The sequence below is a fragment of the Salmo salar genome, chromosome 10 (assembly GCF_965601325.2).
Source record: "Salmo salar chromosome 10, fSalSal1, whole genome shotgun sequence".
Taxonomy (NCBI): domain Eukaryota; kingdom Metazoa; phylum Chordata; class Actinopteri; order Salmoniformes; family Salmonidae; genus Salmo; species Salmo salar.
This window is the reverse complement of record NC_138300.1, coordinates 90,056,330-90,198,419: the sequence shown is the minus strand read 5'-3', so window position 1 is coordinate 90,198,419 and position 142,090 is coordinate 90,056,330. Positions and strand designations below refer to the sequence as shown.

The 142,090-nt window shown below is 42.4% G+C and overlaps 5 protein-coding genes and 2 long non-coding RNA genes across 10 annotated transcripts; 3 read left to right on the top strand and 4 right to left on the bottom strand.

The window, feature by feature from the left end:
• Positions 1 to 1,171: 1,171 nt before the first annotated feature.
• On the bottom strand, positions 1,172 to 16,440 carry LOC106560825 (nuclear transport factor 2). Of its 2 annotated transcripts, none has more exons than XM_014124166.2 (5): positions 16,298 to 16,440; positions 14,571 to 14,692; positions 5,174 to 5,245; positions 4,916 to 5,014; positions 1,172 to 2,128 (listed from the first exon to the last, which is right to left on the bottom strand). In XM_014124166.2, exons 2-5 carry the CDS (start codon positions 14,667 to 14,669, stop codon positions 2,015 to 2,017), a joined length of 384 nt encoding a protein of 127 aa, XP_013979641.1. In that variant the 5' UTR covers positions 14,670 to 14,692; positions 16,298 to 16,440; the 3' UTR covers positions 1,172 to 2,014. The 2 variants fall into 2 exon arrangements, with proteins under 2 accessions (XP_013979641.1, XP_013979642.1); XM_014124167.3 differs by lacking the exon at positions 16,298 to 16,440 and adding an exon at positions 15,661 to 15,831.
• Positions 16,441 to 16,754: 314 nt separating this feature from the next.
• On the bottom strand, positions 16,755 to 29,371 carry LOC145858621 (uncharacterized). Its single transcript, XM_082957227.1, has 7 exons — positions 29,185 to 29,371; positions 20,295 to 20,430; positions 20,034 to 20,203; positions 17,945 to 18,049; positions 17,716 to 17,814; positions 17,368 to 17,625; positions 16,755 to 17,070 (listed from the first exon to the last, which is right to left on the bottom strand). The coding sequence occupies exons 3-7, from the start codon at positions 20,088 to 20,090 to the stop codon at positions 17,065 to 17,067; spliced, it is 525 nt and encodes a 174-aa protein (XP_082813353.1). The 5' UTR covers positions 20,091 to 20,203; positions 20,295 to 20,430; positions 29,185 to 29,371; the 3' UTR covers positions 16,755 to 17,064.
• Positions 29,372 to 30,153: 782 nt separating this feature from the next.
• Positions 30,154 to 60,723, top strand: LOC106560827 (ran-binding protein 10). 2 transcript variants are annotated; one of them, XM_014124168.3, is made up of 15 exons: positions 30,154 to 30,581; positions 45,488 to 45,599; positions 45,865 to 45,917; positions 51,203 to 51,370; positions 51,564 to 51,586; positions 55,828 to 56,012; positions 56,110 to 56,222; positions 56,351 to 56,459; positions 57,264 to 57,412; positions 57,538 to 57,745; positions 57,869 to 58,008; positions 58,698 to 58,843; positions 59,789 to 59,900; positions 60,164 to 60,305; positions 60,520 to 60,723. In XM_014124168.3, the coding sequence occupies exons 1-14, from the start codon at positions 30,383 to 30,385 to the stop codon at positions 60,292 to 60,294; spliced, it is 1,848 nt and encodes a 615-aa protein (XP_013979643.1). In that variant the 5' UTR covers positions 30,154 to 30,382; the 3' UTR covers positions 60,295 to 60,305; positions 60,520 to 60,723. The 2 variants fall into 2 exon arrangements, with proteins under 2 accessions (XP_013979643.1, XP_013979644.1); XM_014124169.3 differs by having other exon boundaries at positions 30,160 to 30,581; positions 57,538 to 57,733.
• A 6,720-nt stretch (positions 60,724 to 67,443) lies between these two features.
• Positions 67,444 to 72,764, top strand: LOC106561106 (uncharacterized). Of its 2 annotated transcripts, none has more exons than XR_006757156.2 (4): positions 67,444 to 71,246; positions 71,704 to 71,803; positions 72,095 to 72,166; positions 72,397 to 72,764. It is a non-coding gene; the product is annotated as an uncharacterized LOC106561106 (long non-coding RNA). The 2 variants fall into 2 exon arrangements; XR_001318724.3 differs by having other exon boundaries at positions 67,445 to 71,246; positions 72,401 to 72,764.
• A 372-nt stretch (positions 72,765 to 73,136) lies between these two features.
• On the bottom strand, positions 73,137 to 74,016 carry LOC145858620 (uncharacterized). The gene is made up of 2 exons (XR_014379084.1): positions 73,880 to 74,016; positions 73,137 to 73,649 (listed from the first exon to the last, which is right to left on the bottom strand). It is a non-coding gene; the product is annotated as an uncharacterized LOC145858620 (long non-coding RNA).
• Positions 74,017 to 78,491: 4,475 nt separating this feature from the next.
• LOC106560828 (partitioning defective 6 homolog alpha) lies at positions 78,492 to 118,244 on the bottom strand. Its single transcript, XM_014124171.3, has 3 exons — positions 117,657 to 118,244; positions 107,103 to 107,325; positions 78,492 to 79,441 (listed from the first exon to the last, which is right to left on the bottom strand). The coding sequence occupies exons 1-3, from the start codon at positions 117,750 to 117,752 to the stop codon at positions 78,540 to 78,542; spliced, it is 1,221 nt and encodes a 406-aa protein (XP_013979646.1). The 5' UTR covers positions 117,753 to 118,244; the 3' UTR covers positions 78,492 to 78,539.
• Positions 118,245 to 139,857: 21,613 nt separating this feature from the next.
• Positions 139,858 to 141,894, top strand: zgc:158868 (SDR family oxidoreductase). Its single transcript, XM_014124172.3, has 4 exons — positions 139,858 to 140,093; positions 140,537 to 140,704; positions 140,843 to 140,953; positions 141,600 to 141,894. Exons 1-4 carry the CDS (start codon positions 139,953 to 139,955, stop codon positions 141,711 to 141,713), a joined length of 534 nt encoding a protein of 177 aa, XP_013979647.1. The 5' UTR covers positions 139,858 to 139,952; the 3' UTR covers positions 141,714 to 141,894.
• The last annotated feature ends 196 nt before the right edge of the window (positions 141,895 to 142,090 follow it).

Sequence of the window (142,090 nt, the reverse complement as noted above, 5' to 3'; positions counted from 1 at the left end):
CGGATGATATCCGCATGTGTGGTTCACACCATGAAGCACGGAGGTGGTGGTGTGATGGTGCTTTGCTGGTGACACTGTCTGTGATTTATTTAGAATTCAAGGCACACTTAACCAGCATGGCTACCACAGAATTCTGCAGCGGTACACCATCCCATCTGGTTTGCACTTAGTGGGACTATCATTTGTTTTTCAACAGGACAATGACCCAAAACACAACGCCAGGCTGTGTAAGGGCTATTTGACCAAGAAGGAGAGCGAAGGTGCTGCATCAGATGACCTGGCCTCCACAACCACCTGACCTCAACCCAATTGAGATGGTTTGGGATAAGTTGAACAACAGAGTGAAGGAAAAGCAGCCAACAAGTGCTCAGCACATGTGGGAACTCCTTCAAGACTGTTGGAAAAGCATTCCAGGCAAAACTGGCTGAGAGAATGTGTGCAAAGCTGTCATCAAGGCAAAGGGTGGCTACTTTGAAGAATCTCAAATAAAAAATTTGATTTGTTTAACACTTTTTTGGTTACTACATGATTCATGTTATTTCATAGTTCTACAATGTAGAAAATAGTAAAAATAAAGAAATATCCTTGAATGAGTAGGTGTCCAAACTTTTGACTGGTAATATAGGCTTCACTGTCCAAATACATTTGGAGGGCAGAGTATACAACCATAATTGCTGTAAAAAAAATAAAAAAAATAAAGGCATAATTTGATGTATGCCTGTTCCCCCTCCTGCAAAGCTTCTCCAAAAGCACTCTGATGGCAAAGTGCTCCCAATTGTCAAGAGCATCCTTCAATTCATTATTGGCTATTTATGCGGTATTGTCCAAAAAAAGACAGTTTAGGAGAAAGAAATTCAGAACCTTATGTCCATATACACTGATGATAGAAAACATTAGGAACACCTGCTCTTTCCATGACAGACTGACCAGGTAAAAGCTATTATTCCTTATTGATGTCACTTGTTAAATTCTCTTGTGGATGAAGGGTTGGAGACAGGTAAAATTTTGTCTGCATCTTGCTTGAGAAAATCAGTGATAGCACAGTGTTTTATATGATCTGCTCTATAGAACTACTGACTAGAACCTAAATTGTTGTCCATAAAATGCCAAGACAATTAAAATAAGAGTGAGGAGGTAGGTGTAAGGAGAGAAAGGCAGAGGTACAATGAACTGAAATCATTAAGAAAAAGTCAACTTTTATTGTGTATCGTGGCTTCATTATTCATTGTCACAGAGAGCAGTGAGCAGGAAATGGAAAACTTGCTGGTCTGAGGGGAGGGTGTCTTATTGACCATATTTTCTATGATTCTTTGGATCGCTGTAGCAACCTGATATGACAATGAATGTTAATATAAACTTAACAAAATAAGCTAAATATAGTTGTATACACCAAGGCAAGCCACAACACAAAGGTGAGTAAGAGAAAACAACAAGATCTAAGAAATGTTGAGTCCGAACATAAAACTAAAACGGAAGAGAAAATGGTGCAGGTACGTTGGTATATATTTTTTTCCTTTTCTGGCATCTTCAGATATTCAAGCTCCCCAGCATCATGCAGGTCAGCGTAGGACATTGTTTCCCAACTCCGGTCCTCACATACCCCCAACAGCACACATTTTAGTTGTAGGCCCAGACAAAAACACCTAATTCAACTTATCAAGGGCATGATGATTAGTTGACAAGTAGAATCAGGTGTGCTTGTCCGGGGCAACAACAAAAATATGTAATGTTGGGGGTACTCAAGTACTGGAGTTAGGAAGTACTGGAGTTAGGAAGTACTGGAGTTAGGAAACACTGGCGTAGCGAACGAGACTGATGGTTCTGTGAGCTCTCAGCAAAGGAACACATCTCAATTCAGTTGGAGGCATGTAGCCTATGTGCCTGTAGGTCTCTGTGTTTGACATCTGGATTCCGGTGTAATTTCACTAACAGGTATGAAAGATACAGAGGGAAGGTTGGGCATTTAGGTGTCGTCAGCCTTCCCTCATATCCCTCCTGCACACCTCTGGTGTCCTTAGCCGAAATTGTGCAGCGCGAGCCGGAACATGTCATTGGTGCATACCCAAGCATCATTAATGTTTTTCAGGATGAAACTCTGATGAAATCCCATGATGGGGTCCTCATCGGCCTGTAACACAAAGACAGAGCTTAGTCAAGTCACAGTTCTATGGCTGTGAATCCAATCCACAGTTGGGTGCATCTCTGACAAGGGTTGATTTTGGCTGGGTCGAAGCAACACAAGCTGCTTGCACACAACAAACACATTCCTGTTACTCTACTATCCATTAACTTATCCGGAGTGGCCGCGTTGCTAAATTCTCTGGATGCCTCTTCCCGATTTGCTAAACAACCGAAGCTTCTGCACATGTGTGAGATTCTCTACTTTACACACAGTCTGTACTCGTTCGGCTGCCCGGAGAACAGGCTACTCTGGCGAATTTCAGTTATGATGGAGAATGGTGCTTGTTTAATCATGTTAGATCAAACCTGAATAAATGTTTGCAAGAGCACATAATGATAGTATTCTACATAACAGAACAGAATATAATAGCATTGTATAACGTTACTGTGAGACAAAAAACACCACCTAATTTGTTATGGATTTCTGGATGATTGTGCGAATGGTCGCATTTCTCAATCATGCGGCCAAAACACAACAGCACGCGCCATAGGCAAAATATGTGCTTTGATTTCTTAACACAATCTGCAAATAAATTATCATTGTACATCATTTAAAACACTGTACATAATTAAAGAAGATCTATACTGAACAAAAATATAAACGCAACATGTAAAAAGTGTTATATGAGCTAAAAGAAAGATCCCAGAAATGTTCCATATGTACAAAAAGCTTCTCTCTCTCACAGTTTGTGCACAAATTTGTTTAGAAGGAGTGTGCAAATGGCATGCTGACTGCAGCAATGTCCACCAGAGATGTTGCCAGAGAATTGAATGTTCATTTCTCTACCATAAGTCGCCTTCAACGCAGTTTACGTCCAACCGGCCTCACAACCGCAGACCATGTGTAACCACGCCAGCCCAGGACCTCCACATCTGGCTTCTTCGCCTACGGGATCGTCTGAGACCAGCCACCCGGACAGCTGATGAAACTGTGGGTTTGCACAACCAAATAATTTTTGCACAAACTGTCAGAAACCATCTCAGGGAAGCTTATCTGCAAGCTCGTCATCCTCACCAGGGTCTTGAGCTAACTGCAGTTCAGCGCCGTAACCGACTTCAGTGGGCAATTGCTCACCTTCAATGGCTACTTGCACGCATCACCTCATGTTTCAGCATGACAATGCACGGCCCCATGTCACAAGGATCCGTACAGAATTCCTGCAAGCTGAAAATGTCCCAGTTCTTCCATGGCCTGCATACTCACCAGACATGTCACCCATTGAGCATGTTTGGGATGCTCTGGATTGATGTGTGTGACAGTGTGTTCCAGTTCCCGCCAATATCCAGCAACTTCACACAGCCATTGAAGAGGAGTGGGACAACATTCCACAGGCCACAATCAACAGCCTGATCAACTCTATGCATAGGAGATGTGTCGCACTGCATGAGGCAAATAGTAGTCACACTAGAAACTGACTGGTTTTCTGTTCCGCAACCTTACTTTTTTCTTTTTTAGGTATATGTGACCAACAGATGCATATCTGTATCCCCAGTCATGTGAAATCCATAGATTAGGGCCTAATGAATTTATTTAAATTGACTGATTTCCTTATATGAACGGTAACTCAGTAAAATTGTTGAAATTGTTGCATTTATATATTTATTCAGTGTAAATGCATATTACCATGAAATTGACTTGAGGTAAAATGGTTGGCATGGACGTTTCACCAGTAAAATTTGAAGAATTATCATACACAATTTGCAGTGAGAAATGTGAAGAGAGGGTGAGCACAACAATGTGTTTGTAAAGTAGAGGTAAAGAAACGCATGCGTGGAATGAGATACACATTTCTTCTCTGGGGAAGAGGCTTCCAGGGGGAAGGGATGTGGGAGGAACGGGGCGGTTACAGTCAGTCTTGCAATTAGCCTCAGCCTAATTTATACAATCACACTGCTTGTGACAAACCCCAATTCCTGATCAGGCTATTCCAGTCAAACAGAGCACAAGCAGGTGTGAACAAGCACTAATGGAGATACAGCCAAAAAGCAAGTAATCCCTTTAGGTGTCAGTGGAGACAAGGTTTACATAACTCTGTAAGGTTTACTGCTCAGTGATCATGATGGCATTGGCTCCTTCAAATGACACTTTTGTGTTCTAAAAAGCTTCTAACAATCAGCAGCTTGCAAGTTGAAGGTCCACAGTGAAGGTCAGAGCTAGCATATAATGTCATTATTGCGGCTGAGACTAGTTGCGATAATTGGTCAATACTGAATGATTACCAGTCAAACAAGCCAGCCTTCACTATGATCTAGGTTCAGATTCAACAAACAAACCACATGGTTGTCCCAGTTTATAGTACATTTCCCCCCACTTTAACCAGAGTGTAAAAATATTATTTGGTGAGTAAATATATTTTTTTAAACTCCCTGAACACACTATGGTCTCTCATAATCAAACTCCAGTATGAATACATCCCTCTATGGCATGAGGTTAGTAAAAGCCCAACTGAACCATGGTCAGTCAGAACACAGATCCTTACTGACAGTAAGTAGGGAGAAGATGGGGCATTAGACCACAGACAGGTCAAGGGTTGTGCTGGGCAAGCCTGAATAATTCATTGGTGCAAACCCAGGCATTGCTGTAATTGTTCAGCAAAAAGGTATTCTAAAAGCCCAGGACCTGGTCATCATCAGCCCCCAGCAGGTGGGGATGTCTAGCATGCAAACTATTCAGCTGTTGGTTTAAGAAACTGGCAATATTGATTTTTACAGTGATAGAATGAAAGATACTTACTTTTAGTTGTCCTACTACCATACTCATTATGCAGCTGTCAGGGGTGGGCTGGTGGTCTTGTGCTGTTATACTGTGAGCAATTTTTAAGAAGGGGAGAGTCTGAAAAGAAGAAATAAGAAACATGACAGATGTATCAGAGACAAGCACATTCCACCAGGATGTCTACTGGATATCCTGTTGAATCAGTATACTCCTGTCATAGTATTGAGGTATTCCATTCTGTCATGCTCAGGTGAAATATTTTAAAATGTCACTCACAGAAAGTTTCTCGACAATCGCTGCCTTTCCCTGGAATTGCTGTCCTTCCCACGTAAGGCATGATGCATCAATCTGTTAAAAGGAAAAGCAGAGGATTGAGTTTGTCAGCAGGATGTGAGGTGTCCCGACTGCCAAATATTTTAAAAGCATGACTAACTTTTCTACGCATACTCAAGGGTGTGAGGGAATATGTAATAATTTAGGCAAGTGCCAAGTGTAAGAATAGAAGAACGGGCTCTGCTGCTCTTATCTTATTCTTTGATGAAAATCTAATTGTTTGAGGCCAAATAAGATAGCAACAAAAAGCCTTCCAGTAATACATTTTCATTACGATGTAAATGAGTCAGCTTGTGCAGTTCTCCTTCCATCTAAAAATGTAAATTGTGGGTGATTCTCATGAAACCAGTTAACCATGGGAGCAATAAATTGACTTCAAACACCATAATACATCTGCAACAGTCAACTATCATTCTGAAGACTAAGATATCTAGTTCATGGCAGAGTGTATTATTTTAAATACATATCACATTTTTGTCTGAATTTAGCTAATTTTCACCCAAAATTCTCATTACCGAAATGCTTCATGATGAAATTCTCAGGTCATTTTATAAAATTTGACTTGCGAAAAACCTAACTTATTTATAACCCGACATATTTCTCATTACCGTAACAGAGTTTTTGTAAAAACTCAAAAATATTATTTAATAAAGTTGGATTAACCGATGATGCATCATCTAGAGTAGTCAGACGAGCACAAGTTCATTTAATTTCTTTACTTACGAAGAGGATTTTATTCTCAAACACCCCCTTTACGACACTTGACCTTCACATTACCAAAATGACCAAAAACCTCAAATTGGGAAAAACTTAAGATAACCATTTCCTCACCAACATGGAGGCATGAAGGGGCTTTGAAGATGTGGTCTATTGTTTGCGGACTCATAATGGCGGTCTCCTATTACTTGCAAATTGAACTAAGGTCCTCTCCTTACCATAACATTTTTAGGTCCGTTTCGGTAATGAGAACTAGAGGTCGACCGATTAATCGGAATGGCCGATTAATTGGGGCCGATTTCAAGTTTTCATAACAATCGGTAATCTGTATTTTTGGCCACCGATTTGCCTATTTTTTTAATAAATATTTTTTAACTAGGCATGTCAGTTAAGAACACATTCTTATTTTCAATGACGGCCTAGGAACGGTGGGTTAACTGCCTTGTTCAGGGGCAGAACGACAGATCTTTACCTTGTCAGCTTGGGGATTCAATCTTGCAACCTTTACAGTTAACTATTCCAACGCTCTAACCACCTGCTTCACATTGCACTCCACGGGGAGCCTGCCTGTTACGCGAATGCAGTAAGATGCCAAGGTAAGTTGCTAGCTAGCATTAAATGTATCTTATAAAGAACAATCAATCAATCATAATCACTAGTTTAACTACACATGGTTGATGATATTACTAGTTTATCTAGCCTGTCCTGCGTTGCATATAATCGACACAGTGCGCATTCGCGAAAAAGGACGGTCGTTGCTCCAACTTGTACCTAACCATAAACATCAATGTCTTTCTTAAAATCAATACACAAGTATATATTTTTAAACCTGCATATTTAGTTAATATTGCCTGCTAACATGAATTTCTTTTAACTAGGGAAAATGTGTCACTTCTCTTGCAACAGAGTCAGGGTATATGCAGCAATTTGGGCCGCCTGGCTCGTTGCGAACTGTGAAGAATATTTCTTCCTAACAAAGACAGCCAACTTCGCCAAATGGGGGATGATTTAACAAAAGCGCATTTGCGAAAAAAAGCAATCGTTGCACGACTGTACCCAACCATAAACATCAATGCCTTTCTAAAAATCAATACACAGAAGTATATATTTTTAAACCTGCATATTTAGCTAAAAGAAATCCAGGTTAGCAGGCAATATTAACCAGGTGAAATTGTGTCACTTCTCTTCCGTTCATTGCACGCAGAGTCAGGGTATATGCAACAGTTTGGGCCGCCTGGCTCGTTGGGAACTAATTTGCCTGAATTTTACGTAATTATGACATAACATTGAAGGTTGTGCGATGTAACAGGAATATTTAGACTTATGGATGCCACCCGTTAGATAAAATACGGAACGGTTCCATATTTCACTGAAAGAATAAACGTGATAGGTCATTAATATGGTCGAATCCAGAAACTAAGGCTCGTGTTTCTGTGTGTTATGTTATAATTAAGTCTATGATTTGATAGAGCAGTCTGACTGAGCGATGGTAGGCACCAGCAGGCTCGTAAGCATTCATTCAAAACATCACTTTCGTGCGTTTTGCCAGCAGCTCTTCGCAATGCATTGCGCCGTTTATGACTTCAAGCCTATCAACTCCCAAGATTAGGCTGGTGTAACCGATGTGAAATGGCTAGCTAGTTAGCAGGTGCGCGCTAAAAGCGTTTCAAACGTCACTCGCTCTGAGACTTGGAGTAGTTGTTTCCCTTGCTCTACATGCTTCGAGGGTGGCTGTTGTCGATGTGTTCCTGGTTTGAGCCCAGGTAGGAGCGAGGAGAGGGACGGAAGCTATACTGTTACACTGGCAATACTAAAGTGCCTATAAGAACATCCAATAGTCAAAGGTATATGAAATACAAATCGTAGAGAGAAATAGTCCTATAATTCCTATAATAACTACAACCTAAAACTTCTTACCTGGGAATATTGAAGACTCATGTTAAAAGGAACCACCAGCTTTCATATGTTCTCATGTTCTGAGCAAGGAACTTAAACGTTAGCTTTCTTGCATGGCACATATTGCACTTTTACTTTCTTCTCCAACACTTTGTTTTTGCATTATTTAAACCAAATTGAACATGTTTCATTATTTATTTGAGGCTAAATTGATTTTATTGATGTATTATATTAAGTTAAAACAAGTGTTCATTCAGTATTGTTGTAATTGTCATTTTTACAAAAAATAAAAATATTTAAAAATCGGCCGATTAATCGGTATCGGCGTTGAAAAATCATGGCTCAGTTGGTAGAGCATGGTGTTTGCAACGCCAGCATGGTGTGTGCAACGTCAGGGTTGTGGGTTCGATTCCCACGGGGGGCCAGTACAAAAAAAAAAATGCATGAAATGAAATGTATGCATTCACTACTGTAAGTCGCTCTGGATAAGAGTGTCTGCTAAATGACTAAAATGTAAAGATGTAAATGTAACCTTAATTTCGGTAATGATAATAAGCTATTTCTAATGTATAGTCAATGGGTGCGCTGTGCTGGTAACTTGTATTATTTACTAGGACCACAGCTTAAAGCTATTGTATAGACTTTTTTGTAAAACATCTATTATTTAACTAAGGTTGTCAAGAAATATGGGTGTAAAACAGCATTTAATTTACTTAAAGCCACAATCTGTTTGTGCTTCAGCGAAGACCAACCCCTCCACTTAAAGGAGGATATCCCCCGTTTTCCCATGTGTACATGTTTTAGCACTTGCTCCATATCCCACATATTTCAATATTTTATAGCAGGGGTTAAAGTAAAATTCATTTCTTCCCGGTATGGACCTGCTTTAGGTGCACGCGCTTGCACGCACATTTTTTTTTATGGGCCTAATCATAGAATTACATATAGGAATCCCTATCAATTCAATAGGATCTCTGTGGGCCTAGTTGTAAAGATTTGTCATTTAACTTTTAAAAATGTATACCTTTTATTGTGGCATAAACACAACCACTCATGATGTTTTCATCTGATACAATCACTTCAAAGGGCTCCTTTATGAGGCTACCTGCACACATTCACCCACTCACATTTAACCATGGAAAGAAGTCTGGAAATATGACTGAATATAAAGAGTCTAGTTATTCCCTCGCAAGGCAATAAAACAAGCAAAATGCCAGTACAGGGACAAGGTGGAGTTGCAATTCAACGGCTCAGACACGAGACGCATGTGGCAGGGTCTACAGGAAATCATGGACTACAAAAAGAAAACCAGCCACGTCACGAACACTGACGTCATGCTTCCAGACAAACTAAACACCTTCTTCGCCCGCTTTGAGGACAATACAGTGCCATCGTCGCGGCCTGCTAACAAGGACTGCGCCCCACCTCTCCGTGGCTGAGGTGAATAAAACATTTAAACGTGTTAACCCTTGCAAGGCTGCTGGCCCAGACGGCATCCCTAGCCGCGTCCTCAGAGCATGTGCAGACCAGTTGGCTGGTGTGTTTACGGACATATTCAATCGCTCCCTATCCCAGTCTGTTGTACCCACATGCTTCAAGATGGCCATCATTGTTCCTGTACCCAAGAAGGCAAAGGTAACTGAAATAAATGACTACCGCCCCGTAGCACTCACTTCTGTCACCATGAAGTGCTTTGAGATACTAGTCAAGGACACCCTAGACCCATTTCAGTTAGCATTCCGCCCCAACAGGTCCACAGACGACGCAATCTCCATCACACTGCCCTATCCCACCTGGACAAAAGGAATACCTATGTAAGAATGCTGTTCATTGACTACAGCTCAGCATTCAACACCATAGTACCCTCCAAACTCATTATCAAGCTGGAGGCCCTCCGTCTCAACCCCACCTTGCGCAATTGGGTCCTGGACTTTCTGACGGGCCGCCCCCAGGTGGTGAAGGTAGGAAACAACATCTCCACTTCGCTGACCCTCAACACTGGGGCCCCACAAGGGTGCGTGCTCAGCCCCCTCCTGTACGCCCTGTTCACCCACGACTGCGTGGCCATGCACGCCTCCAACTCAATCATCAAGTCTGCAGACGACACAACAGTAGTGGGCATGATTACCAACAACGACGAGACAGCCTACAGAGAGGAGGGGATGGCACTTGGAGTGTGGAGTCAGGAAAACAACATCAACAAAACAAAGGAGATGATTGTGGACTTCAGGAAACAGCAGAGGGAGCACCCCCCTATCCACATCGAAGGGACAGCAGTGGAGAAGGTGGAAAGTTAAGTTCCTCGGTGTACACATCAAACAAACTTAAAATGGTCCATCCACACAGACAGTGTGGTGAAGAAGACGCAACAGCGCTTGTTCAACCTCAGGAGGCTGAAGAAATTTGGCTTGTCACCCAAAACCCTGAAACTTTTACAGATGTACAATCGAGAGCATCCTATCGAGCTGTATCACAGCCTGGTACGGCAACTTCTCTGCCCACAACCGCAGGGCTCTCCAGAGAGTGGTGCAGTCTGCACAACACATCACCGGGGCAAACTACCTGCCCTCCATGACACCAACAGCACCCGATGTCACAGGAAGGCCAAAAAGATCATCAAGAACATCAACCACCCAAGCCACTGCCTGTTCACCTCGCTACCACCCAGAAGGTGAGGTCAGTACAGGTGCATCAAATCTGGGACCAAGAGACTGAAAAACAGCTTCTATCTCAAGGCCATTAAACTGCTAAACAGCCATCACTATGTCAGAGAGGCTGCTGCCTCCATTGAGACCTAATCACTGGCCACTTTAATAAATGGATCACTAGTCACTTTAAACAATGCCACTCTAAATAATGCAACTTTAATAATGTCTACATATCTCACATGTATATACTGTATTTTATACCATCTACTGCACCTTGCCTATGCCGCTCGGCCATCGCTCATCCATATACTTAGATATTGTCATTCACCCCTTTAGATTTGTGTGTATTAGGTAGTTGTTGGGGAATTGTTAGATATTACTGCAGTGTCGGAAGTAGAAGCACAAGCATTTCGCTACACTTGCATTAACATCGGCTAACCATGTGTGTGATAAATACAATTTGATTTGACATATTTCCAGCATCCAAACAGTGGTGAATGGATAGAGACATCTGTTACACAAAACACCAAAAAGTGTCAGGACATTTGCGTTTGTCATTAGGTCAGAATTTACGCGTCAACTGCTGTGCACGTATGTCTCTGTGTCGACCACTCATCTCTGCCTTGGCATTATGTTCATTCACACATTTTTGATGCCTCTGACATGCAGCCTATTTTTCTTGATATTTTGTTTTAAATATTGTAATAGGCCCATGTTTTACCGGTACTGCGTACCCTCACTATTTATTTTGCCGGGATGCTGTACCGCCTTACTTTCTCCCCTGCTTTACAGGAATATCATGTTATTCCATTTGTCCATGGGATGAAATTCAATTTAGCCTAGGTATTTTGGCCTAGGTACAGTGTGTGAACTGCCTTGTTCAGGGGCAGAACGACAGATTTTTACCTTGTCAGCTCGGGGATTCGATCTTGCAACCTTCTGGTTACTAGTCCAACGCTCTAACCACTAGGCTACCTGCCACACCAATTTTCTAAATACCTTAGAAAATAAAGGGTTATTTTTGTCAATTGCATTAAGATCAGTGATGTCAGTATTATGCGAGTCATTTGGGCTTAACAAATGACACCGTTTGATGATGTATTGTGTTACTGAATATCTAATAGAGCTCAGTACAGTTTTTCAATGGCAAACTATGCAACACTCATTACCGAAACATGCATTCTCATCTCTGAAACCTTATCATTACTGTAATGCACCAATATTTAGGAAATAAATTTAAAAAAACATATTTCAGTAATTTTGCATTAATCTGATAGTGTGCCCTTTGTTCTTTATCCAAATATCTGTACATAAAAATAACATGTATACACAAGCAATTATGACAAAAAACAATAATCAGAAAAGGTTGTGTTGCGGTAATGAGAAATCACAAAATAATTGTTTATAATTACATATTTCAATGTTTAACACTGGCCTTTTCATTAGGAGAGCAATGTTAAAAAATATTAGAATTGTATTTGTTTAAGACTTTTTGGAACTTCGGAAGCTATATTTTGCGTTGGTAATTGTGGAATTTGTGGTAAAATCAGAGGTGAAAGTAAAGCAGTACAGTCCAAAATAAATACTGGGCATACGCTGTACCAGTAAAACATAAGCCTATTACAATAAAAAAAAAAAGTTCTTTTTTGGGGGACTATTACACCACTATTTATCATTACCGCATGTCAGAGGCAGGAAACATTTGTGAATGAAAACAGGTGGTATAGCCTACGTTCCAAACAGCGATGTGGTTTGACGAGAACACTGAAATTATGCCAAGGCAGAGACGAGTGGCCGACTAAGAGGCGAGCACGGACAGCAGTGGACACATCAATTCTAGCCTAATGACAATCGGCAAATGTCATTAGACTTCTTGGTGTTTTGTGTAACAGAGGTCTCTTTCCATTCACCACTGTTTGGAGGCTGGAAATATGTTGCGAGTGGATGAAGGTGCGCAGGTAGCCTAGTAAAGGAGCCCTTTGAAGCAATTGTTTGACAAATCAGATGAAAACATCATGACTGGTTGTGTTTATGCCACAATAAAAAAAGGTAATGCATTTTAAAAGTTAAATGACAAATCTTTATGACCAGGCTAACAGAGATCCTATTGAATTAATAGGAATTCTATATGTACACTACCGTTCATGTTTGAGGTCACTTAGAAATGTCCTTGTTTTTTAAAGAAAAGTACATTTTTTGTCCATTAAAATAACATCAAATTGATCTGAAATACAGTGTAGACATTGTTAATGTTGTAAATGACTATTGTAGCTGGAAACAGCTCTTCAGTTTCTTTGCAATTTCTCGCATGGAATAGCCTTAATTTCTTAGTTCAAGAATAGACTGACAAGTTTCAGAAGAAAGTTCTCTGTTTCTGGCCATTTTGAGCCTGTAATCAAACCCACAAATGCTGATGCTCCAGATACTCAACTAGTCTAAAGGCCAGTTTTATTGCTTCTTTAATCAGAAAAGTTTTCAGCTGTGCTAACATATTTGCAAAAGGGTTTTCTAATGATCAATTAGCCTTTTAAAATGATAAACTTGGATTAGCTAACAAAACGTGCCATTGGAACACGGGAGTGATGGTTGCTGATAATGGGCCTCTGTACGCCTATGTAGATATTCCATTAAAAACCTGCCGTTTCCAGCTACAATAGTAATTTACAACATTAACAATGTCTACGCTGTATTTCTGATCAATTTGATGTTATTTTAATGGACAATGTTTTTTGCTTTTCTTTCAAAAACAAGGACATTTCAAAGTGACCCCAAACTTTTGAACGGTAGTGTATGTTGCTAAAGTTAGCTAGCTTGGTTAAAATTGTGGTACTTAAGTACCATACCGGGAAGAAATAAAATATACTTTCACCCCTGGGTAAAATGCATAATATCTGATCAAATACAAAACAATAATTATGAAATGGATACCTACAGATCCGATTCTTAGTGATCCAAGAAGAATAATAGAGAAAGATGTGTTTATGTGCCAGTTTCATGAGAATCACCCTGCTACCAATAGGGGGCACACAAACAATACACTGAATCAAGAATGCTCACTAAGCAGAATGTAAAGAAAAGGGCACAATCAACAACTTGCTTGTTCTCACGATTGATAAATGGACATTACAATTATTTGAGCAGCTTAAAATATGTTACTATATGCTGTATATTACACATCTTATTGAAATATATTATGCTTTAGCTTGTAAGTGTCCAAGTAGTATGCATATTTGCATGTCCTCCACAGTCTAACTTGATGCTTCAGACCCTGTTTCTTTGGCCCAAAAAGTTCCTCAGATGAATGCTTGTCAAAACTTGTTTGATCTAGCATCAGTCTCTGAAAGACATAAACCAAGTAAAGGTTTGAACAGTTACATTGAAATAAAGAAAGACTACGATACATGTATTGATTTAACAATCTTTACTTTGGTTAGCGTTTTGGATAGAGTTATCAGGGAGCATTCGCTCACAGGAATGGAGATATGATACACTACTTTTCTATTTGAATAACAGCTGAACCTTACATTAACAAATATTTAATGAATTGTTGAAAATCATTACTGAATGAGTTATTACAGATGCAGAGGAGGTGGATAGACAGTTGTAGGTGGAATAATGGGGCATTCATGTGCTCGTAGGAACTGGGAAGTCCTAAGTCCGACATGATTGTGTTCTGGAACTGTTAAAGTCGGACCAATTCTTCAACCAACAATATTTTAGCTAGCTTGATAAGATAGCTAATGTTGCTAATAATAAAGTTAGCTAGCTTGGTTAACATTGACAATATGGTCAAACTAGCAACGTTATCCACATTGATAATTTTGTAATGGTCAAAAACGGATGTTGTCATCCTTTGGTTGAAAGGTGAAAAGTTGCAACTTGGGTAACAACATTTTCTCAGTTTCCCATTTGTAATGCCCACTTGGGAGGGTTATTCAAGTGAAACTTCCCATTCCTAACTCGATACTTCCGATAACTCCCGACAGCACGTGAACGGTCCATATATACAAGGGGCTGACAACAGGACAGAGAAACTATGATAAATATTCATTAGTACAGATTCACATTCTGAGACTCACATATATTGCTCCAAGCTGGGTCCTGTCAGTGTCAAAGAGCTGGTAGTAATGTTGTACAAAGCTGGATCCTATCTGTTCCCAAATTGGCTTTTCCCCCATTCTGAATCACCTGGCAACAAGCACTAGTGGAAGAGACAATCTTATGAGTATAGACAATCCAATGATATAAACTAAACTCAATAAATCTGGTCAAGAAAGACCAGGTAGAGCAGGGGTTGGCAACAGGTGATTTTTGAAGTTATTTATTGTATTGTTTTGTTTAAAAAATAAAGAAACTAAAATAACCAGGAATTCAGCCCAAAATGTGTTTAAATTAGGAAGTCGATTCCCAAGTATCCCCCCAGGTATGAAATGATTGTTATTTTCAAATACAATATATTTTTAGGGTTAGTTGTAGTCAATTTGCAGTATACAAATTATATTATGAGTGCACGTACAATTATCCATGATCTGCCCTACCCTACAGACATATGCAAAGAGTGTATGTAGGAAATATCTTTTGGAATTCAGTGCTTCAACAATACATTCACAGCACAAAAAACACTCTACATGCGCTCCTAAAAAAAAAACAGCACTGTAGACTATCTATGCTTTGGGTATTTTTCCAGTTACACCCAGATGGTGTTCATACCTATCCTGACCATACTATTTAATGTTAGTTGGTCTTGTTTTGATAAGTGCGACATCAATGACACCAGCGCGTGTCATGTGTCTCGTCTCCCCCACGCACGATAACTTTATACGAGGCTTGCATACCAAAGTTATTCACATGAACCTAGTAAATACTCCTCCACTATAGTCATACTTCTCGGACTATAATTACAAAAATGTTATATCCAATCGTTTGACATTTCAGAGATAACTAGACTTAGCTAGCTACAAAGTGTTTTATTTTAGTTACCTACCAAGTCATACCAGCTAGCTAACGTTACTAGTAACTAACTTTCCCTGTGACCGTAAGCTGACTTCTAAATGGACAGCAAACTACTTCACACAGTCCGCTCAATACGTTAGTTGAGTTAGAATGTCATCATAAACAATTTTGTCGGGGTCTTTTGGCTGAACTCGCCAACCAAACTGGCTAACTCACGGTTTATAGCTCCTCTGTTAAACTCAACGATTTACGATAGAGTTGAGCAGCGACGACTACGGGCAGACTGGAGCTCCGACGTCACAAAACGACTGATTTCAGCACCCAAATAGCCCGTAATTACACAGAACAATGGAGCGGAATGTCGGGATGTTCCCTGGGAGCTGAAATTAGTTGTTTTGATTTAAACTTCACTGTATGTGACGTTGGAGCGCGAGCTCGCCCACACTAGTCAACGATTGAGTTGAGCGGCGAGTTTAATAGGCTAGGTTCATAGATAGCTAGCATAGGCAAGGCTAATAGCAAAGATCAAACGTTGGTTGTCTGGCTAGGTAGCAGTCCTGTATTGCTCATCTAATAAAATATAATCAGGGCTCTAAAAAAAACACAAATGGAATGGCACGTGGTTTCGGCTGCTAAAAATACATTTTGAAGCCTTTTTTTTTTGTTGTTGACCGGGCCCAGACAGAACATAGGCGTGTCTTAGTTAGCACTTTTGGTGAGCCAGCGCCTGTCAAAAAAAGGTATAATCAACTAATTCAGTCTAAAACATAATACGATACTGTTGTTGCCAGAAGACCATTTTTTTTTCTCATTCAATATATCATGAAATGCTTTATACAAACAAACAACTTACCGCGGACCCAAAACCCGTGCCCAGGCTCCCAGTTATGGCGATTACCCCAGTTTATGGCGCATGCTCAGGACAATAATCTGTCCTAATGCTATGCGGGAAAGAGAACTGAAGTTCTTCAATCTATACAGCTGGTAGGTTTTAGATTTTCCACAAACACACACTTTTTTTTAAAAACACACTTCCCTCTTCAGACAAAAATATGGTACCTCTTATTCAGCCTACTTTGATGAAGGTGAACTACATTTGCTGTGTAAATTACAAGAATGGGTAGAAAGGGCATGGATCAACATTACACAGGGTTTTTACATAGGGACATCCACAAGACGGCACAGTTATATAATGGTATACTGCACCAGTGATCAGTTTAATAGACTGGCGAATATCACCTGAGAAGTATGTGATAGCTTAAATTTGGAATGCTGATGTGGTTACATAAACTTTACACTATTGACACTGATTGTGGGAAACACATTTTATTTACAGATCATTTCAGTATAAACAATTACTTTGCAATGAGAGCAGAGAAAAAAAAATACAGTAAGATGCCTGACAGCTGACCTTTTCTAAAAATGCACCAGTCCTGTTGTGGTGCAGGCCCAGCCCTGGTCACATCCGCTACCAGGAGGTGCTGCAGGGCCAGCTCTGTGTCCATTTTTTGTTGTCTGCTGCTCTAGCTCCTCCTGGAGTATCTAGAAATGCCATAGTTAGGTTCCAGTCCAGTGTGGTAGAGTCCAGAGAGGGGTAAATGTTCTTGAAGGCAGCCACAGTCACCTCTGTGAATCACAAACACAATGCCCCTGATGATCCTTTCAAAACTAATCATTACTAATGCAAATGTCTGTGAACATGGAGTATAACACGTCTTTGCCACAGGTAACAGTCAGTAATGGCAGTCTAAGTCTGTTTCTTGTAAAGCTTGTGTTTCAGTATGGTAGTACAGTATGTGACTGTATTGCAATAACAGCATGGATTATTGCTATTGTACATATACTTCTATCAAAAAGGGAGCGCAGAATTATGTACTGAGGTGTGAAACTATGGACTGAGACCAAAAAACTATAGGTTATTACCTCTTGTGGGGCGGTAGGTAGCCTAGTGGTTTGAGCGTTGGTCCAGTAACCCAAAGGTTGCTGGATTGAATCCTCGAGCTGACTAGGTAAAAATCTGTCGTTCTGCCCCTGAACAAGGCAGTTAACCCAGTGTATAGTATCATTTTGGTGTTGACGAATGCCCTCTAATAATCTATAAACCCACTCCCCAGGCTTTTCCCCATTTTGGCTCTCCACATGCTGGTGTAGAAATTCTGGAAGATTGCTGCTCTCATCTCTCTGAAGATAAATACATTAAGAATAAATATTAGAGTCAAAGAGTGTGAAATATTAACTGATTATTTTGAAAGCAAAAAGGTAACAGTTTACCTTCTTGTCCTCAATGACCTTCTCCTTCCAAACCTCCTTGATGTTTCTCATATCAGCCTTCTTTAGCCTATGGTTCCTCAACTGTCCCTCATACCACAGCTATATGGGCACATCATCAGAAGTACCCTGAGTGGACACAGGCTGAAGACATTTTGACCATGCCATTATTTTCAGAAATGTGTTGTTGATGTTCAGGTAGTTAGAAAGTTCAGCAGGGAGGGAGGTTTACCAGTCTAGTGAAAGACTGAGATCTTCTGCTAGCAGTATATCCAGACGCCGCTGCTGGATTGGTCCTGGGAGAGCTCTGCCCAACACTCACTACCTCCCAGCACGTCTGTAATCACACAGTTGTGTAAATGTTATGATCTAAAACTGTTGATCGTGATTCCGTCACAAAGCAAAACTCTACTGTGGCTTGCTAAAGTATTCACCCCGCTTGGCATTTTTCCTATTTTGTTGCCTTACAACCTGGAATTAAAATAGATTTTTGGGGGGTTTGTATCATTTGAATTACACAACATGTCTACCACTTTGAAGATGCAAAATATTTTTTATTTGTGAAACAAAAAAGAAATAAGACCAAAAAACTGAAAACTTGGGCGTGCATAACTATTCACCTCCTCAAAGTCAATGCTTTGTATAGCCACCTATTGCAGCAATTACTGCTGCAAGTCTCTTGAGGTATGTCTCTATAAGCTTGGCACATCCATCATTCTTCATGGCAAAACTGCTCTAGCTCCTTCAAGTTGGATGGGTTCCGCTGGTGTACAGCAATCTTTAAGTCATACCACAGATTCTCAATTGGATTGAGGTCTGGGCTTTGATTAGGCCATTCCAAGACATTTAAATGTTTCCCCTTAAATCACTCGAGTGTTGCTTTAGCAGTATGCTTAGGGTCATTGTCCTGCTGGAAGATGAACCTCTGTCCCAGTCTCAAATCTCTGGAAGACTGAAGTAGGTTTCCCTCAAGAATATCCTTGTATTTAGCGCCATCCATCATTCCTTCAATTCTGACCAGTGTACCAGTCCCTGCTGATGAAAAACATCCCCACAGCATGATGCTGCCACCACCATGTGTCACTGTGGGGATGATGTTCTCAGGGTGATGAGAGGTGTTGGGTTTACGCCAGACATAGCATTTTCCTTGATGGCCAAAAAGCTAAATTTTAGTCTCATCTGACCAGAATACCTATTCCATATGTTTTGGGAGTCTCCCACATGCTTTTTGGCAAACACCAAACGTGTTTGCTTATTCTTTTCTTTAAGCAATGGCTTCTTTCTGGCCACTCTTCCGTAAAGCCCAGCTCCATGGAGTATTCGGCTTAAAGTGGTCCTATGGACAGATACTCCAATCTCCACTGTGGAGCTTTGCAGCTCCTTCAGGGTTATCTTTGGTCTCTTTGTTGCCTCTCTGATTAATGCTCTTCTTGCCTGGTCCGTGAGTTTTGATGGGCGGCCCTCTCTTGGCAGGTTTGTTGTGGTGCCATATTCTTTCCATTTCTTAATAATGGATTTAATGGTGCTCTGTGGGATGTTCAAAGTTTCAGATATTGTTTTATAACCCAATCATGATCTGTACTTCTCCACAACTTTTTCCCTGACCTGTTTGGAGAGTTCCTTGGTCTTCATGGTGCCACTTGCTTAGTGGTGCTCCTTGCTTAGTGGTGTTGCAGACTCTGGGGCCTTTCAGAACAGGTGTATATATACTGAGATCATGTGACACTTAGATTGCACACAGATGCACTTTATTTAAATAATTATGCGACTTCTGAAGGTAATTGGTTGCACCAGATCTTATTTAGGGGCTTCATAGCAAAGGGGGTGAATACATATGCACACACCACTTTTCTGTTTTTTATTTTTTAGAATTATTTGAAACAAGTTATTTTTTTCATTTCACTTCACCAATTTTGACTATTTTGTGTATGTCCATTACATGAAATCCAAATAAAAATAAATGTATATTACAGGTTGTAATGCAACAAAATAGGAAAAACGCCAAGGGGGATGAATACTTTTGCAAGGCACTGTAAATGCTTTAGGCATTACTACCAACAATACCATAGTACAAATGGGAAGGGGAAAAACACTGAAAACCTAGAGCAGTTTTTCCTATGTGATACCCGCTCCCATTCAGGCCTCTCTGAAGCCATCCAGTTCTCCCTGGAGGCTGTGACCTGCGTGTGCGCCTCAAGCAGCGTGTCATATTCAGTTTTTCTGCAGGGTCTCCATATGGGAAAGGTGCAAATAGAGATTCCACACGAATTGAAGTGAGTCTGCTGTGGTTGAATAAAACATTTTACTGTAATGTACTGTACCTTGAGCAAGTTCTCTTTGTGGGTATGGTCCAGCGTCTCCCAGTCACGGCGGGGCATTACATCTCCATACTCAGCATGCGATCGATTTAGCTCCACCTCGGCTTTAGTCAGGTCCTCTCGACACACCTTCAGAGCTAATTTCTCTTTAACTGGGTCCTATATTTCCACTTCTGAAGGAAAGGAACAGATGTTAAGAGTTGGCATAACCCTACAATCTTCTCTTCCATCAAGATAGTTGATGAAGTATTATTTTATCACCACCTTCCAGCTCTTCCTCTGGTTCCTCGTCTAGTCCATAGCTCATGCTGCTGATGTTGGTGATGAGCAGCGTGCGAGCATCACATTCCTCTCTGTACATTAGATACGTAGTGGCCAGGTCTTCCTGCAGACAACACACCTGAGAAGAACAAGACAAAGAGCGATGAAGGGTTCAGCCCATGCATGGATGACATGAGACAGTGCAGCAATGGTGTGATTGAGACTGACCGTAGTTGGTAAGCACTGTACCTGGTTCTACAAGGAACTTTGTTTCTCCCTGATGTTTTTAATAAACGTTTGAAGCTGTTGGATCTCTTGCTTCAGGCCCCAGAGCCCTATACTACGAAACCAGGTTTGAGGACTTAACAAGCTAACTTTGGTCAACTCTGAGTTTAATTCGGGATCACCGGTACCACGAAAGTGGCACACCTTTTACCCAGTGGCACACCTTTTACCATGGCAAACAAATCTTTCAGACCTAACCTGCTCCAGGCTGCTCCATTTATCCTTAATGAAGTTTCTGAGACACGAGTTGAGAACCAATTAAATCAGATAACCTCCCTCTCGTAAAGATTGTGTCATCATCCCCTTCATTTGAGAAACTGATTAAATAGTTTTATTTTGTGTGTAGAAAAATAATGTTAAAATACCTATCACATTACACATTTAGTAACAACAGTATTTGCTTTCCAAACTGTAAGTTTTTTGCGACTGTCAGTTTAACTTTCGCAAATTTCTACATTTGCGAAAGTTAAACTGACAGTCACAACCAACCATAGATATAAACCATATATGGCAGTTCCCATTCAAGTCAAGACTGGCGGCCATTGCTAGTGTACTCATGAGTTTAACAGTCAAATTGCTAGGGGATGATATGTCTTTGGCCAAAACCCAACAAAACCCAGAAGGAGCAATAGGAGTGAGGAAAAAGGTGCTTGTGCATTGATAAGCACACCAAAGACGGGATTAGCTGTCGGATGGCAGGTAGCCTAGTGGTTAGAGTGTTGAGCCGGTAACCAAAAGGATGCTGGATCTAATCCCCGAGCTGACAAGATAAAAATCTGTCGTTCTGCCCCTGAGCAGGGCAGTTAACCCACTATTTCCCAGGCGCCCGAAGACGTGGATGTTGATTATGGCAGCCCCCGCACCTCTCTGATTCAGAGGGGTTGGGTTAAATGCGGAAGACACATTTCAGATGAATGCATTCAGTTGTACAACTGACGAAGTTGTACTAATATCCACCCTTTCCCATTAACGAGAACTAGCCTAATAAAATAAAGACAGCACTTCTAAAAGCCTATTTCACACCATAGCCTGCTGAATTTGCAACATAACTTTTCATTCATTTTGATTTCGGCACAAACAAAAATGTGCCACTGACTTGCCCATGGATTGATGTTTCAACATAAAGGCAGCAGGCAGACAAGCAATATCCACCATCGTAGTATGGATGAAGCCTGATCTGGAATGTGAAGGCAACTGAAGCTGGCTAGACTTATAAAACCCTGAGTAGATCTAGCTTGCTTCGTAGTATACCACTCAGATCTCTGCCCTCTCCTCCTCTCGCAGGCCCAGGATCCAAGATCAAGAAGGCCAACAAAATCATCAAGGACCTCAGCCACCCGAGCCACGGCCTGTTAACCCTGCTACCATCTAGAAGGTGGACATAGTACAGGTGCATCAAAGTTGGGCCCAAGAGACTCAGGCCATCAGACTGTTAGTCACCACTAGCTGGCCTCTGCCCAGTACCCTCTCCTGAACTTTAGTCACTGTTACTAGCCGGCTACCACCCGATACTCAACCCTGCACCTTAGAGACTGCTGCCCTATACACATAGTCATTGAACACTGGTCACTTTTTTACATACTGTTTTACCCACTTCATACACTACATGATCAAAAGTAAGTGGACACCTGCTCGTCGAACATCTCATTCCAAAATCATGGGCATTAATATGGAGTTGGTCCCCCCTTTGCTGCTATAACAGTCTCTACTCTTCTGGGAAGGCTTCCCACTAGATGTTGGAACATTGCTGCGGGGACTTGCTTCCATTCAGCCACAAGAGCATTAGTGAGGTTGGGCACGGATGTTGGGCGATTAGGCCTGGCTCGCAGTATGTGTACCAATTCATCCCAAAAGTGTTAAATGGGGTTGAGGTCAGGGCTTTGTGCAGGCCAGTCAAGTTCTTCCACACGATCTCAACAAACAATTTCTGTATGGATCTCGCATTGCGCACAGGGGCATTGTCATGCTGAAACAGGACAGGGCCTTCCCCAAACTGTTGCCACAAAGTTGGAAGCACAGAATCGTCTAGTGTTGTTGTATGCTGGAGCGTTAAGATTTTCCTTCACTGGAACTAAGGGGCCTAGCCAGAACATTAACAGCCTCAGACCATTATTCCTCCTCCACCAAACTTTACAGTTGGCACTATGCATTGGGGCAGGTAGCATTCTCCTGACATCCGCCAAACCCAGATTCGTCCGTCAGACTGCCAGATGGTGAAGAGTGATTAATCACTCCAGAGAATGCGTTTCCACTGCTCCAGACTCCAATGACGGTGAGCTTTACACCACTCCAGCCAACGCATGACATTGTGCATGGTGATCTTAGGCTTCTGTGCGGCTGCTCAGCCACGGAAACCCATTTCATGAAGCTCCAGACGAACAGTTATTGTGCTGACGTTGCTTCCAGGGCCAGTTTGGAACTCGGTAGTGAGTGTTGCAACCAAGGACAGACTATTTTTGCGTGCTTCAGCACTCAGCGGTCCTGTTCTGTGAGCCTGTGTGGCCTACCACTTCCCGGCTGAGCCGTTGTTGCTTCTAGAAGTTTCCACTTCACAATAACAGCTTTTACAGTTGACCGGGGCAGCTCTAGCAGGGCAGACATTTGACAAACTGACTTGTTGGAAAAGTGCCATCCTATGACGGTACCACGTTGAAAGTCAGAGCTCTTCAGTAAGGCCATTCTACTGCCAATGATTGCATGGCTGGGTGCTCGATTTTATACACCTGTCAGCAACATTTGTGACTGAAATAGCCAAATCCACTAATTTGAAGGGGTGTCCACATACTTTTGTATATATAGTGCATTCAGTTAAGTATTCAGACCCCTTGACTTTTTCCACATTTTGTTACGTTACAGCCTTATTATCAAATTGAATAAATTGTTTTTTCCCCCCTCATCAATCTACACACAATACCCCATAATGACAAAGCAAAAACAGATTTTTAGAAATGTTTGCAAATGTATAAAAGATATGTTCGATCGGGTTCAAGTCCGGGCCACTCAAGGACATTCAGAGACTTGTCCCAAAGCCACTCCTGCTTTGTCTTGGCTGTGTGCTTCGGGTCGTTGTCCTGTTGGAAGGTGAACATTCGCCCCAGTCTTAGTTTCTGAGCGGTCTGGAGCAGGTTTTCATCAAGGGTATCTCTGTTCATCTTTCCATCGACCCCACCTAGTCTCCCAGTTCCTGCCGCTGAAAAACATCCCCACAGCATGATGATGCCACCACCATGCTTCATCGTAGGGATGGTGCCAGGTTTCCTCCAGACGTGACGCTTGGCATTCAGGCCAAAGAATTCAATCTTGGTTTCATCAGACCAGAGAATCTTGTTTCTCATGGTCTGAGAGTCCTTTAGGTGCCTTTCGGCTAACTCCAAGCGGGCTGCCATAAGCCTTTTACTGAGGAGTGGCTTCTGTCTGGCCACTTTACCTTAAAGGCCTGATTGGTGGAGTGCTGCAGAGATGGTTGTCCTTCTGGAAGGTTTTCCCATCTCCACAGAGGAACTCTGGAGCTGTCAGAGTGACCATCGGGTTCCTGGTCACTCTCCCTGACCAAGGCCCTTCTCCCACAATTGCTCCGTTTGGCCTGGTGGCCAGCTCTAGGAAGTCTTGGTGGTTCCAAACGTCTTCCATTTAAGAATGATGGCGGCCACTGTGTTCTTGGGAACCTTCAATGCTGTTGACATTTTTGGTACCCTTCCCTTAATTTGTGCCTCGACACAATCCTCTCTCGGAGCTCTACTGACAATTCCTTCGACCTAATGGCTTGGTTTTAATTATGACATGCACTGTCAACTGAGGGGCCTTATATAGACAGGTGTGTGCCTTTCCAAATCATGTTGAATCAATTGAATTTACCAAAGGTGGACTCCAATCAAATTGTAGAAACATCTCAAGGATGATCAATGGAAACAGGATGCACCTGAGCTCAATTTCGAGTCTCATAGCAAAGGGTCTGAATACTTACGTAAATAAGGTAGTTCTGTTTTTTTTTTTATATAAAAAAATCTGTTTTTGCTTTGTCATTATGGGTTATTGTGTGTAGATTGATGAGGAAACAAATGTATTTAATCAATTTTAGAACAAGGCTGTAACATAAGACAATTTGGAAAAATTGAAGGGGTTTGAATACTTTCCAAATGCACTCTATATACTGTGTTCTATTCAAGGCTCATCCTATATAACTACTGCTGTACACACCTTTTCTATTCATATACTGTCTATACACACCATCATATAGTTATATTCCGGACTTTGACATTGCTCGTTGTAATATTTATATTTTCCTTAATTTCTCCCTTTTTATTTTGGGGATTTGTGTGTATTGTTTTGCATTGTTAGGTATTACTGCACTGTTGGAGCTAAGAACATAAGCATTTTGCTACACCGGCGATAACATCAGCAAAATATGTGTACGCAACCAATAAAATGTGATTTGGTCCCCTTCTCACATTGCTCTGAGACCAGAACCAGATGAGCACGGAGGGGCTCCAGCTCACGGATCTAGTCCCATAGGTATGCTGCAGAAATAGACATTGCAGTCAAATCAAATCCAACATCCTATAAGCATGAAATCTGTAAGCCCCTCTCATACTGCCATTCATCCTTGTTGTGCTGTCCAGGCTCACATTCACCATAACAATATAGGTCTATATGCCACAATCACAAACATTCCATGCTGAAATGCTACACACCAAATGTGATTTCATTTTTAAAAAGTATGTAAGACTGTAGCGGCTTGTACGTTTTGAATTCCTCCCTGTATGCCTGCGTATATATGACACTATATATGACAGAGGGCAGATTTTGTGACCTGACAACCAAGTGAAAATGAATCTATAGGCTGTACTCCTTAATGTAGTTAGGTAAATACCATGTAACAAACCCATGAAAATGATATGGATAACATGTATAAATTATATGGCAGATGGATGGGGCGTGAAGTTTGACTTTTGGCAGAAGTGGGTCAAGAGCCTGCAGCTCCCTCTACAGGTAGCTTTCAAGCTGTTCCAGGATCGTCGCTTCCCCACAGGGCCACAAAACTCAGCACCACATCTGTAGCACATGATTTATCTCAGTAAATCCTTCCACAACTTTAACCCTATGTCATATGATACAGTGCATATCATTTGTAAAATACCCATGGTTCCTGATCTCGCCACCTGAAGTACTGTCTTCTCTCTTGCTGAACAACTTGAGTGGAGACATGGGCAGGCCAGGTTACAAAATAATTAGCAAGCGAGGGGAAAGAATAGTTTAGTATGTGTCCATATCGCTATATCCAAAATAATAAAGAAGAATAGAATAGAAGCTAGCTAGCTAACGAAGAACAACAAAGAATATCTAGTTAACAGAAGAAAAGAAAGAGAAAATCAGGACAGAAGAAAAAGGATATCAAAGTGAAACAGTTCTCTAAAGACACAGGAGACAATAATACAAGAAACAACACTTCTGTAGCTTGTCAACTATGTGTCTGTCTATCCCTGTTCTCTCCCCTCTGCACAGGCCATACAAACGCTTCACACCGCGTGGCCGCTGCCACTCTAACCTGGTGGTCCCAGCACGCACGACCCACGTGGAGTTCCAGGTCTCCGGCAGCCTCTGGAACTGCCGGTCTGCAGCCAACAAGGCTGAGTTCATCTCCGCCTATGCTACCCTCCAGTCCCTAGACTTCCTGGCGCTGACGGAAACATGGATTACCACAGATAACACTGCTACTCCTACTGCTCTCTCTTCGTCTGCCCACGTTTTCTCGCATACCCCTAGAGCATCGAGCCAGCGGGGTGGTGGCACTGGAATCCTCATCTCTCCCAAGTGGACATTCTCTCTTTCTCCCCTGACCCATCTGTCTATCTCCTCATTTGAATTCCATGCTGTCACAGTTACCAGCCCTTTCAAGCTTAACATCCTTATCATTTATCGCCCTCCAGGTTCCCTTGGAGAGTTCATCAATGAGCTTGACGCCTTGATAAGTTCCTTTCCTGAGGATGGCTCACCTCTCACAGTTCTGGGTGACTTTAACCTCCCCACGTCTACCTTTGACTCATTCCTCTCTGCCTCCTTCTTTCCACTCCTCTCCTCTTTTGACCTCACCCTCTCACCTTCCCCCCCTACTCACAAGGCAGGCAATACGCTTGACCTCATCTTTACTAGATGCTGTTCTTCCACTAATCTCATTGCAACTCCCCTCCAAATCTCCGACCACTACCTTGTATCCTTTTCCCTCTTGCTCTCATCCAACACTTCTCACTCTGCCCCTACTCGGATGGTATTGCGCCGTCCCAACCTTCGCTCTCTCTCTCCCGCTACTCTCTCCTCTTCCATCCTATCATCTCTTCCCTCTGCTCAAACCTTCTCCAACCTATCTCCTGATTCTGCCTCCTCAACCCTCCTCTCCTCCCTTTCTGCATCCTTTGATTTTCTCTGTCCCCTATCCTCCAGGCCGGCTCGGTCCTCCCCTCCTGCTCCGTGGCTCGACGACTCACTACGAGCTCACAGAACAAGGCTCCGGGCAGCCGAGCGGAAATGGAGGAAAACTCGCCTCCCTGCGGACCTGGCATCCTTTCACTCACTCCTCTCTACATTCTCCTCTTCTGTCTCTGCTGCTAAAGCCACTTTCTACCACTCTAAATTCCAAGCATCTGCCTTTAACCCTAGGAAGCTCTTTGCTACCTTCTCCTCCCTCCTGAATCCTCCTCCCCCTCCCCCCCCCCTCCTCCCTCTCTGCGGATGACTTCGTCAACCATTTTGAAAAGAAGGTTGACGATATCCGATCCTCGTTTGCTAAGTCAAACGACACCGCTGGTCCTGCTCACACTGCCCTACCCTGTGCTTTGACCTCTTTCTCCCCTCTCTCTCCAGATGAAATCTCGCGTCTTGTGACGGCCGGCCGCCCAACAACCTGCCCACTTGACCCTATCCCCTCCTCTCTTCTCCAGACCATTTCCGGAGACCTTCTCCCCTTCCTCACCTCGCTCATCAACTCATCCTTGACCGCTGGCTACGTCCCTTCCGTCTTCAAGAGAGCGAGAGTTGCACCCCTTCTGAAAAAACCTACACTCGATCCCTCCGATGTCAACAACTACAGACCAGTATCCCTTCTTTCCTTTCTCTCCAAAACTCTTGAACGTGCCGTCCTTGGCCAGCTCTCCTGCTATCTCTCTCAGAATGACCTTCTTGATCCTAATCAGTCAGGTTTCAAGACTGGGCATTCAACTGAGACTGCTCTTCTCTGTGTCACGGAGGCTCTCCGCACTGCTAAAGCTAACTCTCTCTCCTCTGCTCTCATCCTTCTAGACCTATCTGCTGCCTTTGATACTGTGAACCATCAGATCCTCCTCTCCACCCTCTCCGAGTTGGGCATCTCCGGCGCGGCCCACGCTTGGATTGCGTCCTACCTGACAGGTCGCTCCTACCAGGTGGCGTGGCGAGAATCTGTCTCCGCAGCATGCGCTCTCACCACTGGTGTCCCCCAGGGCTCTGTTCTAGGCCCTCTCCTATTCTCGCTATACACCAAGTCACTTGGCTCTGTCATATCCTCACATGGTCTCTCCTATCATTGCTATGCAGACGACACACAATTAATCTTCTCCTTTCCCCCTTCTGATAACCAGGCGGCGAATCGCATCTCTGCATGTCTGTCAGACATATCAGTGTGGATGACGGATCACCAGCTCAAGCTGAATCTCGGCAAGACGGAGCTGCTCTTCCTCCCGGGGAAGGACTGCCCGTTCCATGATCTCGCCATCACGGTTGACAACTCCCTTGTGTCCTCCTCCCAGAGTGCTAAGAACCTTGGCGTGATCCTGGACAACACCCTGTCGTTCTCCACTAACATCAAGGCGGTGACCCGATCCTGTAGGTTCATGCTCTACAACATTCGCAGAGTACGACCCTGCCTCACACAGGAAGCGGCGCAGGTCCTAATCCAGGCACTTGTCATCTCCCGTCTGGATTACTGCAACTCGCTGTTGGCTGGGCTCCCTGCCTGTGCCATTAAACCCCTACAACTCATCCAGAACGCCGCAGCCCGTCTGGTGTTCAACCTTCCCAAGTTCTCTCACGTCACCCCGCTCCTCCGCTCTCTCCACTGGCTTCCAGTTGAAGCTCGCATCCGCTACAAGACCATGGTGATTGCCTACGGAGCTGTGAAGGGAACGGCACCTCCATACCTTCAGGCTCTGATCAGGCCCTACACCCAAACAAGGGCACTGCGTTCATCCACCACTGGCCTGCTGGCCCCCCTACCTCTGAGGAAGCACAGTTCCCGCTCAGCCCAGTCAAAACTTTTCGCTGCTCTGGCACCCCAATGGTGGAACAAGCTCCCTCACGACGCCAGGACAGCGGAGTCAATCACCACCTTCCGGAGACACCTGAAACCCCACCTCTTTAAGGAATACCTAGGATAGGATAAAGTAATCCTTCTAACCCCCCCCCCCCCCCCTTTAAAAGATTTAGATGCACTATTGTAAAGTGGTTGTTCCACTGGATATCATAAGGTGAATGCACCATTTTGTAAGTCGCTCTGGATAAGAGCGTCTGCTAAATGACTTAAATGTAATGTAAATGTAATAAAATCACGTTAGCTAACTGCTAACATTAGCTATCTTACTCTGTTTGATGCTAGCCTCTATTGATGAGCCAGGACCTCCAATTGACACTTGCTGATATGTTTAACGTTAGATGAAGCAAACAGGAGCGCTAGTTAGCGAATACATTACTGTAAAAACACGTCATGCCTCTTCCATTCAGTTAGTTAGCTAGTTGCTTCAGGCACCCGGATGCATTGTTACGTTAACAACAATGTTGCCATGGAAATTAAGGACCCAGGAAGGACCCCAAATAGTAGCCCATCCCGCTCCAGATGCTTTGTGTCCCAGGAGAACCTTGCCAAAAAGAATGTGTAAAACAATATTTGGCTCAGGATTTAATAATGTAATGAATCGTCAATGTCTGGAACAGTTTTGAAAATGTTTTTTTCTGCTCCCTTGATGAGTTTGCAAACACTAATCTAGCTCAAATACATCTATCAAGCATACCAATTTCAGAGTCAGCCTAGGGAAAGGCAATGTTCTCGAGTTGAAATGGATGCAGCTGGCAGTTTGTCTGGCTCAATTAGGAATTAGAATACTAGTTGTAGTGGTCCGTTAGTTTCTTTTTCAAACGACAGAGCAGCGGAAGAATTAAGTTTGAGTCGTCAGACAAACTGGCACACATCATCCACTAACATTGCATTTAAAAAATCTGGATTAGTTTGAGAAACATGTGAGACACAAAATGTTAATGAATGCATGCCAGAATGTAAATAAAATGAGGAAATGCATTGCACAAATGTCTGTTTATCTGCTATAATAAGACTTGCGAGATCAATATGTCCTGGGGTGTAATCATTATTCCAAACAATTGCAACAGAGTTTCTATTGGACAAATTCAGGTAGGTCCCTCCCCGTTCAAGAAATGCTTTGCAACATAATCGACGTAATAAATACGCCCCTGGTCCTGACCATCAACAAAATACGACCGCATACAACCACTCGAAAACTACATTTCCTAGCTTCCTTTTCACGGACTCAAACTGAAAAAAATGACCAAAGAGTGCTTCGGAGCGGGGCTTCTGTAGTCGATTCCGAAAATCTTTCTAGCGAATAGCCCTGTATTCAACTACAGTACCCACACGTCACTGTCAGTCATACTCGAGAGCGTTGGTTAGCCAGGGATATCACACCACTGTCTATCTCACTCTCTCCCTGTATCAACGCATTGACATAGCTAGTAGAAGACAATAAAAAATAAAACATTTCAAGCCGAAGATGGCAGAGCTTGGAGCGGGGAGCCTGCTGTTGGGGGATCCTGCTTTTAATTACCAAGAGGCCGAGCTAAATGAGCGATTGAAGCGGCTCTACCCGGCCGTAAATGAGGATGAGACCCCCTTACCCCGATCATGGAGCCCCAAGGATAAATACAGCTACATCGGGCTCTCACAGAACAATCTGCGAGTACATTACAAAGGTAAAGTTATACAGAAGTGACAACTGGTATAACATTTAGTACCTAGATGTCTCGAATATGTTATTTACGATAGACTCTCCGGAGGTTCAGCGTCGTGTCTCTGTATGCAATCTCCCTGATCTAGTTTAAGCTGCCTCTCGGTCCCTCTTTGCTTTGTTTCACAATAGCAGAGCGGAATGCCCATTGCCCAAATGGTTGACTGAACTCGCTAACCATGACAAGCATATCCGTTTCTTTGACTAACGTTCAACTCAAACGGTCTCTTTGTTTACAGTTAATGTTTTCTTTACAAATTGGCTAGTTACCGCTTATATTTGACCATAATCGAAATATTAACCTAACTATAAATTGTGACAGCTAACTACTATGCCACAATTTATAGCGAGGTACCTAGCAATGACAAGCGACGCACAGCTAGTTCGCTAGCGTAACTAACTGACTAGTTAGCTAGCGCGCTAGCAAACTTAGCTAGTTCGCTAACGACGTTATCCAAGCCAATGCTAATTGCACGCCATCTCTGTTAGCCAATGCAGTAACTAGCTAAATAATAGCACGCAAACATTAGCTAACTAGTACTATCGAAATGCACCATTGTATATATATATATATATATATATATATATATATATATATATATATATTAGTAGCTAGCAATATAAAATGTAGCTACTAACGTTAATGTTAGCTAGCTAAAACTGAACTCGAACGTTAGCTAACTTAGCTATGTAGCTAGCTATCGCCTCTTCCTCTGGTTCTAGCTAGCTAAAAGCAAATCTTCATACAGTTGATATGACCCATGACTAGACGTTAGAATGTGTTTGTATTTTGTGATCAAATAAGCAGAAATGTAGAAAAGGGAAATATTGCATTGTGTTCTGTTGGCTTGCCAGTTCATGAAATCGTTCTCTGTGTCTGGACTATTATTCTAAATCATTATACATTCTGGATCCAACTACTGAGCACAGCTAAGGATTCCATAGAGCTCTTCAGGCACTGAAAATAACATCATCCTCTACCATTTCAACCCAGCCAGCAGCTACACTTCCAGTTGCGACAAGGGAGGAGGCCTCAACACATTTGTTGTATATAAACATCAGCACATAGATCAGATGGTATTTATGCAGGTAGTTTAGCGATATATATTTTTTTTTACCACAAACAACTTGTTGGGGTGCAGACAGTAGCCCGGGTGTATAAATACAATTGGTTCAGATAGTTATTTAAGTATTCTGCATAAAATAAAAAGTAGGACTTGACAGCTATCCATCTAGAAATCATCATGCTGTAATGTGTGTTGTGTAATCATAGAAAGAGTAACATGCTACATGTTTAGTCAACTGTCAAGTCTAATCGCACAACAGTGCTATGATTGAGTTATTATAGGACCATAGTCAGTGCTTAACACAAGATCAGGAAAACAAAAATAACACCTCATAATAGACAGACCAAGGCCCTGGTCAGTGTAAGGTCTTGGTATTAACATACACTTGAATCTACAGAAATAATAGGCTAGCTATAGAATTCTCTTAACATTAGGTGGCTGCGTTTGTAGTGCTGAATTCAGGCCTAGGTACACTGCTTTGGTCAATTGTTGTCTGGAGTTGAAGGTTGACAAGGATTTCATGATAATTTGTGACTGATAATTGCATAATCCCATTAGTTGATGGTGGCTCAAAAGCTGTGTGTTTGTTATTTAGCCTGTGTTACATGGTTGGTCGTGTAGTGGGATTGTGGGACTACAGTACAGTCAGATGGGGGACATTTTGAGGATGTCTTTTTTTGTGATCATATTTTTTAAATTTAGTAATAATAATTGTCAGCAAGCATGAATACAGTATTAGGTCTAGTCTGTCATCTAAAGTTATAGGCTTGTTATTCCCCCTAAAATCACAGAAGCCACTGTGTTGTGTCAAGCCACTGAGTTGTCAGTTCCTGTTACTTTTCTTCACCCTGGTGATTTTTATGCTATTTTGACCAGTGTGCCAGTTTTCCTTTTGGCCTTGGTACTGTTGATTATACATGGTGGAGCTGGAGGTGTGCGATATCTCAGGATTGCCTATATCTCAAGCCTAGAGATATTAAAGAGTTCCATGTCTGCAAGGCCTGCACAGTATAAGTTCCACTGATTCATGTAAGGCCCTGAGCTGTCTTATATCAGGTGGCGCCGCTCCTACGTGACCCTCGTCCCTCAACCTCAGTACAGGCAGAATCTGACATAAGACAATGCAGTGGAGACTGCTAAGGCTTGCATAGTCCTGTTAGGCTACGTTTAGACAGGCTGCCCAATTCTGATCTTTGTTCCACTAATTGGTATTTTGACCAATCACATCAGATCTTTTCACATCAGAGCTTTTTCAGAGCTGATCTGATTAGTCAAAAGACAAATTAGCGGAAAAATGCCTAAATGCAGACATTTGCCATCTGGCCCATAAGGCCATATGATTAGGCCTGAGTAATAATGTGTATCTTCAGCCTAGACTATTGACATTTAAAATTCTTGTTTTTCAAACCTGCATGTATTTTTAAGGCCTTGTTCCTCTCTGACATTTTAGTTGTGTAGGCCCTATATCCCTGACCTTAATTGTTAATGAAAGGAGGGCCATCTTTAGCTAAAATGTTGTTTCTTAATTTCTATTGATGAGCTTACGTCCTGTGCTCATTGTTTTTAGTTTTTCTTTTCAGAAAAGGGCATCAGCTTACCTGCTGAATTAAAGAGCACATAGCCTAAGCTACAGTATTGTCTGATTCATCAGTGTGTTTTATGAAGTGGTGGTATAGGATTTGTGTACCATAGTCAACCATTGTAAATTATTGGTCTTTGTACTTGCTTTTTTTGTGTGATTTAGCCTGTATAGATTTCTGCCAATTTTCTATTTTATACCTAAAGGTTGTATAGTGTTATTGTGTAATTAAATAGCCTATAGGACACATGACTGACTTTAAGCATGCCCTGCGATTCCTTTAAACTGATTTGTAATGTTTGCCCATAGAGACGGTTTTCTGTCGTCTGAAGAACCAATCATGCATGTTCAGTCAGAGGTGACATCACCAGATTGTGTTGGTTTCCCCCAGTCTCTGTGTGAAGCTGTGATGCAGCGTTTGCTAACGTTTCTCCCTTACGCTTTTCCTCTCATTTTCTTTTGTTTTTTTTCTGTTTCCTTCTGTTTTTTGTCTATTTATTTCTTGTCTTCTGTCGTGGGTAGTACTGCGCTACATTCTTGTTTTGACCACTGACTTGACCATGAGGGAGATCCTTTGACTCTGGATTGGGGACTTAGAAAGAGAGAATCCATGAGCAGTTTCTAAAAAAAAAAATCGAACCAGTAAAAACACGGTGAAGTAAGAACGCCCCACAATATGGTAAACAATTTGCTCTATAACCAGACATGTTGTTTACACAGCAAAAAATGGTGCACGTTAATAGCCATATTTGAGTATGCCTACATTATGCTCTAATAACACATTGTTAACCAACTACTTAGGCTTATGTGGATGTTAAACAACATTTGGCCTCTAAAAAATTGTGTGTGATTGACGGAGACAGCGAGAGAGTCTCACTCCCAGGACTGTGTGGCTCTGCTGAGTGCTGTATGTTGAGGTGGTGGTGTTAGTTGGAGGTATTTATAGACACAAGTGTGTTCCTGTGTTGTATTTATTATGGCTGTTTGTATGGTCATAGAGGGGCCTGCTGGGCTTTGGTTACAGAAAGGAGAGGGCTGAAAATAGAACTGATTAATGTTGCTGATGAAATCAAAGGTGATAATAAATACACTGATTCTCTATTAGTCATAATGACTGTGGCAAAGCATGACTGGTTGATTAGTGGATTTGTACATATGATCATGAAGATGGCTGTGCTTTACTGACAGGGACACAGTACAGAGGAGAGGTACAGTACCACTTACATACAGTGTATTCATACTCCTTCCCTTTTCCCACATTTTGTTGCGTTAACAGCCTTATTCTAAAATTGATTAAATATCAATTGTTACTCATCAATCTACACACAATACCCCATAATGACAAAGCAAAAACATGTTTATAGAAATGTTTGCAAAAAAAGAGAACTGAAATATCACTATTACATAAGTAATTCAGACCCTTTACTCAGTACTTTGTTGAAGGACCTTTCGCAGTGATTACAGCCTCGAATCTACTTGGGCACACCTGTATTTGGGGAATATCTCCCATCCCCTCAAGCTCTGTCAAGATGGAAAGGTAGCATCGCTGCACAGCTATTTTCAGGTCTCTCCAGAGATGTTCGATCGGGTTCATGTCCGGGCTCTGGCTGGGCCACTCAAGGACATTCAGAGACTTTTCCCGAAGCCACTCCTGCGTTGTCCTGGCCGTGTGCTTAGGGTCGTTGTCCTGTTGGAAGGTGAACCTTCACCCCAGTTTGAGGTCCTGGGGGCTCTGGAGCAGGTTTTCATCAAGGATCTCTCTATACTTTAATCTATTGATCTTTTCCTTGATCCTGACTGTCCCTGCCGCTGAAAAATATCCTCACAGCATGATGCTTCCTCCACCATGCTTCACCGTAGGGATGGTGCCAGGTTTGATCCAGACGTGATGCTTGGAATGCTGGCCAAAGACTTCATTCTTGGTTTCATCAGACCAGAGAATCTTGTTTCTAATGGTCTGAGAGTCTTCAGGTGCCTTTTGGCAAACTCCAAGTGGGCTGTCATATGCCTTTTACTGAGGATTGACTTCCGTCTGGCCATTCTACCATAAAGGCCTGATTGGTGGAGTGCTGCAGAGATGGTTGTCCTTCTGGAAGGTTCCCTCATCTCCACAGAGGAACTCTGGAGCTCTGTCAGAGTGCCCATCGGGTTCATGGTCACCTCCCTGACCAAGGCTCTTCTCCCCCGATTGCTCAGTTTTGCCCGGAAGGCCAGCTCTAGGAAGACTCTTGGTGGTTCCAAACTTCTTCCATTTAAAAATGATGGCCACAGTGTTCTTCGGGATCTTCAATGCTCCTCGTTGAGAATGTCTGATGCTTGATGCTTATGGTTTCATGAAATAAGACAAATGATAACCAGAAGAAAAAACACAAACCTGGCCCAACCATTCTCCTGCTCCTGCTGGCTTTTGCAGATTCTGCCATTACTCTCGTGAAGTTGCAGTAATAGGCTACACGAGGAGTCTGCAACATTTCTCATGTGGGATGCATATTTATCTTACCATTTATTTTCTATTTTTGTGGGGTATTTTTTTTACCCCTTTTTCTCCCCAATTTTGTGATATCCAAATGGTAGGTGGTTTTGTCCCATCGTCGCAACTCCCGTACAGACTCGGGAGAGGCGAAGGTTGAGAGCCATGCGTCCTCCGAAACACGCCCCCGCCAAGCTGCACTGCTTCTTGACACATTGCTCACTTAACCCGAAAGCCAGCCGCACCAATGTGTTGGAGGAAACACGGTACAGCTGGTGACCGAAGTCAGTGTGCATACGCCCGCCAAAAGGAGTCACTAGAGCGTGATGGGACAAGGACATCCCAGTCGGCCAAACCCTCCCCTAACCCAGACAACGCTGGGCCAATTGTGTGCCGTCTCCATGCGACACAGCCCGTGATCGAACCTGGATCTGTAGCGACGCCTCTAGCACTGGAATGATGTGCTTTAGGGCCTTCCAATTGGCGCAGCGGTCTATCTTACCATTTCTACCAATCTTCGTGCCAATTGTGGTTTTCATATGCACATTTCTGTGAAACAGTTTCATTTAATTTATAATAACGTCTTCATATCTCAATCATCGTCATGTGGGTAATCAAAATTCTATCTAAATTAAAATGATACAAACCTAAATTAACTTTTTGCCATCGCCAACTATGTAAAAAATAGGTTACATAAAGCCAACAAATAAAAACATTGCACCCTGTAGGTAGAAAATATCCTGATAAAATGAAATATCGTATAAATCACATTGGCTACACATGGCCTGTCTGGAACAAACTGGAAACGTATCAACTGTGACTGACCGCCTTGATTCGGTCTTATGTAGCAACATTTGAAATTGTGTTTTTTACATTGGATAAATGCAGAGACGCAGAGCTACAAAATGGTATATTGTACACTGCATGTGAGGAACAATGGGAAAGTAATTCTGCTTTGAAAGTTGATAAACTTGTAACCCCACTTTTGAGAAAAAAGCCCCTGAATGTTTTGGTACACCTACTGGAGAGCTCTAATTTGTCTACACCCATTCAGCATTGTTCACACACTCTTACGCCAGCCCAACCTATCTCTTTAAGAATTCACATGTGAGGTCATGTGCTAAACAGGGAGTGGTGTAGTAAAGATTAAGACTAATTGATAAAAGTAAGGAAACATTCCAGGTAAACAGTGTCCAGATAAAAATATTTTATAAATATTAGATGACACTCTTGTCTAATTTGGTACTGCAAAATGGTTACGGGCATAATAGAAATATCAAAAATAGATGGTGTAAATATAATGAAAAAAATAGGTGTCAATGCCAGTGGAGAAAGAACCAAATAATATACAGTATGTACAAAAACAATATCAATAATGATACCAGTGATAGATGAGGTAGTTACAATTTGAAGTCGGAAGTTTACATACACCTTAGACATATACATTTGAACTCAGTTTTTCACAATTCCTGACATTTAATCAGAGTAAAAATTCCCTGTCTTAGGTCAGTTAGGATCACCACTTTATTGTAAGAATGTGAAATGTCAGAATAATAGTAGAGTGATTTATTTCAGCTTTTATTTCTTCCACCACATTCCCAGTGGGTCAGAAGTTTACATACTAATTGAGTGTATTTGGTAGCATTGCCTTTTAAATTGTTTAACTTGGGTCAAATGTTTCGGGTAGCCTTCCACAAGCTTCCTACAATAAGTTGGGTGAATTTTGTCCCATTCCTCCTGACAGAGCTGGTGTAACTGAGTCAGGTTTGTAGGCCTCCTTGCTCGCACATGTTTTTTCAGTTCTGCCCACAAATTTTCTATAGGATTGAGGTCAGGGCTTTGTGATGGCCACTCCAATACCTTGACTTTGTTGCCCTTGGGCCATTTTGCCAAAACTTTGGAAGTATGCTTGGGATCATTGTCCATTTGGAAGACTCATTTGCGACCAAGCTTTAACTTCCTGACTGATGTCTTGAAATGTTGCTTCAATATATCCACATAATTTTCTTTCCTCGTGATGCCATCTATTTTGTGATGTGCACCAGGCCCTCCTGCAGCAAAGCACCCCCAGAACATGATGCTGCCACCACCGTGCTTCATGGTTGGGATAGTGTTCTTCGGCTTGCAAGCCTCCCCCTTTTTCCTCCAAACATAACGATGGCCGTTATGGCCAAACAGTTCTATTTTTGTTTCATCAGACCAGAGGACATTTCTCCAAAAAGTACAATCTTTGTCCCCATGTGCAGATGCAAACCGTAGTCTGGCTTTTTTATGGCGGTTTTGGAGCAGTGGCTTCTTCCTTGCTGAGCGGCCATTCAGGTTATGTCGATATAGGACTCGTTTTACTGTGGGTACTTTTGTACCTGATTCCTCCAGCGTCTTCACAAGGTCCTTTGCTGTTCTTCTGGGATTGATTTGCACTTTTCGCACCAAAGTGCGTTCATCTCTAGGAGACCAAACGTGTCTCCTTCCTGAGCGGTATGACGGCTGCGTGGTCCCATGGTGTTTATACTTGCGTACTATTGTTTGTACAGATGAACGTGGTACCTTCAGGTGTTTGGAAATTGCTCCCAAGGATGAACCAGACTTGTGGAGGTCTACAATTTTTTTTCTGAGGTCTTGGCTGATTTCTTTTGATTTTCCCATGATGTCAAGCAAAGAGGCACTGAGTTTGAAGGTAGGCCTTGAAATACATCCACAGGTACACCTGCAATTGACTCAAATGACGTCATTTGAGTCAATCAGAAGCTTCTAAAGCCAAGCTGTTTACAGGCACAGTCAACTTAGTGCATGTAAACTTCTGACCCACTGGAATTGTGATACAGTGAATTATAAATGAAAAAATCTGTCTGTTAACAATTGTTGGAAAAATTACTTGTGTCATGCACAAAGTAGATGTCCTAACCGACTTGCCAAAACTATAGTTTGTTAACAAGACATTTGTGGAGTGGTTGAAAATGAGTTTTAATGAATCCAACCTAAGTGTATGTAAACTTCCGACTTCAACTGTATATGCATACAATCAGTGGTAAAGTTGCTGAGCAGTGGGATAAATAAATAGTAGCAGCAATGTTTGGTGTGTTAGGAGAGAGGCATGTGAATAGAGGCACTGCAGATAGTGCTGATGACTGGGAACTCGCCCCCGAACCATGCCTGGAAATATTTATTCGGAGAGCCTGTTTCTGTCCTGCCCTTTGTTGCAGGGCATTTGATGTCTATTGCCTCTTCGTCGCAAAATTCCCTGATCTTCTCAAAAAGATAGTTTGTATAGCTGTGTCCAGTCCAGGTGGTGCCTGTACAGGCAGACCATCTATGGGAGGAAGGATGTCAGCGTTCCGTAGCAGCTGAAACCTGGTCCCGACTGAGTCCGTACACTCCTTGGCGACAACAACACCAGGCATCAAATCTGGAAAACAGGAAATAACAAAAAATGGACATTACAACCTTGCATAACATCAATTCTCCTCCCAAGTTTAGATAAGAAGAATCACCTCATACCATGCAATGAAAATGATATTCACATGATCTGCTGGTACTGCTTGATCTGTGACAGTGGCCTGAAGTACAGGTGTTGTTACCAGCCATAGCTTTCCACCAGCACCATACCATACACAGTCCAACCAGCTGTTAGATGTTAACCCCGTCACAGTGCTGTCCTTCACGACACCAGCAGTGTTCACTCTGGTCTTTCTGAAGCGCTGCTTGATGAGGCCGAAGCACCAGTTGGGGGTTAACTTGGTGTGGTCTGTGATTTACATTTACATTTACATTTTAGTCATTTAGCAGACGCTCTTATCCAGAGCGACTTACAGTAGTGAATGCATACATTTCATACATTTTTTTGTTTTGTTGCTGTGATCAGGATGTGAAGGTCCAGACTGGGGTGGAACTTGTGCCTGGCACGCACAAACCTGTTCTTGTTTTGGCCACAGCAGTTATCACAATTCAGGTCCACACGTGTTTCCCCAACTTTCCCCAATGACTGTGCTGCTGCCTTTGCTGGATGACATGCCTTCAATCAAGTAGTTGACTTGTGGTATTCCTTCATAGCAGACACCAAACAAGCCACACTTGCGAGGAGTTTAAAAGTAGATGGGACCTGGCTGCATAGGGTCAGAAGGATGGTCCACCTGCAAACAACAAAATAACATTCATATAAATTTAAATTAATTGTCTCACCCCTGTCAGTCTGTCTTTACACAGCTCAGTCACAGGCATTTGCCTGCTTCCTGTATGTGTGTGTATCTATCCATCTATGTCCTTAATCAGTATAAAGGAGGACATATTGCTTACTTGTTGAGCAAAATCAAAGCTGTAATGCATCCTGATGTCTTTGCTTTCTGGTTCAGTAGGGGCCCAGAGACAACTGCAGGTTCTTGACAGGTTGTCTTGCAGTCAGCAACCATCCTCTGGTTGACAGACCGCTAACTCTGAACAAGTGCTTGCTTGGGCCAGCTCTATTTTTGATGGGAGGCATTAGACCATTCTCCTTGTGTGACTGATGGAGGAGAGTCAGGTGTGTTCTACTGATGCTGAATGACAAATTCCAGATACAATTCTTTTTAATATTATTATACAATAGATAGCCGTAATCACCATCAGACACACCTGGTTAATGTGATGGGTCATGTAATCATCTGGCAAAGTGGAAGATTGTCATAGCTAGCTAAAGTTCACTAGCTAACATTGAACCTATTTGCTTAATATTAGGCTATAACTAGCAATGCAAATGGTTTTCTGAGATAATATTACTCCACAGATCATACATGTAATGTTGGCTAGCGAGCCAGCCATCTAACGTCAACTAGCTAACCGTACACTAGAATTTGGGATCTTTTGTTTGGCTGGCTAGCTAGCTAGGCAATGAACCATAATCCCAATCCATAGAGCACTAGCAATACAAACCGATTATCATAGCTGGCTAAAGTTAACCAAATAGGTTCAATGTTAGCTAGCTAGCTAACATTAGGCTATAACTAGCAATGCAAATGGCTTTCTGAGATATTACATGTAATGTTAGCTAGCAAGCCAGCCACCTAACGTCAGCTAGCTAGCTAACAGTAAGCTTTAACTTGCAATGAAAACAACTTTTGGACAATTAGCAACTTATAATATCTAAAACTGTAGCTAGACTCTTACCTGTATACATGGATCAACACTTCACGGCAGACTGCAACCCCTTTCATTAAATAAGACTTCCTGTGTCGGTTTTGTTTGTACAGCTTGCTTGGCCTGTTGTGTCAAGTCACTCTGGCTCACATCGTCTGATTCAGAGAGAGCCAGTATGGTACGATCATCCTCCTGAAAGTAGTCCATCACAACTTTTTCCCACTGACGTTTGTCAATAGCATTGTTGTTGAGAGCAGTAGCAACACATTTGCAGTTATCCATGGCTAACGTTATATCTTTAGAAAAAACTTCAGTAATAAAGGATTATCTAGTCATTACGAGCAGGTCATTTTATAGACAGATGATGCTACACCGCAGACCAGTCTGAACTCCTCTCTCGGCATGTACAGCCCAGTCATTATCTCAGTCAATCATGGCTAGCGGGAAGGTTCCTGTCTTTTTCTGTGGCTAAGGGAAAGGGAAACCTTTTGAACTGATATTCTATAAGAGGAACAAGAGCTCAAACAGTAGAATGTTTGAGGTGTCGGTACTCAGCTCCTGTGTGCTCCTGCTTAAGTCGAGCACTGCTTCTTATCCCTTGCGCAGATAGCCTACAGCTGTGTCTGGCCCCAGTTCACTGGCGTGGGAAACTGAGGGCACAGAATATTTTTTACAAAGTCGTAAGTTCGCTTGCAAGCTTTGGGCAGGACCCAAGTTAATAGTTGTGTGACTTGTTTCAGGAAACTAGGTATATGTCGCAAGTCACGACTTCACAGGAGAAACGTTTCAACTTTCATTTTTTAATTAATGCGTTTTGCAAAAATGCCTTCTTGAACATTTGAACTTTCATGTGCCTTAACGAACTTGAATGCCATCTGTAAATACGAATAAAGTTTTTCAATTACGAGCCTAGTTGACGCCTCACAAGTCCTCAACTGGCAGCTTCATTAAATAGTACCCGCAAAACACCAGTCTCAACGTCAATAGTGAAGAGGCGACTCTGGGATGCTGGCCTTCTAGGCAGCATTGTAAAGAAAAAGCCATATCTCAGACTGGGCAATAAAAATAAAATATTAAGATTGGCAAAAGAACACAGACACTGGACAGAGGAACTCTGCCTAGAAGGCCAGCATCCCGGAGTCGCCTCTTCACTGTTGATGTTGAGACTGGTGTTTTGCGGGTACTATTTAATGAAGCTGCAAGTTGAGGACTTGTGAGACGTCTGTTTCTCAAACTAGACACTAATGTACTTGTCCTCTTGCTCAGTTGTGCACCGGGGCCTCCCACTCCTCTTACTATTCTGGTTAGACCCAGTTTGCACTGTTCTATGAAGGGAGTCGTTCACAGCGTTGTACAAGATCTTCAGTTTCTTTGCTATTTCTCGCATGGAATAGCCTTCATTTCTCAGAACTAGACTGACGAGTTTCAGAAGGAAGTACTTTTGTTTCTGGCCATTTTGAGCCTGTAATCGAACCCACAAATGCTGATGCTCCAGATACTCAACTTGTCTAAAGAAGGCCAGTTTTATTGCTTCTTTAATCAGAACAGCAGTTTTCAGCTGTGCTAACATAATTGCAAAAGGGTTTTCTAATGATCAATTAGCCTTTTAAAATGATAAACTTGGATTAGCTAACAAAACGTGCCATTGGAACACAGGAGTGGTTGCTGATAATGGGCCTCTGTACGCCTATGTAGATATTCCATAAAAAAATATGCCGTTTCCAGCTACAATAGTAATTTACAACATTAACAATGTCTACGCTGTATTTCTGATCAATTTGATGTTATTTTAATGGACAAAAATTAGCTTTTCTTTCCAAAACAAGGACATTTCTTAGTGCCCCCAAACGTTTGAACGGTAGTGTGTGTATATATGTTACTGCTCGACTAAAACGATCTTGGTCGACCAACAGCCTAATGACCAAACAGTCGACTAATTGTGGTCAGGTATATATAGGGGACCCTGTAATCTTTAGCTACATTTAATGGTTTCTTTTAGCTACTTCATGTAACTAACATTATTCATGCGTCACGTATTCCTCTTTGATTTAGAAGATACTCTATGCACACGCTCTAGACTATCCACACCCTCACACATACTACACTGACACGCCAACACAAACATACACATACATGCATATTGACGCCACACACACACTTTCACACTTCACATACGCTTCTGCTACTCTGTTTTATTACACACTGAACACAAATATGAACGCAACATGTAATGTGTTGGTTTCATGAGCTGAAATAAAAAATCTCCCTACGCTAAGCTTAATTCTCTCAAATGTTGTGCACAAATTTGTTTACATCCCTGTTAGTGAGAATTTCTCCTTTGCCAAGATAATCCATCCACCTGACAGGTGTGGCATATCAAGAAGTTGATTAAACAGCATGATCATTACACAGGTGCACCTTGTGCTGGGGACAATTAAAGGCCACTCTAAAATGTGCAGTTATGTCACACAACACAATGCCACAGATGTCTCAAGTTTTGAGGGACATGCATTTTTGTTCAGGATATATCCAGATTGCCTCACTTTTATTCCTACCAACATTCTACATACTATCTCAATTACCTCAACTACCTTGTAACCCTGCACATTGACTCTGTACTGGTACTCCTTGTATATTGCATCATTATTGTTTTTATTGTGTTCCTTTTTTATTTAACAAATATTTGTAGTCCTTTTTATCTCTGCACTGTTGGGAATGGGCTCATAAATAAGCATTTCACTGTAAAGACACTTGTTGTAGTCGGCGCATGTGACCAATAAAATTTGATTTGATACACAAAGTGTAAGCGCTCTGGGATACTCCTGGGAGCTGTCACAATTATGAGCTCGATGGAGTGGCGAGACAGTGACGGCCTCACTACACTGACCATGAGATTACTCTACAGGGTAAATTAACTCCATGCTGCTGATTTTAGATAAGACAAATTCCACAATAACGGACTCCGATTTTTCACTTAATGAACGTATACCAAAGAAAAAACATTGATTTCAAGGTTTAACAAACCATACAACGCTATGCACAAGGACTTCTTTTAACAATTTACACAACATTTTACTAGAAGAACTCTGCAGATTCAAAGTTTTGTAACAGAATTTCGGTAAAATCTCCCTCTTTTTTTGTGTGTGTACATTTTTCAAATATCTGCTCCAAATGTAAAGATTGAACAATGTCTGCAGAAAGAATGGGGTGTCAGGTATGACATGGCACATTGACTTTGAAAAAATCTCTTTAGGTTATTGAAGTACAGTAAGTGAAGTGGATTTACACCCGGTAACGGAATTGCAGTAACAGAATTTCATCATGGGTTCCCGATCTGTACGACAAAGAAATGCATAATTATGGATATAAATGTAATTCTCTTCATGGTGATGTATCCTAAAAAGGTACACAAAGTTATAAATATGCAATATCCTCCTTTGCATATTTGGGTATTATTTTACATTGGTTATTATTGTTAATGAGCTCTGCCCCCAAACAAGGTTAAATTTGTTTGGACCGGACCATATCTTAACCAATCATAGACATCTATGTTTCACAAGTTAGGACATTAATGTACAGCACAGTAGCCCTCAGTCGGGTACAGTGCACCACAGAACAGTAGAGTTGGTCATGGAATTTTGTTTTAATCACATAATAATTCATAGAAATAGTTTATCAGTAGAAACACTAACTAATTGATAGGTTTATCTTTACTTGTTACTTCTGTGAACTTTCATTATCCTCCGTTATGAAGGACAGAGAAGATATTTGGGTTTTTGGTAATGGAATTTCAAGGCACAAGGAAGGCCATGTTTCTAAACTTACAGAAGGCAGAAACATTTCCCAGAAACTAAGTGTTTGATAATAGTTGGCAGGGTTCTTTCCTTCAACATTGTTTTTTGAGGTATTTCTAATACCTTTTTAAAACTTTTTCTGGTAGATGTTTTCTAAGACTTCTTTTACATCTGTTTGACCATCTGTAACTTTGTGGCGACCTGACCAAATTCACATAGAAATCTGAGTTATAGATCTGTTAATGTCATTGAAAGCAGGTCTTAAAAGCGGTGGATCTGTTCTGTGTGTTATTTCTATGCCTACCATTTCATTTTTGCGTCTTTTACTTTCGGGTTTGTACACCAGCTTCAAACAGCTGAAAAATACATATTTTTGGTTATTGAAAATATATTTCACAGCCGTTTAGATGATACAGTAACTCTCTACACTATTCATTGCTTGTTTTGTCACATAAACTGAAATTAGGCTAACTATTATTTTAGCAACCAGGAAATGGCAGAGTGATTTCTGCAAATTGCAAATCTTTAAGCATGCATGTATACTCCTATGAAAGGAACTTTTGAAGAGCTATCAGATTTCATGTCACAGAATTTGAGTATGAATTTGCATGACGAATGTGATTGTCAATTGAGGTAGGATTGACAGGGATATGGTTGCGTTTTGAAAGGGTTTAGTAATTCGTACAGTATGAGGGTTTTCAGGGTCCTTGGAGAGAGAGAAGCCATTTTCAGCTATTTTTTTCTGGTTGGATTAATGCACTCTTGACATTGACCTTTCCAGGTTGACAGAGCAGTGGGTTGTTTGTGTGGTGTACTATACTGACTGTAACACACAGTTTTCTCCTTTTGTAGGTCATGGGAAGAATCACAAGGATGCCGCGTCTGTGCGTGCCACTCATCCCATACCAGCCGCCTGTGGGATCTACTACTTTGAAGTGAAGATTGTCAGCAAGGGCAGGGATGGGTAAGGGTTTGCTGATACTTGGTAACTCCACTGACTGTTCTGACCTCCCACCTTTTTCAATTTAACCTTGTGGTTTGTTTACCCATGTTAGCTATTAGCCTCTAAGTCAGTTGAAAATGGCGTGTAGAGAAACTAAAGAGAGCAGTAAATAACTGAAGGAAATTTGGGGACTGAAAGGATTTATCAGCAGCTATTGACTCATCAGACTGACTCATGTTGTCTAAACTGATGATGTCGCTGACCTTTGATCTCCTGTTGTCTCCAGGTACATGGGGATTGGTCTGTCTGCCCAGGGGGTCAACATGAACAGACTGCCTGGTGAGTATGAGGGAAGGCAGTGGCAGACTGGAATGTTTAGATTGTAGGATGAGTGTGGGTTTTGAAGGTCATAGGGTTCACAGCTAGAACCCTGCCCATAATCTTTGCTTGATTGGTAAAGTATTGAAGGAGAAGGAGTAGTAGTCAGTGTGTGTTAGGTTTTGTTTGTTCGGCTGTAATAGATTGTGGACAACTAAACCTGTGTTTTTATTATCACAACTCAGACATTGTTAATCTACAGAATCTATATCCAGATTTGTTTCCAGATGTATTGTCAGGGCTCCCTAGTGGTGCAACGGTCTTAGGCACTGCATCTCAGTGCTTGAGGCGTCACTACAGACACCCTGGTTCGAATCCAGGCTGTATCACAACCGGCCGTGATTGGGAGTCCCATAGGGCGGCCATCATTGTAAATAAGAATTTGTTCTTAACTGACTTGCCTAGTAAAGGTTACATTTATTCTTTTAAATTTAAAAAAAGAATAAAACCCTGGAGAGCCTGGAATGGATGGATCAAGATTTAATGTCACATTGAAACCGTGACTGACTGTTACAGAACATGCCTGGACTTGTTTGCGCAGAGACTTTAGTAATGAGCGATGACATTTAACATGCAAAATACCACCCAATACCTTTGTCTGACCTGTATGAAGGTCAGGTGAAAGTGGAGCTGCCACAGACAGGATGGCTCACATTCATTGAAGAGGAAGGGAGAAATACATTTGTAATTGTTGTTCATTTAGTAATCCTCTCAAGGCCTTTTCATTCTCAATGCAGTATTTTCCTCAATCATATATTCCACTCTACAGTTACGTTTAGCCCATTGTAGAATAGTCAGAGCATAGATCAAAGTGGTCAGTCTGCAGCACTCCTGGTTCAGTGAATGAAGCCATCCAAGCAGAAACACTCTCATGCCAGGGCCTGATAAGATTGGATGTAACCAAACAGGCTAGTAGATGAGTGTTTGCCACCAAACACGAAGGAGAGTACAGAGCAGTATCAGTGTATGAATACAGGGCCATCTGCACGCTGGCTGCTCAGCAGTAAATAGTTAATCACACACTTTTCATTTCATCACCAGTTAAAGATGCACTATGCAGAAATCGCTCCCTCAGTTCCTGGTTGCTAAAATTATAATAGTTTGTCTAATTTCAGTTTGTGACAAAACAAGCAAGTATAGTGTAGAGCGGCTATTCCCAAACTGGGGTGTGCTTACCCCCAGGGTTAGTCCAGGTTTCTTTCTCGCCTGAGTAGCCTCGTTTCACTGCCAAAAATAAAATTAAACCATCTATTGTTCAGCGAAATAACAACACAATGTCAAATACAAGTAGCCAATCACATTAACCGTGACTTGGTCTATAAAAAAGTGGTCAGATGAAGCAGATGCTAAACTACAGGACTGTTTTGCTAGCACAGACTGTAATATGTTCTGGGATTCTTCCTAATGGCATTGAGTAGTACACCACATCAATCTCTGGCTTTATCAATAAGTGCATCGAGTACGTCGTCCCCACAGTGACCGTACATATATACCCCAACCAGAAGCCATGGATTACAGGCAACATTCGCACTGAGCTGAAGGGTAGTGCTGCCGCTTTCAAGGAGCAGGACTCTAACCCGGAAGCTTATAAGAAATCCCGCTATGTCCTCTGACGAACCATCAAACAGGCAAAGCGTCAATACGAATTGTACTATACCGGCTCCGACGCTCATCGGATGTGGCAGAGCTTGCAAACTATTACAGACTACAAAGGGAAGCACAACCGAGAGCTGCCCAGTGACACGAGCCTACCAGACGAGCTAAATAACTTCTATGCCCACTTTGAGGCAAGTAACACTGGAAACATTCATGAGAGCATCAGCTGTTCCGGACGACTGTGTGATCACGCTCTCTGCAGCCGATGGGAGTAAGACCTTCAAACAAGTCAACATTCACAAGGCCGCAGGGCCAGACGGATTACCAGGATGTGTACTCTGAGCATGCGCTGACCAACTGGTAAGTGTCTTCACTGACATTTTCAACCTTTCCCTGTCCAAGTCTGTAATACCAACATGTTTTAATCAGACCACCAAGGTAACCTGCCTAAATGGCTACTGACCAGTAGCACTCACATCTGTAGCCTTGAAATGCTTTGAAAGGCTTGTCATGGCTCACATCATCACCATTACCCCAGAAACCGTAGACCCACTCCAATTTGCATACCGCACCAACAGATCCACAGATGATGCCATCTCTATTGCACTCCACACTGCCCTTTCCCACCTGGACAAAAGGAACACCTATGTGAGAATGCTATTCATTGACTACAGCTCAGCGTTCAACACCATAGTGCCCTCAAAGCTCATCACTAAGCTAAGGACCCGGGTACTTAACACCTCCCTCTGCAACTGGATCCTGGACTTCCTGACGGGCCGCCCCCAGGTGGTAGGTAACAACACATCCGCCATGCTGATCCTTAACATGGGGGGGCCCCTCGGGTGCGAGCTCAGTCCCCTCCTGTACTCCCTGTTCACACATGACTGCATGGCCAAGCACGACTCCAACACCATCATTAAGTTTGCTGATGACACAACAGTGGTAGACCTGATCACCGACAACGATGAGACAGCCTATAGGGAGGAGGTCAGAGACCTGGCCGTGTGGTGCCAGGACAACAACCTCTCCCTCAATGTGATCAAGACAAAGGCGATTGTGGACTACAGGAAAAGGAGGACCCAGCACACTCCCATTCTCATCGACGGGGCTGTAGTAGAGCAGGTTGAGAGCTTCAAGTTCCTTGGTGTCCACATCACCAACAAACTAACATGATCCAAGAACACCAAGACAGTCGTGAAGAGGGCTTGACAAAACCTATTCCCCCTCAGGACACTGAAAAGATTTGGCATGGGTCCTCAGATCCTCAAAAAGGTTATACCGGTGCACCATCGAGAGCATCCTGACTGGTTGCATCACTGCCTGGTATGGCAACTGCTCGCGCCTCCGACCGCAAAGCACTACAGAGGGTAGTGCATACGGCCCAGTACATCACTGGGGCCAAGTTTCCTGCCATCCAGGACCTCTATACCAGGTGGTGTCAGAGGAAGGCCCTAAAATAATCAAAGACCCCAGCCACCCTAGTCATAGACTGTTCTCTCTGCTACCGCACGGCAAGCAGTAACGGCGCGCCTAGTCTAGGTCCAAGAGGCTTATAAAGAGCTTCTGCCCCCAAACCACAAGACTCCTGAACATCTAATCAATTGACAACCCAGACTATTTGCATTGCATCTGGATTAGGCTGCACTCAGAGTATCCTCCCTTGGCAAATTGTGCTGTTAAGACACTGATGCCCTTTGCAACCACGCACCTATATGAGAGTGGATTCTCGGCCCTCACTAGCATGAACTAAATACAGGCACAGACTGTGTGTGGAAAATGATTTAAGGCTGAGACCCCTCTCCAATACAACCCAACATTGCAGAGTTATGTGCATCCTTTCAAGCACACCCTTCTCATTAACCTGTGGTGAGTTATTCACAGTTTATGATTAACAAATCAAGTTTTATATGTAAGATGGCAAAATTATTGATTATTATTTGTGCCCTGGTCCTATAAGAGCTCTTTGTCATTTCCCACGAGCTGGGTTGTGACAACAACTCACACTCATTCTTATGTTTAATAAATGTATCGTATAGTGCGTGTGTGGCAGGCTTAAAATGATGGCAAAAAAAAACATTTGAGAGTCAGCTGACCCTGGTGCTAGAGGTGGTACGCAGCTGGAGGTTGAATGTTTGAAGGGGTACGGGACCACTGGTGTTGAGAATCATTGTACCATCCAAACCGCTGTGAAATATATTTTCCATAACCAAAAATATAGTATTTTCAGCTGTTTGAATCTGAAAAGAAAAGATGCAAAGGTGAAACTTAAGAACAGGCAATGGGGGATGAGCATAAAGTGCATGTAGAGAATACATTCTTGCTTTACTCCATCAAGTACTCTCTCGCCCTCTCCCCCCACACCCATGCACTCACACACATGAAGAGATCACTGATTGTTACAGTGGCTGCTGTGACACAGGACAGGAGGGTGGGTATATTTCTGACTTAGGCCCATGGGAGCTATGTTTCCTCTTGTGCACTGATGCGATTCCCTGCCAATTAGATCATTCCTCCATGCTGCGCTGACCAATTGTATGACCCCTTCCTCAGGCTGTCACACCTGCCTATTGGGTTCTCCATGGCGCCTGAGGCCTTTGGAATGCTTTGGACTCATCCAGCCAATTCTACATGCTCTTGCTGACTACAACTGCTCTTCATTCACACCCTGCTCTGATTGCTTCAAATGTATCTGTGTTACACAATGGTTGGACTATGGTGGAAATCGGGTGCGCTGTTGTGTTGGAGAGTTTAGTTGTATGAACATTGTTTATGAATATTTATTTTGTTACTGGGTTTCTAGTACATTATATGCCAACAGACTTTTGTACATTTGTGTAGGTGGTTGTTTAGATCCTGGCTGTAATAGTTGTAAATTCCTTGTTGACCTCTGTGTGTCTGATCCCATAGTGGAGCCCTGCCCATTTCATTAGCATGTAGGGAACACTGAGCCCAGCTTTAGGAGTAATATCCCTGTCGGCGCTGCTCCGCAGATTAATCTAATACCTCACAGTTCACACACGACCTACTTTCTCTGCGCCACTTTCTCTTTTTAGTTGGTGACAGACACTGATTGAGCCGACCAATATACAATCTGCAGACACACACAAGTCTACACAATACAACCCCCCACACAAACACATGCACTGAAGATCTCTCCATACAGAGCTCCCTCTGCCCATGCAGTCTACTCTCCTTCCCTGTCCCTATTGATACCATGCACACACATGTATTGCTCTGTTTTGAGTATGACTCATCAGTCAGTGCTCCTATTCAGAGACCGATGCCTCTCGCTGGCCACCCAGAGTATTGCACATGCTACACAGGACACAAGTGGGGATATCCAAATAAAAGAGACCATTTGTCAGGCTCAGCTCCTCCGGTGTCACTGTCTTTTATGGGGATATTATTGCTCATCACACTGCTGGCTCACCCATCTCACTCCTTCCCCTCTCTAATGTATGAGTGGCACTGCCCTAACCATTAACTGATGCATATTAATCTAGCTAGATGTGAGATGAGAATGGTTAACTGTAGTTGTAAGCTTATGGAAGTGTTGAGTTTCTCTATTTGTTTCCACCATGTTGTGTAATATTCATGTACCATAGGTCTAGATTTCCTTACATCACTTCTGCCTTTGTCTCCTATCCCAGGTTGGGACAAGCACTCGTATGGTTACCACGGTGACGACGGACACTCCTTCTGCTCTTCAGGGACTGGCCAACCATATGGCCCAACCTTCACCACTGGAGATGTGATTGGCTGCTGTGTGAACCTAATTAACAACACCTGTTTCTACACCAAGAATGGCATCAGTCTAGGTGAGAACTGGACACCAACAGTGCTGGGGAATAAACATCCAAGTTAACTGTTATATGAAAATGCACTATGCTTCACACATTTTGATATGTTCCCAGGCGATGTATAACATTCTGTTTACTTGATTGCAAATTATATGTATTTTTTTATATCTTCCACTCCATTAACATTTGTTTTTCTCTGTTTGTTCTTCAGGTGTAGCTTTTACAGACCTCCCTGTGAGTATTATACTGAAATGTGGACATATTTTATTCAATGTCAAGGACTTCTGTTGTTTTACATGTGTGGTATATTGTATAGCAGGGGTCTTCAACTTATTTTGCCCAGGGACCCCCCTCCCAGTCAAACCGGCAACCCAGGGACCCCCATCATATGTTAGCAAACCATTTTTTTCACGTCCAACCTCTCCACATTATAATTGTAAGAGGTGTAAACTCAGCCTGTTAGCTAGAAAGGTAATTCCAAACGTATTTTTGCTATGAGCAGCTGTTTAACTGGTTAAACAAAGGTTAGTCATGTGTTAGCAAAATGAATGTCCAAGTCAAGAAAGCTTACCAGCAGCCAGCGGCACTTTTTGCACTGGTAGCCTGTTCACCAGTGCTTTCTCAAAGCCTATGTCAGATACTCCATTGAGTGTAATTAGCACCAAATTAGTGTAATTTGCTCAATATTAGGAATTGAGAAACAAAGCTCATATAATTAGAATTAAGATATTCTCCTATTTTCTACTGTAGATATGTAATTCAAAACGTGTTTATTCTATTGTTGTGCTTCTACACCTGCGTTGCTTGCTTTTTGGGGTTTTAGGCTGGGTTTCTGTACAGCACTTTAAGATATCAGCTGATGTAATGAGAGCTTTATAAATACATTTGATTTGATTGTTGCTAGCAATATTCATAAAAACACTATTTTATTTTTATATTGTTGCGGAACCCCTGCAAGGACCCCCGGTTGAAAACCCATGTATAGTACTCTATACTGTTTCCTTGACTTCCTCATCTGACATTCTTTACTTGTGCCATTTTAATAGTGTGTGTAGTAGCCTTGAATATTATTTTGAATAGCATGACTGTCAACTTTAAATTAGGGTAATTCAGTAGCGGTAGCTTTGCTCCTTCCATTGATGATGATATGAATGTCCTATATTATTCACGGTTGCCATGCCAATGGCATCGGAGGGGATGGCTGCCGTTTTACGGGCTCTGAACCAACTGTGCTGTTTTGTTCGTTTTTTTCACATTGTTGAACTTATTTTTGTACTTATTTTGTACATAATGTTGCTGCTACCGTCTCTTATGACTGACAAGAACTTCTGGGCATCAGAACAGCGATTACTAACCTCGAACTGGACAAAGATGTTTTCTTTAACGAGTCCGACGCGAAGGATATACTGCTTTCTAGGGAGCGGGCCCAAATCCCCGTCATTTGCGAGAAGAAAAGACGGAGAAAAAGGGTATGGAAGTCGGGCTGCCTTCTGAGAATTCGTAGGCGAGTGAGTGAACCTCCACTACCATTCATTCTATTGGCCAACGTGCAATCATTGGAAAACAAAATGGATAATATACAATCAAGACTATCCTACCAACGGGACATTAAAAACTGTAATATCTTATGTTTCACCGAGTCGTGGCTGAACGACGACATGGATAATATAGAGCTGGTGGGATTTTCCATGCATCGGCAGGACAGAGAAGCTACATCTGGTAAGATGAGGTGTGTGTGTCTTTGACAATAACAGCTGGTGCACAATGTCTAGTATTAAAGTAGTCTCTAGGTTTTGCTCGCCTGAGGTAGAGTACCTCATGATAAGCTGTAGACCACACTATCTACCAACAGAGTTTTATATTATTCGTAGCCATCTATTTACTACCACAAACCGATGCTGGCTCTAAGACCGCACTCAACGAGCTGTATAAGGCCATAAGCAAACAAGAAAATGCTCATCCAGAAGCGGCGCTCCTAGTGGATGGGGAATTTAATGCAGGCAAACTTAAATCTGTTTTGCCTCATTTCTACCAGCATGTCACATGTGTAACCAGAGGGGAAAAAAACTTGACCCCCTTTACACCACACACAGACGCATACAAAGCTCGCCCTCCATTTGGCAAATCTGACCATAATTCTATCCTCCTGATTCCTGCTTACAAGCAAAAACTAAAGCCGGAAGTACCAGTGACTCGCTCAATTCGGAAGTGGTCAGATGACGCGGATGCTACGCTACAGGACTGATTTTCTAGCACAGACTGGAATATGTTCCGGGATTTATCCAATGGCATTGAGGAGTATACCACCTCAGTCATCGGCTTCATCAATAAGTGCATTGACAACGTCGTCCCCACAGTGACTGTACGTACATATCCCAACCACTAGCTAAAGGTTAGAGCTGCCGCTTTCAAGGACGCTAACCCGGGCGCTTATAAGAAATCCCGCTACGCCCTCAGACGAATCATCAAACAGGCAAAGCGTCAATACAAGATTGAATCCTACTACACCAGCTCTGACACTCGTCGTATGTGGCAGGGCTTGAAAACTATTACGCACTACAAAGGGAAACCCAGCCGCGAGCTGCCCAGTGACGCAAGCCTACAAGACGAGCTAAATGCCTTTTTATGCTCGCTTCGAGGCAAGCAACACTGAAGCATGCATGAGAGCACCAGCTGTTCCGGACGACTGAGTGATAACGCTTTCGGTGGCCGACGTGAGCAAGAACTGTTATACAGGTCAACATTCTCAAAGCCGCGGGGCCAGATGGATTACCAGGACGTGTACTCAAGGCATGCGCAGACCAGCTGGCAAGTGTCTTCACTGACATTTTCAAGCTCTCCCTGACCGAGTCTGTAATACCTACATGTTTCAAGCTGACCACCATAGTCTCTCTGTCCAAGGAAGCGAAGGTAACCTGCCTAAATGATTACTGCCCTTAGCACTCACGTCGGTAGCCATGAAGTGCATTGAAAGGCTGGTCATGGCTCACATCAACAGCATCCCGGATACACTAGACCCACTCCAATTCGCATACAGCCCCAACAGATCCATAGATGACGCAATCTCAATCGCACTCCACACTGTCCTTTCTCACCTGGACAAAATTAACGCCTATGTGAGAATGCTGTTCATTGACTACAGCTCAGCGTTCAACACCATAGTGCCCACAAAGCTCATCACTAAGGACCCTGGGACTAAACACCTCCCTCTGCAACTGGATTCTGGACTTCCTGACGGGATGCCCCCAGGTGGTAAGAGTAGGCAACAACATGTCTTCCACGCTGATCCTCAACATTGGGACCCCTTAGGGGTGCATGCTCAGTCCCCTCATGTACTCCCTTTTCACCCACGACTGCGTGGCCAAACACGACTCCAACACCATCATTAAGTTTGCTGATGACACAACAGTGGTAGGCCTGATTACCGACAACATTGAGACAGCCTATAGGGAGGAGGTCACAGACCAGGCAGTGTGGTGCCAGGACAACAACCTCTCCCTCAATGTGAGCAAGACCAAAGAGCTAATCGTGGACAACAGGAAAAGGTGGGCCCTACAAGTCCCCATTAACATTGATGGGGCTGTAGTGGAGCGGGTCAAGAGTTACAAGTTCCTTGGTGTCCACATCACCAACGAACTACCATGGTCCAAACACACCATGAGTCGTGACACGGGCACGACAAAACCTTTTCCCCCTCAGGAGACTGAAAAGATTTGGCATGGGTCCCCAGATACTCAAAAAATTGTACAGCTGCACCATCGAGAGCATCCTGACCGGTTGCATCACCGCCTGGTATGGCAACTGCTCGACATCTGACCGGAAGGCACTACAGAGGGTAGTGTGTACGGCCCAGTACATCACTGGGGCCAAGCTTCCTGCCATCCGGGACCTATATACTAGGCGGTGTCAGAGGAAAGCCCAAAGAATTGTCAGACTCCAGTCACCCAAATCATAGACTGTTATCTCTGTTACCGCATGGCAAGTGGTACTGGAGCGCTAAGTCTAGGACCAAAAGGCTCCTTAACAGCTTCTACCCCAAAGCCATAAGACTGCAGAGCAATTAATCAAATGGCCACCCGGACTATTTACATTGACGCCCGCCTGCCCCACCTACCTACATGTACAAATTACCTCGACTAACCTGTACCCCTGCACACTGACTCGGTACCCTGTATGTTGCCTCGTTATTGTTATTTTATTGTGTTACCTTTTATTTTTTACTTCAGTTTATTTGGTATATACTTTCTTAACTTATTCATGAACTGCATTGTTGGTTAAGGGCTTGTAAGTAAGCATTTCACGGCAAGGTCTACACCTGTTGTATTTGGCGCATGTGACAAAGTTTGATTTGATCAAATGATAAAAATTAAAGGCAAGTTCTTCCTATTATGGCCAGATTGGGAATGTGCGCTTGCCAAGGTGTGCAAAGCTAATATTGTATATACCTGTGTTCACACCTTACCCTCTACCCACAGCCAAACCTGTACCCCACAGTGGGCTTGCAGACTCCTGGAGAGATTGTGGATGCTAACTTTGGCCAGCAGCCCTTTGTGTTTGACATTGAGGACTATATGAGTGAATGGAGGGCTAAGATCCATGGCATGATCGCTCGCTTCCCCATCGGCGAGAGACTCGGGGAGTGGCAGGCAGTGCTGCAGAAGTAAGAGATCCTTATCGACATTACACTTTTCACCCTAACAGACTGCTGTGTCTTTCTCTACTACTGTAAGGCTAAACCATGTCTTTGATTCTTCCAGTATGGTATCCACCTACCTGGTGCATCATGGGTACTGTGCTACGGCCACAGCCTTCGCCAGGGCTACAGAGACCTTGATCCAGGAGGACCAGACCTCCATAAAGAACCGGCAGAGTGAGAACCACACAGACTCCGCACTAACAGTACCACAGAAACACTGAGGACCAATCAGAGTCATACATTTGCTCACAGTCATCCATTCAATCAGTTTTGAATGATAATATTCCTCTTTCTACTCACAGGAATACAGAAGCTGGTATTGGCAGGGCGGGTTGGAGAGGCCATCGAAGCCACACAACAGCTGTACCCTGGACTTCTAGAACACAACCCCAATCTACTCTTCATGTTGAAGTGAGCAGCCTTGAACCAACTATGGGACTCTTTTATGGGAGTGTTAATCTAAAGGTTACATTTAAGAAGTATTGGAATTGTAGGGCCTAAATAAGCACTCTCTGCTGGTCTTGTAGTGTCTTTGCAGGCTCAGGCACATACAACACAACCACAGGAGCATTTTGTCAGTAAAGCTCTGGCCTGCTGCCCAGCTGTGTGTTTATGGCACAAAGACATTAATAAATACTGTGGTCTGCTGAAAGTCTTTTGGAGACGCAGACCCACAGCTAGGTGGCCATTTTTTATGGCTCTCTTATAGAGGAAGAGAGGAGCTTGTTGTAGCAGTTACACAGAGATGGGAGGGGGCAGGGTAAGCACAAGGTCACAGTTGTTGCCGCCGAGGGAACTCCTGATTTTGATTGGTCATGCCTGTTGCTCCATTTTGTCATGGAAGACGAGTGAGCAGAACAGAACAGGCGCTGATCTGTTTGACATTCATCCGGTCATAGTGACATGTATCCATAAAGCCAGATACTCATACTCCGTAACCAGTCTGACTTGTTCCTGTTACATTTACACATTTCTGGGTACAAAGACATGATCTTACACAGCCTCACCTTTGCCGAATTCTGAAAGCAACTGAAGTTTTGCAGTAATTGTAGTTGACAGTTTTCATTCAGACAGTTTTTGTTCAAGCAAGTGATATCTGACAGTTAAGCAGAATGAAAGGTTTAATATCAGATGGTACATTGTACTCCAGGACAAAGCATGTCAGACATTGTAGACTAGATGTCAGACAGATTCATGGTTGCCCGTATCTTCCAGGTGTCGGCAGTTTGTGGAGATGGTGAACGGTACAGACAGTGAGGTACGATGCTTTAGTGTCCGCTCCCCCAAGTCCCAGGACAGCTACCCTGGCTCCCCCAGCCTGAGCCCCCGACATGGAGCCACCAACCCCAATCTGCACAGTGCAGGTAAGGGAAACACCTTCACACTTACCTATCCATCTGCCCAGTGTGTTAAAAACACAAATGAGATAAGCGAGAGTATTGTCCATCTATTGTATGTGTCTGTTTCACCTTGGCTCTGTCATCTCCAGGAGCAGACAGCCCCACATGCAGTAACGGGGTCACCCCTCCCAACAAGAACAAGAGCCACAACAAGTATCCAGGCGTCAGCTCTGCCTCCTCCTCCTCTTCTTCCTCCCCTTCCTCTGTCAATTACTCCGAGTCCAACTCCACGGACTCCACCAAGTCCCAGCCTCACAGTGGCACCAGCAACCAGGAGGAGACCAGGTGTGTGGCAAGGCAAGGGTCTATGTGTTTGTTTTTTAGCGTGGTTGCGTTTTTAACTGGTGTGGGAGAAAAGCAGACCATCTGCGATATTATGACGGATGTCTGAACCTGTCCCTGTGTTTGTCTCCTCTGCAGTGACAGTGAGATGGAGATTGAGGCTGAGCACTACACTAACGGGGTGGCAGAGAACCCCTCTGCTCGGATCATGAATGGGACCTACAAGCACCAGGAAATCCTGCAGGCTCAGGACATCAGCCTGGGCAACGGAGTGGCAGGTACAGACGCTTGACACGTGCGCACACACACGTGCTTACTGTTTTGATTGTCAGGCGCACACACCTTGTCCCAGGTGTCAATGTCACTACCACAATGTTTTCTTTGTCACTTTTGTCTATCTCTCTTTGTCATTCTTCCTCTCCCTCTCTCTGACTGTCACTGTGTGTCTGCTTTTCTCCGTTTTTCCTTTCTGGCTGGCTGGATATCTGGGGATGTGTGTTTCTAAATTGAGCTCAAACATAATCCAGTCAGGCAGATGTTTGTGTCGTCAAGGTTGCTAAATGAAATAGACAGCAGCTTTTATTTTTTACAAGGTGTCTCACTGACATTATGAAAATTACTGAATGAAAGTGTATGTTTGTCCATACATATTTTTTTCTGTACCCGTATTTTACCAGGAAAGTTGACTGAGAACACATTCTCATTTACAGCAACGACCTGGGGAATAGTTTCAGGGAGGGGAGGGCAGATGAATGAGCCAATTGTAAACTGGGGATGATTAGGTGGCTGTGATGGTATGAGGGCCAGATTGGGAATTTATCCAGGACTCTAGGGTTAACACCCCTACTCTTACGATAAGTGCCATGGGATCTTTAGTGACCACAGAGAGTATGTTATTATGTGAAGTGTCAAATGCACTCTGTCCGTGGCTGTGCTTTGACCCTTGTGGCTGTGTGTGTCCTGGTAGAGGATAGCTGTGCCTCCAGACAGCTGTGTGGAGGGAACCAGGCAGCCACAGAGAGGATGATCCAATTTGGCCGTGAACTGCAGGGCCTCAACGAGCAGCTGTGCCGTGAATACGGCAAGAACGTCACACACAAGAAGATGCTGCAGGTACCCGGGGGGGGGTTTCACACAATAGAAGACTGGCACACTGTGGGACACTGGCTGCGTTCACACAGGCAGTTCAATTCTAGTATTATTTTTTCCACTAATTGGTCTTTTGACCAATCATATCAGATATTTTCACATCAGATCTTTTTCAGAGCTGATCTGATGAAGTGGGAAAAAAATATCAGAATTGGACTGCCTGTGTAAACACAGCCTGTGACTTACGAATTGTATAATTGTCAACCACCGAATGGGGAAAGTTTGGTTTATGGTTATACTGCAGTTTACACACTACTACTTGTATATGACCATTAGAAAGTCTGTCCCTAGTATTGTTCTCTGACAATTAAGGTAGATCGACTGAAAGTGTCTGATGTTCCCTCTGTATAAGACAGACCATTATACTGCTTCCAAATCATAGTCCTTAATGGGCTTTTACTGGTCCTGCTGTTTTCTTTCTCGCTATCTCCCTATCCCTTTCTCTCTCTCCCTATCCCTTTCTCTCTCTCCCTATCCCTTTCTCTCTCTCCCTATCCCTTTCTCTCTCTCCCTATCCCTTTCTCTCTCTCCCTATCCCTTTCTCTCTCTCCCTATCCCTTTCTCTCTCTCCCTATCCCTTTCTCTCTCTCCCTATCCCTTTCTCTATCTCCCTATCCCTTTCTCTATCTCCCTATCCCTTTCTCTCTCTCCCTATCCCTTTCTCTCTCTCCCTATCCCTTTCTCTATCTCCCTATCCCTTTCTCTCTCTCCCTATCCCTTTCTCTCTCTCCCTTTCTCTCTCTCCCTTTCTCTCTCTCCCTTTCTCTCTCTCCCTATCCCTTTCTCTATCTCTCTCTCCCTTTCTCTCTCTCCCTTTCTCTCTCTCCCTTTCTCTCTCTCCCTATCGCTTTCTCTCTCTCCCTATCGCTTTCTCTCTCTCCCTATCCCTTTCTCTCTCTTTTATCACAGGATGCGTTCAGTTTATTAGCATATTCGGATCCCTGGAACTGCCCAGTGGGGCAACAGCTAGACCCAATGCAGAGAGAGAATATCTGCTCTGCTCTTAACAGCGCCATCTTGGGTAAGGCTAAGTTTCACATACAGTACATAATGTCATGAATACTCTGATTTAAAAATAACTTTCACTCACACAAGCTATTTTTCTTTTTCTACAATATTTTTGGGGGCAGTAACTCCCAGCACCACAAAAGTAATACGCTTGGTAGTGTGTATGTTAACTCTCTTCTAATGAATACACATTGTACATTTTCCCATGTACATGTTTGAGTCACACATGCTTTATTAGCTAATGTACACACCCTGATGTTGTCTTTTGCCCCTCAGAGTCTCAGAACTTGCCTAAGCAGCCCCCTCTGATGCTTGCTCTGGGTCAGGCCACAGAGTGTGTCCAGCTCATGGCCAGGGTCCGCTCAGGGTCCTGTTCCTTCGCCAGAGTAGACAACTTTTTGCACTAGCCCCAGTCCAGGTGAGTCTGGACAGACACCCACACATACTCCCCTCCCCTTATAGTACCACATCAATGCACTGTTTTACCTATAAGGAACTTTTTAGGACTTTTTTTGACTACACATGGCCCATGCTGTTAGCGTCAAGTTGGATTGTAGGGTTACTGTTTGGAGTACAGTAATAGTGTTAGATTACAATACAGCAGTTCCAAAAATGTTTATTTCATTCCTAAGGCAATGTTCAGGACTGCTAAGAAGAGGTCTTTCCAATGGGTTGCCAGATGACTGAGGAAAGCATGTGTTTGAATTGGTGTGTCGCTTGCCATTTGGCAGAAGCAGATGGACAGGGGAATGAGTAGAACATGACAAGAAAGCTTATTTTTAATTTAGTATTATCAAATACAAAATGTGTGACTCTATTTAAAGAATTCATTATTATTCTGTTTATCTAGTCATTTTATAGGTTTTATTTAGTCAGTATGTTGTGCTCATCTTGGAAGGAAAAAAATCTAATTCCGTTTTTGTTTTTGAGTGGATTTCAATACCCTACACAGTATTTTAAAGATGTTCATCATATCAAAGAAATTCACATTGGCATGCTTTGTCGTTACCAAGCAAGATACTCTGGTTTCTTTCATTCAGAACTCAGGTATTCACAGCATATTTGTCATCTCAGTATGGGATATTGTAGACAGAGGGAGGTTTACCCAGCTGTACAGTGGCTCCAATTTAGGACCTGCATTTTTTGGTTCAAATTCTTACTACTTAGTATGACTTAACTCCAGAAGCTCATTTAATTTAAAGTTCAAGGTCTGAATTGGCTTGTGAGAGTACACATGGCTGTAAGCCACTAACCTGCTGGTCACCTCAGAGCCCCACACAGCAGCATTCACCTCACATCACATAATGATGACACTGATTCATTTGTGAGTTTCAATATAAGTGTAGTATATTTCCAATCAAGTGTCTCCACTAGTTTGATTTGTAACCTACAGTAACAATACACAGACATACAGTACTGTGGGGAATTTGGAAATCACTATCTGGTTTTTGACTTGCTAATTATATTGAAGATATGAAGTCTGACTGTGTGTATGTGTGTGTGTGTATGATATATATATATATATATATATATATATATATATATATATATATATATATATATATATATAAATATATATATATATATATATATATATATATATATATTATAAACACACACACACACACCATTTAATGATATATTCAATAAAAAAGTTAAACTGATTGCCAAATACGAGGCTTTTATTTTGACCTCCCCTTTTTTAATAACCAATGGTACTTGCCATTGGCCACACTTAATTCACACAGTCAGTCGATCAGTCTTTTCATACCACTGCTTTGACAGCCAGCCTATTATCATATCATCGCGAACATGCTTATTTTTCCGCTTTCTTGCGGTTCTATTTTTCTCACAACTAATGTGAAGCTGTCGCGTTAACACATAAACTCTAAACACAGACTCGGTCACTTTTACAAACATGTGACCATAACTTTGTTCGTTTGTTTTTGTTTGTTTATTATAGTCACAGTTGAATATGTAATTTTTTTTCTCTCTTTCTTTCATTACAGTATGTATTCTCCTATTTTTAACAGATATTCTCTTGGCACATGGGACAGTTGTCGATCATTGATGTATTAACGCAGTATTTCACCCAGCCAGCAGGAGGCGCTCCACTGTGTTGAATGTAGTTTAGTAGATTATATTACGTTTGTGCTTCAGATTTGCTGCTGGCCACCACGAGATTGATATTGACATCCCCTGTACCTGTAAGACATATTGCAATATGTTTCATACATTTTTTTGACAATCCTGCAAAGCAAGTTTGTGATGCAAAGGGGTGGTGGGAGTAGAAAACATCAGCTTCTGTGTTGTTAGTGTTTGGTAGACTTTAATATGTTCACAAAGGCCATTTTGATCAAAAAAATTACACAATCTTTACATTTGGACAACATCTCCTATCTGCATAATGGGCTTATACCTGCTAAAATATATACAAGAACAAATACCAAATACCTTAATGTGAGGGTCCTCTATGTGAGGGTCCTCTATACGGCCTACCCCGGCCAAACCCTAACCCAGACGACGCTGGACCAATTGTGCGCCGCCCTACAGGAGTCCCAATCACGGCCGGGGCGGCAGGTAGCCTAGTGGTTAGAGCGTTGGGCCAGGTTGCTGGATCGACTCCCCGAGCTGACAAGGTAAAAATCTGTTGTTCTGCCACAGAACAAGGCAGTTAACCCACTGTTCCTAGGCTGTCATTGTAAATAAGAATTTGTTCTTAACTGACTTGCCTAGTTAAATAAAACATTTAAAAATAAATATTGTATTGCAGTAGGAAGCAAAATACTTGATGTATTTATTTTACCTTTATTTAACTAGGCAAGTCAGTTAAGAACAAATTCTTATTTACAATGACGGCCTAACCCAGACGACGGTGGGCCAATTGTGCGCCGCCCTATGGGAGTCCTAATCACGGCCGGTTGTGGTACAGCTTGGAATCGACCGCTGCACCACTCGGGAGCCCTTTATCCCGAACCTGTTAAAGACTGACATACTGGGGCACATCATCTTTCAAGCATACCTATACACACTGTAACCCATGTTGGATGGAGGTTTTAGTTGTTTTAATTCACGTTGCTCAATTAGTTAAATCTTTAGGTGGCGGTATCCATTCGCATGGGTTTTCACTAGAGTTTACCGGTAATTCTGAACATTCAGTGATAGACTTTCAATATTGGAAGCAGCCAGCAGATAGATTTTGATTATATCTTATGACATTATAGCAAAGCCTGTATCTCTTGATGGCTTTCAAAAACAGAAAATGGCTTTTAAACTCCTATAGCCACCCAAAATGTATATTTCCATTTTAAGATCATTCATTATGAAATAGGTTGACTAATGTCTAGGTGTGTGTGTAGAAAGATCGTAATCTGTCGAGCTTCTCCTGGGACTTTTATAGACACACCTACACCTACTGTAGCAAACAATCTCCCTGTTCTCCTTTTATGTGTTATGTTTTTCCATTGGAGCTATCCATGCTTCAAATGGAGAGGCGAAGGGAATGGAATTAGGAATTAAAAACAACAAGCTGTGCACAATTTACTTCTATTATTTTAATTTCAAATTGAGTTTTGAGTTTAGCAATTGTGAAGTGAGTTACCCTCTACTTGGCATGAAACTTTTAGAACCTTTAAAACTATATATATTTTGTGTGTGTATGTGTGTGTATATATATCTATATATATACACACACACACACACACACACACAAAAAAAGAGAGATTATAATGATAATAAAAAAACATACCTATGTACTAGAAACATGATAAAGAAATATTGTATTCTGTTTAATTTTGACAGAATTATTTTTATTAAAATACACATCCATAAGCATAGTTTTGGTCTCTTGTCATTATTTTGTGGATGTACTACTTTTGAATGATGGTGACTTGAGGTTGACTGAAAAGTTAAAATATGTATATCTCTACAGTACCAGTCAAAGGTTTTTACCATTTTCTACATTGAAATAACTGAAATAACACACATGGAATCATGTAACTAAAGTGTTAAACAAATCAACATATATTTTCAATTCTTCAAAGTAGCCACCCTTTGCCTTGACAGCTTTGCACACTTCTGGCATTCTTTCAACCAGCTTCACCTGGAGTGCTTTTCCAACAGTCTTGAAGGAAGTTCCACATATGCTGAGCAGTTGTTGGCTGATTTTCCTTCACTCTGCGGTCCAACTCAATCTTAATTGGGTTGAGGTCGGGTGATTGTGGAGGCCAGGTCATCTGATGCAGCACTTGTACATGATCCCAAATGTGTTTTTTCATAATTTTGATGTCTTCACTATTACTACAATGTAGAAAATAGTACAAATAAAAACCCTAGAATGAGTAGGTGTGTCAACTTTTGACTGGTATTGTATATATTTGAGAAACATTGGTTCCAACTGTGATTGGAAGGGGCTTGCACCTGTATGGTTGAGGAACAGAATATGCAGGAGTATAGCATGTGGTAAATTGCTCACTAGAGCCCCCTACTGGACACCAGCACTATTAAAGCTATGTAAATCAGTATTCAACTTTTTAAAATGTAACTAGGCAAGTCAGTTAAGAACAAATTCTTACAATGATGGCATGACACTGGGCCAGTTGTGTGCCGCCCTATGGGACTCCCTATCACAGCTGGATGTGATACAGCTTGGATTTGAACCAGGTACTGCAGTGATGCCTCTTGCTGAGATGCAGTGTCTTAGACCGCTGCGCCATTTGGAAGCCCAAAACTAAAGAGCAAGTGGAGGAATTATTAATTGATGAAGCACACTTGTCTACAAAATATGTCTTCCCCATGCAAACTTTTCAGCTGGTGGTGGTAATGAGAGAGGGTGTGGTAGAATATACATGTTGAGCCTCAAGGTGAGGGGTACTGTGGTCTATCTCCACCTAGTGGTAAAATACACTCTCACCAAAAAGATTTGGGGTTTTGAAACTACAGTAAAGTGCAGTAACTGCAGTCGACTGGTATTTTGGACGCAGTTATACAGTTACACTGGAAATTTACTGCAGTATATGAAACTTATTTCAGATGCAGCATACTGCAGTTATACTGCACTCTGACTGCAAGTTTTTGTTCGTAAGGGCAGAAATGGAACCAGTAAAACAATTGGGAAGACTGAGCAAACATATTTCAACTGCAGTTTTTATAAAACCTTTATGTTGAATACTTTAGGTATTGGGAAATGAACAACAGGGCTAAGCAAAACTAGGGATAACCGAACAACATAAAAAGCATAGGCAAAATGGACTTAAACAACTGGTTTAGACAATAGTTAGAGCTTTTTTTTCATGAATGAACAACAAGTACAAAGGAGGGGGGGGGGGGGGGGTGTCAATGCGCTAACACACTATAGTCCTTCTCCAGGTTAAGACTTCTGGGGTCTGAAGGGTCTGAGGGATGGATCCAGAACGTCTCTCTCGACCTTCGGTGTTTGGCAACATTGCTACCGCTTTTGTTTGCTAACTTTTTCAATTCCAAAATAACTCACAAAGCCAGTGTCCTCCCTTTGAAATGGAGGGCCATTCACTTTGTGATTATTCTGATGAAGGCCATTGTAGGCCGAAACCTTCCTTAAATAAATCAAAAACATGTTTATGATCAGCGAATGTTGTGCCGTTTCCCTTGCAATACATATCACATATGCATGGGAGATCAATTATTTCAATTAAGCTTTTGTTTCAGCCACTGACCTGGCTACCTTTTGAAAGCCATGGGTGCAGAGGAACCCACAAAGAGCAAAAATATTCCCCAGTTCCATAAAATGGAAAGGTCTGCATGCTCTTTTAATTAATCTTCATAACTTGCAGTTGATCATCACAGCCTTTACATCATCACTCCACTGCAGTGGATTAATCAGATAATAGGTTATTTTGTTGATATACTCTTGTCATACTCTGATTTGAAACATGGAAATATGTTAGAAAATCGTCAGTTCCTAGAGATATTTGCAATGTTCTCTTGGTGCCATATTTACTTGGTTTTGGGAGAGGATGATCGATTTTCGCTGCAGCCAGTGAGTGACAATGACTGAATGATGAAAGTAACCACATAAACATAAAGGCAGATAAGGCGAGGATGTTGAAGCGCGTGCGGTAAACGTCGCTGAACAGTTGTAACGAGATTGTAACCATGAAGAAATCCAATCATGTCGTGGTTTATACAATGTAGCCTATAAAGTGTATACTGTGCCACTGGTGGGAAAAGTACCCAATTGTCATACTTGAGTAAAAGTAAAGATAACTGAATAGAAAATGACTCAAGATGCCTAAGAGTGAATAGCTGTAGGGGAGTACTTAGAGAAAAAGACAAGTAGCCTTCTCTCATTCTTGAATACACTCTTAACACACAGAGACAAACATTCATTGTTCAGTCTGGGACATTTTTACTGTCTGAGATTTAATATAAACATCCAGAGTGATGGGCAAGAAGGACATTGACATTATCTGGTTTTGCAATCACTTCTTGCCCTTGTGAGCACTAACTGCAGCTATACCAGCAGTAAATAATCATCCTTAATTAATAAAATAATGTCACAGGAAATTAAAATGTCTATGAGAGGGACACTGTTATATCCTCCACAATTAGAGTTAATGACCCACAGGGGTCGCTGGGGGGTTGTATTGGTGGTGGTAGTGCCTGTGCTATTGGTGTGGGTCGTGTGACTCACATTTACTCTATGTGGGTAGCAGCTTTTGGAATGTTATGAGACGGGACACACAATCAAACAGAGAGAGAGAATAAGTCAGTCAGTCATTTTCAATTTGTATTTGTTGAATTAGGTTTTGAACGTTATTACATTTTGTATTGGATATTTGTTTGTTTTATTTGTTATATATACAAGCACATACAGGTAACTGACAAAATAATGGAAGTGTTTCCATTATTTTGTCAGTTACCTGTGTGTTATTTATATATATATATATACACAAATATCCAATACAGTAAATTAGGGATACAATGTATATTGAAAGCAGGTGCTTCTACACGTGTGTGTGTGTGTGTGTGTGTGTGTGTGTGTGTGTCACCAGATCTCATCCCAATTGAACACTTATGGGAGATTCTGGAGTGGCGCCTGAGACAATGTTTTCCACCAACATCAACAAAACACAAAATTATGGAATTTCTTGTGGAAGAATGGTGGCGGTTCCCTCCAATACAGTTCCAGAAACTTTCCAATCTATGCCAAGGCGCTTATATAGTACCAGTCAAAAGTTTGGACACACCTACTCATTCAAAGGTTTTTATTTATTTTTACTATTTTCTACATTGTAGAATAATATTGAAGACATCAAAACTATGAAATAACACATATGGAATCATGTAGTAACCAAAAGAGTGTTAAACAAATCAAAATAGATTTTAGATTCTTCAAAGTAGCCACCCTTTGCCTTGATGACAGCTTTGCACACATTCTCTCAGCCAGTGTTGCCTGGAATGCTTTTCCAACAGTCTTGAAGGAGTTCCCACATATGCTGAGCACTTGTTGGCTGCTTTTCCTTCACTCTGCAGTCCAACTCATCCCAAACCATCTCAATTGGGTTGAGATCGGGGGATTGTGGAGGCCAGGTCATCTGATGCAGCACTCCATCACTCTCCTTCTTGGTCAAATAGCTCTTACACAGCCTGGAGTTGTGTTGGGTCATTGTCCTGTTCAAAAACAAATGATAGTCCCACTAGGCGCAAACCAGATGGGATGGCAAATTGCTACAGAATGCTGTGGTAGCCTTGCTGGTTAAGTGTGCCTTGACTTCTAATTAAATCACTGACAGTGTCACCAGCAAAGTACCCCCACACCATCACACCTCTTCCTCCACGCTTCACGGTGGGAACCACACATGCGGAGATCATCCGTTCACCCACTCTGTGTCTCAAAGACAGCGATTGGAACCAAAAATCTAAAATTTGGACTCATCAGACCAAAGGACAGATTTCCACCAGTCTAATGTCCATTGCTTGTGTTTTTTGGCCCAAGCAAGTCTCTCTTTCTTATTGGTGTCCTTTATTACTTGTTACTTTTCAGCAATTCGACCATGAGGGCCTGATTCACGCAGTCTCCTCTGAATAGTTGATGTTGAGATGTGTCTGTTACTTGAACTCTGTGAAGCATTTATTCGGGCTGCAATCTGAGGTGCATTTAACTCTAATGAATTTGTCCTCTGCAGCAGACGTAACTCTGGGTCTTCCTTTCCTGGGGCGGTCCTCATGAGAACCAGTTTAATCATAGCGCTTGATGGTTTTTGCGACTGCACTTGAAGAAACTTTGATAGTTGTTGACATTTGTATATTTGGCAATTGTTTTTTTTTTTTTTCTTTAGTACTACACCTACTATTCGTATTGTTGTTGCTTTCATTGTTTTTATGTGTATCACTTCGCTTTGGCAACATTGACCTTGTCATTCATGCCGTTAAAGGTTCAATGCAGACTTTTTCATCTCCATGTCATTTCTGGGTAACAATTAGGTACCTAACTGTGATTATTTTCAATTAAAATGGTCAAAAATAAACTAAAATAGCTTTTTAGTAAAGTGGAAATTCTTAAGACTTTTACTATAATTGTCTGGAAGTGGGGAGGGGAAAAAGTAGCTGTTATTGGCAGAGAGATTTGGAACTTTCTTTCTTATTGGTCAATAAACAAAATTCAGATGTCACCAACCCACCAAAACAGCTTGTACACTAAAAGGGCATTATCATAACTTTCACAATTTCAATGTATTATTCCAACCTCAGTGTGGAAATATAAACTAACTGTACAAAACATTAGGAACACCTTTCTAATATTGAGTTGCACCCCCATTTGCCCTCGGAACAGCCTCATTTCGGGGCATAGACTCTACAAGGTGTCAAAAGCATTGTACAGGGATGATGGCCCATGTTGACTCCAATGTTTTCCACAAAAACATAACATACGCACTATACACATGGATTTTGTGTTATAGATACGTGCTGGTAGTAGAGTGTGGCCTGAGGGCACACACTTATGTGGCATGTACACTAGCAAGCGGTAAATTGACGAGTTCAGCTTAGACCGCCCATTGTGACTCGCTTGTGGGCGTGCTGGCAGCATAAAAACTCAGCAAAAAAAGAACCGTCCCTTTTTCAGGACCCTGTCTTTCAAAGATAATTCGTAAAAATCAAAATAACTTCACAGCTCTTCATTGTAAAGGGTTTAAACACTGTTTCCCATGTTTGTTCAATGAACCATAAACAATTAATGAACATGCACCTGTGGAACGGTCATTAAGACACTAACAGCTTACAGACGGTAGGCAAATAAGGTCATAGTTATGAAAACTTACGACACTAAAGAGGCCTTTCTACTGACTGAAAAACACCAAAAGAATGAGGCACAGGGTCCCTGCTCATCTGCGTGAACGTGCCTTAGGCATGCTGCAAGGAGGCATGAGGACTGCAGATGTGGCCAGGGCAATAAATTGCAATGTCCGTACTGTGAGATGCCTAAGACAGCGCTACAGGGAGAGAGGACGGACAGCTGATCGTCCTCGCAGTGGCAGAACACATGTAACAACACCTGCACAGGATCGGTACATCCGAACATCACACCTGCGGGACAGGTACAGGATGGCAACAACAACTGCCTGAGTTACACCAGGAATGCACACAATCAGTGCTCAGACTGTCCACAATAGGCTGAGAGAAGCTGGACTGAGGGCTTGTAAGCCTGTTGTAAGGCAGATCCTCACCAGACATCAACGGCAACAAACGTCGCCTATGGGCACAAACCCACCGTCGCTGGACCAGACAGGACGGGCAAAAAGTTATCTTCACTGACGAGTCGTGGTTTTGTCTCACCGGGGTGATGGTCGGATTCGCGTTTATTGTCGAAGGAATGAGCGTTACACCGAGGCCTGTACTCTGGAGCGGGATCGAGGTGGAGGGTCCATCATGGTCTGGTGCGGTGTGTCACAGCATCATCGGACTGGGCTTGTTGTCATTGCAGGCAATCTCAACGCTGTGCGTTACAGGGAAGACATCCTCCTCCCTCATGTGGTACCCTTCCTGCAGGCTCATCCTGACATGACCCTCCAGCATGACAATGCCACCAGCCATACTGCTCGTTCTGTGTGTGATTTCCTGCAAGACAGGAATGTCTGTGTCCTGCCATGGCCAGCGAAGAGCCTGGATCTCAATCCCATTGAGCACGTCTGGGACCTGTTGGATCGGAGGGTGAGGGCTAGGGCCATTCCCCCCAGAAATGTCAGGGAACTTGCAGGTGCCTTGGTGGAAGAGGGGGGTAACATCTCACAGCAAGAACTGGCAAATCTGGTGCAGTCAATGAGGAGGAAATGCACTGCAGTACCGTAATTTCCGGACTATTAAGCGCACCTGAATATAAGCCGCACCCACTGAATAAAAAAAAAAAGATTATTTTGAACATAAATAAGCCGCACATGTGCCTACCGGTACATTGAAACAAATTAACTTTACACAGGCTTTAACGAAAGAAAAAAAATAGGCTTTAACGAAACACGGCTTGTAACAAAAATAAATAGGCTTTAACGAAACACGGCTTGTAACAAAAAATAAAACATTTGCAGTAAACAGTTGCCTACCAAGAAAGTCATTGCTCCAGACCAAGCTCCCGTGCAGCAGCTCTATTTCCTTTTCCAACAGCCAGATCAATCGCCTTCAACTTGAAAGCTGCATCATATGCATTTCTCCGTGTCTTTGCCATGATGGTGACAAAATGACTACCGTAATCAGAATGATGGGAAGTTTGAGCGCGCTCGATTTAATCTAAACAGTAAACAAAACAGTTGTTTGACCTTAACCCGTTCGGCAATTTCAAAAAACTGAGCACGTCACAGAATGTGTTTTTTAAATTTTATTTATTTAATTTGAAAGCGGGAAAAATCCATATATTAGCCGCTTCATTGTTTAAGCCGCGAGGTTCAAAGCGTGGGAAAAAAGTAGCAGCTTATAGTCCGGAAATTACGGTACTTAATGCAGCTGGTGGCCACACCAGATACCGACTGTTACTTTTGATTTTGACCCCCCACTTTATTCAGGGTCACATTATTCAATTTCTGTTAGTCACATGTCTGTGGAACTTGTTCAGTTTATGTCTCAGTTGTTGAATCTTATGTTCATACAAATATTTACAGATGTTAAGTTTGCTGAAAATAAACGCAGTTGACAGTGAGGACGTTTCTTTTTTTGCTGAGTTTAGTAGCACATTCGATTGTGCGTCAAGAATTCAGCATAGCCAGTTTGTATGAAGGTCTGGTTATTAAATGGGTAAATAGTTCAATAGTAATATGCTCCAAAACGCTCTGTTGACAAACAAACTTTGCTGCCCTGTTTCCAATTGTCCACATGGCTGGGAGAACCTATTCAAGTAAGTCAATACATTTTGAAAATGTAAAAAAAACGATGTTTTATTAGCTAACTAGCTAAAGTTACAGTACAGGCTAACTCAAATGAGCTGCTAAATGAGCTAACTTAGCTAGTTGGCTAGCTAGCTATCTAACCAAATTGACATACTGTATAGATATATAGCTAAGTTAATGAAATATCACCAGCTACCTAACTAAATATTAGCTAGCTATCTTGATGTATTTATCACTGTAAAAAACAAACTCCAAATGCATTTGTAGGTAGCTAGCTAACAGCCATGGAGGAGGGTGAAAGGATAACGTTAACATTAGTAGTCCCAACTTTCAAAGTGAGAAAGTAGGCTATTCTGGATAGGGTAGGTACTAGTAACATAATAATAATAACTAGTAACATAGATAATAGAAACATAATATTCAGTGCAGTGTAATTTGAGTATAATGAAGTCTGTTTCTTGTGAGGTTTTCTGTCCTGATAAAGAAGGCTATGAAAGCCTGTCTACAGATGAAGAGGTCTCAATGAAGAGCAGTGGTTCTCAGTCCTGGTCCTGGGGACTCAAAGGTGTGCACATTTTTGTTTTTGCCTTAGCACTGCACAGCTGATTCAAATGGTCAACTCATCATCAAGCTTCAAGTGGTATTTATGTATTCATTTGTGATGCTATATTGTTTGTCCTCGTGTGTCCGTTCATGTTTTTCAGCATAAAGTACTCTGCAGCCACTTAGTGTAGACACCAGATGAGGCCACACACATAGATTAATGTTGAAAACACTCTTTAACAACCTTATTTTCTCAATAACAGTCTCTCTCCTTCACTTCATCCCTCTCTCCCCTTCTCCCTAAATCCTTTAGGTTATATCAGCTGTGTCGGTGAACCCCTCCCGCATCTGAACTGGCTACATAGAGGACACAGCATGACCATAGGTGAGAGGTCACTTGGTCAGGTCAACAGGAAGTATTATTAAAGAGATGCTTTACATTGAAATACAGATAGAGAAGCAGTAGTCCCAGAGTTAATGATCCAAGGCCAGTTTTGCATTTCACCTCCTGATAATTATGATGACTGACAGTGTTACAAATTTTTTTAAACACAAGGCTTAAACATGCTATTTCTCTCCATCGGTCTCTCGTCTGCGGGTATGTTTTGATGTGAGAGAGGACGCCAACCCCCAGTCCCGTCATCGCCACCTCACCCGCTCTTAAAATAACCTTCGGGCCAACTGGGAGCCCATGGCTGGTTAGGAGACACCACTAGAGACACTATTATGTAATTGTGATGAACTGAGAGAGTATTAGGGTAGCACTGTGATTCATTAATCATATGCTGTCTTCCCTGCTCCTCTGTTCTTACCTCTTTCCCTTTCTTTTACACCTTTCTCGCCACCTCTTTCTTCCTCTGTTTTTATAATGCACAACAGATGTGCATTGAAGTAAAGATTGAATTTATATTCATAATATTTATAATGCATGTATTTATAACACTTGGATAATGAACTTCCAATAAAGCATTTCACATTCTCTACTGGTTGAAATTCTCTCATTTGATGAAATACTACACCTATCCTGTGTTTATCAGATCAATGCAGATTAAGGAAATTAGATATCGAAATGAACTTGTTTTAGAGTATTTACATGATGCATAGGATGTGTAGTTTACTGTTTTTAAAATTATATTTCTGTATATATGAATTACAAATCAGCCTTTAACTAGTTAAATCATGTTTCTAGTCTATTGCATAGTTACAATGTGTAACCATTGATGTCCCAGGACCAAGATTGGTAAACACTGTTGACGTGTATAATTGTAGTACATACATGCAGACACAGCATCATTCAAAGACTGGAATTTAATACTCCTGGTACTGGATATGACTGAAAAATTATCTCAAAGATATTCATACCTGAACTGCACCTTTATTTGCCAAGGTAGAGTACATGATCAGTGAATATATTAAATGTACAGGCTACAATGTTGGGAATCACATGCATGGTAATAACTACATGTATATACGACTTGCATCTTTGGCACAAAGTTATATTATAATCTACTCAACCCATAAGCTTCATTGTCATTCAGACTGTTTGGAAGTTGATACAACTGGCTATGATAGCTGAAGTTCTGAACTAATGTGTATACCAAACGTTTTAGGGTCCATACACAGATCGGCTACATAGCTAACTACACATCAATAGGCATACAGGTATTTTTATCCTCCACTGCACAATAAGCAAGAAAATAGTTAGCTTGCTACGTTATTTCATCTATCTGCATTGCATGGGAAATATCAGCAAGGCAAGCTTACAAAATTGTACATTCAATTTGCAGTAAATGCTTTAGCTAGCTAGATTCTTTATATCCACTGTTTCACAAGACGACAGCCTGGTTTGCTGGTTGTTTCAGGAGTCTCTGAAACATTAAACAACCAGAATTACAATTTCATATTCATGTCACAACACCCATAAAGATTGCCGGCTAGTTGGCTAATGTTAGCTCGTCAGCTAGCTTGCTAAATCGCGATTATCGTAAATTAACTTTATGATTGAAAAAAAAAAGTATAATCGTTTGTCTCGACATTAACATATTCCTGTCAACTGTTCATTTCTTGCATGATTCGTTATGACGTTATAATCACTTACATTTGCTTCCATCCTAGTGTTTTTGTCAGCCATCTTTGCTGAAGAAAGTCTTCAGCCTTGGGTCACATAGCATCAAATTCGTCATGGGAACCACTCGATATGATTGGTCATCGCCCAGCGGTCGCCGCTGGTGATTTGCATTAAGTTGGGAAAAATGTATGTTTCGCACCGCCCGAAGGTCCCCCGCCCTCTCCGCTTCTCACCACTTTCCTTCCATTGAAATTAATGGGAAGCAGTGTTTCACCACATGCCATCTTATGCTAGTGTACATGGGCCGTTAATGTGTTGTGAAATTTGGTATAATTTTCTTAATTTTTCTGGACCCCAGAAAGACTAGCTGCTGCCTTGGCAGCTAATGGAGATCCATAATAAATATTCATACAAAATACAAATACAGTTGTGTCAAGTTGGCTGGATGTCCTTTGGGTGGTGGACCATTCTTGATACACATGGGAATCTGTTGAGTGTGAAAACCCCAGCAGAAATGCAGTTCTTGACACACTCAAACTGGTGCACCTGGCACCTATTAACATATCTTGTTCAAAGGCGCTTAGATCTTTTGTCTTGCCCATTCACCCTCTGAATGGCACAAATATACAATCCATGTGTCAATTGTATAAAGGCTTACAAATCCTTCTTTAACCTGTCTCCTCTCCTTCATCTACACTGATTGAAGTGTATTTAACAGGTGACATCAATAAGGGATCATAGCTTTCACCAGGTCAGTCCATGTCATGGAAAGTGTATATAAAACACAGAAAAGTCACGTTTTTGACTGCACTGGGCCTTTAAAGCATATTGAGATAAAGTTAGTGAGAGAGAGAGAGAGCGAGAGAGGTGGGGCAAGGCCAAGGGTAAAGGATTCAGAGTGAATTAGGCCTATGCGACCACAAAAAAAACATCTAAATATTGTATTTTTTAAAATAATATTTTATTATAAGATGTAATTTCACAAACAGCATATCTCTATATGACATTCACAGTATTGTACACCCTGACCGATCAGATTCATATAAACACTTTGTTCCGCTGTTTGGTTCCCGGTACTCAAAGAAATAGAAATGTCCTCTCTAGGATTCTCATATACAAATAAAAGTACAAGAATAAGAAAAATACTCTCCATATTTTACACATTTATAAAATGTTCTTTTCCAACAAAATCTCCCAGTGAATCAAAAAAAATCCCTTGTTTATATAATTCTTCATTTGTATCTATACATATACAATTACATACATGAAAATATTATTCAGTACAGTACGTGGTAGCTTTTCTGTTATAGGTTTCTGTAGGTAGATTAAAAGACCATACTGTATCTGTGAAGGTGATTCTCTTGTATTTTCTACAAGGATGTCCAAGGACTATGTACTTGTGTTTCTTGGTTTATAAAGAGAACAAGCTTTAAAAATGCATCTTATGATGGCCTCTTTCAATAGATAATTGCCCCTCCCCTCTTATCAAAGTGAACATCTTCATTCTCAGGTTAATTATTGTATCATGCTACCTGGCTGCCACCTGGTGCAACAGTGCCGGTGACCCATACAACTGCAGCTCTAGTAAAACAATAATGACCAGGCCATAGGAGGTCTTCATGCTCTGCTGGTTTTGTTGTGTCTTATTGGTCAATTCAATAATCTAAGTCAACATTAAGATGGGGAGTTAATAAACTTGTGTTATTCCAGTGTTATTCCACTTGGTTCCAGATTGAGTGCTGACCTACACCTACATCATGTTCATGTAAAACACAATATTGTCCTTCTGGTGTGGTAGGTCATCTGATGCTCCTGCTGTCTCTGTGATTCACTCCAGACATAAAGACACAGCCAGAAACAGACACAGCCCATCAACTAGCCTGGAGGTCGTGGGCATTGTTAGCTGTGAGGGCCGTCAGAGTTTTCCTTCAGTCCAGTACTAACAGAGGGTCAGGGGGCCCTTGTGTTCAGGTGTAGTGAGGGTCAGAACCAACAACCATAAGCTTTGATAATTTTTTTTAACCCCCCTTTCTCTCCCAATTTCAATTACGATCTTGTCTCATCGCTGCAACTCACTCGGGAGAGGCTAAGGTCGAGTCATGTGTCCTTCGAAACATGACCTTCTTAACACCCGCCCGCTTAACCCGGAAGCCAGCTGCACCAATGTGTCGGAGGAAACATCGTTCAACTGACAATCAAAGTCAGCCTGCAGGCGCCCGGCCTGCCACAAGGAGTCACTATAGCGCGATGAGCCAAGTACAGCCCCCCCGGCCAAACCCTCCCCTAACTCGGGCGACGCTGGGCCAATTGTGCACCGCCATATGGGACTCCCGGTCATGGCCGGTTGTGACACAGACTGGGATCGAACCCAGGTCTGTTGTGATGCCTCAAGCACTGCGAAGCAGTGCCTTAGACTGCTGCACCACTCGGGAGGCCAAGCTTGTAGATTTTAGACCGTCTGCCTCACAGCTCTCACTGCAAGATGATACCCAAAGCCTCAAAAGTAAGAGGAACTCTCTCCTCCTTCCCTCCCCATGCTCCTCTGGTTTAGATATCAAGAAGGGAGTTAATTGTATGAACAAGGTCCCAATGTGCAGAGCTCTAGGCTTTTCAAACATGAAAGGAATTTCCTTATTTTACACAAAAACACGGCAGTCACAAGTGGGCCTGTAGACAGCTGGGTCTATAAGAGGCCGTGACCTTCTGGAGCAACAGCACTCCATGTTATTTCTGTTGTGTTCCCCCTCTGTCAAATTTTCAGGGGAGAGAAACCTTGTCCTGAAGGAAAATGGAATTGGTTTCTCTAAAAGCAAGACAGCAAGTCTGCCAGGGAAATTCTCCAGGATCTAATGTTTCATCCTGGGACCTCTGTATCTCCAAGCAACCCCTGACTTCACTGAAGCAGAGACTATGAGAGGGGAATACAAAGCCAAACCACCTGACTATGTTTTAGATTAGGAAAGTGTTTGGTGGCTGTAAAGTAAATAAAAGACGGTGGTATTCTCTTGAAGGTGGTTCTGAGACAGATACAATTGGTTAGATATACTGCTATAATGCATCCCCATTCCCCACGTCAGTGTGTAAACTTTGCCATTATCTGAAAGTCAAATAAATATGATGTGCCTCTACATCAGGAGACAGGGGACCATATTTCCCTCCTATTTCCTATACTAACACCATGATGATTAACAGCCCCATTACATATTTTCCTAGAAAAAAAGAGTATGATATGCCATAACTTTGTGTATCGAATTGTAGTAGGGATGTTCAGAAGGGAGACATGGATCAAAGCACACATTGTAAAAGCCTCACTTGACTTTGTTGTGTTGTGTGTACAGTAATACCATGACATTCCTCCTGGGGATGAGCAGAGGAAGAACGGTATGTTTCGAGATGTGCTGTATGTGAATCCAATTCACAATGACTTCTGATCAGAGGAATAAAAACAAAGACTGTCTATTATATTGACAAGATATTTGAGTGAACACTAACAATGGAAATACATGTCCTCAAAGATGCGGGGCAAGATCAGGTGGGACCATTCTAGCCAATAAGCGGGCAGATATACTCGTGTGAACAACAGACCATAGAGATAGATAGAGGACTCTTTGTATTTGTGCCACAATAGGCTATCTCCAATTTAAAGTAGTCAATTTTCTTCATTGGCTTATTGCCTCCAACTCATAAAAATCCCAACCCAATTTCTACTTTAAAATGGTGGAAGCCCTCAATGGCAATGTCCATGGTAAAACGGGTTATATCCATGATGAGTCCTCTACCTATCTCTATGACAACAGGCACTTCTCCGATATAAAGTCGTTTTTGAGTAAGTTGCCAAAACGCCACGTGCGTCCACTTATATCAGTGCATTTGTAACAACCTAACCATTACGAAATTTCTATTCGATAAAATAAGCCTAACCTAGGAAATTAGCAATTGCATTTTTTGATGACCAAATTCAACACTTATGCACCTTCATACAAAAATTCCTCACTTTGTGGGCTTATTTTCGTGGACAGATTTTGTAAAACCTCTCGCGTCGCCTATTCCTCTCTGATAAAAGCTATTGTCAGCTAAACAGGCGAACAACCAGCAGCACAGCACAATCAGCAATGATTGGCACAGTCACAGAAGAGAACACACTGTTTGGACATGCTGAGGAAGTATTGCAGAATACAGGATGAGCAAAAGAAAAGGGCTGTGTTTGTTAATGTCCCACACAGACAGACAGATAACATTTCACATTCTGTCTGCTTCTCCTTCTGCCAATCTTTACCTTTGCACTGACACCCAACGGCACTGTTTAGAATTGAAGTGAGAGGTGGTCTTGTTTGAAAGTAAAATATAAGTGATAAACATAAGGCGAGTTGTGCGGAAAGCCGTAAGGCACTTCCATTATGGTGGTGGTGACAGCGATCATCATGTGTTTTGTAGTAAGTAGGCATCAGGATTCACACTACACTGACCACTGAGTTCATTACATGACGACTGCTGGTTCCACAGTGTTGAGTTGCATGGAATACACATCAGATGCTTTTAAGGTAAAGCCATCATCATTGCCTTTATCATTGTTGTGAGTTGTTTTCTGTTATGAGGTAACAAATTGTTGTTTTATGTTCAGATAAAGTTCATCATGTGTTGATTTTCTCCAATTGTGCATGTTTTGTCTTCTGTTATTAATGTCCAGGTTTTACAGTGTGATGATGTTTCCATCCTCTCTCATGCTCTCCTGGCTGCTGCTGGTCTTGGTGGGGCTGCCGTTGTGTGTAGGAGTGGTCAGGGAGCTCAGGGAGGCCTTGCTGTCTGACAGAGAGCCGCAGCTGGGCAGGGACATGCTCTGGGGGAGGGGCCGTTGCCCTAGTGACGAGGTCAATGGAGACTCTCTGTGGCTGCCGTTACCGTTGGACACACAGCGATGGGGCAGGTAAGGTGGCAGGCTGTCAGTCTCAATGATAAGGTCTCCGTCCTCATCGCTGTCGCCCTCCGCCACGCTGTTACTGTTGCTATGGTGACTGACACTCTGAGAGGCAGTGCTGGGGGCTGAGTCGTGGGAGAATGCAGAGCCTACAGATCCAGAGGAGCTGTTCCCCCCTGCCGAGACCTTGCTTGCCCGGGGCACCACGTTGTTGCGCTGGTTGGCCGGCTTCACCGTCACGATCAGGTTGTGGCTGTTGGCCACCATCATGTCTGTCACCTGGTCCAAAGATTTGCCGGCCACATCAATGCCGTTGACCTCAAGGATCTCATCGTTGACCCCCAGCAGTCCTGTGCTCTCAGCCAGGCCTCCACGCACCAGCCGCGAGATGAAGACACCAGGCACCTTCTCCACACCCTGAGGTGTGACCCGCATGCTCACCCCGTCCCGAATATAGAAACCCAGGGGCTTGTGGGTACCGTGCTTGTGCAGGCGGACACGCCGGTGTGTCTCGGGCAGGATGTCGACATCGATGATGGAGGAGATCTGGCGGAAGTCCTGGGGAAGGCCAATCATCAGGCCTGGTTTGGTCTTCTGCTGAGCCGGGCGCAACCCTGCCAGGCCTTTTTTCCTCCTCTGCAGGGAGTTGGTGGCAAAGACCACAGGCTCATCCACATCTACAGGACAGAGAGAGGCACAGACAAAAGCCATGTCAGACAAAGACATAAAATGACAAGGCAGCACCAGGGTCTCAGTTCATTCCAAATATGAACCATCAAATAAATGGTAGTATGCTCTGAGACAGTAAGGGCATTATGTTCAAGATGTCAACAGGTAACTTGGGGGTAAGACATGGGTTAAATCTGGTCAGTTGGAGAGTAAAAAGAGGGGAAACAGCACATGTTTTAAAATCTCCTCTAATCTTTTCTAATGCCTCCGTCTGTCTTTCCGTGTGTAAACCGTCAAGCCCTAACTTTAAGATGTGGAGAAAGTTCACCTTTCAACTCTCAAGAAGGAAGTCTCATTTCCCTACTATACAAATACACCTATTGATATAGAATGCAGTGGTCTCACTTTATCCTGCTGTATTTTTCTTTTGGCTTTTCTCTGGGGGATTCGTTAAGATCAAATATTCAACCATACAGGCCCTGTGAAGTTATATACTAATTTCTATGATGTCAACAATCTGAACTGAGATTTTCAAAAACAGTGAGTCACTATTCCACTGTTTTCATAGTTACCACTCCCAATACCTCTTAACCCATTTCTCCTCTGTCTCTGTCTGTCCGTCCCTCACACACACACACACACACACACACACACACACACACACACACACACTTTTTTTCCTCCACCTTCGGAGCTAGAAGGTTGAGGGTTCGAGACCTGCTCCCTGCCTGTTTCATTACAGTATTCTTTATTGGGGTTGGTGGATGTTTATCTATTTATTTATTTCACCTTTATTTAACCAGGTAGACTAGTTGAGAACAAGTTCTCATTTGCAACTGCGACCTGGCCAAGAATAAAGCAAAGCAGTTCGACACATACAACAACACAGAATTACACATGGAATAAACAAAACATACAATCAATAATACAGTAGAACAATACAGTAGAACAAGTCTATATACAGCATGTGCAAATGAGGTAGGATAAGGGAGGTAAAGCACTAAATAGGCTAAGTTGGCGAAGTAATTACAATATAGTAATTAAACACTGGAATGGTAGATGTGCAGAAGATGAATGTGCAAGTAGAGATACTGGGGTGCAAAGGAGCATGAGGTAGATTGGATGGGCTATTTACAGATGAGCTATGTACAGGTGCAGTGATCTGTGAGCTGCTCTGACAGTTGGTGCTTAAAGCTAGTGAGGGAGATATGAGTCTCCAGCTTCAGTGATTTTTGCAGTTTCTTCCAGTCATTGGCAGCAGAGAACTGGAAGGAGAGGAGGCCAAAGGAAGAATTGGCTTTGGGGGTGACCAGTGAGATATACCTGCTGGAGTGCGTGCTACGGGTGGGTGCTGCTATGGTGCCCAGTGAGCTGAGATAAGGCGGGGCTTTACCTAGCAGAGACTTGTAGATGACCTGGAGCCAGTGGGTTTTGCGATGAGTATGAAGCGAGGGCCAGCCAACGAGAGCGTACAGGTCGCAGTGGTGGGTAGTATATGGGGCTTTGGTGACAAAACGGATGGCACTGTGATAGACTGCATCCAATTTGTTGAGTAGAGTGTTGGAGGCTATTTTGTAAATGACATCGCCGAAGTCGAGGATCGGTAGGATGGTCAGTTTTACGAGGGTATGTTTGGCAGCATGAGTGAAGGATGCTTTGTTGCGAAATAGGAAACCAATTCTAGATTTAACTTTGGATTGGAGATGTTTGATGTGAGTCTGGAAGGAGAGTTTACAGTCTAACCAGACACCTACAGTCGTGGCCAAAAGTTTTGAGAATTATTAATTTCCTTAAAGTTCGCTGCTTCAGTGTCTTTAGATATTTTGTCAGATGTTACTATGGAATACTGAAGTATAATTTCAAGCATTTCATAAGTGTCAAAGGCTTTTATTGACAATTACATGAAGTTGATGCAAAGAGCAAAGAGTCAATATTTGCAGTGTTGACCCTTCTTTTTCAAGACCTCTACAATCCGCCCTGGCATGCTGTAAATTAACTTCTGGGCCACATCCTGACTGATGGCAGCCCATTCTTGCATAATCAATGCTTGGAGTTTTTCAGAATGTGTGGGGTTTTGTTTGTCCACCCGCCTCTTGAGGATTGACCACAAGTTCTCAATGGGATTAAGGTCTGGGGAGTTTCCTGTCCATGGACCCAAAATATTGATGTTTTGTTCCCCAAGCCACTTAGTTATCGCTTTTGCCTTATGGCAAGGTGCTCCATCATGTTGGAAAAGGCATTGTTCATCACCAAACTGTTCCTGGATGGTTGGGAGAAGTTTCTCTCGGAGGATGTGTTGGTACCATTCTTTATTCATGGCTGTGTTCTTAGGCAAAATTGTGAGTGAGCCCACTCCCTTGGCTGAGAAGCAACCCCACACATGAATGGTCTTAGCATGCTTTACTGTTGGCATGACACAGGACTAATGGTAGCGCTCACCTTGTCTTCTCCGGACAAGATTTTTTCCAGATTCCCCAAACAATCGGAAAGGGGATTCATCAGAGAAAAGGACTTTACCCCAGTCCTCAGCAGTCCAATCCCTGTACCTTTTGCAGAATATCAGTCTGTCCCTGATGTTTTTCCTGGAGAGAAGTGGCTTCTTTGCTGCCCTTCTTGACACCAGGCCATCCTCCAAAAGTCTTTGCCTCACCCTGCGTGCAGATGGACTCACACCTGCCTGCTGCCATTTCTGAGCAAGCTCTGTACTGGTGGTGCCCCGATCCCGCAGCTGAATCAACTTTAGGAGACGGTCCTGGCGCTTGCTGGACTTTCTTAGGTGCCCTGAAGCCTTCTTCACAACAATTGAACCGCTCTCCTTCAAGTTCTTGATGATCCGATAAATGGTTGATTTAGGTGCAATCTTACTGGCAGCAATATCCTTGCCTGTGAAGCCCTTTTTGTGCAAAGCAATGATGACAGCACGTGTTTCCTTGCAGGTAACCATGGTTGAACAGAAGAAGAACAATGATTCCAAGCACCACCCTCCTTTTGAAGCTTACAGTCTGTTATTCGAACTCAATCAGCATGACAGAGTGATCTCCAGCCTTGTCCTCGTCAACACTCACACCTGTGTTAACAAGAGAATCACTGACATGATGTCAGCTGGTCCTTTTGTGGCAGGGCTGAAATGCAGTGGAACTGTTTTTGGGGATTCAGTTCATATGCATGGCAAAGTGGTACTTTGCAATTAATTGCAATTCATCTGATCACTCTTCATAACATTCTGGAGTATATGCAAATTGCCATCATACAAACTGAGGCAGCAGACTTTATGAAAATAAATATTTGTGTCATTCTCAAAACTTTTGGCCACGACTGTAGGTATTTTTAGTTGTCCACATATTCTAAGTCAGAACCGTCCAGAGTAGTGATGCTGGAAGGGCGGGCAGCGATCGGTTGAAGAGCATGCATTTAGTTTTACTTGCATTTAAGAGCAGTTGGAGGCCACGGAAGGAGAGTTGTATGGCATTGAAGCTCGTCTGGAGGCTAGATAACACAGTGTCCAAAGAAGGGCAAGAGGTATACAGAATGGTGTCGTCTGCATAGAGGTGGATCAAAGAATCTCCAGCAACGCGAGAGACATCATTGATGTATACAGAGAAGAGAGTTGGCCCGAGAATTGAACCCTGTGGCACACCCATAGAGACTGCCAGAGGTTCAGACAACTGAGCAACCTTGCGCTGATTGAGAGCAGAGATTGCTGGGAACAGGAGAACAGTACTTCAGAACCTGCCCCAGAGACAGACAGATAGACAGTCAGTCTGAGAGATGGAGCAGGGGTAGTGTGGTATGTGTAAGGACACAGTGAGGATTTCCATACCTCTCAACCCCTACTGAGGGGTCAGAGGTTGTGAAAGAATCAGATTGCATACCAGTCAGATGAATCACCGCTTCAATCCCCACTGTTTACATTAAACAGACAAGACAGCCTAGCTCTATCATCACACCCACCTGACACATTCTCTGGTGTGACAGAAATAAACAAATGTGTTGTTTTTAGTGCTAGCTGGCAGGTAGCAGCACAGGGAGGAACCACTCAGGGCTCTGTTCTAAATGTGAAGCGACACTTGCTGGGGAGGAGAGAATATTTTAAGTTATTTTTAAACTGCGGAGAAGGATGTGCTGTGTGATCCTGTTTCTCAGAAAGAAACGGAGGAGAGGTCTGGATGTGGTTATGTGGAGCACTGCCTGCTGAGAGGGTGAAACATAGGAAGTCATCAACAACTTAGAGAGGCCATGGCAAAAGAAAGAGAGCTTTTCCCACACCCTGTTTGGTTAGAGCTTTGGGAGATCACTGTATGACTAATGTGTATCATGGAGGACATGGAGTGGACATGATCCTAACATTCAACACCGGTAAAAGCACACTTAGCTAGTGGCTAGTAATGCCAATAGGTTTTATGGATGACAACAAACAGATTTGACCAAAGCCACAGGCTGTTGTATGAAGGGATGGATAACATTGAGATTTGATGTATATCCAGGCTCAACTAGAGGGCATGAGACATAACAAGTGGGTGACAGTTGTGAACCCTGACCTCAACACTATTAAGTGAAAACAATCATCTGGTCACAACAGAAAAGCTCTTCCAACATGGAGAATAGACAGAAAACCCAGTATATTCACTGTATATACAGTATATATGCCAATACTATAAACATTTGCCAGTTCTGGAAAGTGTGTGTGGTACAGTTTACATTTATCTGTATGTTTGTTAATAACATACAGTTGAAGTCGGAAGTTAACATACACCTTAGCCAAATACATTTAAACTCAGTTTTTCACAATTCCTGACATTTAATCCCAGTAAAAATTCCCTGTCTTAGGTCAGTTAGGATCACCACTTTATTTTAAGAATGTGAAATGTCAGAATAATAGTAGAGAGAATGATTTATTTCAGCTTTTATTTCTTTCACCACATTTCCAGTGGGTCATAAGTTTACATATACTCAATTAGTATTTGGTAGCATTGCCTTTAAATTGTTTAACTTGGGTCAAACATTTCGGGTAGCCTTCCACAAGCTTCCCACAATAAGTTGGGTGAATTTTGGCCCATTCCTTCTGACAGAGCTGGTGTAACTGAGTCAGGTTTGTAGGCCTCCTTGCTCGCACACTCTTTTTCAGTTCTGCCAACAAAGTTTCAATAGGATTGAGGTCAGGGCTTTGTGATGGCCACTCCAATACCTTGACTTTGTTGTCCTCAAGCCATTTTGCCACAACTTTGGAAGTATGCTTGGGGTCATTGTCCATTTGGAAGACCAAGCTTGCGACCAAGCTTTAACTCCCTGACTGATGTCTTGAGATGTTGCTTCAATATATCCATATAATTTTCCTCCCTCATGATGCCATCTATTTTGTGAAGTGCACCAGTCCCTCCTGCAGCAAAGCACCCCCACAACATGATGCTGCCACCCCCGTGCTTCACGGTTGGGATGGTGTTCTTCGGCTTGCAAGCCTCCCCCTTTTTCCTCCAAACATAACGATGGTCCTTATGGCCAAACAGTTCTATTTTTGTCATCAGACCAGAGGACATTTCTCCAAAAAGTACGATCTTTGTCCCCATGTGCAGTTGCAAACCGTAGTCTGGCTTTTTTATGGCGGTTTTGGAGCAGTGGCTTCTTCCTTGCTGGGCGGCCTTTCAGGTTATGTCGATATAGGACTCATTTTACTGTGGATATAGATACTTTTGTACCTGATTCCTCCAGCATCTTCACAAGGTCCTTTGCTGTTGTTCTGGGATTGATTTGCACTTTTCGCACCAAAGTACGTTCATCTCTAGGAGACAGAACGTGTCTCCTTCCTGAGTGGTATGACGGCTGCATGGTCCCATGGTGTTTATACCTGCGTACTATTGTTTGTACAGATGAACGTGGTACCTTCAGGTGTTTGGAAATTGCTCCCAAGGATGAACCAGACTTGTGGAGGTCTACAATTTATTTTCTGAGGTCTTGACTGATTTATTTTGATTTTCCCATGATGTCAAGCAAAGAGGCACTGAGTTTGAAGGTAGGCCTTGAAGTACATCCACAGGTACACCTCCAACTGACTCAAATTATGTCAATTAGCCTATCAGAAGCTTCTAAAGCCATGACATCATTTTCTGGAATTTTCCAAGCTGTTTAAAAGGCACAGTCAACTTAGTGTATGTAAACTTCTGACCCACTGGAATTGTGATACAGTGAATTATAAGTGAAATAATCTGTCTGTAAACAATTGTTGGAAAAATGACTTGTGTCATGCACAAAGTAGATGTCCTAACTGACTTGCCAAAACTATAGTTTGTTAACAAGAAATTTGTGGAGTGGTTGAAAAACTAGTTTTAATGACTCCAACCTAAGTGTATGTAAACTTACGACTTCAACTGTACATGTTTGTGTGCCTGGGTGGGTTTAACTCAAGTGTTTGTTTGTGTAGGTCTGTTTGTGTAGGTCTGTTTGTGTAGTTCTGTTTGTGTAGTTCTGTTTGTGAGTGTTCCACAGTCCTTACAGAGCTGTAGTCAGCCCTGCCTCCCTCCCTGTCCACCTTCATTAGTTTTATTGTCTGGACCCCCACAGAGAGCAGAGCAGCCTCTGTTATTAAACCCACTCATAGGCTGGAGGAGGCGGGCTGGAGGGTGAGCCCAACCGGAGAGCACGTGGGGGGCTGGGTCAGGAGGAAGGAAGGGATGGGGTCCAGGGTTACAGACCAGGAGGGTTGGGTCTGCTCAATGATCTATAGTAGGTGTCAATTATTTTTTTTTAAAGAGCCTGCAGTACAGGGAGCACTGCAATACCTTCTGAATGATGCTTCCTCTGCACTGTGCACAATATCCCCACAGAGAGAATGCCAGAGTTCATTACAATGGTCTGTAAATGAGTCCTGACATAACAGCTGACTCACACAGACATACAGGTTAACAGAGATTGAGGGCAAGACCACAGCTACTGTCTATAGAGGAAAGGGGGAAATGCCTGCTACTAGAAATAACCCATCTGGAGTAAAATGTCTCTATAACATCCAATTTCCCCTTTTTCTAAATTTCAATATCTACTTCTCTTTCCCGCTCTCTCCTTCTCTCCCTGGTGTCTGTGCGGTTGTATCGGTACACAGTGTAAGCATTGCCAGCCCAGGGGTCTGTGTGGTCTAAGAGTTCTACTGGGCTGAGCTGTATTATTGACCAACTGGGCTATAATGTGGTTTAATGGTGAGTGAGATCAGAGGCTAATGTGCAGAGTGGCTAGCTACAGAGATACTGTCTCCCTAGTGTAAATGTCTAAGTGTGTGTGTGTGCCTGCATTAGTGCCGATGTAAAGAGGAACCATTGAAACCATCCCTTCACCAGGTCCTGTACCATCTATACTCCCACTTATCTTACAAAGGAAAGAACAAACACACACAAAACAATGTACACATTTCTAGGTATACCTGTATGCAGAGCCTGTATTATACACAGACAACTTGGAAAATCTTTGCCCTGTGGTGAGGGGTTGTGGGAGGCTCCAACACATTCCAGAACAAACTGCTCTGATCTCCTAGCAACGTGTTCCCCCTGTGCTTCCCTCACTATAACAAATGAATCAACTACCCTCCTCTCTAGATCATGTGATCTCTGTAGGCTACTGCATGAATCACCTGACTCATGTTATACACTGCATTACGTTACTGCAGCACAGGAGAGAGAAAATACCTGTTAATAACCAGCGTCAAGAGGTCAATTCACTTCTGAATAACCGCTGACATCTTACATATCCTTGAGCATGTTGAGTTTAATACCATCATTATTTGCAACAAAGCGGGTATTATAAAAGTGAGATTGTTGCATGTGAAAATCAAGACAAGGCAGTCACTAGATTGAAACACTGAGAAGAAGGGCTGAGGTGGGTGGGTTCAGTAGCACTGGGCCTTAGGGGAGGACATTGAAGTGAAGCCAGCAGTGGAGAGATGGGCTTACAGTATTCATGACTCTACCAGAATTGGAAATAACTATAATACAGCTAGTCGTCTGCAGCCTTCAGGCATAGACACTGCTGATCCTCTCAGACATCTCAAACCTCGCCCACTGGGTCCTATAGAAATGCTGCTTTACCCCACTTCCACAAGAGCCTCTCTGACTCTCACACACACAGAGGACAAGGAGCAGAGGGGTTGAGAGAGTGGGAGTGGGAGAGACAGAGACACAGAAAGACCCATCAATTTACCTCCTGCCCTTGTCTAGCCTATAGTGACAGATCTCTCTGTGCTGCCATCCATGCTAACCTGGGAGGGTGTCCCCAGAGAATTCACTGTGTCCCTGTCCTCAGGACCTGGGGGAGGGGGTTGGTCTGCCAAGGAAAGCTACACAGAGAGGTGTGTATTAAGTATCTATGGGTATGGAGTCAACATCTGTCTCTCTGCTCAGCCATAAGCTGATTCTGCTGCCTCTTTCAAATAAAATAGGGTGAAAAGGGCATTTGAACTGGTTTAGTTTGCCTCCATGTTGATACAATGCCTTCTTGTCTATAGTTCAGACAGACATGCTATTGCAGAATATGATAGCTTATTGACAGTGGAGTTACACCTCAGTGCTGTGTTATTGCAGTGTAACAGCTTATTGGTTGTGAATTTGCACTTCATAATGCTGTGTTATTGCAGAGTGTAACAGCTTATTGACTAGCTATACATCACAATGACAGGTTATTACAGAATAACAGATCTCACTGACTGACTGACTGACTAGCTGGCTGCAGGTGTTGTAAGGCTGCTGAAATCTAGTTGCTTATTTCTGACCATATATACAAATATTAAAAATGTCATGCATTTTTCTGCAGCACCGTTAGCCTTTTTTCTATTGTTTACGACCAGTTGGCACTACTCTGTATTGAGTGAGAACCCACCACAGCTGGGATAAGTAGTGTTGAGTTTAGCACTATTTTAGCTGTCTGGTTTCCTTTGAGGAAACAGCTGATTTTACGCTCTAATCAGACAGACAGCAATCGTCCAATGACTTAGTAACTGTTCCGTCACATCACATAAATGTGACTGGGAGAGTCCTGCCTTCGGGGCAAACATAGGCACTACTACTTCCTCTTGCCCTGACACCAGCCATGCTGGTGGGTCACAGAGGGGTAGGTTGTTTCTTCCTCACCCTCATTGTTCTTGTCTCCTTCATTCTAGATTATGAAAACGATCATCACCATGAACACGGGTCCCACTCTGAGCTCATTGTCCTACCCTGGCTGTCATGCTGGCCCAGGCATGCTTTCACATGAATTATTCCAGAGTGAGCAGGCCAGGCAGTGGAATGGAAAGCATGGCCTGGCAGAACCAGCACCAGCGAGCCCCCGTTCTCCAGGGTAGGGGGTTTGAGTGATGGACACCTGATGCTGCCAGCAGGAAGCAGATCAGAGTACTGTGGATGCATCTCTTTGGCACCACATCTCCTGGATCCCCTTACAACGTCTGGCCACTGGCCGCATTGCAGCGCTGCTCCAAGAATAAACTATTCCTGTAGCAACATTCCAACAGCTGAGCTCTGTTGTTCATCAATGTTCAGATAGGAACATCTTTAAAAATGTTCTCCAAATAAAGATCATATATAGGATCCAGGAGTTATATTAATCCTGTGATCTAACTAGGAAAAACTCTAGTACTTTAGAGTTTTATCCTGGTCAGGGCCTGTATCCACAAAGCATCTGAGAAAAGTTCCTAGGAATCCTGTTCAAACCTGTTCAAAAGTGGCAATCAGCAGTTGATTTTTTTTTTGAAAGTGTCCTCCCTGCCCAAGTTTCTGTAAAAAGCTGATGGATGGGGCTGGAGAAATGTAACCCCTCTCAAATTCATAGGCAGAGCTATGGATGCAAGGACTGACCATCCATGATATCGACATTATAGTTTCAACCATGTTTTGAGGCTATATTGTGTTTCACGAGGTATTTATAAGTTGTGTTTTTCAAGCATCAATGGGTACATTCTAAAAATGGATGTAGCAACTCCAGATTGCCCCTTTAAGACAAAAGAAAGCTCTCAGCTCAGAGTAGGTTTAAGGATGATCTTAAGATACTGCTCAGACGAACTCTGAGCCAGGAGGAAAATCAACTCAGAAAAGTTTATCTCAGCTGGTCATCACGGCAGTTTGAGGTACTGCAAAGGAAAGATAGTGATGACGCTCATTGACATTGTTTTAAATGATTGGGAATAACCAATCACGATGAAGTATGGCCAGCTGTGAAATGTATGGCACACAAACCACGGTGAATGTGACTGTACATAAAATGTTGCAATGGTAAAATATTTTATATAATTTCTGACTGACACAATCACTTTGCCTACTGTTAATTCTTGCCTAATTTGTTGGAGTGCCTAATATATATTTTTTGGACCAATTCTGATATTTGGAATAATGTGATAGGCACATGAATCATATTGGTTGTTAAGAGGAATTTTGATAATATCACACACTCGTCACTCCCGTTTAACAACTCTACATTTCTTTGGCACAGTGGGCTAGGCATCAAGTCACTTGCCGATAATATTGCATAAAATATTCGAAAGGTCTATCATTTTTACCAAACACATTCAAAGTTAACATCGGCCCAAAATGTGTTCAATTACCCAATTTAGGCATATTTTTTTAACAATGGGATATTGCGCTCCCAATGGATAACTTGAAATAGCATGATGTAGGTTAATTAAATAATTGAAATAATAAAGTGATAATTTATTAACCTAGTGGTTATAAGTAGCTATCATGTGAATTAGGCCTCGTGAAATCATATCTAAAGAGATATTGTTGCATGTAGGTGTAGATTATTTATTGGTTAATCATATAGAAATATCAAAACATTCTTTCAACAAGTCCAAAGCAATTGCCTGTCTATAGCGCAGAAACCACTGTCTTGCTGCCTGATTCGATTTTTCAAGACACCTGCTGGTAACTCTTAACTGGTTAAGCTCATGAGGTTTTAAAATGAGGTTTCCTCTCATGACTAAAGAGGCTTCATGCATAGCTTTTATTTAGACTCAGTAGGAGTAAAATGGCTCCATTCTCAGCACTTACAACCAATGTTCTACTCTGAGATGCTTTGTGGATACAGCCCTGGTCACAAGGTAAAGAAAAACTTGCCCTACCCATATAGTCTGACTGACCTCCCCAGCCAGGTTGGGGGGACCACGCTGCCCCTGTCCTGAACCTGGAGGCTGAAGCCCTGCCATATGGTCACCATGATAACACCCCACTGTTTCCATCACATGTAAACAGCAAGAATGGGTCTTCCCACTGCCATCTAGAAAGGAGCCTCAGCATAGCCTAACTAAACAAATACAGGCAACACAGTATCAACACACAAAAACACTTCTATTCTGATTGAAAGACACTGGATGACAACATAGTTTGTTAGTGGAGCAGCAGATCCGATCAGCAATCACGTGCTGCACGGGAGGCCGGATCAGCAGTAGGCCGCGTACCTGTGTGTGTATGTATGTGTGTATTGATCAGTGGGACGTAACGAATGGCGCTTGTCTTGGATTACCCTTTAAAATTGAGGGCAGCTCTTATCCCATCCCAGGATTATTACTGAGGCACAAACACAAGGGGGACCGTCTCCCTACACCACAAACACTGGGACCTGGTCTAGCCGCTCTCTATAAAACCCCTCCCAACCCCCACGGGACCAACCCTGATCACACTATAAACCTCTGGAAACTGGAGGAAGGAGAACTATAGCTTTCACAATACAGTCTCAAACACAGCATCATTAATATTCATGATCCTCTCCCCCTGTGTTTGGGAACAGGTAAAGGGAAGTTTACAGTTGAAACTTCTCTTTAGTTCCATGTTCCTTTGTCATTTTGGCAGCATTCTATTCTTGTCTTCTGTACCACCTGCTGCTGCCTATTCCCTTACAGTCTGCTATTTCATGTATATGTGACTGTGTAAACACTGAGCTGGATCATAAAACAGTATGATGTCACCATCAATATGAGCTGAGTCATCGTCGTGGTAGGCGTACTGTAGTGTACATTCCATTCAGAATCCAAAAATGGACTGTAGACAGCTGCCAATACCAGCAAGCATTCTTAAAACCCTCAAACAATGCCCACACCTTCTCTCTGACCTCAGCAGGCAGAACGCTCAGACTCACAACGGCCCCTTCAAAGGCCCTCTCCTCCTCTGTTTCTATTTGTGGGTGCTCTGTTTTTACACATCCATACCGCTAGTCTCTGGGAAGAAACACATCTGAAAAGGACTGTCCTGCTATATATGTGATGCTCAGTAAACCACTGGGGCTTAGATTGAAGGTTGGATTAAAACCACTGAAATAAGACCAAAAACAGTCATGACGTTTTTACACTACAAAGTGGTTTACAGTTGCTCCATTGTTAATGTTACAATCAACTTGGTAACTGCACCTCTATATCAACTAGTCAAGGCAGGCAACCGGTCAAGAGCCCTGGGTCATACTGCCCTGTATTCACACTGCTGACAACCTATTGACCCTCAGTGGCATTGGGCATCTACCCACCTACCACGCTAACCTGTGGTTGGTAACATCCTGTTTCCACGCCTCCAGTGTACCCGCTGCATGCCAGGACATTCCTGCCAGTGCCTCCACTCCTTCCCCAGCCTCTAGAGATACAAAAATGTAACAACAAGCAGCGCACCAGCCTGGCTGTTTCACAGAAACAAGAGATCACAGCAGCTCTCAGAAATCTCAGAGGTTGAAAGACATGGAGAATGACTTGGCTAGAGAAGACATTCAGAGGCTGCCCTAAGTAACAGTGGGTGATATGTGCAGGTGTTGTATCTTCTGATCTGATATGGCATGAAGAACTCTGCCCAGGTTCATAACAGAGAACCCTGCCCAGGTACATAATAGAGAACCCTGCCCAGGTTCATAACAGAGAACCCTGCCCAGGTACATTACAGAGAACCCTGCCCAGGTACATTACAGAGAACCCTGCCCAGGTTCATTACAGAGAACCCTGCCCAGGTACATTACAGAGAACCCTGCCCAGGTACATTACAGAGAACCCTGCCCAGGTGCATTACAGAGAACCCTGCCCAGGTGCATTACAGAGAACCCTGCCCAGGTACATTACAGAGAACCCTGCCCAGGTACATTACAGAGAACCCTGCCCAGGTACATTACAGAGAACCCTGCCCAGGTTCATAACAGAGAACCCTGCCCAGGTGCATAATAGAGAACCCTGCCCAGGTTCATAACAGAGAACCCTGCCCAGGTACATTACAGAGAACCCTGCCCAGGTTCATTACAGAGAACCCTGCCCAGGTTCATAACAGAGAACCCTGCCCAGGTACATTACAGAGAACCCTGCCCAGGTTCATTACAGAGAACCCTGCCCAGGTACATTACAGAGAACCCTGCCCAGGTGCATTACAGAGAACCCTGCCCAGGTACATTACAGAGAACCCTGCCCAGGTTCATTACAGAGAACCCTGCCCAGGTACATTACAGAGAACCCTGCCCAGGTACATTACAGAGAACCCTGCCCAGGTACATTACAGAGAACCCTGCCCAGGTGCATTACAGAGAACCCTGCCCAGGTACATTACAGAGAACCCTGCCCAGGTTCATTACAGAGAACCCTGCCCAGGTACATTACAGAGAACCCTGCCCAGGTACATTACAGAGAACCCTGCCCAGGTTCATAACAGAGAACCCTGCCCAGGTACATTACAGAGAACCCTGCCCAGGTACATTACAGAGAACCCTGCCCAGGTTCATTACATAGAACCCTGCCCAGGTTCACAACAGAGAACCCTGCCCAGGTTCACAACAGAGAACCCTGCCCAGGTACATTACAGAGAACCCTGCCCAGGTTCATAACAGAGAACCCTGCCCAGGTACATTACAGAGAACCCTGCCCAGGTACATTACAGAGAACCCTGCCCAGGTACATTACAGAGAACCCTGCCCAGGTACATTACAGAGAACCCTGCCCAGGTACATTACAGAGAACCCTGCCCAGGTTCATTACAGAGAACCCTGCCCAGGTTCATAACAGAGAACCCTGCCCAGGTACATTACAGAGAACCCTGCCCAGGTTCATAACAGAGAACCCTGCCCAGGTTCATAACAGAGAACCCTGCCCAGGTTCATAACAGAGAACCCTACCCCGGTACATTACAGAGAACCCTGCCCAGGTACATTACAGAGAACCCTGCCCAGGTACATTACAGAGAACCCTGCCCAGGTACATTACAGAGAACCCTGCCCAGGTACATTACAGAGAACCCTGCCCAGGTTCATAACAGAGAACCCTGCCCAGGTACATTACAGAGAACCCTGCCCAGGTTCATAACAGAGAACCCTGCCCAGGTACATTACAGAGAACCCTGCCCAGGTACATTACAGAGAACCCTGCCCAGGTACATTACAGAGAACCCTGCCCAGGTTCATAACATAGAACCCTGCCCAGGTACATTACAGAGAACCCTGCCCAGGTTCATAACAGAGAACCCTGTCCAGATACATTACAGAGAACCCTGCCCAGGTACATTACAGAGAACCCTGCCCAGGTACATTACAGAGAACCCTGCCCAGGTTCATAACAGAGAACCCTGCCCAGGTACATTACAGAGAACCCTGCCCAGGTACATTACAGAGAACCCTGCCCAGGTACATTACAGAGAACCCTGCCCAGGTACATTACAGAGAACCCTGCCCAGGTACATTACAGAGAACCCTGCCCAGGTTCATAACAGAGAACCCTGCCCAGGTACATTACAGAGAACCCTGCCCAGGTACATTACAGAGAACCCTGCCCAGGTACATTACAGAAAACCCTGCCCAGGTACATTACAGAGAACCCTGCCCAGGTACATTACAGAAAACCCCGCCCAGGTACATACACCTGCACAGCAGATGTTCCTAGCACTACTCACACTCTGCCTACTTTCCTCATTCCCTTCTCTCTCGCTCCTCTGCTCTGCTTTCCTGATATAACTTTCTATCTTTCAATCTCCAAACCTAGGAATATTTGATTTCACACCGTCTGTAACGACAGTGGAGATGTTAATCATGCAATTAAGTGTGCAAAGACACAGCAGGATTGAGGGAATGTATCCTACAGCCACATCATAAATACATTCACTCTCTGTCGTCCAACCAATCCTATACATAACTCAAATGCATTCTCAGGCGCACACACACACACACACACACACACACACACACACACACACACACACACACACACACACACACACACACACACACACACACACACACACACACACACACACACACACACACACACACACACACCGTCTCCTCGGGGTATTGAGCAGCTGATGCAGCCTCAGTGCGTGTGCTGGATGAACATAAGGGAATCTCTCCTACTCTGCTAAAAACAGCAGCACAGCCAATGGGCTTTGCAACAGCATGCCGACCCACAGTAACACCTCTGATACACCACCTAAAGCACTCCTGCATGACTACATTGGAGCACGGTTTGAATGTGCAAATTGTTTTGAACTTAGTAGTAGTGTGTGGTTGTGTTTGTGCAGGTAAGGGAGACGGGAGGTTGACTTTCAATGTTAGCTAGAGGAGATCTTCCTGGATGTGTCTTCAGGGCCCTCTCTGGAGAGAGTGAGCAGGGAGAGGGGAAAAGAGGGAAGAAAGGGTTCTCTTTTCCCTGCTCACTCTCTCCAGAGAGGGCCCTGAAGACACATCCAGGAAGATCTCCTCTAGCTAACATTGAAAGTCAACCTCCCGTCTCCCTGCTCACTCTCTCCAGAGAGGGCCCTGAAGACATCCAGGAAGATCTCCTCTAGCTAACATTGAAAACCTTTCTTCCCTCTTTTCCCTTCTCCCTCTTTGTATCTCTATCCCCCCTTTTCCTGCGTCCTCTCAGTCGATGTGAATTAGCCAAATAAACCCCAGCTTGTAAAGCAGTCTGCTGAAATAAATCTTCAAGGAAGTAGATTTAGCAACCACAAAAGATATATTATTTTCACTAATCCATGCTTCTCAGACTGCCAGCTATTGCCAAGCTAATTCCATAGACCTTTGCTACTGGCTTCTTATGACTGTACCAGGAAATTGAGGAGAGACATGGTAGCTAGCTAGTTGAGAATGGCAACGATGGGCAAGTGGACTCACTGGGCTGACAGACACCATAGGTGTTCTGTGCTGGGATTCTGGGTGAGGATGGAGGCGAGCGCTGAATCTCGTGTGCTATAGAATCACATTAGCCAGCCTCTCAATGGCCACTCTGTGAGATGAGCTCATGCTAAAAGCCCCATCAATCTCATCAGTGTTTCAGTGGACCAGCACTCTGTGATATTAATGTCCCACAGAGGGAGAGTGGAGGAGGGAGGAAGGGTCAGAGACTTTAAATGGCTCCACCAGCACAATGTGTCCACTATGCCAGTAACGTGTCAATAGACCAAAGCTCTGTCATGTAGCAGCCTCGGGGGGGGAGGTTAGATAAGAGTCAATCTCTGGACAGCAGCTTATTGGGCCTTCAATAGCCAGACTGGCCAGTTGTGCTGGTCAGAGCGATTGACCAGTGTCTTAGGCGTGGTCTTAGACTAGCATCACCACTACTTCCAGTCTGTTAGCATCACTACAACCTTTACATTAAGATAGCCCTGACAGAAACTTCACCCCTGTGTTGACTCACCATCTGATTTGATTGTCCACAGTCCTCTGAGGTTATAATTCAAATATACCATGTGTACTGTACTGTATGGCAAGGATCAATAGTCTCCTTAAATAGACGGTCTCTAGAGATGAAAGAAGAGAGAGTAAGAGTTGAGGGAAATGTGGTTGACTAGAAGTCAAGACCAGTTAAAGTGAATGAAGAGCACTGCTCTACTGATTTGCTCTAACTTGCAAACAAATGAGAAATATGAAAAGGCATTACTGTGGAAAACTGACATTCCTTCCATGGAGAAGATGAAACTGCAATCACATAGCGCCAGGCCCTGAACGGGTATGTCTGTCACTGACAGTGATAAGCCCTCTCTGGAAATGTGCATTTCTGTTCCCCTTATGGTTTTATTAAATATATCCTCTGAGAAAGCCAAAGCTAACAGATATTGGCCAATGCTAGAGAGAGCAGGGAAAGAAAGAGAGAGAGCGAGAGAGAAAGAGTGAAGAGAGTGAGAGAGCTGCTTTCTAATTCTCATTTAAATAGAAAATGAGAATACTTCCAGGCAGTGGTGTAAAGTACTTTAGTAAAAATAAATAAAAGTACCACTTAAGTAGGGGTATCTGTACTTTTACTTCACTACATTCCTAAAGAAAATGCTGTACTTTTTACTCCATACATTTTCCCTGACACCCAAAAGTACTTGTTACACTTTGAATACTTAGCAGGACAGGAAAATGGTCTAATTCACACACTTATCAAGAGAACATCCCTGGTGATCCCTACCACATCTGATCTGGCGGACTCACAAAAAAAAATAACAAAAAAAAAGTGAGTGTTGGAGCATGCTATCCGTAAATGAATGAAAAACTAGAAAATGGTGCCGTCTGGTTTGCTTAATATAAGGATTTTTTTACTTTGATGATTAAGTATATGTTAGCAATTACATTTACTTCTGATATTTAAGTATATTTAAAACCAAATACTTTTAGACTTTTACTCAAGTAGGATTTTACTGGGTGACTTTTACTTTTACTTGAGTAACTTTCTATTAAAGTATCTTTACTTTTACTCAAGTATGACAATTGGGTACTTTTTCCACCACTGCTTCCAGGTGTAACTCATGAAGATTTTCACTACTCACGTAGTACATTCTCACACTCTTAAAAGGGAGGGGGGAAAAAACACTAGCACATGCAGTAGTATTGCAGAGGGTAAGGAATACAGGCTCCTAAATGAAACTGCATTTACTATACGGTTAGTAAGTGGAAAACTGAAAGCGCGAACCATTGCATTTAACCATGGCACGGTGACTGGGAATTTGGCTGAATACAAACAGTGTAGTTATTCCCTCCGTAAGGCAATCAAACAAGCAAAACATCAGTATAGAGACAAAGTGGAGTCGCAATTCAACGGCTCAGACGCAAGACGTATGTGGAATGGTCTACAGACAATCAAATTTTATATGTCACATACACATGGTTAGCAGATGTTAATGCGAGTGTAGCGAAATGCTTGTGCTTCTAGTTCCAACAGTGCAGTAATATCTAACAAGTAAACTAACAATTCCCCAACAACTACCTAATACACAAAACATCTAAAGGGGTGAATGAGAATATGTACATGTAAGTATATGGATGAGCGATGGCCGAGCGGCATAGGCAAGGTGAAATATATAGTATAAAAAAACAGTATATACGTGATCTGAGTAATGTAAGATATGTAGACATTATTAAAGTGGCATTATTTAGAGTGCATTGTATAAAGTGACCAATGATCCATTCCTTAAAGTGGCCAGTGATTAGGTCTCAATGGAGGCAGCAGCCTCTCTGACTTAGTGATGGCTGTTTAGCAGTCTGATGGCCTTGAGATAGAAGCTGTTTTTCAGTCTCTCGGTCCCAGCTTTGATGCACCTGTTATGACCTCACCTTCTGGATGGTAGCGGTGTGAACAGGCAGTGGCTCAGGTGGTGGTTGTCCTTGATGATCTTTTTGGCCTTCCTGTGACATTGGGTCCTGTAGGTGTCATGGAGGGCAGGTAGTTTGCCACCGGTGATACGTTGTGCAGACCGCACCACTCTCTGGAGAGCCTTGTGGTTGAGGGCGGTACAGTTGCCGTACCAGGCTGTGATACAGCATGACAGGATGCTCTCGATTGTGCATCTGTAAACGTTTGTCAGGGTTTTGGGTGAAAAGCCACATTTCTTCAACCTCCTGTCTGTGTGAGTGGACCACTTCAGTTTGTCAGTGATGTGTACACCAAGGAACTTAAAACTTTCCACCTTCTTCACTGCTGTCCCTTCGATGTGGATAGGGGGGTGCACCCTCTGCTGTTTCCTGAAGTCCACGATCATCTCCTTTGTTTTGTTGATGTTGAGTGAGAGGTTGTTTTCCTGACATCACACTCTGAGTGCCCTCCCCTCCTCCCTGTAGGCTGTCTCATCGTTGTTGGTAATCAAGCCCACTACTGTTGTTACATAGGTATTGCTTTTGTCCAGATGGGATAGGGCAGTGTGCAGTATAATGACGATTGCATCATCTGTGGACCTGTTGGGGCGGTATGCAAACTGAAGTGGTTCTAGGGTGGCCGGTAAGGTGGAGGTGATATGATCCTTGACTAGTATCTCAAAGCCCTTCATGATGACAGAAGTGAGTGCTACGGGGCGGTAGTCATTTATTTCAGTTCCCTTTGCCTTCTTGGGTACAGGAACAATGATAGCCATCTTGAAGCATGTGGGGACAACAGACTGGGATAGGGAGTGATTGAATATGTCCGTGAACACACCAGCCAGCTGGTCTGCACATGCTCCGAGGACGCCGCTAGGGATGCCATCTGGGTCAGCAGCCTTGCGAGGGTTAATACGTTTAAATGTTTTACTCACGTCAGCCAGTCCTTGTTAGCAGGCCGCGACGATGGCATTGTATTATCCTCAAAGCGGGCAAAGAAGGTGTTTAGTTTGTCTGGAAGCGTGACGTCGGTGTCCGTGACGTGGCTGGATTTCTTTTTGCAATCCGTGATTTCCTGTAGACCCTGCCACATTCGTCTTGTGTCTGAGTCGTTGAATTGCGACTCCACCTTGTCCCTGTACTGGCATTTCGCTTGTTTGATTGCCTTACGGAGGGAATAGCTACACTGTTTATATTCAGACATATTTCCAGACCTCTTTCCATGGTTAAATGTGGTGGATCGCGCATTTCATCCATCCACGGTTTCTGGTTAGGGTAGGTTTAATAGTCACATAGTCTATTAAACCTATTAATAGTCACGTTAGGGTAGGTTTAATAGTACCACATCTCCAATGCACTTCTTTATAAACGCACTCACTGAGTCAGCGTATAGGTCGATGTGGTCTCTGAGGCTGACCAGGAACATATTCCAGTCCGCGTAATCAAAACAATCTTGAGCGTGGCTTCCGATTGGTCGGACAAGCGTTGAATGGTTCTCGTCACTGGTACATCCTGTTTGAGTTTCTGCCTATAAGAAGGAAGGAGCAACATGGCGTCGTGGCCGGATTTACCGAAGGGAGGGTGGGGGAGAGCTTTGTATGTATTGCGGTAGTTAGAGTAGCAGTGGTTGAGGGTATTGTGCATGCGCGTATCGCAATCAATATGATTGAAGAATTTAGGTAGACTTGTTCTAAACTTTGCTTTGTTAAAATCCCCAGCTACAATACATGCACCCTCAGGATGTATGGTTTCCAATTTGTAAATAGTCCAGCATACCACTCTGCATCCCACTGCTGGCTTGCTTCTGAAGCTAAACAGGGTTGGTCCTGGTCAGTCCCTGGATGGGAGACCAGATGCTGCTGGAAGTGGTGTTGGAGGGCCAGTAAGAGGCACTCTTTCCTCTGGTCTAAAAAATATCCCAATGCCCCAGGGCTGTGATTGGGGACACTGCCCTGTATAGGGGGCTGTCTTTTGGATGGGACGTTAAACGGGTGTCCTGACTCTCTGAGGTCATTAAAGATCCCATTGCACTTATCGTAAGAGTAGGGGTGTTAACCCTGGTGTCCTGGCTAAATTCCCAATCTGGCTCTCATACAATCACGGCCACCTAATCATCCCCCCTCCTATCCCCTGAAACTATTCCCCAGGTTGTTGCTGTAAATGAGAATGTGTTCTCAGTCAATTTACCTGGTATAAAATAAAAAAGTTCCTTGATGGCTGTTCCTTGAGGGGGAATGTACACAGCTGTGACTATAACTGACAAGAATTGTCTTGGAATGTAAAATGGCTGGCACTTGATTGTAAGGAATTCCAGATTGGGTGAGCAGAAGGACTTGAGTTCCTGTATGTTGATATGATTACACCATGAGTTGTTATTCATAAAGAATACACCCTTGCCTTTCCTTTTCCCAGAGAGGTGTTAATCTCTGTCGGTGCGATGCATGGAGAAGCCCGGTGGCTGAACCGATTCCGACAACATATCCCGAGAGAGCCATGTTTCCGTGAAACAGAGAACGTTACAATTTCTGATGTCTCTCTGGAAGGCAACCCTTGCTCGAATTTTGTCTACTTTGTTGTCAAGAGACTGGACATTGGCTAGTAGTATACTCGGGAGTGGTGTGCATTGTGCCCGTCTACGGAGCCTGGCCAGGTGGCCGCTTCATCTGCCCCTTCTGCGACGTTGTTGTTTTGGATCGCCTACAGGAATTAGCTCCATTGTCCTGGGTGGTGGTCCAAACAGAGGATCCGCTTAGGGAAAGTCGTATTCTTGGATGTAATGTTGGTAAGTTGACGTTGCTCTTATATCCAATAGTTTTTCCCGGCTGTATGTAAAAAGACTTAAGATTTCCTGGGGTAACAATGTAAAAAATAATACATAAAAAACTAAAATAATGCATAGTTTCCTAAGAACTCGAAGGGAAAACCAGTCACGTCGCGGACACCGACTTCACTTCCTGACTGACGTCTTGCTTCCGGACAAGCTAAACACCTTCTTCAGCCGCTTGGAGGATAACACAGTGCCACCGACGCGGCCCGCTACCAAGGATTGTGGGCTCTCCTTCTCCGTGGCCGACGTGAGTAAGACATTTAAGTGTGTTAACCCTCGCAAGGCTGCCGGCCAAGATGGCATCTCTAGCCGCGTCCTCAGAGCATGCGCAGACCAGCTGGCTGGAGTGTTTACAGACATATTCAATCTCTCCCTATCCCAGTCTGTTGTCCCCACATGCTTCAAGATGTCCACCATTGTTCCTGTACCCAAGAAAGCAAACGTAACTGAACTAAATGACTATCGCTCCGTAGCACACTTCTGTCATCATGAAGTGCTTAGAGAGACTAGTCAAGGATCATATCACCTCCACCTTACCGGACACCCTAGACCCACTTCAATTTGCTTACCGCCCCAATAGATCCACAGACGATGCAATCGCCATCACACTGCCCTATCCCATCTGGACAAGAGGAATACCTATGTAAGAATGCTGTTCATTGACTATAGCTCAGCATTCAATACCATAGTACCCTCCAAGGTCTGAACCCCGCCATGTGCAACTGGGTCCTGGACTTCCTGACTGAAGGCTAAAGAAATTTGTCTTGGCACCTAAAACCCTCACAAACTTTTACAGATACAGTGTATCTCAGTCTATGCCACTCTGACATTGCTCGTCCTAATATTTGTATATTCCTAATTCAATTCCTTTACTTTAGAATGTGTGTATTGTTAGATATTACTTGTTAGATATTACTGCACTGTTTGAGCTAGAAACACAAGCATTTCGTTACACCCACAAAAACATCTGCTAAACACGTGTATGTGACAAATAAAATGTAATTTGATCTATAGCCACATACTGTACTTAGCCCGTTTAAAGCCTGATAGGTGTTCAGGGCTCTAAAGAGCATCCCCATGAAAACAGGAAGTAGCTCTATTGTCAGTCAGTTGCAGCAAAACAGAACAACTCCCGCTGGGTGAACAAATAGAGCAAAAAACCTCTGATTGCGTTTGCCTCCAGAGCCATTCAAATTATTGATCAGAGCTTTGTCTGTAAAGCGAGGAGGCTTTTTCAGCTAATGAATAATTAGCATGTGTGCTGGATCTCCTGGAGCATACACGGATGCTGGCTTCCTCTTTATACAGTGCCGTGAAAAAGTATTTCCCCTTTCTGATCTGCTCTATTTTTGCAGATTTTTGATACTGAATGTTATTAGATCTTCAACCAAAACCTAATATTAGATAAAGGAAACCTGAATAAAAATTGATTTACATTTATACTTGTTTTATTTATTGAATGAAGTTAATTTTATGAAATTATGCAACACCCAATTCCCCTTTGTGAAAAGATAATTGCTCCCTTACCCTCAATAACTGGTTGCGCCACCTTTAGCTGCAATGACTCCAACCAAATGCTTCCTGTAGTTGGTTTTCGCCAGACATAAATGGGACCCATCTCATCCATAAAGTTGACTCATATTTGCCAGAAGGCACCTCTCCACCTGGATGATCCACCAGACTCCTGGAAGAATGTTCTATGGACAGATGAGTCAAAAGTATAACTTTTTTGAATGACCCAGGTCCTATTATGCAAGGCAAAAACCAAACACTGCCTTACACAGTAAGAACCTCATGCCAACAGTCAAGCATGGTGGTGGTAGTGTGATGGTTCGGGGATGCTTTTCTGCCTTAGGATCTGGACAACTTGCCTTAATAGAAGGAAACATGAATTCTGCTCTGTATCAGAGAATTCTACAGGAGAACGTCAGGCCATCCGTATGTGAACTGAAGCGCAACTGGGTCATGCAGCAAGACAATGATCCAAAACACACAATCAAGTCTAAATGAAAATCGCTAAAAAGCAACACATTTGAAGTTTTGGAATGGCCTAGTCAAAGTCCAGACGTAATCCCAATTGAGATGATGTGGCAGGACATGAAACTAGTAGTTCATTCTTGAAACCCCACAAATGTCGCTGAGTTAAAGCAGTTATGCATGGAAGAGTGGGCCAAAATTCCTCCACAGCGACGTGAGAGACTAATCAACAACTACAGGAAGCGTTTAGTTGAAGCCATAGCAACTAAAAGGTGACACAACCAGTTATTGAGTGTAAGGGGGCAATTACTTTTTCACACAGGGGCATTGGGTGTTGCATTTTTTATGAAATAAATGAAGTATGTAAATGTTGTGTTATTTGTTCACTCAGGTTTCCTTTATCTAATATTAGGTTTTGGTTGACAATCTGATAACATAGAGTATAAAGAATATGCAAAAGTAGAGAAAATTAGAAAGGAGGCAAATTATATTTCTGTGCAAGCTACGGCTTTGTTATTCAAATAGGCCTTTCTTTCAAACATATACTGCATATGATGTAGATGAGAACAGGGAGAAAACAGGAAGATGAAATGGAAAAAGACACATTACTATGAACTTCCTATAGCAGTCTCTTTCTCTCCTTCGCTTTCTATTTCAATTTCTCACTTTTCATCTCTTCACATCTGAGTTTCTCTCTTGAAGCCTTCTTCCAGGACCACAGGGGAGACTAGATCTCATTAGCTGCATTCGTTGCTCTCCTGGTCTGTGCTGAATGGAAGGCACCCTCTGAGCTTCACTCCCCCAGCCCCCCAAACCCCCAACCTCTCACTCACTCTACCTCACAAATGGCATTACTAATGCTCTTCCCTTAAATCTACTATTGCAGCCTCTGTCACTCTATACATCCACCCTAGTCTCTCTCCATCCAGTGTTATTGCGCCCAGTTCCATTGCCACCTGTGTTGACCGCATCTCAGGCCCCAGCAAGGCACTGTGCTCCCCAGCCATGACAGGCAGAGCAGGGCCTGGTGCTGATGCAGCAGGAGTCACTCCCACAGAGAGCCATGGATAGAGAAGCATTAAGCTGCACTGTCTATCTCTATTCTGACTGACACATAGCACACTAAACCGTTAGAGCTTCAGCGACCACACAGAGAGGGGTTGAACTAAAGGGCACATCTCCTCTCTCCTCTCTATACACAGCTGAGCACATATTTGTTTATTTGGATCCCCATTAGCTTTTGCAGAAGCAGCAGCTATTCTTCCTGGGGTCCACAAAAAAAACACAATGACCAGTAACAAAACACTGATACACAAGAACAGTCACACACATTTTAAATACAACAATATACAAACAATACATCACAAAAATGATGTGTATGTAACATGCTGACCACACTGCTCGCGTTACGTGCGCGAGCGTAGCAAAATAAATGAACACATACGTGTTATTCAATTTCATTTCTGGCATGCATGTTGTTGATCTTAGTTCTGTATGTGCAGTTAAGTGCAAGGCATCCTGCTCTTGTTTTGAGCCAGTTGCAGCTTTGCTAGGTCTTTCTTTGCTGCATTTGACCATATTACTGGACAATAATCAAGATGGGACAATGCCAGAGCCTGAACAACTAGTATATGCAATTTTTGTGTCAAAAACGTATTTAAAGATCAGTTTATTATTAATCACCCATTCTGATACTGACTAACTCCTTATTTAGAATTTCATTGAGAACACTGGCTTTGGGTGCTGACATGTAGACTGTGGAATCATCTGCATGCATAGTCATTCTAGCTTCGTGTAAGATCAGTGACAAATAACTTGTAAAAATAGAGAAGAGTAAGGAAACTGCCCTGAGAGACACCGCACTGTACATATCTGACGTTAGCGAAGCTTCCATTGAAGAACACTCTCTGGGTTCTATTGGATAAATACAACTCTCCAACCATGTGATGGCAGGTGATGTAAAGTCAAAGCAAGCAAGTTTCTTCAATAACAATTTATGATCAATAATATCAAAGGCTGCACTCTAATCTTTATTTTATTTATGTATTTTTTATTTAACTAGGCAAGTCAGTTAAGAACAAATTCTTATTTACAATAACAGCCTACCCTGAAATCTAACAATACACCTCCAACTATTATCTTATTATCCATTTCTTTTAACCAATCATTAGTCATCTGAGTCAGTGCAGTACAAGTTGAGTGCCCTTTTCGATATATATGCTGAAAGTCACTAATTAACTTGTTCTCTGAAAAATAGCATTGTATTTGGTCAAATAAAATTCTCTCCATCAGTTTACTAAGAACAGGCAGCAAACTGATTGGGCGGCTGTTAGAGGCAACAAAGGGTGCTTTTTCTTCCTTCCACGCCTGTGGACACACACTCCTTTAGGCTTTGGTTAAAGATTTAGCAAATAGAGGTGGCAATACAGTCTGCTACCACTCTCAATAGTTTCCCATTAAGGTTGTCTATACCTGGTGACTTATCAATACTGACGAATAACAACAGTTTTTCCACCTCTCCCACACTAATTGCAAGAAATTCAAAACAGCAATTATTCTCTTTCATTATTATATCTTTTATATAAAAACATGATGGTTCACTGTTCAATGTTGTCATTTCACTTTTGAGTTTTTCCACTTTACTAGTGAAATATTCATTGAAATACTGGCAATATTAAAAGGTTTTGTTGTAAATGAACATTAACTTCAATGAACGATGGAGATGAATTGGAGTTTCTGGCCAAGATATCATTTAAGGTACTCAAAAGCTTTTTTCCATTGTATTTTGTCATTTATCTTGGTTTGGTAATATAATTTCGTCTTCTTTTTGTTAAGTTTAGTCATAAAATAGAGATGGTTAACTACAATAACCATCCATCTCCACTGACCTGGATAACATCGTGAGCCTGACGGATAATTATGTAAAGTGCTAAATGAGTCATCGATACCTTCCTGTAGCAATCACAAAGCAGCACGACATGGCTAATAAAGAAGCATAATAATGGGAATTTCATGTAAGCAAATTTGTTTTGTTACAAACAGGATGGTATTCTAAAACTGGGAACAATGGCAGCCATTCTCCTCTTTCCAGATTAACATTTCCAACTGAATTAAGCAAACAAACAAAACAATAAAACAACAGAACATAGAAAGACTTGACTATAAATAATGGGGGAGCAACTTTTAAGAGCATTAGTGACACATTTCCGGAATGTTGCCCTGCAGAATTGGTTTTGATCAAACTCACTGACCGTGATGGGGCATTAGGGATGGAGGAATTGAGAGGGAGCTAAAGAGATGTAGAGAGAGAGACAGACAGACGGAGAGAGGGGAGAGAGATTATTAAGAGGGACAGAGAGCATGTGGTGGGGAAGAGAACGGAGCATCTGAGGTTTGTGTGTGTGTTTGTGTGTGTGTGTGTGTGTGTGTGTAAAAGGCTAGGGCTGAGATCAGGGAGAGGAACCAGCCACTAGCGGTTCTGTGGGGGGGGGGGGGGGGCAGTGCTCCTGTGACAACAATTTTGGACCCCCTTGTAGCCCCCCTAAATGACAGTGGCAACGATGATGATTATGAACATGGTCTTTTGCCTGCTAATGCCTGCAATGCAGTGAAGAAAACGATATGACAACAATAACATCTAATGTAACTGGCCCCTCTAACAGTACAACTGGCCCCAGCTTGGCCCCCCCAGTTGAAAAGGTCTAGAACCGCCACTGGAGCCAGCCCCGACCCCCATCTCCAGTCCCTTAGCCTTAGCGCCAACCCCAGCTCCATCCCTTCTCAGTGCTCTGCCTTCGCATTCCTGAGGGCTGGCCCAGCGCCAGACAGTCCAACCCACTGAGGCAGGCCAGAATGGCAACAATGAGCAGAGTACCAGACACTCATCCCCTCACAATACAAACAACGTCATCACCATTGCCACACTGACTGACTCTCATACATCCACTATCAGTCACAGTAAGAAACACAGCTGTCAACAACATTACAATAGAGCCACTATCACTAACGACTGCACAATAACAAAAGGCATAACATTTATTTAGTCATAAACACACACTATAATGTTCTGCTAGCTCACCTCGAAGTTCCTTTTCATGATCTACAACTGACACTTAAAAAACACACCAAGGACAGTGCCGATAACAAGCATCAAGAGTGACAAGCCCACTTCAACACAACAGTCAACAGGCTTTGGAGCAAGAATACAGGAACTCCAACTGCAACAAGGTCAACATCAATAGCAGAAAGCTTTAACCAACACCGTAAGCTACCAATGAGGTTTCTCTTATATATATCTATACTCTTAGCCCCCTCCCATCCCTCTCTCCATGATGCAGCCTCACCTCTCTTCTGGATGATGATCCTGAGCAGTGGGTTGGCTGAGGACAGGGCTTTGTAGAAGTTGTCATCGTTGTTGATTGGCAGCAGGTCACCCTGGATGTCAGCATATCCCAGCAGCACTTCCACACCGGGGATGTGGTGAACCGTCTGCAGCAGCCGGTAAAACTCTTGAAAGCCACAGGTGCTGCTCTTCTTCAAAGCGAAACGTCTGTACTCCGCCTCAAACTGGAAAACAAAAAGGTCAGAGAACACTGTGTCATGAAAGCAAACTCATGAAGAATGGTGCATCCTGACATCAATTTTACAACAAACAACAGACTCCAACATAAGACTCAGACATGACATTGCCATTCACTGCTAACCCAACCATTCACAATTCACCTATATTCCACCATCGCTTTTCATTGTCTTGCATGCATTCTGCATTCTTCAAAACATAACCTAGGTGTTACTTTTACATCACAGAGCTTGACATGTAGACATCGTCCAGTATGTAACAACTGGAGTCATGTTCTGAGACTTCCTATTAGATGCAGCAGGGACCAGGGCACAGCCCAATGATAACACAGTGGATTGTTGATCATTGTGAGGTAGCCGTGTAGCACAAATACATAAAGAGCGCTGTGGGGACAACACAAGATGTGAGCTGTGCTTGTCTGTGTGGAGATGCTGCCCTGCACAGCCAGTGAATTTCTTTCTGAGGTGCTTATCACATAGAAACACACACAGCAGGTTGTCACTCCTCTAACACGATGTGCAATCCCATCAATGTCTGGTGCCACTTACTTCCCCAATCACAAAGACAGGGAGACAAATATACAACAGATTGGCAGGCGAAGGAGACAGATTAGAGTAAAGGAAAAACAGGCAGGATGAGCAAACAGTGCTAGACAGTATAGAGTAGGGAGTACTGCATGGTGCACCACCCATTTAAAATCCATTGGTTGTTTTTATGATAACATGATTGATTGGTTTGTGTGTCCAACCATATTTACAGTCTGAAACAAATAATGGGATATGCACTCAATGATTGTGGCCTCTCACAGAAAATGAGTGGGTTTACTCTACGCTTCTTTTCCTCTCCATTGAAGAAGAATACATTGCATGCTTTACTGAGCAGGAGGGGTGACTGATTATGCCATTTCCACCCAAAAACAGAAAAGAGAGAGAGCAAGGGGAAGATATCAGAACAAGAACATTGGGGAACAATAACATATTGTACGGGATACATTTGTACTGTAGTGAAGCCATCGCTAGTGTAATGCAAGGTCTCTTTCATGATCATGTGAAACGTCAATTGCTATGGAAATGCTGGGATGTGTTTTTCTATGAAAATTATGTTAAAGGTAATTATGATGCAACTAAACTCAGCAAAAAAAGAAACTGTCAACTGCGTTTATTTTCAGCAAACTTAACATGCGTAAATATTTGTATGAAAATAAGATTCAACAACTGAGACATAAACTAAACAAGTTCCACAGACACCTAAGACAGCGCTACAGGGAGACGGGGTGGACAGCTGATCGTCCTCGCAGTGGCAGACCACTTGTAGCAACACCTGCACAGGATCGGTACATCCGAACATCACATCTGCAGGACAGGTACAGGATGGCAACAAGAACTGCCCGAGTTACACCAGGAACGCACAATCCCTTCATCAGTGCTCAGACTGTCCGCAATAGGCAATAGACAAGACTAACAAGGGAAATACATGAACTAATAGTACAGGTAGATACCAATAAAAATGATACTACAGAGATACAAAATAAGTTAGAGGAAAAACAAAAAGAACTGGAGGAACTTATTCAAGAACGATCTAATGTAATCTATTACAAAAATAAAGTGAACTGGATGGAATATGGAGAAAAATGCACCAAATTCTTCCTGAATCTCCAACACAGCAACGCTAACAAAAATAATTTGCAGAAACTCGTTACTGAAGACGGAGTCATTTATGATTCTACAAATTATATTTTAAAAGAGATGTTCTCTTTTCCATCTCATCCTCACAAACTGAATAATGATTACTGTAAGGAATTCTTTCCAAATAATAAAAATATTGAAAATGAACAAATGTACAGAAAGATCAGTGTGAAGGCCAAATTACAGAGGAATAACTTTTTAAGGCTAATAAATCCTTTCAGTCAGTAAAAAACCCAGGGCTTTTGATATGCTCAAAGGTCCATTCTTAGCTTGTTTTAACTACTCCTATAGAAATGGTAGTTTGTCAGGTACTCAGCGGGAAGGTCTGATTTCACTATTATTAAAACAGGACCCAGGTGGCAAATATAAAGAGCCAGTCTATCTTAAAAACTGGAGGCCTCTTACGCTTCAATGTTACGCTTCAAAAATACTAGCGAAATGCATAGCACTCACAACTAAAAAGGTTTTACCAAGTATTGTTCATCCTGATCAGACAGGTTTTTTACATGGACGATACATTGGAGATAATATACGACAACCACTAGAAATAATAGAACATCATGAAATATCTAAGAAGCCAGGCCTGGTATTTATAGGGGATTTTGACAAGGCCTTTGATAAAGTAAGACAGGATTTTATTTATAAATGCCTGAGTTTTTTCAATTTCTGTGATTCTCTTATAAAAATGGGTAAATGTCATGTATAGCAACCCCCTGGTGTAAAATAGTATATAGTGGCTGCTTGTCAGAGAGTTTTGAATTGTCAAGAGGAGTTAAACAAGGGTGTCCTCTGTCACCATATATATTCGTTATTGTCATCGAATCGCTAGCTATTAAAAAACAAAGGTGTCCATGTGTGCCGATGACTCAAGTTTTATGTTGAGTCCACAAGCTAGATCCCTGCAATGTCTCACTGAAGATCTAGATAACTTTTCTGGACACTCTGGACTAAAACCTAATTATGATAAGTGTACAATATTACGCATTGGATCTTTAAAAATTACAACTTTAACATTACCCTGCGGTTTACCTATAAAATGGGCTGATGGTGAAGTAGACATACTTGGTATTCATATCACAAAAGATATGAGATCTCCACAATAAATTAAAATAGAAAACTTGTAAAAATAGACAAGATCCTGCAACCATGGAGAGGTACAGCTAAGTCCGAAGTTTACGTACACCTTAGCCAAATACATTTAAACTCAGTTTTTCACAATTCCTGTCATTTAATCCTCGTAAAAATTCCCTATCTTAGGTCAGTTAAGATCACTTTATTTTAAGAATGAGAAATGTCAGAATAATAGTAGAGAGAAAATGATTTATTTCAGCTTTTATTTCTTTCACCACATTTCCAGTGGGTCAGAAGTTTACATACACTCAATTAGTATTTGGTAGCATTGCCATTAAATTGTTTAACTTAGGTCAAACGTTTCAGGTAGCCTTCCACAAGCTTCCCACAATAATTTTTGGCCCATTCCTCCTGACAGAGCTTCTGTAACTGAGTCAGGTTTGTAGGCATCCTTGCTTGCACTTGCTTTTTCAGCTCTGCCCTTAAATTTCCACAGGATTGAGGTCAGGGCTTTGTGATGGCCACTCCAATACCTTGACTTTGTTGTCCTTAAGCCATTTTGCCACAACTTTGGAAGTATGCTTGGGGTCAATGTCCATTTGGAAGACCCATTTGCAACCAAACTTTAACTTTCTGACTGATGTCTTGAGATGTTGCTCCAATATATCCACATAATTGTCCTCCCTCATGATGCCATCTATTTTGTGAAGTGCACCAGTCCCTCCTGCAGTAAAGCACCCCCACAACATGATGCTGCCACCCCCGTACTTCACGGTTGGGATGGTGTTGCGTTTATCAAAAAAATATGATCTTTGTCCCCATGTGCAGTTGCAAACCATAATCTGTCTTTTTTATGGCGGTTTTGGAGCAGTGGCTTCTTCCTTGCTGAGCGGCCTTTCAGGTTATGTCGATATAGGACTCGTTTTACTGTGGATATAGATACTTTTGTACCTGTTTCCTCCAGCATCGTCACAAGGTCCCTTGCTGTTGTTTTGGGATTGATATGCACTTTTCGCACCAAAGTACGTTCATCTCTAGGAGACAGAACGCGTCTACTTCCTGAGCGGTATGACGGCTCCATGGTGTTTATACATGTGGCCTATTCTTTCTACAGATGAACGTGGTACCTTCAGGCGTTTGGAAATTGCTCCCAAGGATGAACCAGACTTGTGGAGGTCTACAATTTTGGCTGATTTCTTTTGATTTTCCCATGATGTCAAACAAAGAGGCACTGAGTTTGAAGGCAGGCCTTGAAATACATCCACGGGTACACCTCCATTTGCCTCAAATTATGCCAATTAGCCTATCAGAAGCTTCTAAAGCCATGATATAATTTCCTGGAATTTTCCAAGCTGTTTAAAGGCACAGTCAACTTAGTGTATGTAAACTTCTGACCCACTGGAATTGTGATACAGTGAATTATAAGTGAAATAATCTGTCTGTAAACAATTATTGGAAAAATGACTTGTGTCATGCACAAAGTAGATGTCCTAACCGACTTGCCAAAACAAAAGTTTGTTAACAAGAAATTTGTGGATGTCCCGTGTGGCTCATTTGGTAGAGCATGGTGTTTGCAACACCAGGGTTGTGGGTTCGATTCCCACGGGGGAGCAGTATGGATTTTTTTTTTAATGAAATGTATGCATTCACTAATGTAAGTTGCTCTGGATAAGAGCGTCTGCTAAATGACTAAAATGTAATATAAATGGGGAGTGGTTGAAAAATGAGTTTTAATGACTCCAACCTAAGTCTATGTAAACTTCCGACTTCAACTGTAAATACTTGTCTATTTATGGAAACATTTCCCTGATTAACTCCTTAGTCATATCTCAGTTTACTCACTTACTTATGGCGCTGCCTTCTTCTGATGATCGCCATGTCTCATTTTCGATTAATTGTAAATTATACTTTTTTAAATGTCTCTCTCTTTTTCAAACAAGTATTGCGAGCTGACTACAATTTCAATTTCATCCCCCTGAAAAGATAGAGCAAATATTACAACAAATATTATGGCTGAACTCAAATGTGCTGGTTGATAAATACCTGAATTTATGGGAAAGATGTTTGAATAGGGTATTTTGTTTTTAAATGATATTGTAAATTGGAATGGTAGAGTTATGTCTCTCATGGAGTTATCAGAATTGTATCAGAAGGTCTGCTCAATCCAAGATCCAAAAAATGGAGGAGGCAGGTGGCAGCGGGAGGAGGTCGGGAACTGGTCTGTCTGCCCAATATAAAGGATCAAAACTGGCAGAGGAATAAAAATTGCATAAATAGTAAAGTACACCTGTTTCATTTCAGGACCAGGATTTTGACAGCTGTGCCATACAGATTGAAAAATAGTTGTGAAGAGATTTTTGATGTACCGATTCCATTGTACAGGGTGTATGAGCTGATATACACTACCTTTCAATTTCCTTGTTTTTGAAAGAAAAGCAAATTTTTGTCCAAATTGATCAGAAATACAGTGTAGACATTGTTAATGTTGTAAATGACTATTGTAGCTAGAAACGGCAGATTTTTTATGGAATATCAACATCAGTGTAGAGGCCCATTATCAGCAACCATCACTCTTGTGTTCCAATGGCACGTTGTGTTAGCTAATCCAAGATTATCAATTTAAAAGGCTAACTGATCATTAGAAAACCGTTTTGCAATTATGTTAGCACAGCTGAAAACTGTTGTACTGATTGAAGAAGCAATAAAATTGGCCTTCTTTAGACTAGTTGAGTATCTGGAGCATCAGCATTTGTGGGTTTGATTACAGGCTCAAAATGTCCAGAAAGAAATAACTTTCTTCTGAAACTCGTCAGAATTTTCTTGTTCTGAGAAATGAAGGCTATTCCATGCGAGAAATTCCATGCAACTCCAGTATGCTGGCCTTCTAGGCAGAGTTGCTAAGAAAAAGCCGTTTCTCAGACTGGTCAATAAGAAGAAAAGATTAAGATGGGCAAAAGAACACAGACAGAGGAACTCTGAAACTCTCAAAGATAAAAGTAAAAAGAAAAAATTGAAATAAAACATCACAAAAAGTAAGTTTGAATGACAATGAGGGGCAGTGTTGTTACAGTTAATGCTGGTTTGCCTGAGGCTGATACTGTGCAGGTGTTTGTACACATGCAATATACACACACGCTCATTCAAATGCACACATGTGCACATACACAGACATGTAAATAGTGCCATACATGCACTCAAACATATTCAGTTGGCCTTGCTGTTATGATTTTTGTTGTCCTTGATGCGTTTTGCTGTTTGATGACTAATGTGATGTAGTTGTTGAGCTGCTTCACTGCAAGTATGGGCTCCCGAATGGCGCAGTGGTCTAAGGCACCGCATCTCAGTGTCACTACAGATCCTGGTTCGATTCCAGGCTGCATTGGCTGTATTCCAGCTGTGATTGGTAGTCCCATAGGGGTTAGGGTTTGGCTGGGGTTGGCTATCATTGTAAATAAGAATTTGTTTGTAACTGACTTGCCAAATTTGTATTTTTCCTTTATTTAACTAGGCAAGTCAGTTAAGAACAAATTCTTATTTTCAATGATGGCCTAGGAACAGTTGTTCAGGGGCAGAACAACAGATTTGTACCTTGTCAGCTCAGGGATTCGATCTGCAAACCTTTCAGTTACTAGTCCAACGCTCTAACCACTAGGCTACGCTGCCGCCCCATAAAGGTTAAATAAGTATATTGTATGTTTTAAATATTCTATAAAAACATAAAAAACGATTAAAAAATATATATATAATTCACGGAACAGAACTACATTTTTCAGGGAACAGAATCAGAACCGGGAACAAAAGTGATCCATACTATTCCAAAACAGCACCTTTATTCTTAAAAGCATGGGAACCTGTTAATAATATTATTTTACTTTCCAGTCCTTTTTCCCATTCCCCCAAAAAATGCAACAAAGCGCCTATGCAAAGCCCTCACTCTGTCACTCAGAAAATCTTTGCCAGTGTGTGTGCGTGTGTGTGGGGCCAGGCTACCTGCCCCTCCCATAGGCTACCGTAGCCTACTGACGTTACAACTGTGATTCAGAAATTAAGGAAAGAGATTTTTTATTAGAAGGTTAAATATCTCTAACAGTTGTTTTATGCACGTGAGGTCAGAATGCACTCACTGTTCCAAAATGTGATTATTACGTAACAGGACAATTAACACGCTGTCTACTAATTATCTATAGGCTATGTTTCAACTTGTCCATTTCTAATTATTTTCTAACAAGTTGTATTTTCTAACAACAGTTTTAATGGAGGTGTGTTCCGCCTCCTCATTAATTCACATAGAAGTAGTCCATTTCAGCGTTGTGGACAATTTATGTTTGAGGCTTTACTGAGCCGGATAAACTTCTCTCTTTGAGGAGAACCCACAGCACTTCACTCATGTTTGCGCAGATCAAGTATGCATATATTTGCGCAGTTTTGCAAGAATTGTAATGTTCTTGCTGGCGCTCGCATTGCCTTCCTTGTTGTTTTCCTTACAAATAATAACTTTGGACATGTGTGCGTTCCTATCCATATTTTCTGTATATTGTGTTGTCATTTCTACTGTATGTATGAATGGAGCATAATTTATTTACAGTTTATTCACATTTTCAATTACTGGTGACAAATAATGCATTCCGATTATTGCGTATATTGTAATGGACACCTATGATGTGTGTAAAATACTTTTGAAGGTTGTACTGACGATAATGATATTTGCCAGCTATGTGTGGCGCCATGTTTGATGACATTATACAATGCATTCTGGGTGTCACATAATCTGTCAGACCAAAGATGTTATAATGAGGCGAAGGAATGGTTCACTCATCTTTCGGGTAAACTTACGGAAGTGAATGAAGGGAAGTGGATGATCGTAGACGACACACCCCCTTAAACATGCATACTATAAATAGACCAAACTCATCTTGCCTCCTCTTATTATCTTTGGTTGATGAGAAAAAAACAAGCATGGCGGCTACCCATCTACCCATAGTCTGATTACTTTCGATTTCTTGAAAATGTTTAGCTAATTCATATTGTAGTTTATGTCAACAGAGAGTTGTAAACATATGACCTTGTGTTACCTCAATCTTTCCTCAGTTAGGGCTAGAACAAATGTAGCCTACATTTTTCCAATTGGATGATTGTGTTATGGTGTAGCTACTTCTGTGAATGTCTGATCATTCCATCCTGAAATAAACTGGTCACATTCTGGACATAACTTTGTCAGGACTGTGTTTGTGCAAAATATTTATGTGAGAAAAAAAAGTGTGGCCAGCTCAAATGATGATTCTTGCTTCAATCAAAAATGGACGTTCTAAATAAGCATTCTAATCACACCGGTTTGATCATGCGCAACAGGGACCACTGTAGAATGATCACACCCGTTTGTTGGTACGTGTGAAAAGGTTATTAAGGATACTATAGGTATCAAGTTTAACATTGGATTTATTAACTACAAAAATGTGTTTTTATTTAAATTCTGGTGCCGCTCTGCACACACAAGCTTGCTAGCTAGCTTGGTCCAACTTTAAGACAACTCTCTGAAGGTCAAAGACATTCAAAGATCCTTCTTCGAAGCCGCTCCTCCGTAGGTATAATTCTGTGGGCCTAATTCAGATAATGCATGTCATAACAAGATGCCCAGCACTTCAAGCTGGCCTCGTCCTCCACCCTCTCTCTTCACACATGCAACATTTCAGTCGCATTTCGCACCCTACACCTGTCTGACATCTGTCCAATGCATGTGTAAACAATTATCGCTTGGCCACTCCATAGCAAGCTGCTCTATCCGCACTGATTGGTGAAGTCATTTAATATCGAGCTAAATGTAAAAAATGTATATAAAATTGAGTTTTAAAAAGGAACGATATAAACGTACTTTTTTTGTTCGAACCAGTTGAGAACTTTATTTTTCTGGTCGGAACAGAACAAAAAAAAAGTATGGTTCTGTTCAGAACGAAAACGATTGGAAAATAATTTTGATTATGATTAAATCCACTCTGCCTAAATATCACCTACATAGCAAGTGTGCAAGTAATCAAGTGAGAATAAGTCTGTGTGTGTATGAATATAGAAAGTGATGGTAAATGTGGGAGAAAACAAGTGCGTGGGTGATGGACAGATTAGTGTAGGGGATCCTATATCCTCTACCATCCCAGGGCTCCAATGAGCAGAACAACTTTGCTGAGTCATGAGTGTCTGTACTCGTTCGGAGAAGCAAGCCTCCTGTAGAACCGTGTGAAAGGCTGGAGTGTTTTCTATTAATTATTAATACATATACTCTCCCACCAAACACATAGCTATTAGAGAGAATAAGAAGAGACTGACAAAGAGAGAACCTGTTTGCCTTCGAGACATTGCCTTTGATACATTTTAAGACGCTGCGCTGCAGCTGAGACACATACTTGAGATACAAACATGATTAGAATAGAATACACTGTCAACAAGTTGTTCAAAATCACTGTTGAGGAGAGACAGAGAGTGAGGCAGTTGCACTGCACATTACACTGCACAGAGAATGCATGTATAGATATCTCCATTTAGAGTTAACACCACAATCCGTAGCATGTCAGAATTTGACATACACACTAGTATGGTGCATTCTGAGCTTACTAGATTGTTAAAGATTCTGACCTGTAGCGAACAACAATAGTAAAACATTGAAAAAGTAATAATCAGAGTCATTAACTCCATTTAAACACTTTCCATAAACGCAGTTACCATGTTTGCTCTTTGTGACAGAAGTCCATAGAGACCCCTGGGTTTTACTGAAAAACATCTGTATTGCCAGGACAGACAATGTGTGTTCGAAGTATTGTCATCGCTATTATTTTTATAAAAAGACACATTGACAGAGTATAATTGACAGACAGTTTATTTTAATGTGCTACACTGATGATGATGATAAAATAATAAACGAATAATCACCCTGTGTAGGCTGATACTGATAATACATATATCATTTATTGTCAATTGTCAATATTTTTTTTTACAGATAGGCTATGGCCTATGTGGTCTATTCATTTATGGTGAATCGGTGAATTCATTGGCAGTGAGCTTACTAAGCCATATGGTTTATCGCTACTAATACCATGTTTCATGCATAATTAATCAGCCAGGCCTAATGTTATAATTAACCGCGTACAGCTACGCTCTATTCTGCAGCATAACAGCGCGCTACATGCATCAAAGAAATTACAACAGGAACGGATAGTGCACTTTCATAGCCGAGAGCGACAATGCGAACTGTCATTGCTTCCTAGGCTACTACATATTGAAAGAGGCAGACTCGTTCCAAGCTGCTCCGTCTCAGAACGTCGTGGCGACAAAGGCACCAACATCAGTGTTTCCCGCTCTGATGATGATTAGTTACGTGGGGGATTCAAGAGCGGATAGCGCAATACAGACAGCGCAATACGGACAGATCCAATTTATACGGATTGATTTGGTTTAGCCCTGAGCACCGCAGGCGTTATCCATGCGCGTGCCTGATAAGGTAACCTAACAGCAAATAAACTGCGGTCCACGAGTTCCATTCCCATGAATGTGAAATTAATAAACCAGCCACTTACTTTGCTCTTGACCTCTACCACATTGTCGGTGTTTTTCAAGGGGGTCCTCTGGTACCTTGACATGTTAGCGCGTTGAACCCCAGCGGATAGGACCATCCACAGGCTTTCCTCGAAGCAGGTTTAAGCAGGCAGTCAGTCAGTCAGTCAGTCACTTCGGACCATCCACAGGCTTTCCTCGAAACAGGTTTAAGCAGGAAGTCAGTCACTTCGTCGTAAGCGCATTTACTCGCAGCACCATAGGGGCTGATAGACGCACAGGTACAGTGCTTAAACAGTCCTGGTTCTGTAGTAGGAATCAGATCTGTGATGGAAAACGTTGTCCTCGCGATGGGCAGAGCTACACTGCCTCAATAACAATGACGTCAGCTAGACACGCCGATTGAAGGCGGGGATGGGGTCGTGCGTGGGGTCAGCTGGAATGTTTCAGTCGGTGTTGACCAGGAGGCATAGAGCAGGTGAGACATGGTTCACTGACTCACATTTCTCCAATGAGTGTCAAAAGTAATTTTTAGGAAGTGACTAAGAACAGAATCCCTATTATTCAACTCAATTAATGTGATGATGTGATGATGAGATTTTCCCTGAGGTCATTCAATGACAAAACGGCCAAGGACAGGATTTTTACAAAATAAATATATACAAATAGAAAAAGTGGCAATGTGGTACTTAAACTATATAGGCCTACCCTTGCTTGTAATATTGGGAAATGGTCTTTGCTGCCACTGCAGTATTCTCACACTGTATACCATGGATAGAGGCTTGGCAAAAACATTTCTACATATGTGTTCTACATATGGATTTATCTCATCAGCGATGACCCCATGCATTGACATCCAGTTTCACCAGTCTCTCTCTCTTTTTCTCTGTCAATTCATTTAAGTATACTTTATTGACTTGGAAAGTAAACACGTACATTGTCAAAATAAACATAGCTACAATGATCAAAGATAGGAATATGGCTCACATCAACACCATTATCCCAGAAACCCTAGATACACTCCAATTTGCATACCGCCCTAACAGATCCACAGATGATGCAATCTCTATTGCACTCCACACTGCCCTTTCCCACCTGGACAAAAGGAACACCTATGTGAGAATGCTATTAATTGACTACAGCCCAGCATTCAACACCATAGTGCCCTCAAAGCTCATCAATAAGCTATGGACCCTGGGACTAAACACCTCCCTCTGCAACTGGATCCTGGACTTCCTGACGGGCCGCCTCCAGGTGGGAAGGGTAGGCAACAACACATCCGCCACGCTGATCCTCAACACAGAGGCCCCTCAGGAATGCGTGCTCAATCCCCTCCTGTACTCCCTGTTCACTCATGACTGCATGGCCAGGCACGACTCCAACACATCATTAAGTTTGCCGATGGCACAACAGTGGTAGACCTGATCACCGACAACAACAAGACAGCCTATAGGGAGGAGGTCAGAGACCTGGGAGTGTGGTGCCAGGACAACAACCTCTCCCTCAACATGATCAAGACTAGCCACCCTAGTCATAGACTATTCTCTCTGCTACCGCATGGCAAGCAATACCATAGCGCCAAGCCTAGGTCCAAGAGGCTTCTAACCCCCCCCTTTTACACCGCTGCTACTCTCTGTTGTTATCATCTATGCATAGTCACTTTTATAACTCTACCTACATGTACATATTACCTCAATTACCTCGACTAACCGGTGCCCCCGCACATTGACTCTGTACCGGTGCCCCCTGTATATAGTCTCGCTATTGTTATTTTACTGCTGCTCTTTAATTACTTGTTACTTTTATTTCTTATTCTTATTCATATTTTATTTTGTTATATTTTTTAAAACTGCATTGTTGGCTAGGGGCTCGTAAGTAAGCATTTCACTAATACAATTTGATTTGATTTGAATATACTAGACTGTTTGTAATTAAGCAATAATAATGATAGTGATACTCATTAACAGCAATTACAACAAATAATAATAAAGAATAGGAAAATATGAAAAACCACACTATACACTTCTCACTGGCTGTCCTTCATGTTGTGGCAGGTGGCCACAAATGTGGCTGCTAAAACACAGCATTTTGTTTTTTCACCAGGTATGTATTTAAGTTTGTCTTCATCATTTAGATATTCAAACTATTCATATTATTTTATAATTTTGGGGAAGAATGTATTTTTTATGTCAGAATATCTGTCACAGTTTGACAGAAAATGCAGCTCTGTCTCTATCTCTTCCTGGAGGAAGCCTGTCCTCTCTGTGCAGCCAAGTTTGCCTGTGACAACCGGTCTCTATGGCCAGACTGTGCTCACTAAGTCTGTACATAGTTAGTGTTTTCTTCAGTTTTCTGCCAGTTACAGTGGTCAGATAGTCTACCACCGTGTACTGTCTGTTTAGAGACAAATAGCATTGAAGTGTACTTAGATCTTTTGTGGTTTCTTTCCAATAGGTGATATATTTTTATTTTTTATTTATGATAATTTGGTTGGGCCAGATTTGCTGAGTAGTGTCCCGAGGTTTAGTTGGGTTGGTAGTCGTTAGTGAATTAAGCCTCAGGACCAGCTGGCGTAGATATGTAGTGGTGTAACGATGTTATATGATGTACTGTTTTATCTTTTGTTTTATGTGTAATATAAGTGCCTTGGTGTGGTTGGACCCCAGGAAGAGTAGCTTCTGCCTTGGCAGCAGCTAATGGGGATCCATAATAAATACAAATAAAAAATACAAATACAAATGGCAGGAGTTTTTAACTTGTTTTTAAATGATTATACAATTTGGTGGCTCTTTTTTGGATATTAATAAGAAGAGGGAATTGGCCTAATTCTTCTCTGCATGCGTTGTTTGGAGTTTTTCTCTGTACTCTGAGGATGCTCTTACAGAATTCCACATGCAGGGTTTCAATTGTGTGTTTGTTCATTTGTAAAAATTCTTGTTTTGTAAGCAGACCCCACACTTCGTTGCCATATAGTGCAGTTGGTTATATTATTAATTTGAATATTTTGACCTGAGATCCTAATTGGTTTGTCTAATTTGATAGATATTTTAATGACATAAATAGCCCTCCTTGTCTTTTAGTTCATTCACGGCCAGGTTGAATTTCCCTGTGGAGCTGATTTTTTTTTGTCCCAAATATGTCTAGGTGTGTGTTGGTTCTTACTAAACAAAAATATAAACAGAACATGTAAAGCGTTGGTCCTATGTTTCATGAGCTGAAATAAAAGATCCCAGACATTTTCCATACGCACAAAAAGCTTATTTCTCTCAGATGTTGTGCACACATTTGTTTACATTCCTATTAGTGAGCATTTCTCCTTTGCGAAGATAATCCATCCACCTGACAGGTGTGGCATCTCAATAAGCTGATTAAACAGCATGATCATTACACAGGTGCACCTTGTGCTGTTTTGTCACACATAACAATGCCATAGATGTCTGAAGTTTTATGCGACTTGCATTTTTGTTCAGTATATATCTAGATTGCCACACTTTTACTCCTACCCACATCTACATACTGTATTATCTTAATTACCTCAACTACCTTGTACACCTGCACATTGAGTCTGCTGACTGCAGGAATGTCCACCAGAGCTGTTGCCAAAGAAATTAATGTTCAAATAAATGTTCATTTCTCTACCATAAACTGCCTCCAATGTCGTTTTAGAGAATTTGGCAGTACGTCCAATCGGCCTCACAACCGCAGACCACATGTAACTACGCCAGCCCAGGCCCTCCATATCCAGCTTCTTCACCTGCGGTATCATCTGAGACCAGCAACCCGGACGGCTGATGAAACTGAGGAGTATTTCTGTCTAAAACTCATTCTGATTGGCTTGGCATGGCTCCCCAGTGGGTGGGCCTGGCTCCCAAGTGGGTGGGCCTATTCCCTCCCAGGTCCACCCATGGCTGCACCCCTGCCCAGTCATGTGTAATCCATAGATTAAGGCCTAATTAATTTGTTTCAATTGACTGATTTCCTTATATGAACTATAACTCAGTAAAATCGTTGAAATTGTTACATGTTGCGTTTACATTTTTGTTCAGTATATGAGTGGAGCCCAGTAAAAATGGATATTGGTTTCCCTGACATCTGGATCTTTTCTGGAATATCATCTTTTTGTCTTTTTGAGATTGACTGTCAGGGCCCATCTGACAGAACTGTTGCAGATTATCTAAATGTTGCTGTAACCTCTCTTTTGTGGGGGACAACACCAGGTTATCTGCATACAGGAGCCATTTTATTTCTGTATCGCTAGAGAGGCTGTTTATTGTTCTAGTGTTTTTGCCAATTACGGATAATCCTGAATCAATTATGAATAATGATGAGTGAGAAAGTTAGACGCACAAATATCATACCCCCCCCCCCCAAAAAAAAATTGCTAACCTCCGCTCCCTTTTTCACTTACTGTTATTCACGATTCATTCAGGACTATCTTTAATCATGGTAGCATCCACATGAATGTAGACGTGTTTAGAAAAGTATTCTATTCTTATTTACAATAAAAGTGACTCCAAAATGACACAATACATTATTTATCATTCATTTCTCTTGGGCACAAAATAATCTTGAACACAACCAAAATAAACAGCAAATGCATCCAACAATGTTGTGTAATCATTGCAATGTAATCATTGCATGCTAGGAATATGGGATCAAATACTTAACTTTTCGACTACTTAAATACACATATAAGTGCATTTGGCCCAATACCTTTGGTCCTCTAAATTGGGGGGACTATGTGCAAAAAGTGCTGTAATTTTGAAACGGTTCACCCGATATGGATCAAAACACCCTCAAATTAAAGCTGACTGTCTACAGTCGTGGCCAAAAGTTTTGAGAATGACACAAATATTTATTTTCATAAAGTCTGCTGCCTCAGTTTGTATGATGGCAATTTGCATATACTCCAGAATGTTATGAAGAGTGATCAGATGAATTGCAATTAATTGCAAAGTACCACTTTGCCATGCATATGAACTGAATCCCCAAAAACAGTTCCACTGCATTTCAGCCCTGCCACAAAAGGACCAGCTGACATCATGTCAGTGATTCTCTTGTTAACACAGGTGTGAGTGTTGACGAGGACAAGGCTGGAGATCACTCTGTCATGCTGATTGAGTTCGAATAACAGACTGGAAGCTTCAAAAGGAGGGTGGTGCTTGGAATCATTGTTCTTCTTCTGTTCAACCATGGTTACCTGCAAGGAAACACGTGCCGTCATCATTGATTTGCACAAAAAGGGCTTCACAGGCAAGGATATTGCTGCCAGTAAGATTGCACCTAAATCAACCATTTATCGGATCATCAAGAACTTGAAGGAGAGCGGTTCAATTGTTGTGAAGAAGGCTTCAGGGCGCCCAAGAAAGTCCAGCAAGTGCCAGGACCGTCTCCTAAAGTTGATTCAGCTGCGGGATCGGGGCACCACCAGTACAGAGCTTGCTCAGAAATGACAGCAGGCAGGTGTGAGTCCATCTGCACGTACAGTGAGGCAAAGACTTTTGGAGGATGGCCTGGTGTCAAGAAGGGCAGCAAAGAAGCCACTTCTCTCCAGGAAAAACATCAGGGACAGACTGATATTCTGCAAAAGGTACAGGAATTGGACTGCTGAGGACTGGGGTAAAGTCCTTTTCTCTGATGAATCCCCTTTCCGATTGTTTGGGGCATCTGGAAAAAATCTTGTCCGGAGAAGACAAGGTGAGCGCTACCATCAGTCCTGTGTCATGCCAACAGTAAAGCATGCTAAGACCATTCATGTGTGGGGTTGCTTCTCAGCCAAGGGAGTGGGCTCACTCACAATTTTGCCCAAGAACACAGCCATGAATAAAGAATGGTTCCAACACATCCTCCGAGAGAAACTTCTCCCAACCATCCAGGAACAGTTTGGTGATGAACAATGCCTTTTCCAGCATGATGGAGCACCTTGCCCTAAGGCAAAAGTGATAACTAAGTGGCTCGGGGAACAAAACATCGATATTTTGGATCCATGGACAGGAAACTCCCCAGACCTTAATTCCATTGAGAACTTGTGGTCAATCCTCAAGAGGCGGGTGGACAAACAAAAACCCACACATTCTGACAAACTCCAAGCATTGATTATGCAAGAATGGGCTGCCATCAGTCAGGATGTGGCCCAGAAGTTAATTGACAACATGCCAGGGCGGATTGCAGAGGTCTAAATATTGACTCTTTGCATCAACTTCATGTAATTGTCAATAAAAGCCTTTGACACTAATGAAATGCTTGTAATTATACTTCAGTATTCCATAGAAACATCTGACAAAAATATCTAAAGACATTGAAGCAGCAAACTTTGTAGAAATTAATATTTGTGTCATTCTCAAAACTTTTGGCCACGACTGTACTCCTTAGTTTTAGTTTGTTTTGTCTTTTTTGTTTTTCACACCAAAGAAAACAAGTGATAGACAACAAGACAGATAAAAACACATTTTAAAAAACAGGTCCGAGTGTGGTTGGAAGTCCAGCGGCTTATATGAAAACTACACCACAAAAAAACAATTTTCAATAAATAAGTGCAAAAAAAAATTGGTTTGTTTAAACATATAACAAAACCTACTAATTATAAATGTATAAATGAATTGATAAGTAATAACACAAAAAATAAAAATAATAATAATAATAGTCATTGTATCATTTCATTTCATGTGTCACTTTCCCAATACCTTTGGAGCTCAAAAAGACTCAAGTTGTTCCCCTGTTTTACTCTGCACCTTTGGGAAAATAAATGTGTATGTTCATTTCTGTGGTCTGTGTATTTTATCATTTCCTTTAATATTACGTCAGGACCACAAGCTTTTCTGAGTTGCAGGGCCTGTATTTTTCCCGATAGTTATTTTTGTGTTATTGGGGAATCCAACGGGTTCTGGTTGTCTTTAATGGCTGATTCAAGAATTGTACATTTTTCATAGATTTCTTTTTGTTTTGAATTTGAATGTTTTAATATTTCTTCAAAATGAGTGTTTCATAGGTCACCATTTTGGATTGCCAATTCTTCTCAGTGTGGTTTGTTTAAGCAGCAGTAGCGGTGCGTAGTTAAAATCACTGGGGAAGCCAAGCCAGGGGAAAAAAGCCATATTACAACCTACAGTACCAGTCAAAAGTATGGACACCCCTGTTCATTCAAGGGTTTTTCTTTATTTTTTATCATTTTCTACATTGTAGAATAATAGTGAAGACATCAAAACTATGAAATAACACATATGGAATCATGGAGTCACCAAAAAAGTGTTAAACAAATCAAAATATACTTTATATTTGAGAACCTTCAAAGTAGCCACCCTTTGCCTTGATGACAGCTTTGCACACGCTTGGCATTCTCTCAACCAGCTTCACCTGGAATGCTTTTCCAACAGTCTTGAAGGAGTTCCTACATATGACGAGCACATGTTTGCTGCTTTTCATTCACTCTTTAGTCCAACTCATCCCAAACCATCTCATTTGGGTTGAGGTCGGGTGAATGAGTAGGCCACGTCCTCTGATGCAGCACTCCTTTACTCTCCTTCTTGGTCAAATAGCCTTTACACAGCCTGGAGGTGTGTTGGGTGATTGTCCTGTTGAAAAACAAATGATAGTCCCACTAGGCGCAAACCAGATGGCATGGAGTATCGCTGCAGAATGCTGTGGTAGCCATGCTGGTTAAGTGTGCCTTAAATTTGAAATAAATCACAGACAGTGTCACCAGCTAAGCATACCCACACCATCACACCTCCTTCTTCATGCTTCATGGTGCGAACAACACATGCGGAGATCATCCGTTCACCTACTCTGTGTCTCATAAATACACAGCTGTTGGAACCAAAAATCTCAAATTTGGACTCATCAGACCAAAGAACAAACTTCCACCATTCTAATGTCCATTACTCGTGTTTCTTGGCCCAATCAAGTCTCTTCTTATTATTATTGGTGTCCTTTAGTAGTAGTTTCTTCTTATTGTAATTGGTGTCCTTTAGTAGTGGTTTTCTTTTCTTTCAAGTTCTTGAAATTTTCCGGATTGACTGACCTTCATGTTTTAAAGACAGTCATTTCTTTACTTATTTGAGCTGTTCTTGCCATAATATGGACTTGGTCTTTTACCAAATAGGGCTATCTTCTCTATGCCACCCCGACCTTGTCACAACACAACTGATTGTCTCAAAACCATTAATTAAAGAAATTCCACAAATTCCCTTTTAAAAAGGAACACCTGTTAATTAAAATGCATTCCAGGTGACTACCTCATGAAGCTGGTTGAGAGAATGCCAAGAGTGTGTAAAGCTGTCATCAAGACAAAGGGTGGCTACTTTGAAGAATCTTGAAGAATTAAATTTGTTTAACACTTTTTTTGGTTACTACATTATTCCATATATGTTATTTCATAGTTTTGATATCTTCACTATTGTACAAACTAGAAACTACAATATAGAAAAATAGTAAAAATAAAGAAAAACCCTTAAATGAGTAGGTGTGTCCAGACTTTTGACTGGTACTGTATGAGTTGTGATAATTGTGTTGTTTGTTCTATAACCTGGTAGTTCATATTCCTTGACAACATGATATATAGGCCTAAGGCCGAGGCAATAAGAAAACAAAGTGGGCAGAATAAATTCAACCACACCATTGTTTCATCACAAAACCCGAGAGCAACATCTGTCCGGTGTAGTCCACAAAACGTATTACAAACAGTTACAACACTTACAGCATGGTCAAGCAAGTTAATGTTACTGACATTTTCGAGCTACTAGACAACTATTGGTTTAGAACCACAGAGAGTTAAAGATGCAAATAAAACACTCTGCTTCCACTATTCCAGCACTATTCCAACTTCAACATTTCAACATCATTTAATTACCTATGCTTAGACTAATACAGTAACAACTGAAAGATACCAAAAAGGATTTAGTCTTACCAACGTAAGCTAAATATGATGTGGCTGTCCCTGTTAGCTACAGATTTCTCTGTGTGTGTGTGTGCAAGTAGAAAAAACATGTTGACTCACCCTACAGTACTTGTAGAGAAACGCCAATACCACCCTCCTCTTTCATGGTGCTTAAATGTTCTACGACTCTTTCACACAGTACACACTTTTAGTTTTTGTTGTCCTAGGCTACCTGACTTAAATGCTTGCTCGCTATCCTAACTTCCTTTTATGGGCAGTGATGCGCCAGGCTATTAGCCTCCTACATCTAGTTACATGTTGAACTTCCATACTCTCAGGCCAGGGGCACAATGTATGAATTCATGGTTGGATAGAATCACTGTTATAATCATTGGCCAGTACAGAGAATTAAGTTTAAAAAAGTCCTAATCCCTATCTCCATCCATGGCTGATTTAGAGATGCAACAATTCTAGTTTTTTTCCGTCAATGACGTTTGGCTTCAGATGTGATGTGATTGGTGTGAAACCACCAGGACCATTCACAGCTGAGCTCACTCAGTTTAGCTCAATGTTGATTGGCTATTATTTTATCCTTTTTTTGTCAAGGGAGGCCAAATGCTCGCCGTCTTCCTTTGCATTCATTGCTATAGGGCGACAACACTGTCCTTCTCTTTTGGACCAGACAGCATCAGATAGATTGTCTACACATACTGAGACAAAGGGTGCGCTGTTCCGTTTGTTCGGATGCTTTCTCCGGTGAGAAACATTCAGCCTCTTGCGAATTGAAGGACATTTATGAAACACAGAGAGACAGAATACATGATGATTAATGACCCATGGTGTAATTCTTGCATCTCAAGTTGTTTTGTTCACCCGACTTAGAATACCTCACAATTAAATGCCGACCATATTATCTCCCAAGAGAATTCTCATCCGTCATCGCCACGGCCGTTTACATCCCACCTCAAGCTGAAACCTCGACGGCCCTCAAAGAACTTCACTGGACTTTATGCAAACTGGAAACCACATATCCTGAGACTGCATTTATTGTAGCTGGAGATTTTAACAAAGCAAATCTGAGGACTAGGCTGCCAAAACTCTATCAACATATTGACTGTCCTACTTGCGCTACTAAGACTCTCGACCATTGCTATTCAAACTTCCGGGATGCTTACAAGGCCCTCCCCCGCCCACCTTTCGGCAAATCTGACCACGACGCCATCTTACTCCTCAACATCCTATAGGCAGAAACTCAAACAGGAAGTACCCGTGCTTCGTACAATTCAACGCTGGTCTGACCAATCGGAATCCACGCTTCAGGATTGTTTTGATCACGTGGACTGGGATATGTTTTGGGTAGCGTGCGAAAATAGTCTAGACACATGCACGGATACGGTGACGGAGTTCATAAGGAAGTGTTTAGGAGATGTAGTACCTACTGTGACTATTATAACCTACCCTAACCAGAAACCGTGGATAGATGGTATGATTCGCACAAAACTGAAAGTGCAAACCATCGCATTAAACAATGGCAAGGGAACTGGTAATATGGCAGAACATAAACGGTGTAGTTATTCACTCCGTAAGGCAATCAAACAAGCTAAACGTCAGAATAGCGATAAAGTGGAGTCGCAATTCAACGGCTCAGACACGGGACATATGTGGCAGGGACTACAGACAATCATGGACTACAAAAGGAAAACCAGCCACATCGCTGAGACCGACGTCTTGCTTCCGGACAGGCTAAACACATTCTGCACACTTTGAGGATAACACAGTGCCACCGACACGGCCTGCTACCAAGGACTGTGGGCTCTCCATCTCCATGGCTGACGTGAGTTTACCCTCACGTGTTTACCCTCACAAGGCTGCCGGTCCAGACTGCATCCCTAGCCGCATCCAGTGGTGTGGGGGCTGTGCTTTGGCAAAGTGGGTGGGGTTATATCCTACCTGTTTGGCCCTGTCCGGGGGTTTCATCGGATGGGGCCACAGTGTCTCCTGACCCCTCCTGTCTCAGCCTCCAGTATTTATGCTGCAGTAGTTTATGTGTCAGGGGCTAGGGTCAGTCTGTCACATCTGGAGTATTTCTCTTGTCTTTTCCGGTGTCCTGTGTGAATTTAAATATGCTCTCTCTAATTCTCTCTTTCTCTCTTTCTTTCTTTCTCTCTCTCGGAGGACCTGAGCCCTACCATGCCTCAGGACTACCTGGCTTGATGACTCCTTGCTGTCCCCAGTCCACCTGGCCGTGCTGCTGCTCCAGTTCCAACTGTTCTGCCTGTGGCTATGGAACCCTGACCTGTAAACCGGACGTGCAACCTGTCCCAGACCTGCTGTCCCAGACCTGCTGGAACCCTGACCTGTTCACCAGACGTGCTACCTGTCCCAGACCTGCTGTTTTCAACTCTCTAGAGACAGCAGGAGCGGTAGAGATACTCTCAAAGATAGGCTATGAAAAAGCCAACTGACACTTTCTCTTGTGTTACTGACTTTTTGCACCCTCGACAACTACTATGATTATTATTATTTGACCATGCTGGTCATTTATGAACATTTGAACATCTTGGCCATGTGCTGTTATAATCTCCACCCGGCACAGCCAGAAGAGGACTGGCCACCCCTCATAGCCTGGTTCCTCTCTAGGTTTCTTCCTAGGTTTTGGCCTTTCTAGGGAGTTTTTCCTAGCCACCGTGCTTCTACACCTGCATTGCTTGCTGTTTGGGGTTTTAGGCTGGGTTTCTGTACAGCACTTTGAGATATCAGCTGATGTAAGAAGGGCTTTATAAATACATTTGATTTGATTGATTTGATTTGATCCTCAGAGCATGCGCAGGCCAGCTGGTTGGTGTGTTTATGGGCGTATTCAATCTCTCCCTATCCCAGTCTGCTGTCCCCACATGTTTCACGATGGCCACCATTGTTGCTGTACCCAAGAAGGCAAAGGTAACTGAACTTAATGACGATCGCCCCGTAGAACTCACCTCTGTCACCATGAAGTGCTTTGAGAGACTAGTCAAGGATCATATCACCTCTACCTTACCTGCCACCCTAGACCCACTTCAATTTGCTTCCCACCCCAATAGATCCACAGACGATGCAAACGCCATCACTCTGCACACTGCCCTATCCCATCTGGACAAGAGGAATACCTATGTAAGAATGCTGTTTATTGACTCTAGCTCAGCATTCAACACCATAGTACCCTCCAAGCTCATCATTAAGCTTGAGGCCCTGGGTCTGAACCCCGCCCTGTGAAACTGAGCCCGCAGGTGTTAAAGGTAGGAAACATCACCTCCACTCCGCTGATCCTCAACACTGGGGCCCCATAAGGGTGCGTGCTCAGCCCCCTCCTGTACACCCTGTTCACCAATGACTGCGTGGCCAAGCACGCCTCCAACTCAATCAACAAGTTTGCAAACGACACAACAGTAGTGGGCTTGATTATCAACAATGATGAGACAGCATACAGGGAGGAGGTGAGGGCTCTGGGAGTGTGGTGCCTAGAAAACAACCTCTCACTCAATGTCAACAAAACAAAGGAGATGATCGTGGAATTCAGGAAACAGCAGGGGGTGCACACCCCTATCTACATCGACGGGACCACAGTGGAGGAGGTGGAAATCTTCAAGTTCCTTAGCTTACACATCACTGACAAACTGTAATGAACCACTCACACAGACAGTGTGGTGAAGAAGGTGCAACAGAGCCTATTCAACCTCAGGAGGCTAAAGAAATGTAGCTTGTCACCTAAAACCCTCACACATTTTTACAGATGCACAATTGAAACCATCCTGTCGAGCTGTATCACCGCCTGGTACTGCAACTGCATTGCCCGCAAACGCAAGGCTCTCCAGAGGGTGGTGCGGTCTGCCCAACGCATTACCGGGGTCAAACTACCCACCCTCCAGGAACATACAGCACCCGATGTCACAGGAAGGCCAAAAAGATCATCAAGGACATCAACCACCCGAGCCACTGCCTGTTCACCCCGTTACCATCCAGAAGGCGAGGTCAGTACAGGTGCATCAAAGCTGGGACCGAGAGACTGAAAAACAGCTTCTATCTCAAGGCCATCAGACTGTTAAACAGCCATCACTAGCACGTTAGAGGCTGCTGCCTATAGGCATAGGCTAGGAATCACTGGTCACTTTAAGGAATGGAACACTAGTCACTTTAATAATGTTTACATATCTGGAATTACTCATCTGATATGTATATACTGCATTCTATACTATTCTACGGTATCTTAGTCACTTAATAATGTTTACATATCTTGCATTACTCATCTCATCTGTATATACTGCTTTTCTATACAATTCTACTGTGTCTAAGTCCGTTCCGCTCTGACATTGTTCGTCCATATGTATATAGTCTTAATTCATTCCAACTTAGATTTGTGTGTTTTGGGTATATGTTGTGTAATTTGTTAGATATTACTTGTTAGATATTACTGCACTGTCGGAACTAGAGGCACAAGCATTTCGCTACACCCACAATAACATCTGCTAATCACGTGTATGTGGCCAATAAAATTATATTTTGATTTGATTTCATACGTTATTTAGTATGTTTTTGTAGTGTATTTTATTGGTACATGTTGGAGGGAAGCCTGGCTTCCCTTGGCAACCATGAATACACGCCACTGATAGGCAGTTTCAATTTTCCCCAAAGTTTTTTTTATCAATGGATACCTCAATTTCAAGTTGGTGTATAATATGTTGCTCTTTTTTTCTGAGAGTATGTTTGTATTCTTTTAGGGTTTCCCAATACTGAAGGCGCAGATCCTGGTTGTCTGGTTGTCTATGTTTTTGGTTGGATAGATACTTACGTATTTTATCTTACGCATTTGCAATCACAATCAAACCATTTTTCATCATTTGTCTTTTTTGGATTGGATAACGATGCCAATTTGTCAAACATTTTGTTTATGTTTTGTACAGGCAAATTTACACCTTCCTTATTGTGATTATATGTGTTGGTCAGAAAGTTGTCTAGGAGAGATTATATTTTTGGATTGCTAATTGCTGTAATTTTGCTATGCTCTGATAGTGGTGTTAGTGGGCTGACTGTGAATGCTCTGAAAGACACTGGACCTAATTCTGTGATGACATAATCTACAGTACTACTGCCAAGAGGTGAGCTATCTGTATGTCTCTCAAAAGATTCCCCTTGTAGCCTTCCATTGACTATGTACAGACCCAGCGTTCAACAGAACTGCAGTAGTTGGTTCCCATTTCTGTTGTTTTTTAGCAAAGTTATTTCTGGGGGGACATGAGGGCAGAGGAATGCTGATGTTTGTAGGTTTGTGTTTGTCTCCCTGTGTGCTAATGGTATCTGATTCTTCTCTAGTCCTAGCATTAAGATCCCCACAGATCAGAACATTTCCTTGGGCCTGGAAATGATTGATCTTCTCTTCTAGAATGGAGAAGCTCTCTTCCTTGGAGTAAGGAGAATCTCCTATATCTCTAATAAAACATGGGATCTTGCTCTTAAGATCAAGAGCAGAAGTACTTCAGACATTGAATGTTCCAATGTTCTCTCTCTCTCTCTCCTCTCTCTCTCTCTCTCTCTCTCTCTCAGTCTGAGCACTGACACTCCAGCTTTATCCTCCACTCAATAAGGTGTAGTACCATGACCTAGTGTAATCAGTACCACTCTGTGTGTGTCTCTGACAAAGGAACATGGTTTTGGTATGGCATGGCCTCTACTAAATTATGTAAATCCCTCAAAGCTTTACAGATTAGGATACTAAGGATTAGATTGTTCATTTTGTGCATAGCTAATGCAATAATTAATTAAGAAGATGTTTGTGATTGAACCTTCTCTGATTCACGCCTGTATTTTGTACCATCTGTCTCTTCATTCACAGTTCAACCTGCTCAGACTGGGACAATGACAACATCCTGACTGAAAGCTGACAGGGTAACCATCAATGTGATCCACCCGACCAAATCTGTAGAAGCACACTCATATGCAGTAGTGTGGAGCTCTGCCCCCCTTCACCCCCTCCACTGGTCCCACAGTGTCTCAGATGATAGAGAGAGCAGGAATGCAGGACTGAAGAGAGACAATAATCCTGCAACCTCAGTGGATGCTGCTCAACGCCCGCCAGTGCTTTGATCTTCACACTGCTGCCAAGGGGGCCAAGCAATTTCCTGAGCTCTTCTCAGAGGAAGCTTCCTGTAAATGCATGCAAGCCTACCTACCCACCTGAACACAAACATTATATTTAATATGGTACAGGCTGCAGAGAAAGATTCTCCTCACGAAAAGCCTCCATCACCCAAGAGGAAAGGGTGCATGTCAGAGAAACTCTATACGTTTGCTGTTTCACCTTCATAGCCACACCCTTGAGAGAGTCATTGGATCTGTTTCCAGGACAACTTCCATCAGACTTTCCTCTGGTTGTTGCCTAAGTATGTGAGCTATGTGAGTCAGCCATGTCAGGCTGCTGAGCAGTAATGTTGATAAGATATATAATACTCCCACGCCTGTCTCCGTGGCCTTCTGGTGATTGTCATGGAAAAACATTCTCATCTAACAGGGATGTTATTCACTCTTCAGTGACTGAAATTAACTGGTATCCTGAAATGCAAAATTCTTCCAAAACAAAGTGATATGATATCAGTTTATGTGTGATGTCTGCCATCTCTAATTTGAAGAAACTACAGTAAACTACTGGGCAAATGCTACAGAGAGTATTTAGGAGCCTATCTATCAGAAGCACGAGCACTAACAAAAACCTAGAGCCCTGTGATAGCTGGCAGACTGGTGGATGGGTCATATGATGACATTCAAGAGATGTTTCTTTGAGATGCCTCTATTCATATCCTGCTGCCAAACAGACAATGGAGGGCGGTTCTCAGTCTCATCGTTGTGATTCCTGTTGCTGTATTCAGCAGCTGCCACTCACGCACTGTTGTGGTTTCTACCCGTTCACTGCCACCTCTCTGGTTATTCACATTTTCACATCCTCCTCAAAAATAATATTTATAAATTAGATTATTAACTTACTTAATTGGCAAAGTTGTCTCCACACCTTTTCTCTGATAAGATTTTATAGGGAACAGTATCTGAATATGCTGTACCTTTCCTGTAACTTATCGGAACATATTATTACCACCACTACCTGAGCAAAAGTGAGTTTAGAATACTTGTACCGATAGTGCTGAAGACTCGTCAGGGTTAAAGGATTTCAGAGAGACACCAATGATAGTGTGACACAGCAAGCAGCAAATGATTCATGAGATAAAACTTTTTTTCATTGAATGAAAGTGTAATTAGTACTGTAAATAGACATAGACAAGCCATCCCCCAGTAAAAAGACGCAAGGTGGATGATGCAGGTGGAACCTGTACAGGGCTCAGAGTTCTGAAGGAAGTAATGTGGAATGCTCTAGAACAGGGGTATCAAACTCATTCCACAGAGGGCCGAGTGTTTGCGGGTTTTAGTTTTTTCCTTTCAGTTAAGACCTGGCGTTCCTTACTAATTAGTGACCTTAATTCATAAATCAAGTCCAAGGCAGGAGTGACAACTCATAGACACTTGCTCTAGAAGGGGAGGGGGGGGGGGAGTAATGTTGTCAGACCAGCCTGTCCGCTCTGGGCCCTGCATTCCCTCAGCTCTCTGACTTCCACACCTCTCAGCAGGTTACCAGGCCGACCTGCTGACTCAGAGCAGCTTGGCTACCTACCTAGCATTCCTCTGGGCTTCACTCAAAGGACTCCTGCATGGTTTATCACTATATCGAGTGCAAGGCAAGTTGCGGTTGAGGTCCCACATGTCTTTTACTGGAGGATTCAGATGTTTCTGAGTCAAGCATCAAAATAAAAAGAGACTTAACTCTGTGAGTAATGTTTGACAGTGATGGACGACTCTAATATACTTTGTAGGAGGCAAACTAGGGCATAGAGACAGTAGTGAGAGAGAACTACTTATGGATGGCCTAAAATCAGTCAGGTTGCCCAAAGGAGAAATACAGGCTTGTACGCACTCCTTCTTGTAATGTTTTGTGTCTGGTTGAAATGCCAAGCATGCCACATCATACATAAGCTTGTTCAGCAGTTTGTGTCCCTTGAAGATAAAAAGTAGTTAGCTTATCTGATTGTTCTTTGTTTGTTTTTTTACTCATCCATAAATCTGTAACTTTTCAATGTGATTCATCATGACTGTGTGAGGATTCAAGATTAATTGACATAACTTAAATCTTCTCCTGTGATGACCCACTGTATACTCCATTCTGTCACAGAACTTACAGATATTCTTCATTTGCACTGACATATTTCCTTGACCATCGACATTAAAAAGTGGCAAACATGAATGGTGAAAACAAGTCTTATTCTTGAAATTTGAGTGCTATAACTGGAATGTGAAATGTTACCTGGTCACCATGGTTACCTGACTGAAAAAGCTGCTTTTTGTTCTCCAGTTCAATCAATCAAATGTATTTATAAAGCCCTTTTTACATCAGCCAATGTCACAAAGTGCTATACAGAAACCCAGCCTGAAACCCCAAACAGCAAGCAATGCAGATGATGAAGCACGGTGGCTAGGAAAAAATCCCTAGAAAGGCAGGAATCTAGGAAGAAACCTAGAGAGGAACCAGGCTCTGAGGGGTGGCCAGTCCTCTTCTGGCTATGCCGGGTGGAGATTATAACAGTACATGGCCAAGATGTTCTAACGTTCATAGATGACCAGCAGGGTCAAATAATAATAATCACAGTGGTTGTATAGGGTCAGCACCTCAGGTTAATGTCAGTTGGATTTTCATAGCCGAGCATTCAGTTAGAGACAGCAGGTGCGGTAGGGAGAGAGTCGAAAACAGCAGTTCTGGGACAAAGTAGAACATCTGGTGAACTGGTCAGGGTTCCATAGCTGCAGGCAGAAAAGTTTGAAACTGGAGCAGCAGCACGACTAGGTGGACTGGGGACAGCAAGGAGTCATCAGGCCAGGTAGTCCTGAGGCATGGTCCCAGGGCTCAGGTCCTCCGGGAGGGGAGGGAGAGGGAGACAGAGAGAATTAGAGGGAGCATACTTAAATTTACACAGGACACAGGATAAGACAGGAGAAATACTCCATATATAACAGACTGACCCTAGCCCCTCGACACATGAACTATTGCAGCATAAATACTGGAGGCTGAGACAGGAGGGGTCGGGAGACACTGTGGCCTCATCCGACGATACCCGCAGACAGGGCCAACCAGGCAGGACATAACCCCACCCACTTTGCCAAAGCACAGCCCCCACACCACTAGAGGGATATCTTCAAACCACCAACTTACTACCCTGAGACAAGGCTGAGTATAGCCCACAAAGATCTCCCCCCCGAGGGGGGCGCCAACCCGGACAGGAAGATCATGTCAGTGACTCAACCAACTCAAGTGATGCACCCCTCCTAGGGACGGCATGGAAGAGCACTAGTAAGCCAGCAGAGAATTCCAGTGGAGAGAGGGGAACCGGCCAGGCAGAGACAGCAAGGGTGGTTTGTCGCTCCAGTGCCTTTCTGTTCACCTTCACAACCCTGGGCAGAGGGTAAATAAAGACTTAAAGGTCAAGACCGAGTCTGCGTCTCTCACATGGATAGGCAGACCATTCCATAAAAATTGAGTATAGGAGAAAGCCCTGCCTCCAGCTGTTTGCTTAGAAATTCTATGGACAATAAGGAGGCCTGCGTCTTGTGACCATACCGTACGTGTAGGTATGTACGGCGGGACCAAATTCCGAGAGATAGGTAGGAGCAAGCCCATGCAATACTCTGTAGGTTAGCAGTAAAACCTTGAAATCAGTCCTAGCCTTAACAGGAAGACAGTGTAGAGAGGCTAGCACTGGAGTAATATGATCACATTTTTTGGTTCTAGTCAAGATTCTAGCAGCCATGTTTAGCACTAACTGAAGCTTATTTTGTGCTTTTCCGGGGAGCCGGAAAGTAGAGCACTGCAGTAGTCTAATCTCGAAGTGACAAAAGCATGGATTAACTTTTCTGTGTCATTTTTGGACAGAAAGTTTCTTATTTTTGCAATGTTACGTAGATGGAAAAAAGCTGTCCTTGAAATAGTCTTGAAATGTTCAAAAGAGAGATCAGGGTCCAGAGGAACGTCGAGGTCCTTCACAGTTTTATTTGAGACGACTGTACAACCACCAAGATTAATTGTCAGATCCAACAGAAGATCTCTTTGTTTCTTGGGACCTAGAACTAACATTGCTGTTTTGGATTCAGTATTCAGTATGCAGTACTCACGCAGTGACTTCAGGAGGACCTGTGCCAACTGTTTTGCAACAGTAGTTGACTGCAAGTGTGCCTCAAGGTTGAGAAGGCACGGCACCACATCAGACAGCGACTGGCTATCAATTTGAAGTTGGTTGGTGTGGATCGCGAATGGCTCCAACAACTTCACAAGCTGTTCTAGCTTGGCCCAGTTAGGCTCCATGCTCACCCTCAGATTTCTTCCCTGTTAGCTAGTGATCGCTAGTGATAGTGATGTACAAGATAGGCATATTTGAAACATCGGCATCTACTGCCAGCATTTACCCGCCAGATTCAGAAGCTTGAAAACCCCATTTAATTTTTTCCCCAAAGTTTAGAAGAAAACAACTAAAACTAAAACTAATTTATTTGGTTTTTATTTTAGTTAGTTTTGCAGTCAAAGATAATAGTTTCAGTATAGTTTTAGCTTTTCAAATGTTTTTTATTTTTATTTCAGTTTACAAAATGTTTTTTCAAATTTTTGTTTTTATTTTACTTTCAGTTTTTGTTTACTATAATAACCTTGGTGCACACATACACACACACGCAAATTAGCTGACTGTAAACTGATAGATTTGTGAAGACATTTTGTATTGCTTATGTTTTTGCTGTTGTTGTAGCTGTTTTTATTAACCCTATTTGAAGGGGTTAGTCAGTGATACATGTTTAATATTACATAACATGTAAAATGTGCCATGATTTTTCCTCTCTCTTTCTGTCAGATAAAGGTAAAGGTACTTGATTCTTCTTACATGTACTACTAAAGTCAAAGAAAAAGCATTGGATTGGTGTAAACATGGGCAAGAGAGTTTTCTTCCACCATATATCTTGCACCAGTCTAGGTGCTTATTCTTTAAATCCAAGTCACATAAGGATTGATTTATAATTTAAACCTAACCATGTCCTGGCCAGTTGTATGGAGTGCTCTATTGGACAAAAGCCTGTATTAGCATGGGCAGCGCCATTGAGGTCTTTCACCATTTTGATTTAGTCAACTGGGCGGGACTTCCAACTACATTGGCTAATCCCTCCTGATGACCTGGTTGGCATGACATGATGACCCGGTTGGAGTCGTGACAAAAGGGATCAGCCAATGAATTTTACTTGTGAAAAATATCATTTACTATTTCAAGATGGAGATGGCCTTAATGGCGCTGCCCATCCTCTCACAGACACCATCATGACACATATACAGAGATGTTATGTCTAGCCAAGTCTATGGTCCTGGCCCATTACCTTATGTTTTACTGCCCCCCAGTGTCAAGAAGGGACTACCCCCCCCCCCCCCCCCCCCCAAAGAAACTACAGGTATACAACACGTAAATAGCTCCTAGCCTCCCATGCATAGGCTACTTTCTGTCTCAAACACTACAACTGAAACTAAATAATATAAAAACTAAATTGAAATGTTTTTTTAATCAAACTGAAACTAAATAAAAAATTGTGAATCAAGTCTGAAAACAAACTGAAGCTAAACTGAATTAAAAATAAAAAATAAAAAAACTGATACAAATTAACATAATTTTAAATCACAAAACTTGAATAACCTTGGTATGCGCAAGTGTGTGTATGTGTGTGTTTACGTGTGGTGTATGTGTGTGTGTGTTTACAATGGCCTTGTTTTTTTCAATAAAGTTATGAAGTCATGTGAAAGTTCCTTATCTGATATCAGCACTCACTATCCCTCACAGAGAGAGAGAGATTGTGAAAGGGAAAGGTATCTAATTACGACTACAACATGTCTTGCAGATATTACAGGCACATCTTCTTACCAATTGTATTCGTCAGGTGTCATGCTACCCATAGTTCTGCTATGTTTTATGTCCCAGAGCCACTGGTCAAAATAGATGCAATTTCAGATCCATTTATTTACTGTATATCTCAATGTTCATCATTTAAATATTTATATAATTGAACATTTAAATACTGGGTGATTGAAGAATGAAATAATGTAGATTTCAGACTTTTAATAATAATAACGTCTACCACATTTCCTATCCACCACATATACAATGTATTAGTGGTATACTGTAAATTATGTTGCAAGTGGTAGCATACCTGTAGTGTGCCTTTGCTCGGAACTATGGGTAACTCACGACACTTTGTGGAGATAATGCAATGAACAAAAATAGAAACACAACATGCAACAATTTGAACGATTTTACTGAGTTACAGTTCATATAAGGAAATCAGTCAATTAAAAAAATGTGTTAGGTCCTAATCTATGGATTTCACACGACTGGGCAGGGGCACAGCCATGGGTGGGCCTGGAAGGGCATAGGCCCACCCACTTGGGAGCCAAGCCCAGCCAATCAGAATGAGTTTTTACCCACCAAAGGGCTTTATTACAGACAGAAATAGTCCTCGGTTTCATCAGCTGTTTGGGTGGCTGGTCTCAGACGATCCCGCAGGTGAAGAAGCCAGATGTGGAGGTCCTGGGCTGGAGTGGTTACACAAGGTCTGCTGTTGTGAGGCCGGTTGGACTTACTGCCACATTCTCTAAAATGACGTTGGAGGCGGCTTAAGGTAGAGAAAGGAACATTCAATTATCTGGCTACAAATCTGGTGGACATTCCTGCAGTCAGCATGCCAATTGCAGGCTCCCTCAAAACTTCAGACATCTGTGGCATTGTGTTGTGTGACAAAACTGCACATTTTAGAGTGGCCTTTTATTGTCCCCAGCACAAGGTGCACCTGTGTAATGATTATGCTGTTTAATCAGCTTCTTGATATGCCACACCTGTCAGGTGGATGGATTATCTTGGCAAAGGAGAAATGTTCACTAACAGGGATGTAAACAAATGCGTATGGAACATCTTAGGAACATTTCTGTGATCTTTTGTTTCAGCTCATGAAACATGGGAACAACACATTTTGTGTTTCTATTTTTGTTAAGTATAAAATAAATATTGTATGTATTTCACAACTACGTTTTTTGGGGTAATTGTCCGTCTTTTGTTTCCTACTGGTCTTGCCCTAAAGAGTCTGCTGTCCAAATGCTTGCTGAATAGTGAGTGTGCAGGGCATTATTTGTGAAATGGGATGACGCTGCTACTAAGGTGCAGCCCATGCAGATTAAACATTAACATAGGTGAAGATGAACTATGAACTCTAAATACTGTTCCGCCCCCGCACATACATTACACATAATCATAAGGAGTGTCAGTGTTGGATAAGTTAATTCAATAGACAGACAGCGACTATGGCGGCTAGGATAGGAGGCAGTGTTCTGGTGACAGGGTCTAACCGGGGAATCGGTCTAGAGCTAGTCCGTCAGCTGGCAGAGTCCACCAGTGCTCCAGCCCAGATCATTGCCGCGTGTCGAGATCTATATGGAGCTCAGGTAGTCCACAGCCTCTAAGGCCAGTTTACAGAAAGTAGCAAAGTATCAGAGAGCTCCAGAGCCCAATGCATGGCACAGAGTATGTAGAGGTTGGCAACAATAGAAAACTGAGCATGGTTTCTGTTTTATGTAGCAAGATATTTGAGTTAAATATAATACGTAGATTCTCTCATTATTAAGTACTGTACATTTGTTGTGTATTTGAATTGGAAAGATTCATTATTAGCACGTGACTTTGTATATCCACTTAATTCTCTCTGGAAATTGCTGGAGTCAATCAGGATCCTAGAATTTAGCCTGTCCTGACCCAACACATTTGCTCCTGCTTCAAGGCACTGAAGGAGCTGGCGCAGAGACATCCCCAACTGCTCACTATTGTGAGATCTTTGATGTATTGACACTGAGATTAAGAAAATTTCTTCTTTATCTGTCCTTTCTTGCAGGAGTTCAGGTCATACCTGCAGAAGGCAGCTGACCAATTAGGTCCTGCAAGAACAGGGATGTCCTGTAGCAGGGCAGCCATCATCAACATCTCCACTCTGCTGTCCTCGGTTAAGAAGTGTCCTGAGACTTTCTCCATGGCCCCTATGTATCCTTACAGAGCCAGCAAGGTATGCCACCATCAGTAGGCCTACTTCTAATGTGATCCTTAACACTCTTCTGGCTGATAGTGGAACAGTTTCTATTGATTCCATGCTGAATAATGAAGATGTGGATAAAATGATTTCTGTTGTCCTATTCTCCACTAGGCAGCACTGAACATGCTGACATGTTGCCTGGCAGAGGACTTCCAGAGGGATGGGATTCTGGTCATGGCCATTCACCCTGGCTGGGTGAAAACTGACATGGGAGGCCCACATGTGAGTAAGGGGGGGATAAAAATACTGGTTTTCATTAATTATTTCAAGAGTGCTTTTTGCATGTATCTGTAAAATAAAACTATTAAGCTTAAAAGTCCACAATGCCATTCTACACAATTGTCACGACTTCCGCCGAAGTCGGCTCCTCTCCTTGTTCGGGCGGCGTTCGGCGATCAACGTCACCGGCTTTCTAGCCATCGCCGATCCATTTTTCTATTATCCATTTGTCTTGTCTTGTTTCCATACACACCTGGTTATCATTTCCCCAATCAATCTACTTGTATTTAACCCTCTGTTTCCCATCATGTTTTGTGTGTAATTGTTTCATGTTTTCGTGGTGTTTGATTTACGCGCTTTACTTTGGTTATGTTCCGTGGTTTTGAGCGCATTTTTATTGATGTAGTGCTCTCGGATTTTGGAACTATAATAAAGTGCGCTTGGTTACATTTCGCTTCTCTCCTGCACCTGACTTCGCCTCTCATACACCCGATATTGACAACAATGCACTGCACATTGCTCTGAAGTAGCAAAACTCATTATGATAATTACATATTTGTTTATAAGTGTAGAATAAGGTAGGACTAGAGTCATAGCAGAATGGCACAGATCTATAACTGTTTGTCTATGATGGGTTTCTGTTCGACAGGCACCGGTGAAGACTGAGGACAGTGCCAAAGGCATTCTGCATGTGATGTCAACCCTCACAGAGAAGCACAATGGCAGCCTTCTGGACTGGGAAGGGAATGGTATCCCATGGTGATGTTCCAGGCCAATGGTCCAGTCTCTGGGACCAATAGACTTAGACTTCTGAGTTCTGTGAAAAAATCTCTTAGTATGACTGAATAATGTTTTGTCTGCCTAAAGGCGAGTCTGTAATCTGTAATTTCATTTTTCATTCTGATTCAATTTCTTAACTCAATAAACTGACTACAAGACTCTCATTGATCATTTGTAATCCTCTAAAAACAGCTTATCATTATTCGGGACACAAAACAAAATGTGCCAACAGCATTTATCATATACTTTGTTCATACAATAACTTGTCACTTTACTTTGTCGGATTTATCCAAAAGATAGCACTCGTTATGACTATATAAGAACGGTTAAACTAATGGGCAAAATGATGAGCCATCCTAA

Coding starts and splice junctions, on each gene's coding strand:
- LOC106560825 (XM_014124166.2), bottom strand. CDS start 14,669: ATGGGGGAAAAGCCAATTTGGGAACAGATAGGATCCAGCTTTGTACAA. Junction 5,246..14,570: donor CCCAGCTTGGAGCAATATAT/GTGAGTCTCAGA, acceptor TCCTTTTAACAG/ATTGATGCATCATGCCTTAC. Junction 2,129..4,915: donor TGGTAGTAGGACAACTAAAA/GTAAGTATCTTT, acceptor TTTGTGTTACAG/GCCGATGAGGACCCCATCAT.
- LOC145858621 (XM_082957227.1), bottom strand. CDS start 20,090: ATGCCCCGCCGTGACTGGGAGACGCTGGACCATACCCACAAAGAGAAC. Junction 18,050..20,033: donor ACAAAGAGAACTTGCTCAAG/GTACAGTACATT, acceptor GTGTGATTACAG/ACGTGCTGGGAGGTAGTGAG. Junction 17,815..17,944: donor CTCAGTCTTTCACTAGACTG/GTAAACCTCCCT, acceptor GTGCCCATATAG/CTGTGGTATGAGGGACAGTT.
- LOC106560827 (XM_014124168.3), top strand. CDS start 30,383: ATGGCAGAGCTTGGAGCGGGGAGCCTGCTGTTGGGGGATCCTGCTTTT. Junction 56,460..57,263: donor AATCTACTCTTCATGTTGAA/GTGAGCAGCCTT, acceptor CGTATCTTCCAG/GTGTCGGCAGTTTGTGGAGA. Junction 59,901..60,163: donor TCTTAACAGCGCCATCTTGG/GTAAGGCTAAGT, acceptor TTTGCCCCTCAG/AGTCTCAGAACTTGCCTAAG.
- LOC106560828 (XM_014124171.3), bottom strand. CDS start 117,752: ATGGTCCTATCCGCTGGGGTTCAACGCGCTAACATGTCAAGGTACCAG. Junction 107,326..117,656: donor TGGTAGAGGTCAAGAGCAAA/GTAAGTGGCTGG, acceptor TTTGTTTTCCAG/TTTGAGGCGGAGTACAGACG. Junction 79,442..107,102: donor GATCATCATCCAGAAGAGAG/GTGAGGCTGCAT, acceptor TCTGTCCTGTAG/ATGTGGATGAGCCTGTGGTC.
- zgc:158868 (XM_014124172.3), top strand. CDS start 139,953: ATGGCGGCTAGGATAGGAGGCAGTGTTCTGGTGACAGGGTCTAACCGG. Junction 140,705..140,842: donor ATCCTTACAGAGCCAGCAAG/GTATGCCACCAT, acceptor ATTCTCCACTAG/GCAGCACTGAACATGCTGAC. Junction 140,954..141,599: donor CTGACATGGGAGGCCCACAT/GTGAGTAAGGGG, acceptor TCTGTTCGACAG/GCACCGGTGAAGACTGAGGA.